The 144,179-nt window shown below is 40.7% G+C and overlaps 6 protein-coding genes across 6 annotated transcripts; 4 read left to right on the plus strand and 2 right to left on the minus strand.

Annotated features, from left to right (window-relative positions):
• Positions 1-258: 258 nt before the first annotated feature.
• On the plus strand, positions 259-1,935 carry LOC115796887 (tripartite motif-containing protein 16-like). Its single transcript, XM_030753363.1, has one exon. It carries the CDS (start codon positions 259-261, stop codon positions 1,933-1,935), a length of 1,677 nt encoding a protein of 558 aa, XP_030609223.1.
• Positions 1,936-4,602: 2,667 nt separating this feature from the next.
• On the plus strand, positions 4,603-33,508 carry LOC115796995 (zinc finger protein 271-like). The gene is made up of 7 exons (XM_030753484.1): positions 4,603-4,925; positions 5,090-5,353; positions 8,226-9,394; positions 13,629-13,725; positions 17,350-17,613; positions 18,856-20,050; positions 31,237-33,508. Exons 1-6 carry the CDS (start codon positions 4,754-4,756, stop codon positions 19,974-19,976), a joined length of 3,087 nt encoding a protein of 1,028 aa, XP_030609344.1. The 5' UTR covers positions 4,603-4,753; the 3' UTR covers positions 19,977-20,050; positions 31,237-33,508.
• On the plus strand, positions 24,551-31,498 carry LOC115796884 (zinc finger protein 260-like). The gene is made up of 4 exons (XM_030753358.1): positions 24,551-24,716; positions 28,106-28,417; positions 28,543-28,806; positions 30,040-31,498. The coding sequence occupies exons 1-4, from the start codon at positions 24,635-24,637 to the stop codon at positions 31,152-31,154; spliced, it is 1,773 nt and encodes a 590-aa protein (XP_030609218.1). The 5' UTR covers positions 24,551-24,634; the 3' UTR covers positions 31,155-31,498.
• An 18,750-nt stretch (positions 33,509-52,258) lies between the features above and the next one.
• On the plus strand, positions 52,259-60,701 carry LOC115796904 (zinc finger protein 260-like). The gene is made up of 3 exons (XM_030753388.1): positions 52,259-52,611; positions 55,426-55,683; positions 59,349-60,701. The coding sequence occupies exons 1-3, from the start codon at positions 52,440-52,442 to the stop codon at positions 60,281-60,283; spliced, it is 1,365 nt and encodes a 454-aa protein (XP_030609248.1). The 5' UTR covers positions 52,259-52,439; the 3' UTR covers positions 60,284-60,701.
• A 10,947-nt stretch (positions 60,702-71,648) lies between these two features.
• On the minus strand, positions 71,649-81,103 carry LOC115796908 (zinc finger protein 391-like). Its single transcript, XM_030753390.1, has 3 exons — positions 80,746-81,103; positions 77,356-77,610; positions 71,649-73,021 (listed from the first exon to the last, which is right to left on the minus strand). The coding sequence occupies exons 1-3, from the start codon at positions 80,789-80,791 to the stop codon at positions 72,009-72,011; spliced, it is 1,314 nt and encodes a 437-aa protein (XP_030609250.1). The 5' UTR covers positions 80,792-81,103; the 3' UTR covers positions 71,649-72,008.
• Positions 81,104-111,162: 30,059 nt separating this feature from the next.
• Positions 111,163-126,344, minus strand: LOC115796910 (zinc finger protein with KRAB and SCAN domains 8-like). The gene is made up of 3 exons (XM_030753391.1): positions 126,003-126,344; positions 116,214-116,465; positions 111,163-113,221 (listed from the first exon to the last, which is right to left on the minus strand). The coding sequence occupies exons 1-3, from the start codon at positions 126,175-126,177 to the stop codon at positions 112,398-112,400; spliced, it is 1,251 nt and encodes a 416-aa protein (XP_030609251.1). The 5' UTR covers positions 126,178-126,344; the 3' UTR covers positions 111,163-112,397.
• Positions 126,345-144,179: the final 17,835 nt, after the last annotated feature.

The following is a 144,179-nucleotide window of genomic DNA, read 5'->3' on the forward strand; positions in this document are numbered from 1 at the left end:
AATAAAGGATATAATTTAATTGGACAAAGAACTCTTCTCAAAGTTCACTCAGAGGAGTTTATAATCCCGTATGACCTCATGTGATCAAGTGTCATTCTTTTACGGCTTAAATGAGGGGCAAATATAGTATCAAAGTACAGAATATAAAGTTTTAAAACTGGGTAATAACTGCTTCCCAGTGCAAACTGTGCATTTTCTGAGTGAAACAGAGCATTGTATCCACTCGCTTCAAGAGATTCACTGCTGCTGAGAGAAGAAATGGCACAGAGAGAAAATCAGCTGGATTCAAAAAAATTATCTTGTTCCATCTGTTTGGATCTACTGAAGGATCCTGTGACTATTCCCTGTGGACACAGCTACTGCATGAACTGTATTAAAAGTTTCTGGGATGAAGAGGAGGAGAAGAAGAAAATCCACAGTTGCCCTCAGTGCCAGAAGACTTTCATACCGAGGCCTGTCCTGGTGAAAAGCATCATGTTAGCAGAGTTGGTGGAGGAGCTGAAGAAGACTGGACTCCAAGCTGCTCCAGCTGATCACTGCTATGCTGGACCTGAAGATGTGGCCTGTGATGTCTGCACTGGGAGGAAGCTGAAAGCCACCAAGTCCTGTTTATCTTGTCCAGCCTCTTACTGTGAGAAACACCTCCAACCTCACTATGATGCAGCTCCATTAAAGAAACACAAGCTGGTGGCCCCCTCTAAGAAGCTCCAGGAGAACATCTGCTCTCGTCATGATGAGGTGATGAATATTTTCTGTCGCACTGATCAGCAGAGTATCTGTTACCTCTGCACAATGGATGAACATAAAGGCCATGAAACAGTCCCAGCTGCAGCAGAAAGGACTGAGAAGCAGAAGGAGCTCGAGGTGAGACGACTAAACATCCAGCAGCGAATCCAGGACCGAGAGAAAGATGTGAAGCTGCTTCAGCAGGAGGTGGAGGCCATCAATGGCTCTGCTGATAAAGCAGTGGAGGACATTGAGAAGATGTTGACTGAGCTGATCCGTCTGATCCAGAAAAGAAGCTCTGATGTGAAGCAGCAGGTCAGATCCCAGCAGGAAACTGAAGTGAGTCGAGTCAAAGAGCTTCAGGAGAAGCTGGAGCAGGAGATCGCTGAGCTGAAGAGGAAAGATGCCGAGCTGGAGCAGCTCTCACACACAGAGGATCACAACCAGTTTCTACACAACTACCCCTCACTGTCAGCACTCAGTGAGTCTACACACTCATCCAGCATCAATATTGGTCCTCTGAGGTACTTTGAGGATGTGACAGCAGCTGTGTCAGAGACCAGAGATAAACTACAGGACATCCTGAGAGAGGAATGGACAAACATCTCACAGATGGTGACTAAGGTGGATGTTTTACTGTCACCACGAAAGCCAAAGGCCAGAGCTGAACCTTTAAAATATTCATGTGAAATCACACTGGATCCAAACACAGCAAATAAACATCTCTTTTTATCTGAGAAGAACAGAAAAGCAACATTTAAGGAACAACAACAGTCTTATTTTAGTCATCCAGACAGATTCATTTCTTGTTGGCAGGTCCTGAGTAGAGAGAGTCTGACTGGACGTTGTTACTGGGAGGTGGAGTGGAGAGGGAAAGGTATTTATGTAGCAGTTGCATACAAGAATATCAGCAGGGCAGGGAGCCTAAATGAATGTGTATTTGGATTAAATGACAAATCTTGGGCATTATCTTGTGACAGCAACAGTTATAAATTTTTCTACAACAAAGTCCAAACTGACGTCTCAGGTCCTCGGTCCTCCAGAGTAGGAGTGTACCTGGATCACAGAGCAGGTATTCTGTCTTTCTACAGCGTCTCTGAAACCATGACTCTCCTCCACAGAGTCCAGACCACATTCACTCAGCCGCTCTATGCTGGACTTATGCTATTTGAGCGAGGAGACACTGCAGAGTTGATTAAAGTGAAATAGACAGAGAGCGTAGGGTTGTGTTAGTACTTCTGAAATTCTTTAAAGGAGCCTTTACATTCTTGAAATTCAGAGGTTTAAACCTTTATGGGAGAAAGTTCAAAAATACAAAAACACTACAGATTGTAAGCAGTCTATTTGGTGCTTTTTAAAGTGGGAAAATCAGAAATGTATTAAGTACAAAAAAAAAAGAAAAATTAGTATGACAAAGAACAGTGTCCTCCAGTTAAACATGTAGTTACAGTTCTTGCATAAGCATAAATATGAATTTGTTATCATCACCAAGAATTGTAAGGTTAAATTATAGCATTATTCATATCCAGCATGTTTAATCAGTCTTAAATTAATTGCATGTAGAAACATGCTGGAGCTTTGAATTTTTTTTTTTTTTAAGCTGAATATCTTTGGTTTTGAAATTAACAGATATCTTTTTTTAAAGCATCCTGACTTTATCTTCCATATCAGTTATTGCATCTGTGCAATGTTGTTTATTCTGATTTTAAAGACAGAGTCTTATTACAGGTTATCATTTAGACATCAAACTATTGTAACAAAATGATATAGGCCTGTATTTTGTAGAAATAGTTGTTTATTTGCACTCGCCGCACTCCACCAATCTAATGGTTCTGTTTTGGTTAATCTGCTGGATGTTTTTGAATGACCCTTTAATCTGTTTATGATCAGTCAGAGTTGGTGCACTTTGAACAGTTTCCTCACCTGCTTTAAATGACTCATGCTTGATGTACTACAAATAAACACAATGTTAAAACAATAAACAAAGTTTTTTGGGTTAAGTCAAGTGATACAGGAAGTTCTCTGCTGCATTAAACTAGTACAAATCCAGACCAAGAGGTTAAAGGCATGTAGAAAACATTTCTTGGATTTGTTTCTACCAAATAATCTATTATTAAAAAAAAAAAAAAAAAAACAAGGTGAAGGAAATTCTTCCATCTGCTAAGTTTACAAACTTCCCAAAGCTTTTCCTGCTGCCCTCCTACTAACACCCTTTGCTGGCAAACTCCAAGAATATTTAATAAAAAGAAGGTAATGTTAATTTCAGAGTCAAGAGTAATGACCGTTTTTTGTGGTTTTACCTGTGTACACAACCATAATTGATTTTAAATCAAATAATCAAAATGTGATTGAAGTCCAGACTTTCAGCTTTAAGTCAAGGGGCTTTGAGGCCTGTTCCCTTGTCTTTCCCTGACAGATTATTCCAGATAAAATATCTGGAGTTGATTCCAAGTGTTTGTTTGCTGTTCACTGGCACTCTCAAATATGAGGTACAAAGAGATGTTGATGCAAGTGAAAGAGGCCATCATTTGGTTGTGTGAGTGGTTTTATGGGATATAAATTGAAAACTGTCACAAATGTTGCCAAGCCCTATTTCTTGAATGGGTGAAAAGCAAACAACAGAATGAGTCAAAACCTCATCAACAGAGACAGAAATAGATATTTGAAAGATAAAATGTTTGAGATAAGTTGCTAAATACTTACTTCAGGTGTTGACTGGGTTGAAAAATTAAAATTACAATGACATTCAATAATGCTGAGAGGAGAAATGGTGCAGAGTGGTGTCAGAGACCAGAGATAAACTACAGAACATCCTGAGAGAGGAATGGACCCAGGGACGGAGCTTCTGGGGGGGCTGGGAGGGCGGCACGCCCCCGGCCCGGGCCTAGAGGGCAGATGGGAGAGAGGATAAGATTTCAGGTAGCTAGGCTTCTATCATGTCTGGGGAGAGGTGGAGAACGCAGTCTCTCTCCTAAGTGTATCCAAATGAGCACAGTATATGGCCAAAGGTGTAGCCTACTTTACATCAGCCATCATTCTCGTTTTACATGGGGGGTTTTAAAGGTTGCCACAGTCAGAACTGAGTCATGGTTGCTAAAATCTTTACAACACCGACTGACTTTAGTGATGTAGTAGGTGTAAAATATTGAATAAAATGTTGTGCTGCATGACTGGCTTTATTTTCACTCTTACATTTATCTTTATGACATGTAAATTTTTTAATGGATCGCTGATATTTTCTCCAAGTGTATTGTGGGTAAAACTCGTCACCAACCAATGTCATCATCAGTCACTTGGCAACAGATTGTAAACTAAGTGGAGCATTTTTACGGACTAAGCTAACATGAGTGGCACTTCATAACATACACATGCCCGCTGTTGTGGGACTCATAATAGCAGCATTAATAATTGCACAATACACTTTGGAATACCAGAGATTGTGGAGGTCTTGAAATTCCAGATTTCAGTTCTCTAAATAATTCATTTAAAATTAAATGGATTATTGAACAGTTTAAAAATGAGGAAACTGTCTGGAATATCTTCCCCAAATACTTGTAAAGTCCAGTTGGTGGTAACAGAATCCTTTTAAAATGCGACTTCTCTGTTGATAAAATCCCTGTTAAATTTTCCAGTTTTCATAAGTGAGCGCTGGTGAACACAACATCTCCCCACATTGTACTTAATTTGTTACAGTCCACTACTGTACACCCTCTACACATATGACTGCACTCCAACTCATTCAGCCAACATCATCATCAAATATGCGGGTGACACCGCCGTGGTTGGGCTCGTCTCAGATGGGGATGAGTCACGTGACCGCACGACAGCAAACCGCAGCAGAGCAGAAGAGGAGGAGGAGGAGCAAAGTGTGGCCGCAGAGGAAACGCTGCTGACCGCACGCAGACATGGCTGCTGTCTGATACAGCGTGAGCAGCGGACCGAGGAGAGACAAACTAATCACACGGGTACCGAAATACCAGTGTTATCGCTGTTTGGATCGATCCGCCCAGCCCCAGATGAAGCAGCAATGTGTTCAGTTCAGTATCTGAGAGAGTTCATCAAGGAGAGACTCACTGCTGTTTGTGAGGAAATCTTCTCAGAGGTTCAAAAAACCATCGTCCAGTATGAGGAGGAGATCAGCCGTCAGCGCAGACTGCTGGATATCAGCCGGACACCCGACACAAACTCACACATCACAGGTATGCAAATGTTTTTAACTTTGAGCTGTTGAAGATCAAATTCTTCAGTGTCAGTGACTTTACTAGAAGATGCTAAACCGGGAATTTATCAGTGCTGTGGTTAATGTGATGTTTTTGTATCATCACATTAGTTACCTTGATCTTGTGTTTCTTTGTTCATCAAGACCTCCCAAAACAACATGACTGTGAGGAAGAGGAGGGTCTGGATGAGCAGCAGGTCTGTAACCAGGAGAGGAACTCCAGTCTGGACCAGGAGGACCCAGAGCCTCCTCGGATTAAAGAGGAGCAGGATAAGCTCTGCAGCAGTCAGGAGGGAGAGCAGCTTGGACTGAAGCAGGAGGCTGAAGGCATTATTGTCTGGACTGGGGAAGAGCGGCTCAGATTGCTGGGTACCATCTGGAAACCTGAGATAAAGTTACACCGAATAGGTATGTAGAGCTAATAGAAATAAATATGACTCATATTAGGATCCTAATCAAAGCTCAAAGTTACATTTATTTTTAGAAGCACAGGAAGAATTGAAGATCCAACTGCAATAAGCAGCATGTATGCATCTCTTTTTTGTTAACATTTAACATTAATCGTGCACTTTGTATAAGCCAAACAAGAAACTGACTTGAAGTCTGCAAACTAAGTAAGCTGTGAGCAATGTAATGTTTTATTAGTTTAAAGAGTTTTTGCTAATATTAAGGTAATGTTGCACTTCCTTCTTGTTTTCAGGCAACTTTAGTGAGAGAGTTGAGATGTATAATGTTCCTTGATAGGCAACATCACTGCACTTACGTTATAGGGCCCGTTAAGACTGCAGAATAAACCAGGGCTAAGATTATACAGAACGTAATTGCGCAGCCCTACCACTAAATGTCTGTGATTTCTGATTTCCACCTCTATTAATGAACACAACAAAACACATTTTTCAGCTTCCAGTTAGGAGACCTAGAATGCGAGTCCCAAACAGCCAGGAAATCAGGTCAGCTTGGGTGACTTTGAGGAGGAAATGTAGCCCTAAACAGAAGCCCCTGGTGCACCACCAACCCGTTCATGTTTCAAATAGATTTGATAATATTGTAATTCATGTCTGCTATAATGATGTTCAGTTGTGTCAGTCAGCACTAAAATTACTATTGAGTCAGTGTGCAGCTTTGTGTGTGGTCCCATAATGGTAAATGGACTAGTTCTTATATAGCGCTTTTCTACTCTGTCCGAGCACTCAAAGCGCTTATACAACACGTTTTACATTTACCCATTCACACCAGCACTTTTATGATTAAGTGTAGTAAGCAGTAAGACAGTAAGCACTTACTGTCTAATACTCCAACACTTGCGTCAGAGCGCATCTTGGGGTTCAGTGTCTTGCCCAAGGATACTTTGGCATGTGGTCCGGAGCAGCCAGGAATCAAACCGCCAACCTTCCGATCAGTAGGTGATCTGCTCTACCTCCTCTGAGCTACAGCCACCCCGTCCCTCATATGGCGAGGAATGATTTACTTGGAAGAGTTTAAGTCAGGTTTTCAGAATTTATCCCAGTGCAGAAACAGCATTAACCCTTCCATTACCACAGGGGCCACCGGTGATCCCTGTGGTAGTGGAAGGTAATCTACTAGCACAGGGGTCACTGGTGGCCTTGACCCTTGTGGTAGTAAAGGGGTTAATGAAGGTCAGTGGCGCAAAAAGTGGGTATGCACTATATGCAGTGCACAGGGGCACCACACAAGGGGGGGGGGGCCAAAGTGATACGGGGAAATTATTTCGCTAGTTGCATTTTCTGTATTTAACAGCTGTGCATATGATATGATCAGTAACAGAGGCCAGCGCTGATTAGGTGCCCCTGTGCTACTTCACCTCCCCTCCTCCTGTTACCCCGCGCGCACACACACACACACATACACACACACACTCACACACACATACACACACTCACAAAAGGCACTCCAGTGCGCGCTTTTGAGAACGTGTTTCATCGCGATGGAGAGTCAAAAAAGAAAGCTCTCCGGGGCACAAAACAGAAAATGTAAGAGGGAGAAGGAGAAAAATGTTGTTGGGATGAAGCTTTTCAAAGTGGTTTAAAGACAGTCAGTAAGTTATGTCATAGAAGGCTTGTATTTTATAAGTTCATGAATGAGTGAGATCTGCGGAGGGTGCGTCGTGTGTGTGTGTGTGTGTGTGTTAGGTCTTGATCAAGTGATTCTAAATCCTCCCTTACTTATGGTGCAGTAGGCCTAGGCTGCTGGGGGCTTGCCATGATGCACTGACCATTTCTTTTTCATTCACCTCTTTTTACTCTATTAATGCACCACTCTGCATTTAATCAGTGCTACAGGCATTGACCTGTAGTGAGTGTTAGACTGTCACATCTCACTGTTTACCTGCTGCCAATATGTCTGTTTATTCTGTAGGAGGCTGTAAAACTTTGTGAAAGGAGTCTGTTATGGGAAGCTTGAGCCAAACATTAGCTGGCAAAACATTAGCTGTTGTTGTTCCTACTGGGAGAGGGGAGGGTTGCATGTCTGCTTGGTTATTCTCTGCCTCTCTAAAACGACTCTACCAGTGAGCTCTGTCTGAGGGAATTCCTTTGTCTTCTCTTCATTATGGCTTCACCATGGCTGCTCGTTCTGGGGGGGAAACTTTCTTTTCATGGTCTTCATGTGTTTACATGCATTGATGGTACTGGCTACGGTAGAAAACTTCCTTCCAACACACAATGCTTTTTGTGATGTTCATTTGTAGATTTACAACCATAAAATATCTGCACACAATGCTTCTCTTTTTCAGTCACTGCAGTCTAGATGTCTCTGCTCAGTACCGCTGAGTCACACAACCATGTCAAGAAAATGGGGAGGAGGGGGCAGAGCAAAGTGTGCTTGCACGAGTGGAGCAATGTTAACACAGACATGTCTACATTTTGATGAAATGGGAGCAAGGTACTGAACTTAGAGGAAAGAAACAAACTAAAGCAAACAAACTAAAAATAAAGAAAAAGGATCAATCCTATCATGCTAGAATGGATCCAATACCAATACTAATGTAGGTATTGATACTACTGATATCTGGATCAATCTGCCCAAGCCTATAGACTAGCAACCAAACTCTCAGGAAAACACACAGATGAGTGATTACAGATCTTCTGTATTGAACTTAAGCATAAACCTCATGACATGATTCATTTAACGGAAAGCGCACTAACATCTTTCATTTCATACATATACAGCATCCCAGATATCCACAAATTACAGCCACATAGCTACATATATTTGCTCAAATGTTTGTTTTTCTGTCATTTTTCTCCGTTTGTCTCTTCAGACCTTCAACAGCAACATGACTGTGAGGAAGAGGGGGGTCTGGATGAGCAGCAGGTCTGTAGCCAGGAGAGAAACTCCAGTCTGGACCAGGAGGAACCACAGCCTCCACAGATTAAAGAGGAGCAGGAGGAAGTCTGCAGCAGTCAGGAGGGAGAGCAGCTTGGACTGAAGGAGGAGACTGATACTTTCACGGTGTCTCCTACTTATGAGGAAAGTGACCACAGTGAACCAAACAGTGAGCAGCTCCTTTCTCACAGCCCTCCTGAAACAGACAGCCACGATGAGGACAAAAGCCAGCATGTTGACTCAGGATCAACTAGAAATGCAGAGCTGAAGAAGAGGAGAGCTCACAGAAAGAGAAGTCACAGTCAGAGATTAGACAGTGCTCCAGTGTCAGAGAGTCAGAGTCAGCGTGACGCAAGGAAAAAGTCTCTAAAATGTGACACCTGTAGAAAAACATATCAGTTTAAATCCCACCTGACAACACACCTGCGAGTTCACACAGGGGAGAAACCACATTCTTGTAGCACCTGTGGAAAAACTTTTCACTATAAATCAAACATGACTGCACATCTGAGAATTCACACAGGGGAGAAACCGTATTCTTGTAGCACCTGTGGAAAAACTTTTCATTATAAATCCAACCTGACTACTCATCTGAGAATCCACACAGGTGAGAAACCGTATTCTTGTAGCACCTGTGGAAAAACTTTTAACAAGAAAGACCATCTGACTATACATCTGAGAATTCATACAGGAGAGAAACCATATCCTTGTAGCACCTGTGGCAAACAGTTTAGTGGCTTGTCAACAATGAAAATTCACCTGAGAAGTCACACAGGGGAGAAGCCACATTGTTGTACCACTTGTGGGAAACGATTTGCTGACTTTTCTGGACTCATAAAACACATGAGATTTCACACAGGTGAGAAGCGATATTCTTGTAGCATCTGTGGAAAAAGATTCATTCAGAAATCAGATTTGAATCGTCATTTAAGAAGTCACACAGGTGAGAAGCCATATTGTTGTAGCACCTGTGGAAAAAGATTTACAAATCCATCAGCATTAAAAACACATGTGAGAATTCACACAGGTGAAAAGCCATATTCTTGTAGCATTTGTGGGAAAAGATTCATTCAGAGGATCACCTTAAAGACACACATGAGAATTCATACTTTTTAAAACTTTCATGTTTAGAAAATGTGGGACAGCTGTTGTGTTGTATGTGCTGTTGTGTGTTCTTAAAGTTTAAATAAAGATAATACTGTGGTTTGCAAACAAAAAACATAAATCTGATCTACTGAAACCAGGTAAGCTGCTGAAAGGAAAAGATGTTTATGTGAATGAACATTTGACCAAGAAAAATGCAGACATTGTCAGAGAAGCTTGTCTCTTGAAAAAGCAGAAAAAAAAATACAGTATACATGGACAGCAAACTGCAAAATCTTCATCAAGTTAAATGGGACACTAGAAGAGGCCAAGATACTGGTCATCAGGAAATTGGAGGAACTGGAAAAATATTGTTAAGGCAACTACAATAAGGTAACAGAAGTCTCATATACCAAGAAAACAACTCCAAACCATATTTACAGATAATGCATCTCTAACCAAACTGGAACCCTTTGAATATACAGAAGATAAAGCACAAGATAGTGAATGTCACAGAGATCCAGAAAATAACTTTTATATCAATATGTACAATATCTGCAATTATTACACAGATGAAGAGTTCAGTGGAAGTTTTATTGTCAAAGCAAAGCATATCCATTTATCCACTTTAACAGCAGAAGCCTTTATGCCATAACATTAAAGAATATATAAAACTATTCAATAAACCATTCAATATAATAGCAATATCAGAAACTAGAATCAACCCTGAAAAGGTGTGGATATTGAAATTGATGGATATGAATTAAATTTCACAAATAGAATGAACAGGAGTGGCTGAGGTGTGGCAATACATGTGGATAAAAAATTAACATATAAGGTAGTGGAGAGTATGACAAGCTATCAACGATCTGCTAGAATGTATTACCATAGAGATCTGTATGGAAAAGATAAAAAAATAATATTGTAAGTTGTGTATATAGGGCTCCTGGATCCAGTATTGATATATTCAAAGAGTTGATGGAAAAAGTGTCTACAAATTTTTTGAGTAAGACCGTGTTCATCTGTGAGGACTACAACACTGAACTGTTAAATCCCAAAAAAAATCTAGAGTGATAAGAGTTTATTAACAGTATGTACAGTACAGGGTTACCTCCAAAAATCACCAGACCCAGTTGAATTACTTCATATTGTGCTACATTAATAGATAATATATTTACAAACATTATGAAAGATAACACAGTGAGTGGGCTATTATATAAAGACATAAGTGATCACCTACCGGTTTTTATTGTCTACTATAATGATAGGAAACAGAGAGAAACTAATTTAAAAGAGTAAGAGAACAAAAAAATGCATTTAAAAAAAAAAATTACTAAAACAGAACTGGGATGAGGTTTATGAAGAGAGGGATATTAACAAAGCATATGATATATTTCTAAAGATATTCAAGACATATGATAGGAATTGTCCTATAAGGTGCTGCAGTGGTGGTCAAAAACAGATAGTCCATGGATCACTAAAGGTCTAAAGGTCTGCAAAAATAAAAATACTCTTTATAGGCAATTTATAAAAGACAGAACAACAGCGAAAGAGAAGAAATATAAAATATTTAAAAATAAACTAACTAATATAATGAGGATTTGTAAAAAGCAATATAATAAATTGTTAGAGAAGAATAAAAGTAACATTAAAGGTATTTGGAATATGTTAAACAGTATTATTAGAAATACATCAAGTAATGCAGCTTATCATGAATATTTTGTTGAAAATGACAGAATCACAAAGACATGAAAGATATAATTAGTGGTTTTAATACATTTTTCGTAAATGTGGGACCAGAGTTGGCCAATAAAATAATATCTAGGAATCAGAAGGGGTTTAGGGAAGTCTAGGAAAGAAATCCTCATTCTGTATTTCTTAGAGCAGTAGAAGGACAAGAAATCATAGAAACTGTAAAAAAAATAAATAAATGTAAGAGTAAAAAACCATCTGACTGGAGTTATATTGATAGGGCAATAGTAAAAAGAACTACTGAAGAAATTAAAAAAACACTAACACATATGTGTGTCTTGTCTTTTCAAACTGGCACATTTCCTAACCAAATGAAAATAGCAGAAGTAATACCTTTACATAAATCAGGTGACAGACACCATTTTACAAATTACAGGCCTATTTCTCTGCTCTCTCAACTCTCTAAGACACTGGAAAAAGTCTTTAGAGACAGATTAGATGACTTCATTGACAAACACAAACTGCTCACTGACAGCCAATATTGATTCAGAAAAGACAGATGAACATCTTTGGCATTAATAGAAATAACTGAAGAAATCTCTAATTCTTCAGACAAAAAAAAAATGTATGCAGCAGGAATATTTATAGACGTAAAAACAAGCTTTTGACACCAATGATCACAATATACTATTAAACAAAGTGGAAAGGTATAATATCAGAGCGACTGAATTGGGTGAAGAGCTATTTAAGAAACAGGCAGTCATTTATAGAAATAGGTGAATACAAATCAGCCTGCATGGATATAAACTGTGGAGTTCCTCAGGGGTCAGTGCTAGGGGTCAAAACTATTCATATTATACATAAATGGCATATGTAAAGTCTCCAACATACTAAAATTTGTACTATTTGCAGATGATACAAATATCTTTTGTTCAACAGAAATGAATAAATTGAAACAATGGTTTGATATTAACAAACTGTCATTAAATTTGAGTAAAACAAAAATTATGTGGTTTGGAAAACAACACCTAACTGATCAAGTACATGTGACGGTAGATAATGTAAGTATAGAAAGTGTGCATGAGTACAAAGTACAAAGACTCTCATTAAAATAATGGTTTTAACATGAACACAGTAAAACTACAATAAAATGGTTAAAAGGACTTCCTGCAGACTATTTTTTTTTTCTTCTCCTCACCCATCTGCAGCATTTTCAGCATGTTTCAAATGTTCAGGTTACTTTTGCACTCATTTTAGCTTCTGTGAGCAGAAATGAGCTGAGGGAGACACCTGGTGGACAAACACAGACATGACAAAAAGAAGCACTGAAGTGCAGAACGGTGGCAAAGCACTGGAAATACTTGTTGGAAAGGATTGTCATGCTCCACGAACACACACACACACACACACACACACACACACACACACCACACAGTCTAAAAGTCCTTTATTTGCACTGAAGGAAATATGTGAAGAAATGAGTTGTTTTTTGGTTGCACTGTGCAGGTAAAATTGGCACTGACAGGTGGACAGGATTTGGGCTGTTTTACTGCCAGTTTATAAACACATGGAAAAAGTTCAGTATATTAAAGCTCTCTAAAATAAACAGTTTTTGGCAGCATATTTTCTATATTTCTTAAAGTCAGCCAGCCTCTGTCTGAAGTACTGACTTAACTTCTTTACTGAAGTAAAACTGAAAAAGTACAGGCTCTAAAAGTAGCTCTTTGACATCTGCACTTGGTCCGGCCCACTGTAACCCCTGAGTACGGCGGTATAAATGATGCATAAATTATATGGTTTTGCCTCTTTCATGTCTTTGTATGCAGTACGTCCCAGGCATGGATACACCAATAGGATTGTCCCTTATGTTTATTGTTCCTCCATTTAGGCTCAGATCGGTTTGATGTTTGAAGGCGCAGAGATGGAAAATAAAAATTTTCCTCCGATGTGTTTACCTGAAGTAACAATTCTGCTTTGAAAATGTAAAGAGTAAAAAGTACCAATATTTGTGTAAAAATGTAGAGAGTAAAAGTAAAACGTTGTCAGAAAAATAAATACTCAAGTAAGGTACAGATACAGGAAAATTCTGTTTAAGCTCTGTAACAAAGTATTTGTACTTTGTTACTTGTCACCTCTGGTCAGCATGCGTCAGCTCTTCCGTCACAGTGATAGCAGAAAAATCATCTCCTATATGCTGTCTGCTGTAATTTGTCCTCAGTGCTGTTTAAACTCTCTCTCATTGATTGCAGCCTGTTATCTGTCTCTATGACGTGGCCTTGCACCATATACATATACAGACAGGCTCCATGATCCTCCACTGCTACGAGAGCACACGGACAAAAAAAAAAGATATGTGTGTGTGTGTGCGTGAATGGGGAAGGGGGTGTCCCCCCACTAAAGTGACCGGAGATGGCGCAACTCGAGTCACGTGACCGCAGAGCAGCAAACCACAAGCAGAGCAGGGAAGGAAAAGGAGGAGCCAAGTGTGTCTTCACCGACATGGCTGCTGTTGGATGAAGCGGAAGCTTCGGGTTGAACTCAAAGCAGAGACACAATCGCGCAGGTGTCGATCACAACGATGGTCCAGAAGGAGGAGATCAGCCGTCAGCGCGGACTGCTGGATATCAGCCGGAAACCGGACACAAACTCACACATCACAGGTATGAGTATGTTTTTAACTCTGTGCTGTTGAAGTTCAGATTCTTCAGTATTTGATTGATGGCTGAATAATCTGAAAGCTTCTCAGCATCTCCAGGATTTCTCTAAGCTGATGTTAGCTGAGAGCAGAAAACTGTTTGCTTTGGTGATGAATTCAGAGGACACACACACACACACACACACACACACACACACACACACACACACACACACACACACACACACACACACACACACACTCCGCGTCATTGGCCAGCGACGGTTTCCGCACCTGTTTGAGCGCTGATCGCACATTTGGACACCGACTTAAGCTGTTTGGACGCGTGATTTTATGGTTCAACGTAAAAGTGACTGAGTTTCATCGTGTTTTCGTGGTCAGAAGGCAGTTTTTGAATGTCCGGAAGGCTTCGTTGTCAATCCTGGCGTTGCCAAATAGTGACTTCCGGTATTTGCCACAAAAATGATTGGCTGTATTTAAACTGTTGTAAATTACTTTATGGCCTATAATCTGCCGACCATATCTCATATCTCTGCCGACCGCTTAAATTTTTCCTGCGCTTCTACCCAAAGTTTTATGGTAGTGCTCCTCCTCCGTTGCTGATTATGTTAAACGGAAAAAACACAACCTGTAATGATTTTATTTTTATATGTGTGTTAGTTATGTAAAGCACTGTGAAGTACCACAGGTAGATTTATTGATTGTGCATTTTAAGACAAAGTTAATTTCTACTTCTTACATTTTCCAAACACACTCGTTATTTTAGGTTTAACGTATTTGAGTGGAGCTATCATTTTACATCACTGCGTGCCTAAATGGAGGGAACAAAAGCACAGAAAAGACGATCCTATTGTTGTATCCTCCCTCACCGGGGTTTATTGCAAGAAGGGATGAACCATAAAAAAATATGTATCATTTGTGCATCATTTATAGCGCAATACTCAAGGTTACAGTGGGATTATTTGGAACAGTGTTTCTGGTCCAGATGTCAGTAAGTTGTGGCTGGAGTACTTCAGCATCTAGGTAGCACTATAGAACAGCCATAAAGGGAGTAAAGTGTGGCAGGTAATGCAATTTTTCACAGCTCAACAAATTTAAGCAAACAATTCAATTCAATTTTATTTCTGTAGTGCCAAATCACAACAGTCACCTCAAGGTGCTTTATATTGTAAGGTAAAGACCCTACAATAATTACAGAAAAAACCCAACAGTCAAAACGATCCCCTATGAGCAAGCGCTTGGCGACAGTGGGAAGGAAAAACTTCCCTTCTAACAGGATGAACCCTCTGCCAGAACCAGGCTGTTTGTGTGCAGTTTGTCTACAGGCTTAAAGTAAAGCTGCTGTATTTCCAGGGAGAAAATAGAAAGAGAGAGGAGTTCACTCAGAGATAGAGAAAGATGTAAGAAAGAGGACAGGAGAGGAAGAAGAGAGATTATATTTAAAGGTAAAAACGGCTCAGTGACATTTGAAAACCTGGAAATTTAAAGTTTACATTTTTCAAATTAGATTTTGGATCTGTATAGGATGTGAAGTTCTGTTTTGTCATATTGTGAAACAACTGAAGTATACTAACTTTGTGTTATTCAAAGGTTGCATGAACATGCAACAGTTCTGTGCAAGATAAACAGATCAGCTTTGGTGAATTTACAGTAAAGCTCTGTGTTGGACTGGTGCACATGGCTGTGGTGCTCATGGTCAGTGTTTGGTTACATCAAGTGTAGCAGAGATGAGTTTGAATTTAAGCTGATGATGCTTAGATTCATTCACTGAATTCCACCTTTATACCAACCGCATACTGACTATAATCACACAGCAATAACACAGTAATAAGTTAATCACACAGTAATAACACAGTAATAAGTTAATCAGCCAAGCTAGTTTGTGAAATACTGGGTTACATCTTGTTGAATTCAGGTGTGTAAACCCACAGAGAAAATCTGAGAGCAGCAGCTGCTGATCACAGCCTGCACACAAAGAAAATCTACTGGAGCTCACAATAGAAATTATTGTCAGATGTAACTCTTTTTCCCATACTGAGCTTCTACAACTGATCTTAAGGTCCCTCCACCTGCTGAATTCCTCTTTAAACCCTGACTGTACTAATTTTCCAGTTTATATGTTGAGGCAGAGTCACCCTCTACAATATAAGTAACAGTAAATTGCTTTTTCCCCTTTTCTTAAAAAAAGGAAAACTATTTCTTTACACTACATAACTCTGTAGAGTAAAGAGCGCATTCATTAGAATTAGAGTTTAGACAGAAATAAAGTTTGTATTCCCATGTACTAATATTTTATTATTAGAATATTATAGCATTCTTCCTGCTCTTGTCGGAGACGGTCGCACTATCTCTCTCTCCATGCCCTCCCCATCTCTCCGCTTGCTGCTTGCTGTGAGAGCGTCTTTTTACACACTGTCCGAATAAGAACAAGATTGAACCATGGATCTGGCAAACTGGGCATTCTCCATCATTGATCGAATTTTTTCCACTATGAGATCCGGGACAGGGGAGCCTGCGTGTCCGAGTGGAACAGACCCGGTTGGATACGTCATCGACTCCTGGAGCTCGTGGAGACCTGTGTGCTTCTCGGCCCTTGGAGTGGAAGACGTGGAAGACGCCTACATATTCGGCTTTTTGGTAGCAGTATCTTCTCTGTTTGGGCTCGGTGGATACCTGCTTTACTGGCAAATTAAGAAAATCTGGACGGCGGTTCGACATCTGCAGAGGCTGCCGATCCAGTTGGAAGGGCTGAGCAGAGCCGTACAAACTCAGACTCAAAGCCTGGTGGACCTGAGCCGCAAGATTAGCGAGCTCGCAGGCGAGAGGGGTTAGATCAGGAGATATAGTTCGGTTCTGCACAGTGAGGACGGCAATCAACTAATTTGGAATATTGGATTTTTGAATGGTTTCCCAGTAAGACTGAAGGCTGTTGGAAAAACAAGCAGCCTGTTCCAAAACAACTTCTGTTATCAGAAATTCGGCTCCCCTGCCGGCCTTGGGTTGGCAACCATATCTCTCTCCAGGGCACTGTGTGCGGCTGCTCTCCCCCCCACTCCGCGTTGTGATTTGTGAAGCTGGGTCTGGTGTATCACGGCCGCTGATGAAATTCCACCACTATCAGCAAACTGTTTTGGCTGGAACCTGGCATCTGGCTCCACAATGGCCCCACCTCTCGTTTCCTTCTGCATCCCCTCCTGCCCTGACCTCACCTACCGCCGCTGTCCTTGCTTTACATGTGCAAATGCTTTGCTAAGGTGGTTTTTTTTGGACCCTGGTATAGTGCTCTTTTGAGCACTGTACCAGATGACTTTTTTTTTAACCTAACTTCCCCATGATGTGTTGTTTTCTCCTCCTGCCAAAGGTAGCGCCGCAAGAAACGGCTGCATGACCCAAGGACACATATCCCCCTATGTGTGTTGTGTTTGTGTATTTGGATGGTGTTCTGTAACTGCAATTTCCAATGTGTGAACTTGTTCACCCACATGGCAATAAAACTTCATTCATTCATTCATTCATTCATGAGGTTCAGTTAGCCTTGCTATATCTTTCTAAACATTTGTGTATAAATGATCACCATTTTCTATCATTGCATTAGTGACCTTGTTCTTGTGTTTCATTGTATCTCAAGACCTCCCACAACAACATAACTGTGAGGAAGAGGAGGGTCTGGATGAGCAGCAGGTCTGTAACCAGGAGAGGAACTCCAGTCTGGACCAGGAGGACCCAGAGCCTCTACAGATTAAAGAGGAGCAGGAGGAATTCTGCAGCAGTCAGGAGGGAGAGCAGCTTGGACTGAAGGAGGAGGCTGAAGGCATTATCGTCTGGACTGATGAAGAGCGGCTCAGACTGCTGCAGACCATATGGAAACCTGAGATAAAGTTACACAGAATAGGTAGGTAAAATGTGATAGTCTTAATAAAAATGAATATGACTCATGTAGGATCCTAATCAGAACCCAAAGTTACATTTATTTTTAGAAGCACAGGAAGAATTGAAGGTTCAACTGCAATAAGCAGCATGTATGCATCTCTTTTCCTTTCCTTCTTGTTTTCAGGCAACAGAGTTGAAAGTTTAATGTTCCTAAGGATCACTGAAAACACAGAGATGTGATATTTTTGGAATGTGCAGAAAGATTTGAACATGAGCAGAAAGGTTGCTGAAACACATCTGAGTAATTAAAGGCCAGGGTTTGAATCAATTCTGCTGATTTCAGATATCACTGAGGGGAACAGGTGACGCATGCACACTGAAGTCGGTTACCTCCCAAACAATATTCATTAAGAGCTCATCTGGAAGAATTAAAAATAATTTATTGAGATACAGAATTCAATGAGTAAAAAGCATTTCCCACTGAAAATGCAGTGTGAATGCTGAAAGCTGAAACATTTTGCCTGTGGAGTTCAAAATGATTGAAAATTCAGAAACTTTGCTGAACCAATTTAATTGCATTAGATCATAAAATGTCAAACAGCCATTGTGTAAAAGTAGCAGTATCAAAACCTGAATATTATGCTGAAAACAGCAAAAAGAAAAAAATTAAATAAAAATCTGTTCTGCATGAGCTGAAACTGCTTTTCAAAAAAATTGAAATAAAGCAAAATTGGAGCTGAAGGACATTATGGTTAACGGACAGGTTTAAATATAGTGCTTTTCTATTCAAACGCTCAAAGTGCTTCATCCAACACATCTCATTCACCCAGTCTCTCACACACATTTATATAGGGACTTTTTTCTATGTCTAAGGGCTTTCTATTTGACAGTCACACCCTGATAAATGCAACAGGAGCAACATCTACATTTTTTCAGAGTAAAAGTAAAACAAAAAAGACAGAATGAAGATGTTTCTCCTCTGTCCAAAAATGCTATCCACCATGTCTGTAGCTGCTAATGTCACGACTGCTAAGGATCAGGAGCAGCTAGGCCATACAATTTAACAAGCTGCTCACCTCCAGCCTTGTTGCTCTTCAAAAGATGCTTCCTTCGAAGGATGCAGGCTATGGATTTTGACACATTTGCATTTAAGCAGGTTATAGAAACAAGAGGACAGATACATATACAGCATCACAGACATCTGCATATGAAGCTAAACTTTGCTTTGTGTTTTTCTATCATTTTTCTCAATTTATCTCTTCAGACCTCCAACAGCAACATGTCTGTGAGGAGGAAGAGTTTCACACAGAACAACAGGTCTGTAACCAGAAGAGGAACTCCAGTCTGAACCAGGAGGACCCAGACCTTCTAAAGATTAAAGTGGAACAGGAGGACCCAGACCTTCTACAGGTTAAAGTGGAACAGGAGGACCCAGACCTTCTACAGGTTAAAGTGGAACAGGAGGACCCAGACCTTCTACAGGTTAAAGTGGAACAGGAGGACCCAGACCTTCTACAGGTTAAAGTGGAACAGGAGGAATTCTACTGCATTCAGGAGGGAGAGCAGCTTGGACTGAAAGAGGAGGCTACTACCTTCATGGTGACTTATGAGGAAAGTGACCACAGTGAAAGTGACCACAGTGAACCAAAACCAAGCACTCAGTACCTGCTTTCTCTGGAAGAAAGCCAACATGTGGACTCAGGATTAACTATAAATACAGACAGAAAGAGAAGTCACAGTCAGCAAGAAGACAACGCTCCTGTGTCAGAGAGTCAGAGTCAAACTGACACAAGGAAAAAGTGTCTACAATGTGACACCTGTGGAAAAACCTTTCACAGAAAATCTAACCTGACTACACATTTGAGAGTTCACACAGGTGAAAAACCATATTCTTGTAGCATCTGTGGGAAAGAATTCAGCCTGAACTCAACATTGAAAACCCATTTAAAACTTCACAATGGTGAGAAACCATATTCTTGTAGTTCTTGTGGGAAAAGCTTCATTCAGAAATCAGATTTGGAACGTCATGTAAGAATTCACACAGGTGAGAAACCATATTCTTGTAGCACTTGTGGGAAAGAATTCACTCTGAACTCAACGTTGAAAACTCATATAAGACTTCACACCGGTGAGAAACCGTATTCTTGCAGCACCTGTGGAAAACAATTTACTGAGAAATCAGCATTGAAAACACATGTAAGAATTCACACAGGTGAAAAACCACGATGTTGCACCATCTGTGGGAAAAATTTTACTGACTTATCAGTGTTCATAAGACATAACAGAGTTCACACAGGTGAAAAGCCATATTCTTGTACCATTTGTGGGAAAAGATTCAGTCAGAGGGGAAACTTAAAGACACACATGAGAATTCATACTGGTTAAAACTTAGAAAATGTGGGACAGCTGTGAGTCGTAGCAGTGTGTTGGTGGTAGAGCTCACACTGAGCAGAAGTCAAATCACTGCAACACCTGAGTGAAAATATGACCCATATTCAATTCAGCATTTTTTGTGCTGAGCAGTAAAGGTTAAAATTCAGTGTGCTCGTGTTCTGTCGGTTCATTGTTGAGTTCTCTTGTTTATTAAGGTTGGGTATCTGTTCTAAAAATTGAAATAAAGATTTAATTCAAACTTTGAGTATTTTTTTTTCTGAGGTGTAATCTCTAATATATGAAAGCATCATTACAGGCTGTTCTGCCTTTTTTTTTTTTTTTGTTTTTTTTTTGCTTGGGTCAGTAAGACGACAGGGGGAAGGAACTCCAGCAGAACCAGGCTGAAGGAGAGGCATTCATCTGCATGTGCTATTTTAGTGTTATTCCACTAAATCAGTATTTAAAGGAGCAGTTTATGTCTGCTTCAATCTCAGTGTTGTTTAAAGGTCTGAGCAGGGCCATTATTCAGATCCTGAAACATTGAGGGCTTAGCCCAGCCCTGAATTCTTTTCAATCAAGAAAAGCAACTTTTAAATTTATTTACTATATTTTAAACTAAAATTAATATAAAATGTCATACATGCTGCACTTCCTAAAGGTTGAAGCCACAGAATGATACTCAGTCAGTGCAATTTACTTCTTCTTGTTTGTTACTATTTTTTTATTTTAAGCAGTAAGAGGAAAACCTTGAATTAAAAAAAATGTTGATGAAATAATCATTTAGAGGACTTTACCAGCCCTGGTAAGCAGGTTAGAGTGGTTAAGGGCAGAGGTGGAAATGTGCTAACAAGTAAAAAGAGTGTGTTGAGAAGATGGAATAAGTACATTAAAGAGCTGATGAATTTAGAAAACGAGAGGACAGTTAGTGAATCAGGATGAGTATAAAGGCCATGAAGGGGGTTATAGCAGTTGAATACAAGAATATCAGGAGCCTCAGTGAATGTGTATTTGGATTAAATGATAAATTATAGGCATTACGTCGTCACGCAATTGCCAATTTTGGCACAACAGTCTCCAAACTCTACTCGGTAATCCAGAGTAGGAGTGTACCTGGATCACAGAGCAGGTATTCTGTCTTTCTACAGCATCTCTGAAACCATGACTCTCCTCCACAGAGTCCAGACCACATTCACTCAGCCGCTCTATGCTGGACTTCGGCTTGGTTTCACTGATGGAGACACTGCAGAGTTGATTAAAGTCAGATAGACAGAGAAGATAGGTTCATGTTGATCCCTGACCATTATATGGACTTGTGTAGTTTCTAAATGAGGCTTTACATTTTAGAAGCTGAGAAGTTCAGTGGTCCATTGATGTCTGAAAATAATATTGCACTGATTCAAACTGTACTTACATTTATATACCTTACATCAATATAAATCTGGATCTGTTCTTATGGCTGATAATCATGTGAGTTTAAATTATACTACTCTTCATATTCAGCATGTTTTCAGTCTTGAATCAGTCTGGTTAGTGGTTTTATTGTGTAGTTGCTGTAGTGGGTTGTCAAATGCAAAGAATCCATTGGAGCTGCAGTGATTCATCAGTTAGTCGATGATTAGAGAATTGATTGTTTTAGAATTATTTTAGTCATATTTCTGAAATGTGAAGATTGTTGATTTTCTTGATATATGAACGTAAACTTTATGTCTTTGAGGTTGAACTTTGAAAATGGAACAAAAAATTTGAATCTTTGAGCTGTTTGAGATTATAATGGACTTATAATTCACATATATCATCAGAATGTGTCCTCCCTGACCTTCTATAGTATTTAAGATTTGGACCAGTAATAAGTGTCCACTTCCAAAGTGTCCACTTCCAAATGTATGCTGATGATGCTGTTATTTTTACACCTGCAAAAAGTCCTCAGGAAGCATCTTCAATCCTCACATTAGCCTTGGAGAATATACAACACTGGCTCCTTCAGTCCTCCTTACTGCTGAATAAGAAAAAAACAGTTACAATGATGTTTACAAAAAAACCTATAAAACTGGAGCGGTCTAGTGTGTTCCTGGGGGGCGAAGAGCTTGATCTTGTGCAGGATTTCAGGTACCTTGGGGTCACACTGGATCCCACACTGTCTTTTAAAAAACATATAAAACTTACAGCAAGCATAATTAAATTTAATTTAAATAACTTCAAACAAATTAGACCATCAATGACAATTGTTTCAGCTAAGGTTTTTCTACATTCAATGATATTATCACATATAGATTATTGCATTACATCTTGGTCACTCACTGGAGATACGTTCTTAAAACCAATAGAAATATTATTTAAAAAGGCTATAAAAATCCTTGATCAAAAGCCCTTATCATATCATCAGTGTAATATTTTGGAAAAATACAATATGCTCAATTTTGAAAATTTTATTAAATTTAAAAATAGCTGCTTGATCTATAAAGTTCTTCATGGACTAGCTCCAGTTCCACTTTCAACATACATTAAATCAAGAACTGACCGAGGTTTTGGCACCAGAGCCTCTTCCAGAGGAGACCTTGAGATCCCCCGTAGAAAAACAACCTTTGGACAAACGGTTCTGTCAGTCAGAGGGGGTCATTTCTGGAATACTGTACCGACTAACATCAGAGAATGCTCCACTTACAGTACTTTTAAAAAGCACCTTAAGCATTTCATTAAAAGTTCCCAGACATGTTCGCACTTTCACTAATTTTTATTTTTATTTTATTTTATTTTTTTCTTTTTTCTCCTTTATTTCTTTTTCCATTTGTATATTGTTTTAATGTTTGTCAATGTGTTGTCTTTTACTACTATTGTATATTCATGATGTTTTCTGTTGTTTGTCCTTCTGCCTAGGGACTACAGATGCAAATTAGCAAATATGCTATAATCTGGCTCATTTACAATCTGTACTAAGTATTGATTGTTTTATTAATGTGCATTGTCCCAAATAAATAAAAATTAAAAAAAAAAAAAAAAAAATATGAACTGAATCACAGATGGATTGGACTGATGGATTTAACAGCCCTTTATTTGTACTGAAGGAGAGACATGAAGTAATCAATTGGTTTTTGGATATAGTGACAGGTGTACAGGAGTTGGGATATTTTACTGCCAGTAAATATCCCATGGAAACACGTGTAAAAAGTTCAGAATATTAAAACTCTCTAAAATAAACAGTTTTTGGCAGCACATTTTCTGTAGTTCTCCAGCCTCTGCTGTGACATCAGCCAACATGCATCAGCTCCAACACAGCGATAACAGACAAAAATCATCTCCTATAAGCCTGTTATCTGCTGTAATTTGTCCTCAGTGCTGCTGTTTAAATGCTGATCTCTCCCAGTAAGGTATTACCCACAATATGCCTGTGAATAATAAACTGTGTTACTACTATAATATTCTTAAGTAGTTTATTCATTCTAAGATGATGTGTTTGTTGTGTGCCAAGCAGCTGGGTTACAACAACACCTCATCTATAGGTATCATCTAGGCAGTGGTGCATAGATCCAAGCATATACAGGCCTGCTGTGGGATACTTATGCACTCCTGTCTCCTCAGTACCATGTGAAAGGCTTTTCTCCAAAGCTGGAGAGGTTATCTCCAAAAAGAGAAACCAACTGAGTCCACGCGCAGTGGAAAAGATATCACTCCATCCATCTGCTGGTCCAATTCAGGGTTGTGGGAGGACTGGAGCCTATCCCAGCTGCCATAGGGTTCGAGGCAGGGTACACTAGTTCTTAATAAAAACGAATAAAATCACCATCACCCCAGTATTCATAAACACAATCACTGCCACATCTTTTGAAAACATAGCAACAGTTTTAATATAAACATCTTGTGTCCTGTTGGACTTATTTAAACACTGACTGAAATCACACTGACAAGTTTTCTGATACTGATAGACCTCTATCACCATCACCCACACATTAATCAAAAACATAGATGAATGAGTGAATGAACCACACAAAATCAAGTTAAGGTGTTTTTATTTCTATTCTTGGCAGTGATTATTCCCACGCTGCAGAACAGCTGAGAGGCCACCACACATTGTTGAAATGAACCTTTTTTTTTTAGCCAACTGGATGGAAAGCTTCAGCGCTTCATCTGCTCATCACTACTTTTAACAGGAATTATACAACACTTGCATATTTATATGTGTAACACATTTCTGTTTTTCACATATAAACAAGTGTGATTCATGCATGTTTTATCTTTGACCTCGTAATTAGTTACTGCAGTGAAATTATCACGCAAGTCTCCGATAAAGTGGGTAAAATGCATGCATGTCACACAGTTTGTTGGCCTCCGCTGCAGAGATCAGAGCACAGGTGCAGTTATCCCGCCGACACCAGGAGGCTTCATTCAGAGGATCCATGACCCTCCACTGCTGTGACAACACACACACAAAACGGGAGGGTGGGGGAGGGGGGGTCCACTTGAGTGACCGGAGATGACGCAAATCATACCATTTAACAAATCTGCGTGTGTCCCGGGAGGCACGTGACCGCTCGTCAGCAAACCACAGCAGAGCAGGGGTGGAGGGGGAGGAGCAGCGACGTTGTGCGTCTGCACCGACATGGCTGCTGTTTGATGAAGCGGAAGCTGCGGTCTGAACTGAGAGCACAGACACAAAGATCAGAGATTCAGAGAGGATGGTCCAGAAGGAGGAGATCAGCCGTCAGCGCAGACTGCTGGATATCAGCCGGAAACCCGACACAAACTCACACATCACAGGTATGGAAATGTTTTTAACTCTGAGCTGTTGAAGCGCAAATCCTTCAGTATTTGATGGATGACTGAAAAATCTGAAAGCTTCTCAGCATCTCCAGGATTTCTATCAGCTGATCTTAGCTGAAAACTGTTTGCTTGGTGATGAATTCACAGGACAAAACGCTGATATTTGATGAACAGCACACACACACACACTCATAATACAGTCTGAACACCGTCTGCTGACTAAGGCCTGATTTAGACTGATTTATATGCCTATGTACGTAACCTAGTACGTGGCCGTAGCGTGTTATTTACCGTGCGTTTGTGTCCCGGTGTTTTTCATGCGGTGCTAGAAAAAAGCCGGGACTTCCTCCTGAGTCCTCTGTTGTGGACCCAAACTTCTTTCTTCATTCCGATAGTTTCAGTAATCTCCCTCCAGGAATTTGCAGACATTGTAATGATGCTGTGATTATTATTCCTTATACTGGGACAATGGTTGTTATTCTCTCACTGATAACTTCAAAAACTGTGGCGAAGTGTCCGGGTGTCGTGGCAAAAAAAAAAAGAAAAACTATGCTTTGTTGTACTGACATTATCAGAGAGACATCGCGGCAAACGGCGTCCTCCGACCGTCTTGTAGGACAGCGGCTCCAGCTGTCGCTGCTCCCGGGAAGTTCATTTTGTGTCAGCCGATGTCATAACAGGATCACTGTCACACGCTCATGCATTACAAACACGCAGTGTCACACAGCTCTGAATATTTTAGAAGCCGCTTTCAGCAGCTGATCAATGAATTTCTCATCTTATTGATCCGCATTTTTTTTGTTTTCCTTTTGCCACAACTGACACGTCTGCCGGAAGAAGCAACCTGTTACTCGACCACACTTCCAGCTCCTCCCTGGTGATCTGCTCCTGGCAGTCCAGGGGGGGACTCACACCTCTAACTCTGTGTTATCCCATCTTCCTGAATCGCTGTCCACACCGCTGCTTCTGATAATATCACAGACATCAGCATCTATCAGCAATCAGAGTACAGGAAAATGCTTTAAACAGATCAAATGCAATAAATGTGGACTGGTGATGACAGCAACTAGTAAAGGAGATCCTAATTTAATTAAATATTTGTTAAAAATGCCAGATTTATACAATATTTAACAAAGCTCGGTTTCCCTATTACTGCAGTGTAAACAATGCAAGACTTTAAGCACCAGCTGTGCGGCTTCATTCAGAGAGAGCAGTGCTGCTGTGTTTGCTTTGAGAGTAATGGAGAAGTATAGAGAAGGTCAGAAGGAGCTTCATTGCATCTTTGTGGATCTAAAGAAAGTAAACACTACATGTGAAATATGTTTGTGCTTTTTGGAGGCTGTTGAAGCAGCTCTCTTTTCAACGGGGATCGGAGGCTGGAATGCGACTCTTGCTTATTTCTTTTTTGTGGGCATCTAAAATTAAAAAAAAATGTAAAAAAAGCAGTGTTGTGATATGAAATGCACAGAAGTGGTTAGAGGGCTTTTAATTTGAAACATAGTGCAGGAAATGTGGATAAACGGTGTAATTCAGTACCTTTCTACCCTACCCCTCACTGAGCCACTGAACATAACCAGCACCTACCAGCATTTTAAAGGTGGAATCTGTGTATGTTATTCATCCTGAACTAATTAGAACACCTTAAATATCATTATGACCTCTTTGACCATTCAGTTTTTCTTTATTTCACTTATATTGAATATACTTTTGTAAAATAAGCTGGGTTACAGTGAATGTCAATACTCTCCGGCTCCCATAGTCTGCATGAAGTATCCACATGCCCTCAATGCTTCCACTGAAGTGTGAGTGTGTGAATGTTAGGACGTGCTTAGGTTTAGAAATGAATGTGTGCGAATGGGTGAATGAGGCTTGTTGTAAGAAAGCGCTGTATAAGCACAGTCTATTTACATGGAGAAAAATAAAAAAGTGCCTGAGTGTTGTTTCAGTGAGCCCCAGCTCAACCTGCGTCTTCATCTAATGATGCAAATTATAGAATTAACGCATTTGTCCAGACTGTGATTTAAAATGTTACACTTCTCCAGCTAATCAGGTAACCGCACATTCTTTTGAGTGTAATTAGAAGCAGCTCATTGAAAGTGTACAAAAACATGTTTTCAGTGTTTCATCTGAGGGGTGCACTATAAAGCCAGTTTCAATAAACAGTCTTTGTTAGGATAAGCTGACAAAAACTAAAATGCCAGTGAGCGATAACTTCAGTTCCTGAAGTGAATTTATTTTCCCCACTGACATTTCAGAAATCCTGATAAAGTGCTTTAAGCCTTGAGCAAAGTCAACCAGCTATGAGGTGAATCATGAATAACAACAAAAAAGGCAGGCGTGCATGATCACTACTTTCATTTCTGTAGTGTTGTGTAATAATCATTTTTAATATATTTTAAATTTTCTATTCTATGTCTGTGTAAAGTATAGCCTATAGTTACTGATACGGTGCAGTGCAGATTTATAGAACAAAAAAGTGTCAGGTTCTTGAATAATTTTCCAGTGGTTTGGTCCTTTGCTTATACCGAGGCTGAAAGCTTGTGGCTGACTGCGAGTTCTGGCCACGTTTAAGTGTCTGATCAGGTTTGTTGTTACAAATGTTTTTATTGTGGTCAGCTTTGATTTTAACAACACAGGCTCTGTGTGCACTCACATATCAGAAACCTGACAGATCCCTAAAGTCTTTTATCAAGTCTTTTATCAAGCATGATAATGACCTTGTCATTCCAGGGCTGTATGCTTACTTTAATAATGGTAAAAAAAAAAGCATTTATGTAGGTTGGCTGGCAGTAGAACTGGTTCTTTAATTAAACAACATTCTGACATGAAAGAACCCTCACAAATAATGAACAAATTATTCACTTTTTAATATCAACCTTAAGTAAAAAATATGTCTGCGCAGTGACGTGACACTATATTGCGCTTTCAAAATAAAACCACATGACTTGAAGATTTCAAAATCAGGTATTTTTCTCCTCCATGATGCAATTTTTGGGTGGGACAAATGCGCCTGTCTCCAATATGGGGGGGGCCCCCCGGTTCTTACGCCTATGTCATAAAAATATAACACCAAAATGCAACACTGTTGCTGCAAATATGACAAGAGAGCACTGCTGGCAGAAAATTATTAATCATATAAATTCACAAATGAATATATTTCTCTGCACTGTGCTGCCTTTTTTTCTGATAAACGTTTTATATTCATAGGTTTTTATCAAACCTGATGCACACCTCACTGTGGCGCCAGTCATGCCACATTCTGAGCTTGTTGCCTCTCTAAGCATTTGTGTGTAAATGATCACCATTTATTCATGTTTTGATACATGCTTTTGTAAATGAGTTTTTCACATTAGTAACCTTGATCTTGTGTTTCTTTGTTCCTCAAGACCTCCCACAACAGCATGACTATGAGGAAGAGGAGGGTTTGGATGAGCAGCAGGTCTGTAACCAGGAGAGGAAGTCCAGTCTGGACCAGGAGGAAGAAAGCCAGCATGTGGAATCAGGATCAACTAGAAATGCAGAGCTGAAGAAGAGGAGACCTCACAGAAAGAGAAGTCACAGTCAGAGAATAGACAACACTTCTGTGTCAGAGAGTCACAGTCAGACAGACACAAGGAAAAAGTCTCTACAGTGTGAGACATGTGGGAAAACTTTTAAATATAAATCTAACTTTACTAAACATCTGAGAATTCACACAGGTGAGAAATCATATTCTTGTAGCATACAATTAGTGTGTGTTTATGTATCATCACATTAGTAACCTTGTTCTTTTGGGGTTGTGGGGGTGGGGTGTGTGTGTTTCTTTCTTTCTTTGTTCCTTGAGACTTCCCACGCAAACATGACTGTGAGGAAGAGGAGGGTCTGGATGAGCAGCAGGTTTGTAAACAGGAGAGGAACTCCAGTCTGGATCAGGAGGACCCAGAGCCTCCACAGATTAAAGAGGAGCAGGAGGAAGTCTGCAGCAGTCAGGAGGGAGAGCAGCTTGGACTGAAGCGGGAAGCTGAAGGCATTATTGTCTGGACTGGGGAAGAGCGGCTCAGACTGCTGCAGACCATCTGGAAACCTGAGATAAAGTTACACAGAATAGGTATGTAAAACTGTGGTGGTCTTAATAAACATGAATATGACTCATGTAGGATCCTAATCAGAACCCAAAGCTCAGTTACATTTATTTTTAGAGGCATAGGAAGAATTGAAGGTCCACCTGCAATAAGCAGCATGAATGCAGCTCTTTTCTGTTAATATTAAACTTAGTTTCTTCTTTGACTTATACAAACTTGAAGGCTGAAAGCCAAATAAGCTGTGAACTCTTTGATGTTTTATTATTTTAACCCTCTGAAGTTTATGACCACATGACCTTGCTAATGTAGCCCCTTAACTGGCAAGGGCCCGGTGACGGGCCGTTTGTAGTCCCTTTTATATGGCAGGCTAGACCCTCCCATTTTTATTGACACGTCATTCGGCCAATCATGTAACTGGCTGCACCAAATCACCTGACAAAGCTACGTGACGCCCTCTGAGTATTATTGGCTCTGGGAAACCCATTTCTTAACATGATTGGCCGAATGAGGTGTCAGTCAAAATGGGCGGGTCTAGCCTGCCATATAAATGCACTTCATTCGGCTGGCGGACCAGACGCAGCCGATTAATAGGCTATGAAATGGGTTGTTCAGAGCCAATAATAACCAGAGGGTGTTATGTAGTTTTTGTCAGGTGATTTTTTTGCTGCCAGTTAAGGGGTTAAGATGATGTGGCAGCAAGACACTGCCTTGTTGAGTCTCTATTTCAACTTGTATTGAAAGTGTGGACATCAAACTACATACTAGTTTTTAAATTATGTTGTTAGAAGAAGTAAAGCCAGTTATGATCAATAATTTATGCCATGCTTTTTCCTGAATACTGTCCTCACGTGTGATGTGCGTTTGGTGCAGGAAGACACAGTCAGTGGGTTACGGGCTTAATGCACTTATTGCAAGCAAAGGATCTGCAACTAATTATTAAGTTTTAATCCCTTTAATCTATTGTAAGTTTAATGGTTTCAGTACTTTTGCTCACAAAGAAAATGGTGAGTTTAGACAAAGGGTGCCATCTTCTGAACTGCTACTGTCATGACCGCTAGGCGTCAGGAACAGCTAGCTAACCAGCCGCTCACCTCCGGCCTTGTTGCTCTTCAGAGGATGCTTCCTTCAAAGGATGCAGCCTACAAATTCTGACACATGTACACTGATCCAGGTCGCCTCCTAAACAAAAGTCACATGACATCACAGAAAGAAAGAGGACAGAGTAACAATTTTCTTTTTTTCTCTCATTTGTGTCTCAGACGTCCACCAGCAACATGCCTGTAAGGAGGAGCAGGTATTCAAAGAGGAGCAGATGTCTAACCAGGAGAGGAATTCCAGTCTGGACCACGAGGACGCAGAGGTTCTACAGATTAAAGAGGAACAGGATGACCTAGAACCTCTACAGATTAAAGAGGAACAGGAAGAACTCTACTGCAGTCAGGAGGGAGAGCAGCTTGGACTGAAGGAGGAGTCTGATCCCTTCATGGTGACTCATACTTATGAGGAAAGTGAACACAGTGAGCACCTCCTTTCTCACAGCTCTCCTGAAACAGAGAGCCAAGATGAAGAAGAAAGCCAGGATGTGGACACAGGATCAACTAGAAATGCAGAGCTGAAGAAGAGGAGACATCACAGAAAGAGAAGTACAAGCCCAGGAGAAGACAACGCTCCTGTGTCAGAGAGTCAAACTGACACAAGGAAAAAGTCTATACAATGCAACACCTGTGGAAAAACCTTTCACAAAAAATACCATCTGACTACTCATCTGAGAATTCACACAGGGGAGAAACCGTATTCATGTAGCACCTGCGGGAAAGAATTCAGTCTGAGCTCAACACTGAAAATTCATATAAGACTTCACACTGGTGAGAAGCCATATCCTTGTAGCACTTGTGGAAAAAGATTCATTCAGAAATCAGATTTGGAGCGTCATATAAGAATTCACACAGGTGAGAAACCATATGCTTGTAGCACCTGTGGGAAAGAATTCAATCTGAATTCAACACTGAAAACTCATATAAGACTTCACACTGGTGAGAAACCGTATTCTTGTAGCACTTGTGGAAAACAATTTGGTGAGAAATCAACATTGAAAGCTCATATAAGAATTCACACAGGTGAGAAGCCACAATGTTGCACCATCTGTGGGAAAAGATTTTCTGGCTTATCAGGAGTCATTAAACACATGAGATTTCACACAGGTGAGAAGCCTTATCCTTGTAGCACCTGTGGGAAAAGATTTAGTCAGAAATCAGATTTGGACCGTCATATAAGAATTCACACAGGCGATAAGCCGCATTCTTGTACTACCTGTGGGAAAATATTCATTCAGCGGACCAGCTTAAAAAAGCACATGAGAGTTCATACCAATTAAACGTTTCAGAATGACAAAATGTGGGACAGCTGTGAGTTGTAGCAGTGTGTTGGTGGTAGAGCTTACACTGAGCAGAAGTCAAATCACTGCAACACCTGAGTGAAAATATGACCCATATTCAAGTCAGTATTTTCTGTGCAGAGCAGTAAAGAACTCTTAGCATTATTTATTCAGTTTATTACCTTATTCTTAGAATTGTATCAGGGAAACTCTGGTGTTACATTTCATGAAGGTTACAGTTCAGTATGCTCCTGTTCTGTTGGTTCATTGTTTAGTTCTGTTGTTTATTAGTGTATATGTGTTGTTAAAGTTTGAATAAATATTACAGTTGAACTTCCTTTACATATTTTTCTGAAATTTAATCTCTAATATATGAAAGCCGTATAATAGTATTCTGACATATTTATCTTGGGTCAGTTAGAATTGACGCATGCTACTATATTAATAAAGTTTATCTGGTTTGAAGCCAGGAATTAAAAACAGCAAAAATACAGACTGAGTTAACGGACTTCTCAGTATCACAGCTCTGTCATACTTCTTTCCTTTTTGTCTTTGAATTTTCTGGATTCACTTACTGGAACATTTGCAAACAGGATAAGCGGTCGCCGAAGCTGTTTATCAACTCATGAAGTTAGCCCAGGGTGTCCATGTGCATTCAAGTGAAACTGACATCATTGGCAGTTTCTGACTAATCACAATGATGGATAAGTGTAAAGCAGTAGAGTAATTGATTTTACACAGTAGGATAAAACTAGAATAGAAAAATACGAAGAGATTAAACACAATACATACTTCAAGTGACAGAGCAGCTACAGAGCGTATGAGAGGAAAAGTACAGTATTAAAAGCTCTGTATAAATGTGTGTGAGCTTTAGGCCCCTTTTACCCAACACCGTTTCAAAATGAAAACAGTGTTGTTTCGATTCGTTTCAGCCTCCGGTTTACACGAGAATGGAGTGAAAATGATGCATTTTCGAAATGTGGTCCAGAGTGGAGCATTTCAGAAACGCACCCGCCTCCGTCCTAGGGTAAACGGTTGAATACAGTGCATTTTGGAAACGGGGGTACTCGCACATGCGCACTATCGTTGCAACCACCACAGTTTTACGCACACGCGCTAATAGATGAACAACACTCCTTAGGGTGAGGATTCACGAGTGCCTCAGCGAACTTCGAGTAGCGCGATTCACAGTCGATCTTTTCTTGTGTATTTTTATTATTGAGTGTTGTGTGGAGCAGCAATCCAACCTCATCGTCAGTCCACAAAGTCTCTCACATTGGCCATTTTGTAAATAATGAACAAATCTTTGCGGCCATCCTACTGAGTCCCTCCACGCATGCGCGTGTTGTTTAAAAACTTTCAAAAAAAGAACAAAAAACACCACCATCTTGTGGCCTGGCAATGGGAATTACATCGTTTTCACCGTTTCAAGCGTCTTCGTGTAAATACAAAGCATTTCTGAAACATCTGTGCGTAAATGGGAGGCCGAAACGCATCAAAACGACACAGTTTCCAGTGGAAATGGTTTCGTGTAAACAAGATCTTAAGCTCGTTGCTCAGTAAGACTGGAAAAGTGCTACTATATTAATAAAGTTTAGCCTGTTTGACGCCAGGAAAGAAGAACTGTTTTGGATTTTCCCTCAATAACAGCAATTTTAAGTTTTTCACTATATTTTAAAGTAAAATTTATATAAAATTTCAAACACTCTGTGCTTCCTAAAGGTTGAACCACAGAATGGCAGTATCCTGCCAGGATTTAGTTCAAATTTCACTGGCTCTGGTCTCAGAGCTACTGCTTCTATTGTGTTATAATGGCCTCCTTTTAAACTTTGTCAAATCCGTCTTGTATTTTGGATGGTCACCTCTATTTCTTCACCCCTTCTTCACCTTTCCTGCTGTGCTCTTCGTCTCCTCTGCTCTCTGCTCCTGTTCTCTCTCCTGTCCTGGTTATAAACAAAGAATGCAGCCAGCTGCCAAACTTCATCCAAAGCTTACATTTTCAATATCCAAAGCTTAGATTATCAATTCAATAAATGTTTGAAAAAATAAGATAATTATTAATGTACTATTTCATACCATAAAAGCTAAACAGTCAATTCCAGATATTTAATGCAGCTGCATATTTACACCAATCAACATATTGTTGCTGTTTATCCCTGCATGAAAATGGAAAAAAAAATGTTGTTTTTAGTTTGATATCCATCTTCACAGTATTTGATAATCACTCTTCTTTACACTGTATTTGTTACTGCACTGTATTTGAAAGTAGTTGTTTTATTTTATATAAACTATTGTGTAGTGTCTTCAAATGTTCACTAGATTTCATTAATCTGGAGTAAACATAGAATGAAGTACATGAACCTCTATTGTCATCTTTATGGCTCAGTGTGTCAGAGATTTTGGGTAATTTTCACACACTTTAGGCCCCGTTTACACAACAGTGTTTCCACTGGAAATTACGTCGTTTTGCTGCGTTTCGGCTTGCCGTTTACACTGATATGTTTCAGAAACGATCTGTGTCTACATGAAGATGCTTGAAATGTTGAAAATGTAGTTCCCATTGCCAGGCCATAAGTTGGTGGTGTTTTTGTTTTTTTTGTTTGTTTTTTTTTTGCAAAGCTTGTTTACACAACATGCGCATGCGTGGAGGGACTCAGTAGGATGCTTATTATTTATAAAACAGCCAATGTGAGAGGCTTTGTGTGGGCTAACGATGAGGTTGGATTGCTGCTGCACACAACACTCAATTATAAAATGGCAAAAACACAAGAAAAGAGTGACTGTGAATCGTGTTACTCAAAGTTCGCTGAAGCATTCATGAATCCTAACCCTCACGAATAATGATGTGCGGATTGATACTGAAATAGATACTTCCGATACTTTAAAATCGATTCTCAAATCCAAGTATCAATACTTTAAATACTTCAGTCATTTAGATAATGTATCTTAACAAGAACACGTTAGAAAGTAACTAAATAATTGAGATCTTCCCTAAGTGAGACAGGGTTGATGGGAACTACTTTTTCTTCCACCTGGTAAGTGTGTAAGTGTGAAGTTTGCAACCACTTTCAATATGGAGGAAAGAATCATTTTAGCTGTGTTTGACTTTCCTATATTATATGACATGTCACCCATTGATTATCGAGAAACACATAAAAATGCAGCCATATGGGAACTTGTTGGCGCCAGGGTGGCCTTAATCCCAATTGGCACAGGTGTATAAAATCAAGCGCCTAACTATGCAGTCTGCTTTTACAAACATTTGTGAAAGAACGGGTTGCTCTACAGAGCTCACTGAATTTGAGTGTGGTGCTGTGATCGGATGTCACTGTTAGAACAACTGTTTGTGAAATTTCTTCCCTCCTAGATATTCTACCATCAGCTTTAAGTGGTATTATTGCAAAGTGAAAGTGTTTAGGAACAACAGCAACGCAGTCATGAAGTGTCAGACCACATAAAGTTACAGAGCAGGGCCATCGAGCGCTGAGGCTCATAGTGGGTTTCTTAATTAAGTCAAAAGGCAAAAGTTTGGACACACTCAGGGTGAGTGGCTGGTACTGTACATTTTCTTTATTTCATTTCACTGAGGTGATGGAATGCTGAATGTAACATGCTTTCCAGACCATGTAATCCATCCTGTGCTGTGATACAACAATCATGACTTACTTGATACTGAAAGGTTGAAGGCTTCACTCCACTCTGTTGAAGAATATGAGTCATCTTTGCGGCGACTCTTATACGTGTAGTCTCCACTGCTGGATGCAGAAACTTTGACTATCCAGGAATGATTGTAAGTCCACTGTGTGGTTTGATTGGGCCCTCTCCAGCCATACTCCCACTCAGTGGTTTCACCTCCTTCCTGCACCTCACATGTCAGACTGATGGTCTCACCACTGAATATCTGAGGCTGGTTGGGTTGTCCTTTTACAACAACCTTATTGGAAACTGTTTACAGAGATTAACAGTGAAGATATGAATAGAAACATGAAGTCAGCAGAGAAAACTGAACACTGTATGTTTGATAATCATGAGTGAATGTAGATTTCAAACAAAAATACTGAACTCACAGGTTACCTCAATGGTGACATCATCACTTTTATGAGTGTAGAAAACTGGGTTTCCTCTTCCTCCTCTGCAGCGGTAGATTCCTCCTTGAGATACTCTGATTACTCTGTTTTGTTGATCATCTTGTCTGATGTGAACTTCAGTAGTGGTTTTGTCACGTCTGAACCACTCATATTTCCAGCCAGCAGAGCTCCCCACAGAGCAGGTCAATGTCACACTGCCCCCTACTGGTATGATTGTTGTTCCTGCAGTCAGTGTGGCCCTGGGTTTATCTGCTGTTAAGAAAAAGGGAAAAAATTACATGCACATGATTCATTATAAGAGCATAAAAACACATAAAAGGCCACATTTTAAGTTTAATATTATACAACATCCACCCTGCAGTACAATTTACAAAATTCTCCATTATGATATGTTTTCTGTTATTTTTTTCTCTTCAGTTTAAAATACTGCTTTTAGAGCTCTAAATAATCACAGTACAACTTGTGGCCTGAAGAAGTCACACTTAATGCTGTGTTTACTGTGAGTAAAGTAAAATCAGTGGTCCGGGTTAAAGTTCAAGTTTGATAGCATCAGAAAAAAAGTTTCCATGACAACACTGATTAAATGTACTTTGTATTTTATGATTCAGGTGAGGATACAGGGATCATAAATGTATTGGTCATTGAGGACTTACCCAACACACTCAGAGAGACAGTGTTACTGTTCTTTATTGAATGCGAGTTCTTCATGTGACCAGTGCACCGGTATTTACAACTCAGATGTGTAGACGTAATGTTTAATCTGTATTCTTTGCGTGTGCTGTAGGGGAGAAATTCTTGACCATTCCTGCTGATTTTGTACTCCCAGTCAGTGTCTGCTCCTTCATTCATGTCACATTTGAAGGTAACAAACTCTCCAATGAAAAAAATGGATGAGCTGGGTTCAGTAGTTAGCACAGCATCTAGAATCCAACACAACCACAGCATTATCAGTCTAACACACCTTTATGTACTTTGTAAAGCAACATCTGAGTTGATATGTTCATAAAAGGATAAATATATTGATAAATAAAGAAAACTAGAAATTGAAAATACTTAAGATTGATGCTGTAAACTGACCTTAATCTTTATTAATTAAATAAAAAGAAATGGAAAAAGTGAAAGTGTTCAGTCACCTTGAGTGTGTCCAGTGCAAAGGAGCATACAGAGCACTACGATAAAGGCAGAAACTTCAGAGATCAGCAAACTAATGACACACTCAAATATGGCATAAATAAAAGGCATGTGGTGCTCCCAGGTTTCTTTCTTCATCACTGATAATTTGGTACATTTTACATCTTAATATTAAATGTAACCATTCTCATATCAACTACACCAGCGCTCAGCTCTAATCTGAGTCAGTGCACTAAAATCTAATCCAGTCTACAAACAACCATGTTGATAACACAACCTGAGTCCTCTGTTCAAATGAACTGAAATGGCTCAAATAACTGATCCTCTGCTCTTCTCCCTGAAACCTGTCTGTCAGTATGAATGAAACAATAGAAGTCAGTGATGTATTCACAGAATAGGCCCAGCTCACAGAGCAAAGTGGCTCCCATCCTCACATCCAGCAGTGACTCATCTGAAAACTTCTACAACTTCCTGTGAAGATAGAGTGAAGCAGCAGCTACGAGACACCAACAACTGTAAAGCAAAGACTTTTAAAACTTCTTCTCTCCCTGATTTCTTTTTCACAGTAAAACACAGTACACTATCACAACCTAACAAGTGTCATGTCAGTGTGTGGCAGGAGCAGGAAGACCCTATTTCTAAAATTAGAAACATCCTTTCTCAGAGTGATGCTGAAAAGCTAATTCATGCATTTATTACTTCTAGGCTGGACTACTGTAATTCATTATTATCAGGCTGTCCTAAAAGCCTAAAACCATAATGTTTCTTTTTATTCACCTTTTATTCACCTTATTTATTTTGTTTATACTCCACTCTGCATTTAATCATTAATTATTATTAATCTCTGGCTCTCTTCCACAGCATGTCTTTTTTTTCCCCTCTCCCCTCAGTCCAACTGATCGCGGCAGATGACTGCCCCTCCCTGAGCCTGGTTCTGCCGGCGGTTTCTTCCTGTTAAAAGGGAGTTTTTCCTTCCCACTGTCGCCAAGTGCTTGCTCATAGGGGGTCGTTTTGACTGTTGGGTTTTCTCTGTATTATTGTAGGGTCTTTACCCACAATATAAAGTGCCTTGTGGTGACTGCTTGTTGTGATTTGATGCTATATAAATAAAATTGAAGTGACGTGAAGTGAGTGACAATGCCCCTCTAAAGAGGAAGTGCTCAAAACATGAGTCTGGTTCCTTTACCTGACTAGTAGTGGGCCTGTGGAAATGTTTTAATCAGCCCCACTCAATGTGGGTTATGCACCTTTTGCTTTTTCTATTTCAAAGACAAACATTCAGCTATTATATGTCTGGGTTTATGACGGTAGATACAACGCTTCTAGGCTTTTACATCAGGTACAAGGGATGGAGTTGTAACGCTTATCACTGGGAGGTTCATCTTCTTTAGTGAAAAGGATCTTATGGGTTAATGCAAACTTGTCTGCAAGAACCGCAGCTTGTTTTAATGTAGACACCTTCCGTTCATTTATGTAAACAGCTATGCGTTCCGGCACACAGTTCTTGAACTCCTCTACTAGCAGCAACTCCCTCAGAGAGTTCACATCCTCTGCCTTACATGCAGCACACCAGTGATCAAACAACAGCTTTTTTTCTCATGCAACATCAGCGAACAAATGATCTGACAGTTTCCGCAGTCCCCGGAAAACCTGTTGATAGGCTTTGGGCACTAATTCATGTTTTCAGGACAGCATTTTTCACTTTATCACAACACAGGATGTCCTCAATAGAAAAAGAAGCATACACTTCCTGCGCCTTTCCCGATAATCTACATTGCAAGAGAATAGCCCTTGTCCAATGTAAAGAGTTTGCTATGCACTCAAATGCTCCAAAATAGGACTCTATTTCACTTTCACAAAATGGTGGCACCAAAGAAATGTGTTTATTCACGTCAAATGCAGTGGTGGTGTTAGAGGCAGAGTGAGAGTGGTTGCCTGGACTTCTACCCAGAGAGATGTTCTGCAACTCTAGCTCCTGCATCCTGAGTGTGGTGTCAGCTTACAGCTTTTTTTTAACTCAAACTCCCTCCTAAACTGATTTAGGTGAGCGCTTAATCATGTTCCAGGTGACAACCCAGCAGAGTAAGGGGCAAACCAAAACAGGGTGGCCAGCTTTTCCTCCACCCTGCAACTCCGCAGGGCAGGCGTAGCAGCCAAGGGCAGTGGATTGGTCCCCCCCTCCAGAAATGACTCACCCTCTGCTGGCTCATCAAGCACCCCTTCATTTATTAAATAATCAGCAAGTGCCTGTTGTACGTCGTCTTTCCTGAACGAAAGGGCAACGGGAACCTTGTAATGTTTAGCGAGTGAAAGCAAATCAGCTTTCTTACAGCCCTCCAACCTCTCTAGGCTTGGAGTAGCGGCAAAATGCTCCAAGTCAAACACCATGCTGACGCATACACGCAAATAACCACACCCATGCCACAAACAATAGCCACCTGAGACCCCACGCCCAACATCCTCAGACTGCCTGCACGGTTCTCTGCCTGTCTATCTTCTGAGGCTTACCAAGCTCAGGGTGACTTTAAAGCTGAAATCATAGCGGGCAACCCCCTGAACCACCTACCCCCACCAGACAATTGTCTTCTCCACTCAGAGTTATCTCAAAAATAAAAAAGGCAAAACAACAACTGAGCACTCATCGGAAGAGCCTGTGACTCAGCTGAGCACTCTCCTAATCTTGCTAAGGAAGTTGCGCAGCGCACAACAACAACACCAACAACTACACACCCCCAGGCAATCCTCCCATTAGAGGAAGGGATCCTGGATGAGCCCCCACAAACTGTATGTTATATCCCATGGGCCTAGGGGACAAGGAAGCAACATACGATCAGAAAATCAAACCAAGAAAACAAAATCATTGGTAATGTTTATTTATAAGACTAAAAAAACTTAAAACTAGCCAGAACACAAAACAATCTCCAAACGGAAGACGAAAAGCTACAAACGAGAAAAAGAAACACACCAAACTCACAGTCAACTAAAGCTAAAAAACCCCACAATTCTCTGGAACCCTGGAGCACATTTGTGGTCAGCCCACTGACAGGTCACTCTCCACCACTGGAGTAACAAAGCATCCGCCTAAGCAAATGATGTTGTGCAGACTGATCTTGACACTAATCTCTTCTCTCTAGAGCACTGCCTCCTATCCCACCTCCTTATTTCCAGTGTCCTTAAATAGGAGACGCCTTGGCTGTAGAGAGGGAGAGTAAGAGAGAGAGAGAGAGAGAGACGAAGAGAGAGAGAGACTGCAAAGCGATCCCAAACACACAGCAATAATAATAATACAGCACGCAGCCGTAACACTAGGAAACACACAGCCATGAGGGAGCACTCGACAACAGACAAAGGGAAACAGACAAATATAAACAGGATAAAGAGAAGATGGGAAACAGATGGAAACACAGCTGGGAATACCCAATGACCTGGAAGGATGTTAAATCAGACACAAGATACTAAGGACTCTGGGGACACAGGAAGCTCAGGATTCAACAACTAGGGCTGTTCAGCAGGCCACCAAGCCATCTCCTCTCACAACTGGGGCTCTTGCAGCTCTGCATCAGGCTTAAGATAGCCGTCCTCACCCTGAGTACAGAAACAGGTGAAACAACGAAGTGAGGAGGTAGCACACTCTTTAACTGGGCTTCCCATACTAAACAGTTCAAAATGGAGAATTGTCCACATTTCTGGCTGTGTGCTTCTGTGTGGCAGACAGGATGTATATCCAAATGCAGGACTCGGGAAACTGACGTAAACTTTAAGCTAGTGATGTGCCATTCTATGTCGAGGCTTCAAAGCATGTATCGAGTAATTGAGGGAGACTTTTGTGAAGCGCATATCGAGGCTTGTGTTGGCAAAGCCTTGCAAGCCGGCCGTACCACATGACTGATTCAGGAAACGATTCGCGGTTTCAGCGTGCGATTCGATATATAAGGGGCAGCAAATGCCCTGGATACCCCCCTCACAGTTTGTGGTATTGGTGATTGTTGCACACTGGTTTGCAATGTATTTGAGCTGATCTTTTTTGATGATGGAACCAATAAGAGATGATTTTCCCTGTCTGGAAACATTTTCAGCTGATCTCTCCTAATAATGTGTGCACATAGTACTAAATTATTACCCCAGCTTCATCTGTGCTGTGTGAAAGTGTATTTTCTGAAGCAGGTGAAATTGTTTCAAAGAAAAGAAAATGCCTGAAGGTCAGCCCTGTGGCAAAGATGTTATTTCTAAATAAAAATGAATAAGTAAAATGTCCCTAGTGAGCACACTTACCAACCAAGTAACACAATCACATTCACATCATAACTCTCTCCCCACTTTTTTTTCCACTTTCCCTCTTGACCTCAGCATTGTATAATAAAGACAGACACCATATTAATTAGTTCAGGATTTATTTATTGTCATCACAAAAATCCTTTATTCTGCTCAAAGCTTCATGCACAATCAGCCTGCCTGTTTTACATTAACTGTACTCTTGATGAAGAGACAAAGACTGAGCCAGACAGGGAAACACAAGGGAGGCAGGAAAAACAGGAATTCAAGGAATAACACAAACAGGCTGAAAGAAAGAAGAAAGAAAGAAAGAAGAAGAAGAAAGAAAGAAAGAAAGAAAGAAAGAAAGAAAGAAAGAAAGAAAGAAAGAAAGAAAGAAAGAAAGAAAGAAAGAAAGAAAGAAAGAAAGAAAGAAAGAAAGAAAAATACCACACAAGAATACAGAACCATAATCAAATGTGAAAGCTAATGAAAATCCAGATGTCTCAAAAACCCCAAAGACATTTATTGTCAAACTCATATCCTAAAAATAACTTTTTAGAATTTACTATTGTTTGCAAATTTTATAAACTCTGGGGGAAGAAAAGAACATTTATACAATTTTTCCCACTAATTCTGTGGCAAATTATTCCATAATTACAGAACATACTGAGTAATTAACAAAATCACATAAAATTACACAAGCTATGCTTCTTTTACTGTTCTATATTTATTTACAGGTTTTTTCATTTACATCAGAAATGTAAATTCACTGCGTATTTTGTGTAATTTCATTAATATTTCACATATTTAAAATATAGGAAAACTGTCTAATTTATAGGAAGAAATCTGTTTGTGTGTGTGGGGGGGAATACAGTGTATGCCTTATTTGAGTCTGTTCAGCTTCATGATATCTGGATTTTCTACCTTTATTGCAGTGTTCTGTACATTTCTCTTCACTGGACACGGTCAAGGTGACTGGACAGTTTTCACTTTTTCACTCTTTATTGTTTGTTTGTTTGTTTGTTTGTTTAGCAAAAATTTATCACCACCTGCTGAATCAATCTTAAACACATCCCATTTATTTATTCACTGATTTTTCAATATATTTATAATTTATGAAAATACCAACACAGTCGGTAATGGTAATGTTTTAGATTGATAATATTGTGCCTGTGTTGGAATGCAGATCCTGTGCTAACTGTTAATCCCAGGTCATCCAGCTTTTTCATTGGAGAGTTTGTCATCTTCAGATGTGACTTGAATGAAAGCAAACACAATGACTGGGAATACAAACTCAACAAGAATGGCAGAGAGCTTATCCCTTACAAGACATACAAAAAATACAGATTAGAACTCATATCTACAAGTTTCAGTGCTAAATACCAGTGCTCTGGTCACAAGAAGAGCTCGCATTATACAAAGAACAGTAATACTGTCTCTCTGACGGTGTTGGGTAAGTCCTCAATTACCATGACAGTTAACATGACAAATACATTTATGATCCCTGTTCAATTCCTCATTTCATCTATTGTCATGGAAAATTATTTATATTCTTTTTTCTTAACAGCAGATAAACCCAGGGCCACACTGACTGCAGGAACAACAATCATACCAGTAGGGGGCAGTGTGACACTGACCTGCTCTGTGGGGAGCTCTGCTGGCTGGAAATATGAGTGGTTCAGACATGACAAAAACACTACTGAAACTCACGTCAGATAAAATGATCAACAAAACAGAGTAATCAGAGTATCACAAGGAGGAATCTACCGCTGCAGAGGAAGAAGAGGAAACCCAGTTTTCTACACTCATAAAAGTGATGATGTCACCATTGAGGTAACCTGTGAGTTCAGTATTTTTGTTTGAAATCTTCATTCACTCATGATTATCAAACATACAGTGTTCAGTTTTCTCTGCTGACTTCATGTTTCTATTTGTATCTTAACTGTTAATCTCTGTAAACAGTTTCCAATAAGGTTGTTGTAAAAGGACAACCCAACCAGCCTCAGATATTCAGTGGAGAGACCATCAGTCTGACATGTGAGGTGGAGGAAGGAGGTGAAACCACTGAGTGGGAGTATGGCTGGAGAGGACCCTATCAAACCACACAGTGGACACAGAATAATTCCCGGTTATTCAAAGTTTCGGCATCCAGCAGTGGAAACTACTTATGTAAGAGTCGCCGCAGAGATGACTCCAGCCTTCAGCCTTTCAGTATCAAGTAAGTCATGATTGTTGTGTGATCTACAAACTGTTTAAACTCACAGAGCAAATTCTTTTTAAAATAAAAATTTCTGAGATTGTGACATTATTTGAAACTGTATTTTTTTTTCTATGATAAATGCCAGCGATAACACAGTTTTACAGGAATAAAATTGTTTTGTTGTACCAGCAAAGTGATGCTACTGTAGCTGAAAACTTAGCATATCTCGGCATGATGTGCAGTGAGCCCTTAAAAGTTTTGAGGAAACTGGATAACTGAAAGACAAAAGAAGAAGTTGGGGAAAAAAACTAAAGCTAAAGCAGGTGAATCTGAAAGTCACGTCCTTTAGAAATAAAAACTGTATATATATAAAATATATTCCAGCAAAGATCTGAATCTGGCCCTGCAGTCGATCCGGCTGCTGTTCGCTTGAATTCACCTTTCATTGCAAAACAGAATATGTTTTATATTCAGCACAGTTTATTAAAGTTAGCAGTTAATGTTTCTTATTTACAACAGCTGAGCCCAGACCCAAACCTTCATTTCCTGTTCTGATGAGCATTGGACTCGTCTCTGGAATCAGATTTATTTTCCTCCTGCTTTTGTTGTATTGCTGCAGAAAGTCCAAAGGTGAGACTTCCTGTTCTTCTGATATTTCACTCTTTGAATATTTAAATACAGATACAGCATGCAGTCCTAAAACGGAAACTGTTCACAACAATGTAGAAAATATAACCATGTAAAGAAAATGTCTTATTTCAAATATTTAATAAAGGATCTGCTGAGGACCAGAGGGTCAGTCAGGATGAAGATCAGCAGCAGGTGTACTCCTCTCTTCGTCATGGTTGGTCTTTCATCTGGTTTAAAATATTCTGGTATTTGCAACAAGTCTGCACTTCTTACATCTGCTGCAGTTTGCTGAGTCTGCTGAATTAAAAAAAAACAAGATTTAATATGAACATTACTGGCAAGAATGCTGGTGTTTCACTGAGGATCACAGACGTGAGGTGCCTCATTTTCTCTGATCTGCAGGTGATCATTGTGTCTATGAGACAATCAGAGGATCTGAAAACACTGAAAATGGTGCAGTATAAACTTCAAATTCATATACAGCCATATACAGCCTGTGGCTGCTGCATGACTATAAAATAAGTAATTATTATTAAAATCAATAATATAATTATTATTTCAGGTCAACCAAAGGGTGATTATACCAGTGTCTCATCTCTGATTCAGCTCAAAGTTATTAAGAATACATGTGAGTACACAAAATCAGAGCTATGAAATCTACAAAACCAGTAATAATACAATAATAACAATGATTACCTTAACACTGCAATATTTACAGAGTCACTACTCAGTTTATTAGACTCATGTAGCTGAGCTTTGTACTGACCCTGATTTAGGACCACAATGTGTCTAAAGGAGTCACTTCATTTTTGTTGCTGAGACATTCATAAATTTATTGTTGGAAGATGAGTGAAACAAATGGTGGGAAATTTTCTTTGTTACTTTTAAAGTGGAAGAAACTACATCAGACATGTCAAGTAACAAAAAGCACAACAATCAATGAAAAAGAGGAGTGTTCTCCATTTGTATCTGAAAGTTGTGTAGCGCTGATTAAATCTGTAGTTACATTTAATGTCTTATAGAAGTACAAGTTTTTATTAGTTATTATGGCTGAGAATGATGTGTTTATATTATGAAACTGTTCATATTTATTGTGTTTAAAAATTTTGAAAGACATGCACTTACTGGGGTTAGGTTAATTGGCTATTCTAAAATTGCCCATAGGTGTGAATGTGAGTGTGAAAGGTTGTTCGTCTTTCTGTGTTGGCCCTGTGACAGGCTGGCGACCTGTTCAGGGTGTACCCTGCCTCTCGCCCTATGACAGCTGGGATAGGCTCCAGCCCCCCCGCGACCCTGAACAGGATAAGCGGAAGCGAATGAATGGATGGATGGATGGATGGAAAATTTTGATTAGCATGCTTATGCAATGTTTATGATACTGCTGTGTGTCCTTCTGTGCGGACAGCATGTGTAGAGGGGCTTTCAACCACTTGAACCATGCTCCCGTGTGGTCCTACAAATCCATCTCTTCAACTCTCAGCGGAGACGGTCGCACTTTTCTTCTCTCCCCAGCCCTTCCTTTTCCCCTGCTTTGCTGCTTTAGAGCCTCTCTTCACACAACTTCCGAACTGGAATTTATAATTATGGATCTGGTCAGCTGGTCTCTCAACGCCATTGTTTTGATCAAATTTTCACCATGAGGAGATTGGGGGAAGGAGAACCCTATTCCCTCTTATCAATTGACATTCCTGCTGGCTATGTTATGGATTCCTGTGTTGTGTGGAAGATGACGTGCCTGGCCGTATTGTCAATGGAGGACACACACATTTAGCTTATTGACACTGAGATTTCTCCCAATTGGACCGGGAGATACCTGGCTTGTCGTTGCAATTAAGGAAGTCTAGGCAGCTGTCTGGCCTTGGTAAGGCCGCTTATGACGGGAATGCAGGAAGAAGGTACAGACTCAATTTCAGACTCTGTATATCTGGAGCTGATTCGGAGGGGTAAGATCTTGGAGATGTATGTATCTGTTTCTGCACGGCGAAGGAACGAACCAAGAAGATTCGGATGAATTGGATTTTTTCGCCACCGAGAGGTGCCAGTAAGACTGAAGGCTGTCAACAATTTAATCAGTAAAAACAAGTCGTAGTATCAGGAATTTGGCTCCCTGGCGGCCTTGGACTGCCGCTTATCAAATTGTCTCTGGGATGTTTTGTAAATAGATGCTCTATACCCCCACTGTCCTGTCTTCTTCTGACCTGTGTTGGACTGATCTCCCTGACCTAGCTGCTGATGAACTCTACATCTTATCAGAACTGTTAGCTGAGGAGGGAGTTTGAGTCAGCCCCACAGTAGCCCCCACCCTCGCCTCCACTGGCTCTCCTGTCCATCCCTCCCCACCCTAGTGCTCCCATACACCTTATGTGTATGTGTATGTGTGTATGTGCATATGTATACAAAGTATGAGATGATTTTTTTTCCTCACTCATCCTTATATGTTTTCACTATTGTTTCTGCCTTTTTAATGGCAGCGCTTCCAGAAGGGGGGCAGCATGGCCACAGTTCACCTACCTCCCCATGTTTGTTTGTTTGTCTTCTTGAATGGGTGTTCTGTTAACTGTAATTTCCCCATTGTGGGATCAATAAAGTATCATCATTTGAAAATCCCAACTTTATGTTGCTGGACATCGATGTTGCTGTTATCGGAAGCACAGGGAGCAACAACAGAGTTCAATGGGAAATAGAGCAGCACAAAAAAACTTAAAAGATAAACAATACAGAATGAAAAGCAGACAATGGCTGCAGTGAACACTCTTTATTGTTTCTACATTCAGTTTCACTTCAGCTCTTTGTGTGTTATAAACTTTGCTGCTACACCCCCAGCTGGTTGACTGACCAATAGTAGCATAATGAGGAGCAGGCCTCATACCGGTAGTACCACATGCTTTGTTCAGTGTCTCCATCAACAGCAGATGCTCCAGGTCCACACGCTGCAAGCAAGCTGTCAGTGTGCTGCCACTGCTGAACGTTTATGTATTATTGGCTTTGTTCCAGCTGTACTATATTTTCCTGATGATTATTAGTGAACCAAATGTGATGATTATCCAGTTCAGGGATAATTCAATTAAATTTATTTATTTATTTAAATTTATTTATTTATATAGCACCAAATCACAACAAACAGTCGCCTCAAGGCACTTTGTATTGTGGGTAAAGATCCTACAATAATACAGAGAAAACCAAACAGTCAAAACGACCCCCTATGAGCAAACATTTGGCGACAGTGGGAAGGAAAAACTCCCTTTTAACAAGAAGAAACCTCCAGCAGATCCAGGCTCAGGGAGGGTCCATGACTGGTTGAGGATGAGAGGAGAGAGACAGGACAAAAGATATGCTGTGGAAGAGAGCCAGAGATTAATAATAACTAATGATTAAATACAGATTGTAGTATTAAACTACACCCCCACCCCCCAGCAGCCTAGGCCTATAGCAGCATAACTAAGGGATGGTTCAGGGTCACCTGATCCAGCCCCAACTATAAGCTTGATCATAAAGGAAACTTTTAAACCTAATCTTAAAAATAGGGGTGGGGGGTGGGGGTACTATAGCCCCCCCTGGAAAAGTCATAGCACCCTCGTAGCCAAGAAAATAGCTTGAGTCTGTGTGTGTTGAGAACTGAAAGAACAAATGATCCTTCATAGCACTCTCACTAAAATCCTGTCATAAGTGTAGATTTCTTCTCACTTCAAAATATTCAGCTTGGCTTATTTGTCAAAGAAAAAGATGTGGAATTTCTAGCCAATACTGTAATTATTGTAACAAATTATTACATAAACAAATGTCGATTTGCAAGATGCTCCCTTTCTTTCTCTGCTCTCAAAAATAAACTCTCCGTGTTCAAAAAATATCTGGATAAGATGCATGAAACAAATGCTATAAAACTGTACAGGATAATGGAAGAGTTTTAGATAGTAACCCCCTAATTTTATTTTATTTTATTTTATGTTATTTTATTTTATTTATTTATGTATTTTTTTTATTTCTTTACTTGTCTCTATTATGTTAAATACCTACGATATGCAAATGTTATTTGTATTCATTAGGAGTTGGGTTTCCCTTTCTTTTTACTTGTTAGGTATTGACCTGTTATGAGTAAAATTGTTGTTTGTTTTGTATGTTTACTAATAAAAAAAAAAAAAGACACACAGTGTCCCGTTTTCTGTCCTTGCCTCCCAGAGGCATCTGTTTGGATATGGAGGCAGCCTCGTATCCAAACAGATGACTCATTTTTCCCCATCTGCTTGAACTGTGTTTGACCTGTGTAGGCTAACTGGGTTGCTGACCGGCAGTGGTGTTGCTATAATGTTATGATGTTCTTTGTTGTTTTAACATTTATACCACTGGATAACTGAGAGGCATGAAAGCCATTACTGAATTTTAAAAGTTTATTCTTCTGCCGCTTCCCTTGGGCTGTCCACCACCATTTGCAAACTATATCCCACTGGCAGCAAAGCGCAGTGAATCTTGGGATACAGCGGGCCATGAAGGATACACCCGAAGGATCCCTCAAACCCCGAAAGAGAAGGACGCATCTGGACGAGCATTCAGCTGTGTCCAAATTCAGGGACTGCATCCTTAGAAGGCTGGATTTGTAGGCCGATTATGTCACAGCGAGGTGACGAAGGCTGTCCAAATTCGAAGACTCCTCCAAATGCGGTCAACGAATGCATCCTTCTTTTCTCAAATTTGAAGGATGGGTCCAGTGTATCCTTTGTGGCCTACCATATCCCATGATTCATAGTGCTTCAAAAGTCAGAGACAAAAATGGTGGAGGATAGAGGCCAAAAAGTTTGAAAAATGACTGTTTCTGTGACACAAAATAAACTTTTAAGTTGTTTTCAGGTGAGAATGTAAATGTGTAAACCTCAAATATCTGCTTGTTTTATCAAGATATCACTTAATTGCAAAAAGTGTTCTACCAGCAGCTCGCCTCGCTAGCTGTCTCTGACCAGGATATCAAGGCCCGCTTTAGCCGGAGAGAATGCCCGACTGCCGACACATCCTTTTCAAACCCCCGCTGGCTTTCGCCGCTGAGTGGAAATTAAACACAGATATAACTCACTCAGATGATCTCTAGTGGCTGATGTTTGGTTTGTTTAAGTGCTTCATTTATTACTGAGTAAATCGGTTTGGCTGAAATTAAAGTTAAGCATCATAACTGGATAGTTTTATTCAACATTAATGCCTAACTTAATATAGTTGTAAATTAATCATTCGCTCAGCTGTATTCCTTGATTTTTAAATGTGTTATGCTTGTTTTAATAACTTATTTTGAATTAAAGATGTAAAATTAAACCACAAAAAGGAGAAAAAGTTCATTCTCCATTTAACCGGCTGCTCATGGTTGCTAGGCAATATGAGCTATGCTGAGGTGAGGCCAGGTCATGCAGATACAAAGCCTAGACCATCAAATTTCACAGCCGCTCACTTCCGGCCTTTGCGGTCTTCGTGGGCTGTGAAGAACCCGGTCTACCTAGGACGAGTCCTTCGAAGGATGCAGCCCATGAATTTGGACACAGCTACAGTCATCTCACAATAGTGATGAGAGTTTGAAACTGAAGCTTCGATACATGCTTCGAACCCTGGGCTTACAACTCCATAGAACCACTGCTTTAAAGCTTGCTTCAGAGTGAAAAAAAATCATGTGACGTATGATGTCTGTAGCAGCAACTGCTTCATTCTCGGAATGAATCACGTGACTGGTTCAGGTGATTCACTGGTTACGAGTGAAGGAGTGAGAGCGAGACAGTCAGCCAAGTTCATACTCACACAGTTTTAGCATTGTTAGGCCAACTGTTACTGCTGAGTTATTTAAAGTTAATTAAAGACAACTTTTGCGGGCTCGTCCTTTCAACGTGATGACGGACGCTATCATATCAAGATTAACGCAAAAGCGGTAGTTACACAAGCACACTCTGCTCAGTAGCACAAAACACATTCATCCATCTTTATTTGTAAATAGAACCTGATATCATGATGTTTGGTCATAATGTGTGTGCCTCAAACAATGCAAAGATCCTTCACATCATTGAGGTATGGGAGTGTGTGCATGCAGGTGTGTAGATGAAAATATTGCACTTTTCCAGAAGTGGAAAACCTTCACAAGAAGGTTGATGACAAGACATGTGACTACAGAATATGCGGATGCCATGAAAGAGCTTTGTGACACTGGTACAAAGAGACCCCCCCAAAAAAACACCAGGAGCATGGAGCATCCAGAATGGAGAGAGATGAGAAAGATATACAGAAGATAATGGAAGCTGTGGAGCAGAAGCAGAATCCCCTTGACCTTGATAGCATTCCTGAGGAACTAATCAACATTGCAAGTGGACAGGTTGCATCTGAGAATGTTGCAAAACAGCTCCTAAGATTCCTACAAGTTGGTGCAAAGCAGCACGCTGCCTTTACTGAAGAATGTCTGACAAAATCAAAAAGAACAAAGAGCTTCTGGGAACCTGAGAAAAGACAGCAGTGTGCAATCTTCAAAGATATGAAAAAAATCTTTTGGAGTCAGTGTATCTGAACAGGTTCACATGGACTCATATGTACTCTTTCAAAGGTTACTTGCTGCCTCCAAGCAAAGAGACGTGTTCATGGAGACTGTGATGTCTCATGAGCTTGCAGCTGTCCCACCTTCTTTGTTTTATGATGATGGAAACATGAGGAAGATGACAAACTATAATTTCCCCATTTTGGGATCAATAAAGTATCATCATCATCATCAAAAGCTGGCCATTCCAAGAAACTAGAGTCTGTCGTCGGAGAGACAGCAGCTTAATAATGTTGATGAACCATCAGCATATATCATCAATGGCATGGCTGACCAGTCTCCATGATTTGTTCAGCCATTCAATGATCTCAGAGAATATGTTTGGAAAAAAGATCAGAGTGTTAACGGGAGAGGATGGCATGAGCTGTGTTGTTTTAGTATTTGATAGATATAACCATCAACACTCAGTCAAAGATCTTGAAAGGCAAAGAAGAGGCACCATTCAAACCAGCAGGCCAACACATATTATCACAGGCCAGGCAAGAGTTCCAAACTACAAGAAATATCTGAGGAACAGTGGGAACAAAGCTGCTGTATGTAGCTTTATCAGCAGCTACATCATCAGTATTGGTCCAAAGAGAATCCAGTTAGGGAACACAGTCATCTTGGCAGGTGGCTTTGAAAATGGTGAAGAGGCCAGAAAGATTAGCAAGTCAGGTATTGACTGTTTGACAGAACTTTACAGTGACCAGGAAGAGGCTGACACAAGGCTGGTGTTACATGGAATGCACCTTGCACCTTCACATTCAGACCTCATTGTAAAATGTGATGTACTGGTTTTGGTTGTGTACTATTCAAGCAAAGGGATGTTTGGAGTTGTATGGCCAAAAGAACAGGGAGGATGGATGTCTCTGCACTAACCTGGATGACCTGAGGTACATACTAGCATCTACCACAAATTCATTAGCAGCTAATTTACCCCCGACTGAGGATGCCTTCTCACAACATGTGCAGAACGCTTTATACCAAGCAGCAGTGTGGTGTCACAACCACCTGCCCAAACCTCTTCTCTGGGACTCAATGGGTAGAGGAGAAAGGCTCGGAGAAGACAGGCTCATTGAGCCTGTTTTGAATCAGAAGGCACCAGTAAGGACTGTAAGGACCTTACTGTAAGGACGGCAACTGCAGTGAGATCAGCAAATGCAGTGGGCTTGACATGCATGGAGTTCTGCTCCTGATTTATACTGTGCGTAGTTAAGTTATAGTTTTATTAAAAAGGCCCATCAAGGCCAAACTGTTATACTCTCTTGTGGTTTCCTGTCCTACTCACTCATCTCTGGTGATTTTACCAGTATAGTCTAGCACATTGAAATGAAATGCAATATATTCTTTCATTTGGGACAGATCACACATTTTTAAATGACTATGCATGGTATATTTACACATTTGGTATTGCTGGATTTAGAAAACAAGCACATTAATTCAACAAGCCTACTGTGTTATATGTCAATACATGCAGCATAATAAAGCCTGGGACTGGAGACTCAGTTTTCTCAATACTTTTCAGTTGGGGCACTTCATACATTAAGTGACTTAACACCCTGATTATGCAGGCCACATTTACACATTTGATATTAATGGATTCAGCACAACCTCACCTTTCCAACAAGCCATCATATGTGTTTCTATGACAAACCTTGGCAAAGCAATTACAAAGTAAATGAAATCATATCTTTTTTCAATGTTTGCCTATTCTAGATATGTGTTCCAAGGTCTCTATCTACCCCATACTTTAAGATATTCCCATCCAGTTTTTTCTAGTGGGTAAAGCAAAATCCTGACTACAAACATGCCTATTCTGAAAGCTCTGAGGCCTTGTGTTATTAATCTACATCAGTTTTTGTGGGTTAACCCCCATGCGGACAGACTGTACTTGAGTTCTTTTTTAGTTTTGGGGTATATAACAATATCTATCAATTTAACCATCTTGGCAGTAAAATATTTTTGGCCAAGAATCCATTTCATATAGGATAGACCTTAGAGATGAGGAGAAACATGGTTGGGTTTAGTTCTACCTCTGGTAGGGGTATCTCAAAACCGAAAGCACTTTTTGTCAGTTTGTCACTAGGCTAGTGATTCAGTGCTTCACAAAAGCTTCATTTTCTCATCACTACTTCACAGGAAGAGCTCTGATCCGCCGAACATAACGCAACTCTCACAGTCAGCAAATCGGCATGCGCCTCTTCGTCACGTGACCGCACGACAGCAAACCAAAGCAGAGCAGGGGAGGAGCAAAGCGTATCCACGCGAGCGGTGCGTGTGCAGACATGGCTGCTGTGTGATGAAGCTGGAGCAGCGGACTGAACTTAGAGAAGAGACACAAACTAAAGTATTGATCCTATCACATTAGTGTCGATCCGACACTGATACCAACGCCGTTATCGCTTCTATCGCTGTTTGGATCGATCCGTGCAGGCCCAGATGAAGCAGCAATGTGTTCAGTTCAGTATCTGAGAGAGTTCATCAAGGAGAGACTCACTGTTGTTTGTGAAGAAATCTTCTCAGAGGTTCAAAAAACCATCGTTCAGTATGAGGAGCAGATCAGCCGTCAGCGCAGACTGCTGGATATCAGCCGGAAACCCGACACGAACTTACATATCACAGGTATGGAAATGTTTTTAACTTTGTGCTCAGATTGAAGCTCAGATTTTTCCGTGTTTGATTGATGGTTGAAAAATCTGAAAGTTTCTCATCATCTTCAGGATTTCCTGCTCCAAACTGATGTTAGCTGAGAGCAGGAAGCTGCTAATTTTGAGATGCATCATTCAGAGGCCAAAGCACTGATAGTTGAGGGACAGCAAACACACTGTTCAATTTTAATTATGCTAATGATTAATTATGCTTTAACTTCATACTGTTCAACAATGATGGCAAGACAAACAAAATATTTAATAAGGTCAAACTATTTGTTTTTTTTTTGGGGGGGGGGGGGGGGGGGGGCTCTTTTTGAATAAAACACATGTATTATCTTACCTTTATTGGAAGATGAAGTCCATGCACCTGTCCTTCTCCCTATGGGGCAGCACTCCCCACTATCTGTGCGGCATGGTACTTTCTGCCTCAACCTGTGTATTTTCACCGTGCATTTATGACCGATCACAAAGAATAAACATGTCACACACATTCATTCACTATATTATACAGACTGTGGAACATCAGCATGTGTAATCAAACATGTATATTGGCGATATAAAGACAGACAACAATGGGCATACGCCAACCGCCTGCTTCATTTATTGTATGTGACACAGCGCCACCAGAGGTGAGCCACAGCACTGCACTGCCTCACTCCGCATTTCTTCCATGTGTTTGAACAGGCAATGTGTAAATTCCGCGATTTGGACCATTAAAATGTTTAAATTATTCAGAAAACAGTGTTGTAAAAAAAAACACGCAGCTTAAAGCAGATAACCCATAAGCTGGAGAGGAAATGGTGTCTTACTAATTTAGAAGATCTTCATTTGGCCTGGAATACAATAGCTCTGTGAAAAAGTCGACTTTAAAGCTAGGATATCTATACATCACCGACTGAAGTAAATCAGAACAACCTAAGGCTTGTCAGCGCTGTAGCCAGGCTGTCAAAGAGTCAGAGCTCTGTTGAGCTGAGTATTCCTTTAACCTTAACTATTAATGACTTCATGAACTTCATGAATTTCTAAACAAATAAAATTTTAACTATTAGAGAAAAAATTATTTATAGCCATCTCACAGACGTATCTTTATGTACAGCTACTTTCAGTACTACTGATATTTATTTAGACTTTTTCTCTCCAATTGATTTTTTTCTGAGTTAACTTCAATAGTTATTTCCTCCAAACCATCAGCATTGTCTATTAGACCCCAGTCCTACAAGACTGCTCAATGAAGTCATACCATTAATTGATGCTTCAGTCTATCTCTATTAATAGACTACATACCACAGGCCTTAAGGTGGCAGTAATCAAACCATTACTTAAAAACCCATCACTTGACTCAGCTGTCCTGGCTGATTATAGGCCAATCTCCAACCTCTGTGCAGTGTTTGTTTAGATTCTAATTTGCTCATGTGAATAGGGAGTCTTTTTCACGCAGTGAGGTTAATTATGGAGTTCCTCAGGGTCCCCTGCTAGGACCAGTTCTATTTACATTGTACATGCTTCCACTAGGCAGTATTATTAGAACACATAGCATGCATTTTCATTGTTATGGAGCCAATACCCAGCTTTATCTATCCATGAAGCCAAATGACACACATCAATTAGTTAAACTTAAGGAATGTCTTAAAGACATAAAGACCTGGATGAGATCTAATTCTTTGCTTCTAAATTCAGATGAAACTGAAGTTCTTGTACTCGGCCCTACAAATCATAAAAACATGGTGTCAAACCAGATACTTACTCTGGATGGCATTACTTTGGCCTCCAGTAACACTGTAAAGAATCTTGGAGTCATTTTGGACCAGGATATGTCCTTTAATGCACATATTAAACAAATATGTAGGACTGCTCTCTTGCGCTTGAGCAAAATCTCTAAAATTAGAAATATCCTGTTTCAGAGTGATGCTGAGAGACTAGCTCATGCATTTATTAATCCTAGGCAAAGCCATTGTAATTCAGTACTCTCTGGTTGTTCAAAAAGCTCACTGCAAAGCCTTCAGTTGATCCAAAATGCTGCAGTAAGAGTATTGATGGAGACCAGAAAGGGAGAGCATATTTCTCCCATATTGGCTTCTCTTCATTGGCTTCCTGTTAAATCAATCTATCTATTTTCTTCCACTTATATGGGGCCAGGTTGCAGGGGCAGCAGACTAAGCAGAGAAGTCCAGACCTCTCTTTCTCCAGCCCAGCCACCTCCTCCAATGCATTCCCAGGCCAGCTGAGAGAGATAATCTCTCCAGCGTGTCCTAGGTCGGCTTCGTTGGTTGGTTATCTTAATTCTTGGGTTTCCTTATTGTTGCAGAATCTTTACCTTACAATAGATTGAGGTAATTGATGTTGTGATTTGGCACTATATAAATAAAACTGAACTGAACTAAAAAGGCTTTTTTGTTCAAACAAGATTCTATATAATGTGGTTTCTACAGGAGCACATTCCATGGTTTCACAGTGTCGTAGTTCATAGTAATTCCACTTTAGGTGGTTACAATATTATGGCTCATAATCAGAATCGCTGAATGGGATTTTGAGTTTGTGAGCCTCACTGCTGTGCTCTTTTGTGATGATGGTTATTACCATTCCCTGTTTAGCCAGTCATTCTACTTCAGGTTCTTTGCACACTCAGATAAAAGGGACAGTTTGGTGCCTTCTTTCTCTCTTCTTCGGCACAAAATGGACCACTACTACTGTGATCAGAGACATTATCAGATGACCTGATGGTGTTATGTACATTTTTGTATCAATAAATTAGTAACCTTGTTCTTGTGTTTCTTTGTTCTCCAAGATCTCCCACAGCAATGTGATTATGAGGAAGAGGAGGGTCTGGATGAGCAGCAGGACTGTTACCAGAAAAGAAACTCCAGTCTGAACCAGAAGAACCCAGAGCCTCCACAGATTAAAGAGGAACAGGAGGAACTCTGCAGCAGTCAGGAGGGAGAGCAGCTTGGACTGAAGCAAGAGGCTGAAGGCATCTGGACTGATGGAGAGCGGCTCAGACTGATGGAGAACATCTGGAAACCTGAGATAAAGTTACACAGAATAGGTATGTAAAACTGATGGTATTAATAGAAATTAATATGACTCAAGTAGGATCCTAATCAGAGCTCAAAGTTCAATTTATTTTTAGAGGCACTGGAAGAACTGAAGGCCCAACTGCAATAAGCATTATGAATGTGTCTCTTTTCTGTTAACATTTAACATTAAACCTGCACTTTGTATACATCAAGGAAGAAACTGACAAATTCTGAAACCAAGTAAACTGTGAGCTCAGTGATGTTTTATTAGTTTAAAGGCTTGTTGCTCCTTTTCTAATATTAACCCTTTAATGTCGAGTGATTAACGTTTAAGCGCTAGTTACCTGCCCTTACTAGCCGCAAACAGCAGGCTAAGACGCAGTGTACTGTCGCTGAGTCAGCTTTTTGCCGTGGCTCCGCGACCGTTTGGCCTATTGGAAAAATTCAAACAATTCCTGAAAGCTCAGAAATTGCACTTCACAGCCATATAGGGGTATTACAGTATTTGTTGCCAGAAGTCCGTGAACTGTGACACATTTTTAAGTATGTTATGTCACAGCCGGCACCTTCGCCATTATAGGGTTACGGTAATGCCGCCTTTCCTTCTCATTTTCAGGTAGCTTCAGTAACTGAGTTGAGATGTTTGATGTTCCTAAAAATCACTGAAAACACAGAGATGTGATATTTTTGGCGCAAGTTTTGAACATTAGGAGAAATGTTGCTGAAACACATCTGAGTGATTTAAGGCCAGGGTTTAAATCAAGTCAGCTGATTTCAGATATCACCAAGGGGAGCAAGTGACACATGCATACTGAAGCAGGTTACCTCACAAACAAAAGTCACCTGACATCACAGAAACAAAGAGGACGAAGTAACAATTATCTGTTTGTTGACTTAGCAGGGATACTAAATTTGAAAACATGCCTTATAACTGTACATCCATATTCATTTAACAGAAAATACACCATCTTTACAATTCATACATATACAGCATCACAGACATCCACATATGACATCCCTATATGAAGCTGAAGGTTTCTAATAAGATTGTCAGACGAAACAATCATTTGCATCAGAGTCCAAATACTTTGTCACATTTGTGCACTGGTATGTCTGAGCCACATACTTACTATGTAGAGACCAAGGTTATTATAGTCAATGAAACGTATGAAATAACGAAAACTGAAATCAGAAAAATATTTTTGTTAATTGAAATTAGGGCTGCATAAAATGATTATTTTAGTAATCGAGTATTCTATCGATTATTCCATCGATTAATCGAGTAATCGGATAAGAAATACTTTTTTTTATTAACAGTTTATCTGCATATTTTAACTTCCGTACTGCAGTTTCTCACCGTGTGAACAAACAGCGGTGGATGGAGCAGCTACAAAGTTCTCTTTTCTTCACCTTAACACTTGCTGATCAGGTGGTTGATGAAGGACCTCCAGCTGTTTCCCAGTAAAGATTTTAATGGTGGTTACTAAAAGAAAAAGCTGCTGTTTTGGACGCTGGAAAAGTTTCCTTTTGCACTACTTGAGCTCACCGTCTCTATAACAGCATCGCCTCTTTGCGCTTGCGCAGTTAAAACCGCTGCCTGCTATGAGTGCTTTTGAAACCTAGTGGCTGCGGGAGCCATGGTGCATGTGTGAGTAATGTTGTAATGCTTTGTATTCACAAGCATTCTCGAAAATATGTTTCTACTGCAGGTCTGTATTTAGTCACTAATCAGGGATTAAAGTATAAAAATATTTTGACGGAGCCCCTCGGTCCTGGGGGGGCGGGCCTTCCGGTACAGAACCATCGCTAGTGCTAATGGCCCGCGCTCGTTAGCAAACCAGTTCTGGTAGCTACAGCTGAAGTAAAGACAAAAATAACAGCTGAAATTCTCAGCGATCACAACACACACAGAAACACAGAGAGCAGCGGAGGCGTGGAAATGCATGTCAGCGATAGTTGCCACCCGTCCCGTAAAGTACAGAACCCTGCATGTTACGGAGCCGTATTCCACGGAGTCCCGTAACATACGGGGTTCTGTATTTTACGAGACAGGTGGCAACCCTAGCGATGATCCACTCAGTGTTAAAGGAAATCCATCGCAGCAACGGAGAGCTTTTTAGAATCTGTGTGTTTGTGTGTGTGCGCGCGTGATTCACACTCCAGTCCAGTAGGTGGCGGTAATGCAGTTCTATGTTGATTTGCCAGCCCCCAATAAACCCACAAAAAGACGACGGAGCACTAATGCTGCTAATGCTAGTGAGGAGCACCGATTACACCGAGACAGCTGAGCGCTGCAGAGTTTAAACGAAGCATCGACACAGTAAATTTGTGTCGATAATTTTTTAGAATCGATTTAATCGAGTTAATCAATGAATCGTTGCTCTGAACCTATGCAGTAACCTACAATGTAATATGACTTGCACGTCTCAGAAATGTAACTACAGGCCAGATGCACACAGCCTGCAACGACTGTGATTAATCTGTACAGCCCTGCCGAGTCCTCTTGTGTATTTTTGCAGGTTCTCTTAATTCATGCATGAAAGGGTTAAGGTATGCAGATGAACTGTTAATGTGAAAAAAATATTTCTTATCCAGTTACTTGGGTAATTGATGGAATAATCAATAAAATACTTGATTACTAAAATAATTGATAGTTGCAGCTCTAATGAAATTTGCAACATACCATAAGCCAATGCATCACCTTCTCACATAGGAGCAACAGGATTCAGGTGATAGAGCAATTGTTGAAAGTAAGTAAAATTTATTTATATAGCGCTTTTCACAGACAAAAAGTCACAAAGTGCTGTACAATAATTAAAACACAGTATTAAAAAAAAGGATAAAACACCACGTTAAAAACATATTAACATTACCATATAAAAAAAAATAAAACAAAGTCAAAAGAAAGCCTGGCTAAACAAAAGTTTTTAACTGATTTTTAAAAGATGCCACAGAGTCAGCTAAATGGAGCTGGAGTGATAAACAGTTTCAGAGCTTTGGCGCCACTGCCTGAAAAGCTCTGCTCCCCATGGTCTTGTACATGGGACAACTAAAAGATTTTGATTTTGCTGTGTGAGAGACTGTTGACTTATGTAAAATGTATCCAGGCATTTAAAAACAATTAAAAAAAATAAAAAAAATTGTATCAGTATTGGCAAATATCCAAATGTAAAATATTGGTATCGGACATAAGAAAGTGGTATCGTCCCATCCCTAGTTCTAATGTTACACACCACATGTAGCTGTTGTTAATCTACTGCACTGACACTGAACTTTATTTTAGAGTTTATTGTAGAGTTTATTGAGTTTTGGAGTTTGGTTTGCTTTATGTTTCTCCCTGTTGATGTTCAAGTGTGTCCTTAATATTAAACACATTTAGCACATAAAGCTACTATCTTATAAACACTTGGTTGTTGAATAAAAATTTTTAAATGATATTGTATTATGCAATAGTCACTCTTGCACCTGAAAAGGATGAAAAAACTTAAAATAATACGAAAACTAACAAAAACTAAGCATTAAACCAAAATGAAAAACTAATAAAAATGAGCAAAAATCACTCTGCAAACTAACTAAAACTAACTGAATTAGAGAAAAAAGTAAAAGCTAGTAAAAAACTAAAATATAATGTAAAATTTGAAACTATTATAACCCTGTTATTCTATCATTTTCTTTTCTCCATTTGTCTCTTCAGACCCCCAAAAGAAACATGTCTGTGAGGAGGAGGAGATTTTCACAGATCAGCAGGTCTGGAACCAGGAAAGGAACTCAATTCTGGACCAGGTGGACCCAGAGCCTCCACAGTTTAAAGTGGAACAGGAGGAACTCTGCAGCAGTCAGGAGAGAGAGCAGCTTGGACTGAAGCAGGAGACTCATACCTTTATGTTGACTCCTACTTATGAGGAAAGTGACCACAGTGAAACAGAACCAAACAGTGAGCAGTTCCTTTCTCACAGCTCTCCTGAAGCAGAGAGCCGAGATCAGGAAGAAAGCCAGCATGTGGATTCAGGATCAACTAGAAATGCAGAGCTAAAGAAGAGGGGACATCACAGAAAGAGAAGTTATAATCAGAGAGCAGACAATACTCCTGTGTCAGAGAGTCAAAATCAATTTGGCAAAAGGAAAAGGTCTGTACAATGTGACACCTGTGGAAAGATTATACAGAATAAATCCAACTTGAATGCACATCTGCGAGTTCACACAGGTGAGAAACCATATTCTTGTAACACATGTGGGAAACGATTCATTCAGAAATCCGATTTGGAGCGTCATATTAGAACTCATACAGGTGAAAAGCCGTATACTTGTAGCACCTGTGGAAAAAGATTTACTGACTTATCAGGATTCAGAAGACACATGAGAGTTCACACAGGTGAGAAACCATATCCTTGTAGCACTTGTGGGAAAAGATTTAACCAGAAATCAGATATGGAACATCATGTAAGAACTCACACAGGTGAGAAACCATATTCTTGTAGCACTTGTGGAAAAAGATTCATTCAGAAATCAGCATTGACAAGTCATTTAAGAACGCACACAGGTGAGAAACCGTATCCTTGTAGCATCTGTGGGAAAAGATTCAAACAGATGGCGAACTTAAAGACGCACATAAGAATTCATACTGGTTAAAAGTTTCATGCTTACAAAATGTGGGACAGCTGTGTGTCATAGCAGTGTGTTGGTGGTAGAGCTCACATTAAGCAGAAGTTCAATCACTGCATCACTTGAGTGAAAAGATGATCCAGATTCAAGTACCCATTTTGTGACCTGGAGCCTATTCCAGGAAGCATGTTCAACAGACTCTGAGTTTAAAAACATACTCTGAGTTGATCAACGCTGAGATCGGCAACTCTGAGTTTCCCGTTCCAGAACAGCTGATCAGAGTTAGCTCAATCTGAGTATGATCACCCTGATTTAGCATGTGCTGGTGGAGTGCTGATACCAGGATTCACCATGGCAATGGGTAAATAAAGAGCAGAGCCTCCATTTTAATCCGATGGGTGGAGGATTGGACGTGTCAGTGTGGAGCATGACAAGTCACTTTAATCAGCCTGACCCTCTCTGTCAGCATCATAGGCAGAATAAAAGTTTGTTATAAAATATATCATTTCTTTTGTCATGTCTGCTGTCATCATTTACACAACTTGAATCATCAGATGAAGCTGAATCCTAATTTCACATTTAATTTATAAAATCTAATTATTCAGCCTGACGGACAAACTACAGGAGACAGAAAGTGAAGATAAAAATATGGAGAAACAGCTCAGACTGAGTTTACTGACCGACCTGTGTGTTAGAGACTAAGACAGCAGCAGACCCCGGGGGCGGAGCTGAGCTCAGGTCAGTTTGTTACTTAATAAAAACTGTTTTTGCTGCAGTTTATGACAGTTCAGTTTATAGTTACTTGTTTAAATAATTGTACAATAATAATTGAATCTATTGATGGAATAGCAAACTCACTTTATTCATTTTTTAAATTGAGAATTTCATTATTTCTGCCATTACTGGATAAAAATGAGAAATGAGATTGACAATAAAACTGCTTTAATGTTTCCAGTTTAACCATTTTAATCAGATATAAGATCACCTGATCTTGATCAGATTCACTGATAGATGACAGCTCTCTGATGACGGAGTTCAGTCATAGTTTCATATTTAGCTGAAAACATTCAGAGCAGCTTTTCAAGTCTGTAATGAATGTAAAGTTTTACCAGTAAAGGCAAACATGCTTGTGTGGTGGCCACATATATGCACATTTCACACCAGAATGCCCCAAGCTCTTATTGTGAAGAGAGAGACGGGAATAGATCTGGAAAAGGCGGGAGAGAGAGGCCTGGGATAAAAGGGCTTGACTCCTCCTTTTGGAGGAGATATATTTGGACTTCTAGTTGTGTGTGTTTTACCGAATAAAGCTGAGACTACATACCTGCTCGTGTCTCCTTCCACCGACTCCTACATTGGTGACCCCGACTAAAGAACATGTCTGCTGACGACAGCTCAACGGCCGCGGCCGCTGTTTCCTCACCAGCCGCCGCCGTTTCCTCACCAGCCGCCGCCGGTTCTCCCGCTATTTTTGCGGCCACGGTCAAGCGCCCGGAGTTCTGGCAGCACGATCCAGAGCCTTGGTTCCAGCATGTGGAGGCCCAGTTTCACCTCCGCGGGATCACCTCAGACGACACCAAGTATTACCATGTCGTCGCGGCGCTGGACTCTGCTTCTACCCGCCGGCTGATGGGACTGCTCCGGGACCCGCCGCCTGCTAACAAGTATGGAGCGCTGAAGGAGAATCTGCTGCGGATTTATCAGCTTTCAGACGAAGAGCGGGCTGATCGCCTGTTATCCCTGAATGGCTTGGGAGATGGTAAACCCTCCGAGCTGATGGAGCACATGCTGGCTCTGCTCGGCCCGGGCGACGCTTCGTTTCTCTTTACGCATCTGTTCCTGCGCCAGCTCCCCCCTCCCGTGCGCACCGCGCTAGCCAGCTCCGCTCTGATACGGGCCAAGGATTACCGCGGGCTAGCTGAAGAGGCGGACAAGATTTTGCTGGCATCCAGGCATTCCGGTGTGCATGCACTTTTACCGAGTGCGGCTCTACAAGGGGCGGAGACGAGAGAAGCTGGTGCTGTGGCCGCCGTCGCAGAGCGCCGGAGGAAGGAGAGCGTGCTCTGCTTCTATCATCGCCGGTTCGGAGTGAAGGCGAAGCACTGCATTCCGCCGTGTACCTTCCAGCACCAGGGAAACGAGAGGGCCGGTGCTCACTAGCAGCTGTGTGCGCTGGCAGCTCGGACAAGCTGCTCTTCATTGAGGACACTGCTTCGGGACGCCGTCTGCTTGTGGACTCGGGTGCTCAGCGTAGCATCATGCCGGCTTCAGCTGCGGACGCCTTGGGACAATGTCACGGACCCCTGCTGGACGCGGCGAACGGTACCCCCATTCGCACATATGGAATGAGGTTGGTGACTGTGTGTTTCAAGGGACGTCAGTTTAACTGGGACTTTGTGATAGCGTCTGTGTCAGTACCTATACTCGGCGCTGATTTCTTGTGTGCTTTCAGGTTGTTGGTCGATGTAGCTAATAGGTGCTTGATAGATGCTGTGTCTTTTGATACCTACCCCTGTACACTTGGTAGTCCTGGCCCCCTGCCCCTCGCTAACATGCTTGCCACAGGTGATGAGTACCAGCGTTTGCTTGCCGAGTTTCCCACCCTCACGGTTCCCACCTTCTCTGCAGCCGTAGCTAAACATGGTGTGGAGCATTACATTACCACTGTGGGTCCGCCGGTTTTTGCGCGTGCACGCCGTCTCGATGCCGCGAAGTTAGCGATAGCCAGGGAGGAGTTTGCAAACATGGAGCGCCTTGGTATTGTGCGCCGCTCAAACAGCCCGTGGGCGTCCCCGTTGCACATGGTCCCTAAAGCTGACGGTGGGTGGCGCCCTTGTGGGGATTTTAGGCGCCTTAATAATGCGACGACTAATGACAGGTACCCGGTTCCCCACATTCAAGATTTTTCGGTTCATCTTGCGGGGGCAACTATTTTTTCAAAGGTGGATTTGGTGAGGGGATACCATCAGGTTCCTGTCCATCCGCGTGATGTGCCCAAGACCGCGGTTATCACTCCTTTTGGCCTTTTCGAGTTTTTGCGAATGCCCTTCGGTCTGAAGGGCGCGGCACAGATGTTTCAGCGCCTCATGGACTCCGTTTTGCGTGGTATGCCATTTTTGTTCGTCTATCTGGATGACATACTGGTTGCCAGCCCTTCCGCCGCGGAGCATTCAGTGCACCTCCGCCAGTTGTTTGAGCATCTCAGTGAGCACGGTTTGATTGTGAATCCAGCTAAATGCCAGTTCGGTCTGCCGGCCATAGAGTTTTTGGGACACCTCATTTCGCCCCAAGGGGCGTTTCCCCTGCCCGCTAAGGTGGAGGCAGTTTCTGCTTTTCCGCGCCCTTCCTCAGTGAAGCCCCTGCAGGAGTTTTTGGGGATGGTGAACTTTTATAACCGTTTCATCCCCCGGGCTGCTCACCTCATGCACCCTCTGTACAGTGCACTTCAGGGCAAGAAGGGCAACCAAGAGATAGAGTGGACACCTGAGCGGGTGCAGGCATTTGACAGTGCCAAAGCTGCTCTTGCCAACGCTGCCCTGCTGGCCCACCCGTCTCCCGAGGCGCCTGTTGCCCTTACTACCGATGCCTCCGATTTTGCAGTCGGGGCCGTGTGCGAACAATGGGTGGGCGGTGCTTGGCAGCCCCTCGCCTTTTTTAGCAGGAAGCTTCGGGATGCGGAGAGAAAGTACAGTACGTTTGACAGGGAGCTCCTTGCCCTTTTTCTCGCGACGCGTCATTTCCGGTTCCTGCTTGAGGGCCGTGACTTTACCGCTTTTGTAGACCACAAACCTCTCACATTTGCCATGGCAAAGGTTTCAGAACCATGGACTGCACGGCAGCAACGGCAGCTTTCTGCTATTTCAGAGTTTACCACTGACATTCAGCACGTCGCCGGCAAGTGTAATCGGGTGGCTGACTGTCTGTCCAGGGCGCAGGTTAGTTCTGTGCATTTGGGAGTGGACTACTCTGCCATGGCTGCCGACCAACTTACGGATACGGAGATTCAGGCTTTTAAGAGGGCCGAGTCCAGTTTGCGTTTGGAAGATGTCTCATTTCAGGATAGTGGCGTAACCCTACTTTGCGACGTCTCATTGGGCAGGCCTCGCCCCTTGGTTCCTGCTTGCTGGCGTCGGCGGGTGTTTGAGGCAGTTCATTCTCTTTCGCACCCAGGAGTTAAAGCCTCAGTTAAGTTGGTAGGGGCCAAGTTTGTGTGGCCCGGCCTCCGGAAAGAGGTCAGGGCGTGGGCTTCCTCATGTGTTGCTTGTCAGCGCGCCAAAGTGCAACGACACACCAAATCCCCTCTGGAGCACTTTCCCATACCCCAGAGAAGGTTCGAACATGTCCATGTAGACCTGGTAGGTCCATTTCCCCCTTCCCGGGGTTTCACCCATCTCCTGACAATGGTGGACAGGACGACTCGGTGGCCTGAAGCAGTTCCTTTGGCGTCAACCACCTCAGCAGATGTTGCTCGTGCGTTCGTCTCCTCCTGGGTATCTCGGTTTGGCGTACCGCTTGACTTGACATCTGACAGGGGTCCTCAGTTCACGTCTGAGCTGTGGACTGCTGTGGCGGAGAACCTTGGCGTCAGACTCCATCGCACTACCGCGTACCACCCGCAGGCCAATGGCCTTTGCGAGAGGTTCCACCGTACCATGAAGGCTGCCTTACGGGCTGCGCTGGTGGACAGCAGCTGGGTTGACCGCCTTCCTTGGGTCCTGCTGGGCCTGCGTGCGACACCTAAGGAGGACCTGCAGTCTTCTTCAGCCGAGCTGGTCCTGGGCCAGCCTTTGAGGGTTCCAGGGGAATTCCTTCCTGGTGCATCTGCTTCGGGGGCCGACAAAAGGAGCGGGCCGGTTTTCCCGGGGAATGATAGGTTTTTGGCCCCAGTAGCGGCGCATCACTGCCTTCCACAGTCATATGTGCCAAAGGACCTGATGTCTGCCAAGTACGTTTTTATCCGCCATGACGCGCACCGTTCTCCACTTCGACCTCCTTATGATGGTCCATTCCGTGTGCTAGAGGTGGGACCTAAGGATTTTTTGGTTGAGCTGGGAGGTCGTCAGGAGCGGGTTTCGGTGGATCGCCTTAAGCCTGCTCACATGTTTCCGGATGGTCCTATTGAGTTGGCCCAACCTCCGCGCCGCGGTCGTCCTCCCGTTTCTATGCCTCACTCGGAGGACCTGCCCCCAGCTGCTGTTTTTTCCCCTGCCAGGGGGCAGTCTCGCCGTGGTCGGGGCTATGCCCCTCCCTCGTTTTCACCACCTGTGGTCGCCAAGCACAGCCGTAGCGGCCGCCTTGTTAAACCCCCTAGGAGATACTCCTGAGGTGGTATTTTATTTTTGCTATGTTGTGTTGAAAATGGTTGCTGTTTTTATTATTGTATTGTTTGCCATTCTGTGTGTTCAGGGGGGGCCTGTGTGGTGGCCACATATATGCACATTTCACACCAGAATGCCCCAAGCTCTTATTGTGAAGAGAGAGACGGGAATAGATCTGGAAAAGGCGGGAGAGAGAGGCCTGGGATAAAAGGGCTTGACTCCTCCTTTTGGAGGAGATATATTTGGAGTTCTAGTTGTGTGTGTTTTACCGAATAAAGCTGAGACTACATACCTGCTCGTGTCTCCTTCCACCGACTCCTACACTGTGATAAATGTCTCAGCTTTATACATTTTAGATATTTCAGTACATTTTGGGAGGATGAAGCATTTTAATTCAATAATGCAGATCGTGTTGGGAAAATGAATCCATTATGAACAGATCCAGACTGGATGAGCTGGAAAATAAGTGAAGCCTGAAATGGATCTGGGCCTTATCGGGTCTGAATCCGTGATCCTGATCCATTTGGATCCTCCTGCTGCACGGTTGGACTCGTCAACGTTTTCCGGATCCATTATAGAGCCGATGATCACTGATTTTGGTGATTTTCAGTGGAAAATATGTGGAAATTCATACTCTGAATTTCAGACACTGTAACTTTCAAAATGACATTTAAGTCACTTTAAATCCATTTAGTTCAGTTTTCAAATCTTCAGTTCATTTCAGCCTCATCTTCACTCAAACATTTACATCATCTCCAGGATCCAGACATTTTTCCATCCAAAGTGTGTTCTGTGTCAGCAGCTTCATCCAGATCAGTGTGATTTAACAGTGATGCTACAGTAACTACAGTAAAACTGACTGACAGTCTGACAGCTGCAGCTGCCTCATTATAAATCCACGACATCATTGCTGACTCCATCCTTACAGCCTGTTGACGAGTGAATGACTGTAAAAGCTTCACATTACGCACAAAAATAACAAACTAACATCTAACTGGGATTTCAGTGCTTGCAGAAACATAAACGTCTGCAGATGAACTCGCTTCTCTGACCACTTTGCAGTGTCTTTATGAATGAGGAAATGAATCAGTGTCAGACAGGTGGTTCAGGTGCAGCAGGAGGGGAGGAGTCAGAGAGACACTTGGATAAAACCTGCCAGAGAGCAGGTTAGGTTCACAGAGTCTGTTACCCCGGTAACTGACTCAGAGTTGGAGTTAGCGCTCTTTCTGGAACTGAAAACCCAAGTTTCCCTCATTTTAGAGTTAACAAACCCAGAGTTGTTAGCAAAACCTGCTTTCTGGAATAGGCCCCAGAGCCATAAAGAACTATCAGCATTGTTTATTCAGTTTATTACCTTATTTTTATAATTATATCAGGGAAACCCTGATCTTACATTTCATGTTAAAGTGTTTAGTAATTTGTGTGGCATGTTATTGTCACATCTTATTCTTACAGTGGTACCAAAAACACCTGAGGTGTTGCCTGAATTTCAATGTAAATAGTTGTATATAATTTTGTTGTTTGCTACATTTGTACATAAATTTATAATTTTAAGTTGTAAAACTAGTCTGTTAAACATGTTTGTGGATTTCACAGTAAAAAAAAAGTCTTTTTCTACTCAAATTTTATGGTTTTCTGTGATTTTTAGATCCAATACATTAATATAGTATGTCAAAAAAGATAACAGTACAGTCACACGTGAGGTTGTGCTGAAGACAGTGATACCAAACAAGGCATCGTAAACAGTTTCCAAGTTCAATTATAAAGGTGAAGTCAAAAGTAGTCAAAAATGGCCAATTATAGCCTAGACCATGGAGGGTAGAAATAGAAATTTAATTCAAATTTCTGTTGAGTATAATTTGTGTGTGACGTGTAATCTCTAATATATGAAAGCAGCATCACAGAGTGTTCTGCCTTATTTTACACATGTTTTTCTTTGTTTCTGATGTCTTATATAAATGTAGAAATTGACGATCAGTTAAACCTGAAGCCATTATTCATATTTAATTTAATGTAGATTTCCCCTTATTAGCATGCTGTCTGACCTGCTGTGCAGAATAACCAGACAAGCCTGCACAGAGTCCTCCTGAAAGTTCCAACATGGCACCTCATGGCAAAGAACTCTCTGAGGATCTTAAAAGACAAATTGTTGCGCTACACGAAGACTGTTATATAAGCTGCACACAGACTACTTTTCATTGTGTCAAAGTGTCATTTTATCAGTGTTGTCCCATGAAAAGATATACTTAAATATACGCAGACATGTGAGGGGTGTACTCACTTTTGTGATACACTGTATTTATATTCACAAACAACAGTAAAAGTTATAAGAAGTGAAGGGCTTCTATAACAGGTTTCCCAAATTGGGTGACACTGAAAGGAGTCTGAGGAGCAGGGAGACACATGGTTTGTACTGACTTTTTTCTTCTCAACTCCAATGGTCAGTTTGAATTTCAGCAGGTCATCTTCACCATGTCTACATGTCTAAATGCACTGAGCTGCTGCCATGTGATTGACTAATTGGACAGTTGCATTAACGAGCAGTTGAACAGGTGTACTTGATGAAGTGGCTGGCGAGTGTATATGTATCAATGTTTAGATTGTTCAATAAAGAGAAATAAGAGCTGCTCTTATTCCAAATAATACCATGAAGTAGAAATATAATGTCTGTGCTGAAGGTAGAAATGAGTAAATGAGGGTTGTACTACAACTGGTAACTGTGTCAGTAAATAAATAAAAGCACAGTCAGTGTATAGTCTATATTATAAGGCTAACATTATTGCACTTAACATGATATGGCACAGTTTCTATTGAGAGTTCAGTGGTTTTACAGCACATGGATAAAAACTGTTTAGGAGTCTAGAGATGTGGGTCTTAATTCAATTCAATTCAATTTTATTTATATAGCACCAAATCACAACAAACAGTCACCTCAAAGCACTTTGTATTGTGGGTAAAGTCCCTACAATAATACAGAGAAAACCCAACAGTCAAAACGACCCACTATGAGCAGCACTTGGCGACAGTGGGAAGGAAAAACTCCCTTTTAACAAGAAGAAACCTCCGGCAGAACCAGGCTCGGGGGGGCAGTCATCTGCCGCGACCGGTTGGGCTGAGGGGAGAGAAAGACATGCTGTGGAAGAGAGCCAGAGATTAATAACAATTAATGATTAAATGCAGAGTGGAGTATAAACAAAGTAAATAAGGTGAATGAAAAGAAACAGTTCATCATGGGAACCCCCCAGCAGCCTAGGCCTATAGCAACATAACTAAGGGCTGGTTCAGGGTCACCTGATCCTGCCCTAACTATAAGCTTGATCAAAACGGAAAGTTTTAAGCCTAATCTTAAAAATAGAGAGGGTGTCTGTCTCCCAAATCCAAGCTGGGAGCTGGTTTCACAGAAGAGGCGCCTGAAAACTGAAGGCTCTGCCTCCCATTCTACTCTTAAGTATCCTAGGAACCACAAGTAAGCCAGCAGTCTGAGAGTGAAGTGCTCTATTTGGGTGATATGGGACTATGAGGTCTTTGAGATAAGATGGGGCCTGATTATTCAAGACTTTGTAGGTGAGGAGAAGTATTTTAAATTCTATTCTAGATTTAACAGGGAGCCAATGAAGAGAAGCCAATATTAAGAAATCTGCTCTCTCTTTCTAGTCCCTGTCAGTACTCTAGCTGCAGCATTTTGGATCAGCTGAAGGCTTTTCAGGGAGCTTTTAGGACAGCCTTTTAGGACAGTGTTACTGGAGGCCAAAGTAATGCCATCCAGAGTAAGTATCTTAATAGACCTATAGCACCTCCCCAGAGGGCAGCAAAGTGAACAGGTTTCTGGGTGAGTCCTAGATCATGTTTGTGGCTCTCTGCAGGCAGCAGGCTCTTTATATGTCAGTGAGACAGGGTAGATAATGACTATGTTTGTGTTGTGGGTTGGTGTGGGGTCATGGGTGTACAGAATGTAGAGCAGAAGGCACGCCACCCTGCGGGGCTCCAGTGCTGAGTGTCCATATTGAGTGGGACCCCAGCCCGACTGACTGTGGGTGGTCTGTTAAGAAGTGTTCATCCACCTGCATGTGTGTTGACTTACCCCCAGGTCACTAAGTTTGGACACCATTCTGCTGCAGATGATGGTGTTTTTTAATGAGGGAATCATTTACTCAGTCAAAATGTGCATTTCTGTTGACCCAATGCTCTGAATTAACAGGAACATAAAGATTTCTGTCCAATAAGGTGACACATAATCAATGCCTTTGGTGTATGTGACTGATCTTTTGTACAAACTCAATACCCCCCCCCCCCAGCAGAGACCCATTCTGAGCCCAAAAAAATCCTGATTAAAGCTTAGCAAACGTAAACTCACATAAACATAGAATATTAAAAAAAAATGTCTGCACTCACACAGTCTAAGTGTGAGCTCATCTCTCCTGTCCTCTTCCTCTCCTCCACTCTGCATCTGACCAGCACCCCCTCAAAAACACACCAATAACTGCACATAATAAAGAGAATCATTCAATTCAGAATTTGGTTTCCTGTTTTTTTTGTCCACGTACTGTTCATGTGAACAATGATGTGGGCTTTATAGATAATTCTGGAACTTTCGGGGAGAAACATGGTCGTAATAGAAGAGATGGAATCCATCCCACTTTGGATGAATTAATCTGATTTAGTGCTCGGTTCAAATGAAATAATTATTGTGGGTGATTTTAACATCCAAGTAGATGCTGAAAATGACAGTGTCAGCACTGCATTTAATTTATTATTAGAATCAATTGGCTTCAATTAAAATGTAAATGAGCCCACCCTCTGGATCTGACATATGGCATAGAAACTGAACAATCAGCAGTACAGTTGTCCCTCGCCATATCGCAGTTCAATTATTGCAGCTTCCCTGTAGTGCATTTTTTTTAATCTAATTTTGTATCACTTGAGTTTTCCCTTTATCACAGGATTTTGTGGGTATTTCATCAGCGGAACTACCGTACTGTACACCACTACCACTTGCGCAAGTTTGCAAACGTGAGATTGTACATGGCAGACTATTGACTGATTGAATGGAAGGCAACCAACCACAGTACTGCGCGCCGATTGGCTCAGTGACCGTAGCATTGGTCTGTTTGCTCTCCTGTACTATGCCCATACATTCAGCATCTCTCTTTGTCCACTTCACTGCACGTAATGTAGTTCTGCTGTGTTGTTTTTGTGAAATTTTTGTGTTTAAGAGCATATTAAATGTTTTTAAGAGAGTGGGAAAGATTTATAGGAATGTGGGAAGGGTTTATAAAGCCTTTATATGCAGCTTTTTCACGGTTTTTCACCTATCGTGGCGGTTATGTTCCAGAGACCCCTGCAATGGATCACTATATTCCCTAAAAACAAACTTTTGTCTGATTTACAGTAATGGATTACACAGCAGTGGGGAATAAATGTCATTAAAGTAAATTTCTTTTTGAAGTGCTGTTACCAAGTTTAAGGATATAAGAATATAATTCCTCTACTATTAACCTTTTCAAATCCACCACAAGCTCCTTAGTTTTGCTGATGTTGAGCCTTGGATGGTTATTGTTGCACCATGTGACGAAGCTCTCAATCAACCCACCTTGTATTCCTCCTTGTTGTCACCAGAAATTCATCCAACACTGGATGCATTTATTTATTAAGCGCCTCGACGTGACTGTTGTCCCTGTGTTTCACAAAGATAATGGCGTCCTCCACCCCGATGTGTCATTTGGACAACGAGGGCAACTCTTCCTGTGCACTGGCACAATGCAGGACACGTTACAAATGACAGGCACCTTCTTCAGCCTCAGGGATAGATTGAAGACAGGGGAGCTGCCAGGTGTACAGAGCATATTGGATGAGAGTTACATCTGGGTCTGTAATGTCAAGCTGGCATTGGCTAGAAAAGGGAATCGTAACAGGCTGTACCATTTCCTTTTTGCAGTGGTCGCAAACATGGCTGCTAAATTAGCAGAGGTTAAATGCAGAGGCCCAAAGACAAAATCTGGCATAAGACATCCTCCAATTAGGGCATAAAATATTTAGCATACTTTTCAAATTTGCTCTGATTTTTATTTATAGCCATATATCACAAAAACAGCCATCTGTTTCTCTGATTGTTGTACCGTTATCATTGTATTATACCAGATCACACTCACAGTGGACACGTGTTTGAACAGAGAAAACGGCTACATGCTATAATGTTACGGGAAACAGCTGAAATAGAGTCAGTTTGTTGGTGACACAACTTTATTCTTCAAACATGAAGTCAACAAAGCAGTAGACTCTCCTGAAGAATTTAGTTTGATTTGATTTCAGCATTAAAAATTAATCTGTGTAAACCCACTGGATTCCCTCTAAATCAGAAGCATGTAAACAACTTAGAGAATTCATGGAGTTTCTAGGAGAAGGATGTAATTTTCTGGCTATAACCCTGATAAAACTCAACTAATATGAATTCTCATGTGCGTCTTTAAGTTCCCCTTCTGAATGAATCTTTTCCCACAGGTACAACAAAGATATGGCTTCTCACCTGTGTGCGTTCTTACATGTTGTTTCAAATCTGATTTCTGAATGAATCTTTTCCCACAGGCACCACAAGGATATGGCTTCTCACCTGTATGAATTCTTACATGATGTTTCAAATATGACTTCTGAATGAATCTTTTCCCACAGGTACTACAAGGATATGGTTTCTCACCTGTGTGAACTCTTGTGTGTCTTACAAATGTTGATAAATCAGCAAATTTTTTCCCACAGATGCTACAACAATGTGGCCTTTCACCTGTGTGAATTCTCATATGAGTTTTCAATGTTATCCTCTGATTAAAATCTTTCCCACAGGTGCTACAAGAATATGGTTTCTCACCTGTGTGAAGGCGCATGTGTCTTGTAAATGTTGATAAGTCAGCAAATCTTTTCCCACACGTGTTACAACAATGTGGCTTCTCACCTGTGTGAACTCTCAAATGTGTAATTAGGTGGTGTTTATAATGAAAAGTTTTTCCACAAGTGTCACATTGTAGAGACTTTTTCCTTGTATCAGTTTGAATCTGACTCTCTGATACAGGCACATTGTCTACTCTCTGATTGTGACTTCTCTTTCTGTGATGTCTCCTTGTCTTCAGCTCTTCGTTTCTAGTTGATCCTGAGTCCACATGGTGGCTTTCTTCCTCATCTTGGCTCTCTGCTTCAGGAGAGCTGTGAGAAAGGAGCTGCTCACTGTGTGGTTCTGTTTCACTCTGGTCACTTTCCTCATAAGTCAATATAAAGGAATCAATCTCCTGCTTCACTCCAAGCTGCTCTCCCTCCTGACTGCTGCAGAGTTCTTCCTGTTCCTCTTTAATCTGTGGAGGAACTGGGTCCTCCTGGTCAAGAATGGAGTTCCTCTCCTGGTTACAGACCTGCTGCTCTGTCAGATCCTCTTCCTCCTTACAGACATGTTGCTGTTGGAGGTCTGAAGAAACAAATGGAGAAAAGAAAATGTATTTGAAAAATATATTTGAGCAAATATATTCTGATTCATTAGCAGTCTACATACAGTCAGAACTCTACAGACCTGCTAATGGAACTGCTGCTGCAATGATCTGACCCATTAGCAGGTTTCTACATAGCGGGTATGTGGCGCATATACACCACTGAAATTTAAAGGGTACAAATGCAACAAATAATTTGGGCTCTGATCCAAATGACCATTTAGTTAGACACACTTATTAGCAAATAAGCAAAGTAATTAGCAAAGATCAGCTTCATATGTAGATGTCAGTGATGCTGTATATGTATAAAATGTAAAGATGTAGACCTCCGTTAGAAACATATATCTAAGCTCACATTTGGATAAAAGGTATTATAACATAAAGCATATGCAGCCATGTTTTAGACTGATAACACAATAGCACAGAAGATGCTTACATCAGTTTAACATGGATCTGTAGGCATACAGAGTGAAGCGCATTTGGAGAAAAAGTATAACATTAAGCATATGCAGTAGGGCTGGGCGATATATTGAGTTTTTAAAAGAATAGACACATTTTCATACGTGATATAAGATTAGACAATATCGTTTATATCGATATAGTCTATGTTGTATTACAATCATGCTCGTAGATCCACCCCTTCACCTTTCTCTTCTCTTAATTTGTCTCTGCACAACTTCACACTGTCCCGCCTCTCACCCTCACCAGTTCACCAGTAAATCATGCAGGAAGCAACTGCATGGCAGTGTTGCCAACTTAGGAACTTTGTCACTAGGTTTAGCAGTTTTTCAGATCCCGCTGGTGACCCCCTCCAAAAAAAAAGCAGTGACGTCAACAACTTTTGGAGAGTTTTGGAAACCTGAAATCCTCCACTGTTGCCGTGTTTTGTTTACATACAGCCTTCATACTATGTGTGTTGGTATGCTTTGGCATCGCCCGGACCCGGATAGCAGAAGTTGGTTTGTACAATGGTTTGTACTGTTTGTCACATGACCTTAGTAGCGGAAGTGGGTCTTTTTCGTGTGCTTGCAAACGCTGCATTGAACGGGTGAGCCCATTGCTATGATATGTCAGCGCATGTCTATGGATTTACCGAGCTGGCTAAAATGCTGCCGATGGAATTTTGTTCATTCAGTCTGTCGCAGAGTACTAGATGTACAGGAGGAAGCACCTTCCAAAGAAGGAGACTTCACCAGACTGGCTTTTTAAAAACTAAAACATCCTTTTACTATTTTTTCTCTGTATCTTGTCCATTTAAATTTTACTAGCACAGCTGTGAGTCTTTTTTAGAGAGGAAAAAAGCATTAATTTATTTGACCATTATTATTTAAATATACCAATAGTTGATCTTTGAGCAATTTCTCATGTACATTTACAACTGAACATTAATAAAAGTGCCTGTGTGGCATTTGGGATATGTAGCTTTGACTCAGAAGTGCCTTTTTGTTTATACCTATTGGGAAGAAAAAATATCGAGATATATATCATATATCGCCATTCAGCTAAAAAATATTGAGATATTACTTTTGGTCCATATTGCCCAGTCTAATATGTTTTTCAACATACAGACTGATAACACAATAGCACAGAAGATGCTGACATCAGTTTAACATGGATCTATAGGCACACACAGTGAAGTGAAAAGAGGCAGAGCTGGTACAGAGACCGTGAGCTCAGGTGGAGCAAAAGAAAATGTTTTTCTAGCATCCAAAACAGCAGCACTTGTTTTTGTAGTAACCATGAAAACCTTATTGGGAAAAAGCTGGAGGGAGTCCTTCATCAAAGCACATTCAACAAGCTCCAACATGAAGAACAGAGAAATTTGTAGCTGCTCCCATCCACTGCTGTTTGTTTCACACAACCAACAATTTGCAGAAAAGCCGCAGAAGTTTCATTAAAATATGAATTGTTAACTTAGTTTGATACTATTTTTTAATGAGGTAGCTCGATTGCCTACATAATCTTTTTAGGTAGGTGATGGCAGAAAATAAACATTACAGTTCTGATATATAACCAGGGATGGCACAATACCACTTTTTTATGTCCAATACAGATACCGATATCGATATTTTACATTTGGATATCTGCCGATATGATACAAATCCGATCTTTTTTGTATTATTTTTAAAAATTGTTTTTAAATGCCTGGATCAATTTTACATAAGTCAAGAGTCTCTCACACAACAAAATCAAAATATTTTAGTTGTCCCACATACAAGACTAAGGACTAGGGGGGGGCAGAGCTTTTCAGGCAGTGGCACCAAAGCTCTGGAACTGTTTACCACTCCATCTCCATTTAGCTGATTCTGTGGCATCTTTTAAAAATCAGTTGAAAACATTTCTGTTTAACCAGACTTTCGCTTGACTTTATTTTTATTCTTTTTCTTTTAATATGGTAATGTTATGTTTTAACATGGTGTTTTATATATATATTTTTTTTTTTGATATTGTGTTTTAATTATTGTACAGCACTTTGTGACTTTTTCTCTGTGTAAAGTGCTATATAAATAAACTTTACTTACAACAATCGCTCTATCACCTGAATGCTATTGCTCCTATGTGAGAAGGTGATGCATTGGTTTATGCTATGTTGCAAATTTCATTAGGGCTGCAACTACTGATTATTTTAACAATCAATTACCCGAGTAACTGGATAAGAAATACTTTTTTCGTATTAACACTTCATCTGCATATTTTAACTTGCGTACTGCAGTATTTTCCTGTGTGAAATGAACAGGGTCGATGGAGCAGCTACAAAGTTCTCGTTTCTTCACTTACTGATCAGTTGGTTGATGAAGGACCTCCAGCTGTTTCCCAGTAAAGGTTTAATGGAGGTTACAGGGGGGAAAGCTTCATCTGGATGCTAGAAAAACATTTCATCCACTCCATCTGAGCTCACCGACTCCGCCTCTTTGCGCTTGTGCAGACAGACTGCACGTAAAACAGCTGATTGCTATTGTTGTGTTATCAGTGTTAATGTTGAAAAACTGGGGGCTGCGTGAGCATAATCTTGTAATGCTTTATATTCACAAGCATTCTCCAAAATACATTTCTACTGCAGGTCTATATTTAGTCACTAATCAGGGATTAAAGTATCAAAAATATTTTGACGGGGAAGGGGTCCTTCCGGTACCGGACGGTCACTAGTGATAATAGCTGCGCTCGCTAGCAGTATGTCCGGGAGCTGACGTAGAGAAAAAAAATAACAGATGAAATTCTCAGTACAGCGAGCACAAAACACAAACACAACAGAGAGCGGTGGGGGCGTGGAAAAACATGTCAGCGATGATCACTCAGTGTCAAAGGGTTCGCAACGACGGAGAACTTTATGGAATCTGAGGGTTTTTTTTTTTTTTTTTTTTTTACTAACTCTTGATCCCCCACTCCATTCCAGTAGGTGGTGGTAATGCAGCTCTAAACTGGTTTGGTCAACTGCTGACCCACAAGAAGAAGACGATGGCAGAAAACTTTAATGCAGCTAATGTGGGTCGGATCAGATCGGATTGCATTTTTTATTTCTTTCCGTTATCCGATCCAGTAATTTAAAACTTGGTGAATGAATACTGGATGCTGCACAATATAGGAGTGATAGATCGAATAATCAGATAAGAAATATTTTTGTCTTACAAATTACCAATAATAAATATTCAAAAAAAGAAAAAAAAAAAAAAAAAACAGGTCCTTTAAAATGAACTGTTCATCATTTTTATTTTAGAAATTGCAATACAGCGGGTAAAATAAATATTAAACCCGTCACTTTTTTCTAAGTAAATATATTTCTAAAGGTGCTGTTGGTGCAATGGAGACATGTTTTCTGGAGTGAATAATCAGACTTTTCCGTCTGGCAATCTGATGGATGAGTCTAGGTTTGGTGGTTGCCAGAACAGTACTTGTCTGACTGCATTGTGCCAAGTGTAAAGTTTGGTGGAGGGGGTTTATGGTGCAAGGTGGTTTTTCAGAAGCTGGACTCTGTCCCTTAGTTCCAGTGAAAGGAACTCTTAATGCTTCAACATACCAAGACATTTACACAATTTTACACAATTTCATGCTGCAAACTTTGTGAGAACAGTTTGGGGATGGCCCCTTCCTTTTGCCAATTAAGTTTTACCTTATAAAGCACCTTGAATGACTGAAGTGTTTGAAAGCTGCTATACAAATAATCTTGGCTTCATCGAAACAGGATGCATTCATGCTGTTTATTACAGTGAGACCTTCAATTCTTCCTGCTCCTCTAAAAGTAAATGCAACTTTGAGTTCTAATTAGGATCCTACATGAGTCATATTCATTTCTATTAAGACCATCAGTTTTACATACCTATTCTGTGTAACTTTATCTCAGGTTTCCAGATGGTCTCCAGCAGTCTGAGCCGTTCCTCCCCGGTCCAGATGATAAGGCCTTCAGGCTCCCACTTCACTCCAAGCTGCTCTCTCTCCTGACTGCTGCAGACTTCCTCCTGTTCCTCTTTAATCTGTGGAGGCTCTGGGTCCTCCTGATCCAGACTGGAGTTCCTCTCCTGGTTACAGGCCTGCTGTCCCTCCTCTTCCTTACAGTCATGTTGGTCTAGGAGATCTTGAGAAACAAATAAATACAAGAAAAAAGTCACTAAAATTCACAACAGGTGTTTGATCCTCGAATCGACCAATAAATGTCCTGGTTCATGATGAGGACGACTGTTTAAACACCAGCTCTAACTGAACCAGGACATTTATTGGTCGATTTGAGGATCAAACACCTGTTGTGAATTTTGCCGCTAAGCTCCTCGTTAGAGAACAGCAACTTGTGCAAAAAGTTCTGAAACATTTAACAGTTGGACATGTGCATTCAAAAGCTTAGAGAAGGTCACATTATGTTCACCTGTAAAGGTTTGAATGCATTTTAGGCTCGTCCTGAAATTTCACCCAAAAGCCAAATATCCCTAACTTTTTGTGAGTAGTGTATATGACCGGATCTGGCAAAATGAGTGGGAAGTCGCAAGGTCTAATTTTTAGATATAGGCCAAATACACAGAAATCATTGAAAATATCAAATTTAGTTTTAAGAAAAACATCTCTACTATCATCTCTCAAAGTTTCAGAACCAAGAAGTCACTATAAAGTGAGAAATTTCACCTTTAAGTGAGGGCAGGGCAATATGGAGCCAAAAAAAACACAAGTCTGTGTGATATAGAAGCTTGTCTGAACAAAAAAGCCTTTTATTCATGACACTCTGGAAAAGAACTACTCCACCCACAATCCTATACTGAAACGACTGAAGCAACATCTCTGATTGGTGAACGTAGTTGATAACAGCAAACCTGATCAGACTCTTAAACAGGCACGTGTTAAAGAAGGTAACAAGGGAAAATTGGCTAAATGTTCCCTGAAGGTTCTACAAAAACAAACCTCCATATAAAATTCCCTGAAGCTTACTTTTGTATAATGTTCCTTGAATGATTTGAGAAAGTTCTCCAAAATGTGACCTTCAGGAGAATTCCAGGCAACATGCCCTGAAGGTTCCTTAAAAGTTCTCTGAGTTTTTCAGATAACCTGAAAAAAATTAACTGGTTAAACAAAATTTTAGATTTTTGGTTGAGTTTTAATTCCATGTGTGGTATGCAAATATAAGAGATAAATATAATGATGCTATGGAAAAATATTTATTCTAAAATGTGCAAAACTGTCATCTTAAGCAAGAGGTGCCAATTTTGAAGAATCTAAAATTTAAAACATGTTTTGGTTTGTTTAACACTTTTAAGTTTACTAGATGATTCTTTATGTGTTCCTTCATAGTCTGGATGACTTTGGCATTAATTTACAATGTAGGAAAAAATAAAAACAAAAACATTGAATGAGAAGGTGTATCCAAACTTTTGACTGGTACTGTCCCAAAATAACTAACTTGTGTGCGTGCGTGTGTGTGTTTTTAAAGCAGAACGCTGGACCAGCTCTTTATCCTCTCAAGGATATTTGAGTGTGCGTAGGAGTTTCCCCATCTAGTCTACATGCATTTTGTAGCCTTGGAGAAGGCATTCGACCACATCCCTCGGGGTGCTGTGGGAGTAGGGGGGGTTCTGGCTCGTTGTTGCACCCCTCAACCTGATAGAACACCTTTGCAATGAATTAGAGCAGAGAGTGGGAGCTAGGCCTTATCATCCAACTTCATTGCCTGACCTCACAAATAAGGTGTCAAGTCTGGTTTGCTTCCCATGTCCTCCTATTCCGTCATTGTTCCAGTGTATGTTTTGTCTCATGTCTTGTGTTTAGTTTGACCTTCCAGTGTTCCCTGTGTGTTGTATTTAGGTTTCTGTTTTCGTCAGGTTTAGGTTCCTTCTGTGTTAAGTTTTAGTGTGCGTCATGGTTAGTCACTTCCTGTTTTATTTTGTGTTCCTTGTGCTTTGTGTTTAGTTTTGCTTCCCCTTGTCTCGTCAGCGTATTGTGTTCAGCTGTGCTCCTCACATGTTTCCACTCCCCTCATTATCCCTTTGTGTATATATTGTCTGCAGTTCTCCTTGGTCCTTGTCGCATCGTCGTTTATTCATTGTTTTATCCTCCTACTGTGTGCATTATGTTTATGTCTTTAGGTCAAGTTCATGTTTATGCTTCAAGTTTACATCAAGCTATGTTTTATGTCAACCCACGTATTGTTAATAAAGTTTTAAGGAATATCAAACTCCTCTTGTGAGTCCTGCATTGGGGTCCTGCCTTGCCAGCCACATCAGCAAACGTGACTATAACAGGTTATTACATGCACATCCCACCACAAACATGACTATGTTTCTTACTGAAGCACAACTGAGAATCCTGAATTCCAGCAGCATGTCCATAGGAAGAAGACAAAAAAAGAAAGAAAGAAGGGAACTTGAGAATAAGATGCCATACTTTTTGATTTAGAAATTATTATCTCACTGAGTGAATTCATACTAGAAGTGAAAAAAATGCAAGTGAAGTAGAGTAACAGATTTTTTTTTCCTCCTGACTTGCTGACAGAGGTTAGGATTCCCAATTGTGTTTTGGTAAGAAACTCATGCTTGCGGTCTGATGCACATGTAATCTGTTATGTTGTAAACTGGTTGGATGTACTTGGGGGGGAAAAGACTATATTATTGCTTGTTATCATCCGCTTTGTCAGCGATTACACCTGACTCCAACAGCCTCTCCTCCACACAGTCCTCATTTATAGATTTCTCTAGAAACCCGACTAACAGATGGATTTCCTGTTTCAGTGCAGCTGTTAGCAGTAACCAACCATCCAGCCTAGGGACATCAGGTTCTGTACTGGCACAAGATGGCGCTGCACATGTTCTTAAACCTTTAACCACTTATTTCTTAATGGGCCCATCTTCACCGACAGTTAAATCTATGGTAGTTTTTTAGCGCAGGGCTCAGTGGTGTAAACTAGCCAAGACATGAAACCCTAAACATGTAGGGTTTCATGTCCTCTTTATATTCAGCTGAGTTCACAACCTGTCTCCATTTTTCACCTTATTCTGTTTGTGGATCTATTATTGGTATTAATGCTCCATAAAATCTTCACAGTTTGTAAGACTTAAGTCAAACCTTTGACCCGCTGTTTTAAAGTAAAGTAAAACCCGAACAGCATTCAGTACCGACTAACATCAATAACGTCATGTTGCTGAAATGTAGCCAAATTTAACGCTCTTACGTTCTTCGTTATTGGAACATTAGTACCACTACATAAATAAATGCGATAAAACTCAGTACTTACTTTTTAAAGTTTTTTCCTGGGTCGCTTCGACTGACACGTCCACCATTTCGCTCCGCCACCGCCGCGCTGTGAATCTTGGGATAGGGTGGCCGGCGAAGGACACACCCGCCGGTGTCCTTCCAATCCGGGAAAAGAAGGGTGCATCTGGGGGAGCTGGGCTAGCCTTCGTCGCCTCGCTGTGACGTATTCGGCCCTGAAATCCGGCCTTTGAAGGATGCAGCCGCCTCAGACAAGAGATTAATCTGTTGATTCTAGCAGCCCCTGAACTGCGACACACCCTGTCTCCCCTCTAAATTCAGTCCGCTGTTCCCTTATTCGTACAGCAACCATGACTGCGTCCTTCTTCAGCTACTTTGCTCCTCACTCTCCTCCTCTGCTCTGCTGCGGTTTACTGTCGGGCGATCACGTGACTCAAGAGCCACATGCCGATTCGTGAAACTTAAGCGTTACCATCTCCTGTCACTCCCGTGGACCTTTTTCTGAGTGATCATCTATCAAAAAATAAATAAATAAAATAAATCATGTTTCTATGTGTGTGTGTGTTTTTTTTTTTTAATGAGTAATGCATTTGCTTTATATTGCAAATAAATAGACCAAATTTATTTATGCTTGTATATAAAATGAAGAAATGACCTGTTAGCAAGTATTTTTATGATTTTGTACCGTTATAATCAATCCAGCGCCCTTTGGCCACTTAAAATATCTTTATAGAACTCTGATGCTATTTGTTGCAATTTCTGCTGCCCTCATGGCCAGGTCTCTTTGAAAAAATACTTTTTATTGTCAATGACAGTTTTTACCCTCACAAATAAAGAATATAAAAAAATTACAACCAAAAATTGATTGTAGCTTCTACCTTCTGACTGGAGTGTTGTTTCTCGTTCAAAATGATTTGATATCATATCATATATGGTTTGAAAATATTCAGCCAAAAAGTAATTTAACTGTTTGCAACAAACAATCCAGCCAGTTATTTTTTTGGCAAATACCGGAAATCATTTTTGACAGATGATCATTTTTTGGCAGAAGACTGAACAGCCCAAGCAATGCAGCCAAAGAATAAACTTTTAACAGCAGTAACAGGTTTCATGTCACTCAGTTAACCAGTGGTATAAATGCTAAAACAACAAAGAACATTATAATAAATCTGGACAAAGGTTGGTGACATTAGTGATGTGAGTCACTCCTTAATGCTTAAATCTCTCTCTAACTTCTCTTTCTGTACTGTTTCTGTAGAGCTTTTATAGCACCCCAACCTGTCACCTTTGTTACGAAGCCCATTACTTCACTTTTGCAGGATTTTGTATCTGTCCTGTTTCCCCTCAGTTATTTTTTCTCTATGAGGATGTTTGTTGACAAAGACCTCAGTGGACCTCGGGAAAGTTGAACTTGAGGACTCTTAAGGCACGAACAACAATTAAAATGTTTTTATTTCTGGAGTCAAATTGTGGAACAGTTTTCCTACAGCAATGTTTGAGCATTATTCATTTCAAAATATACTTTCTAAACATGCTTTTGGAAGGGTATGAGATTGATTAAGTATAATTAAGTCTTTAACTTTACAAGTTATCCTAATAAATTTCATTAATCACATATAGGTATACCTATATTTGTATTTTCTACACTGCTCAAAAAAAATAAAGGGAACACTCAAATAACACATCCTATATCTGAATGAATGAAATATTCTCATTGAATACTTTGTTCTGTACAAAGTTGAATGCGCTGACAACAAAATCACACAAAAATAATCAATGGAAATCAAATTTATTAACCAATGGAGGCCTGGATTTGGAGTCACACACAAAATTAAAGTGGAAAAAAATACACTACAGGCTGATCCAACTTTGATGTAATGTCCTTAAAAGAAGTCAAAATGAGGCTCAGTATTGTGTGTGGCCTCCACGTGCCTGTATGACCTCCCTACAATGCCTGGGCATGCTCCTGATGAGGTGGCGGATGAGGGATCTCCTCCCAGACCAGGACTAAAGCATCCGCCAACTCCTGGACAGTCTGTGGTGCAACGTGACGTTGGTGGATGGAGCGAGACATGATGTCCCAGATGTGCCCAATCGGATTCAGGTCTGGGGAACGAGCGGGCCAGTCCATAGCTTCAGTGTCTTCATCTTGCAGGAACTGCTGACACACTCCAGCCACATGAGGTCTAGCATTGTCCTGCATTAGGAGGAACCCAGGGCCAACCGCACCAGCATATGGTCTCACAAGGGGTCTGAGGATCTCATCTCGGTACCTAATGGCAGTCATGCTACCTCTGGCGAGCACATGGAGGGCTGTGCGGCCCTCCAAAGAAATGCCACCCCACACCATTACTGACCCACTGCCAAACCGGTCATGAAGGATGTTGCAGGCAGCAGATCGCTCTCCACGGCATCTCCAGACTCTGTCACGTCTGTCACATGTGCTCAGTGTAAACCTGCTTTCATCTGTGAAGAGCACAGGGCGCCAGTGGCGAATTTGCCAATCCTGGTGTTCTCTGGCAAATGCCAAGCGTCGTGCACTGTGTTGGGCTGTGAGCACAACCCCCATCTGTGGATGTCGGGCCCTCATACCATCCTCATGGAGTCAGTTTTTAACCGTTTGTGCAGACACATGCACATTTGTGGCCTGCTGGAGGTCATTTTGTAGGGCTCTGGCAGTGCTCCTCCTGTTCCTCCTTGCACAAAGGTGGAGGTAGCGGTCCTGCTGCTGGGTTATTGCCCTCCTACGGCCTCCTCCACATCTCCTGGTGTACTGGCCTGTCTCCTGGTAGCGCCTCCAGCCTCTGGACATTACGCTGACAGCAAACCTTCTTGCCACAGCTCGCACTGATGTGCCATCCTGGATGAGCTGCACTACCTGAGCCACTTGTGTGGGTTGTGGAGTCCATCTCATGCTACCATGAGTGTGAAAGCACCACCAACATTCAAAAGTGACCAAAACATCAGCCAGAAAGCATAGGTACTGAGAAGTGGTCTGTGGTCCCCAGCTGCAGAACCACTCCTTTATTGAGTGTGTCTTGCTAATTGCCAATAATTTCCACTTGTTGTCTATTCCATTTGCACAACAGCATGTGAAATTGATTGTCAATCAGTGTTGCTTCCTAAGTGGACAGTTTGATTTCACAGAAGTTTGATTTACTTGGAGTTATATTATATTGTTTAAGTGTTCCCTTTATTTTTTGAGCAGTGTACATAGTATGTACATGTGATTAGAGGTTAAAATGTGTTTTATTCCTGCAGCTTAACACACTTTTGATAACATCTGTTAACTGCCATATTTGATTTCCTTTGTCTCATGACTGCAAATGTCCACAGTCTGCTGCAGTTTGGCTGTGGTGTCTTTGAGGCAGAGGTGATAAGACAGAGGGTTTCCACCCCTGATGATACACCAGGACAAATTCAGGAGTGTGTGAGCAAGAGGAGGAGGAGCCAGCCAGCAGCTGAAAGATGGAGAGGAGAACAGACAGGTTGCTCTCTCTGCTTGAGGGACTGGTAGGAAAGATTAAAATAACTATTTTCAATCTATAATCCATCTTTTTAGTTCATTTTCATATCATGTAGTCATCAAAGTGGGATTGTGGCTGTTTTCAGTGGTAGAAAAAGCACTCAGATCCTTCAAAAATATAAAGGCCACTGAAAAGTTGTACATCCACACACTGGAAGTGTGTAAGTATCAGCAATAAAATGGACTTGAAAATAAATGTGAAGCAAAGTAACTCCTGTCAGAATTTTTTATCAGTGATGTGAGATACATGGTGTTTTTGGATGAATATTACTTCTATACTTGTATCTGTTGCATACTACTGCTGTAGATGTTTATATGCCTTATATTTTTTGAGGTAAGTTATTCTATGTAATGAAATCATATTTTATAATATTATTTTATAATATGATTTGTGTTTGTCGCATCTCTGTCCCATAAGACCCATTTATCCAAAAATCAACCTGTTTACATCTCTGAGATCTTTTCCACCATACTTAATCGAGTTATGATATGGCATCCATTTCTCAGCCAATAGATTTGCATCAGTTTCCACTTCTTTTTTATCACGAGCATGCAAAATTCTTGGGATGTGATTTTTTTTTTTTTCCTCAATATACAAACTCTTTCTAGAATACACACTTCATCCAGTAGCAGCAAGGTCTGGTAGCTCTGATCTTTACTCAACTTTATTCTTGTATTTTTATTGATTTTTCTTTTTTCAAGTACTGGTGGATACTTCTGTGGGGAGAAGAGTTTATTTAAGAGAAGCACTTTTTTCATTGAATTGGAGCAGATCTGGAAGATATCACCTGGAAGAACCACCTCAATTGGCTCCTTTTGATGTGGAGGAACAGTGAATCTACTCTGAGCCCCTGCTGAATGGCTGCACTCCTCACCCTGATTACCTGGGTTCAGTTTAGGCAGGCCATTCCACCAAATCAAGCCCCTCTAGGTCTCACTGTCACTGCCCACATGAGCTTTGAAGTCTCCCAGTAGGACAATGGAGTCACTGGATGGAGCACCCTCACTCACCCTACCCAATGACTCCAACAAGGCTGGGTACTCTGAACTGTCACCTGGCACATAAGCACAAACAAGAGTCAGGAACCATTTCCCTGCCCAAAGGCATAGGGATGTGACCCTCTCGTCCACCGGTGAATACTGTATCCCCAGAAAGCCGAGAGGGTACAAGAATACCCACCCCACCACGCCACCTTGCACTGAGGGGAACTTCAAGCTGGAACAGAGTCCATCTTCTTTCCAGAAGACTAGTTTTAGAGCTCAGCCTGTGGGTTGAGGTGAGTCCAACTATATCTAGCCGCTCTCTCTCAACTTCTCGGCACTTGGTTATGGTCTATGACACCTCCCGTGGGTGGTAGGCCCACAGTAGGGTGGGCCCATGTCTCCTCTTTGGGCTGTGTCCAGCCGGGCACCATAGGCTAATGCCCTGTCACCAGATGGTCTTCTAGAGCTCCCTCCCCAGGCCTGGCTCCAGGGTGGGGCCAAAGTAACCCTTTCCTGGGCAGGGGTAACCATCCCTTGATGTATTTTCCATAGGGGTGGCTGGAATCGCTCTTTGTCTGGACCCTCACCCAGGACCAATTTGCCATGGGAGACCCTCCCAGGGGGGCAAAGCCCCTGGACAACATAGCTCCTGGGATCACGTGGATACACAAACCCCTCCACCACGATAAGGTGGTGATTCACGGAGGAGAGACTTTTCAATTCTCATACAAATAGCAAATGAGTTATGTCAGACATATGAATTTCCCTCTGGGTTCAATAAAATTATTATTTTACACTATGAGTAACTTCATAGTATAAAAGCATTCATAAGCGTCTCCTTTATATAGAATGTATTCACTGTAAAGAACAATATTTGAGCTGCACTGAGTAGAGAAGAAGGTATGATGTTATATGAAATTGAAATAAATGTACATGGAATTTTCACTGAAGCTCAGTATTTGAGTTAAATTAGTTAGGGTAGCCTTTTCTAATGAGCTTTTTCCAGTGCATTTCTGTCATGTTTGCTGCACATTTTCCTCAGTATGTTTTCTCATTTCAAACACAAGGAAATCAGAAGCTTATATTTCCATGTGGAAAGAGAGTCGTACTTGTGTGAGAGTGTAACAGATGTTTTCTTGTAGAGCCTAATGTCCCATTTTTAATACAAATAAATCTTCAACACATTTCAGTCATTCTTATAGATTTTACTTTATTTCTTTTTAACATACAGGTTAATTAGAGCATATCAGACATGAGTCATTTACAGCAGGTGAAGAAACCGTTCAAACACTACCCACTCTGACTGGCCGCTGAACAGAGGCAGATTGCTGAAGTGTGGAGACACTCTGCCTGCTAGACAAAGCTCAGGACAAATAAACACGTCTCTCCTCCACAATATACAGGCCTGTATCATTTAATTTTTAGATTTAAATTTATAAATGATAGAGTGTGATCAAACTTTATCTGAAAAATGGCATCACTCATACGATACAATTATTGATTTTTAGTATAAGCATCAGATAATAGAAAAAAATGTCCATTGTAATCTCAAGCACCACAAGGATTCAAATTTTTGTTCCATTTTAAAATTTCAAACCTTAAACACATTAAATATACAGTCACAACAACAACTCAGTCTCAGCCCAAATAAACACATGCATTTTCTTCTTTCGTACTGCAGGGGCAGTGGCACTATTTCTCTCCTTAACCCCTTTATTCATTCATATGTCCATTGAAGTCTGCCCCATTCACAACTCTCTCCCTCATGGGGACAGTGTATTACTTTATCCAAGAGATCATGCCAGCCAGCATTTGAAACAGAGAACAAAAACTAAAATGTTAAAAGTTAATGGAATAACAACTGTAATCCATCAAATCTTCCTGTGTCTTAATGGCAGAGCTGTGAGACTGAGCAGTCTGTTAACATTCTCAGTCTGTATTTTGGACACCTTTCTTTCCCGGCTTCAAACAGGCTAAACTTTATTAATATAGTAGCACTTTTCCAGTCTTAATTTGCACAGAGCTTAAAGCTCACACAAGCTTCCATTATACCCTGTTGCTTTGTCTACAGCAGCTGGGTTGCTTTCAGTCTGCGTTCTGTTTAACCTCTTCCTCTTTTTCTAATATGATAGTTTTATCTTCTACTGTAAAATCAGCGTCTCTGCTGCCAATAGACTTTGTGTGATTGGTCAGACTCTGCATTAAGGAAAGGTAAACAGAAACTCTAATACAGATTGAGGCATGTTTATTCAGAATCAAAACATCAGTTTCTACATTTATATAAAGCAACATCACAAACAAAGAAAAACTTGTGTGAAGGCAGAATACTGTTATGCTGCTTTCAAATATTAGAGATATAGAAAAAAAAACTCAAAAGAAGTTTGAATGAAATCTTTATTTAAACATTAAGCAAATGTAACCAACACTAATGAACAACAGACCTAAACAATAAACCAATAAAACAGGTGCATACTGAACTTTATCCTTCACGAGATGTAAGATCAGAGTTCTCTGATACAATTATAAAAATAAGGCAAAAAACTGAATAAAGAATGCTGAGTTCTTTACTGTTCTGCACAGAAAATACTGACTTGAATGCAGTGATTTGACTTCTGCTCAGTTTGAGCTCTACCACCAACACACTGCTATGACTCAGAGCTGTCCCACATTTTGTAAGCACAAAACTTTTAACCAGTATGAATTCTCATGTGTTTCTTTAGGTGTGTGCTCTGATTGAATCTTTTCCCACAGGTGCTACAAGAATGTGGCTTCTCACCTGTGTGAATTCTTACATGAATTTTTAATCCTGATGGCTGACTGAATTTCTTCCCACAGGTGCTACAAGAATATGGCTTCTCACCTGTGTGAAATCGCATATGTTTTATAATGCCTGATGAGTCAGCAAATCTTTTCCCACAAGTGTTACAACAATGTGGCTTCTCACCTGTGTGAATTCTTATGTGACGCTCCAGCTCTGACTTCTGATTGAATCTTTTACCACAGGTGGTACAAGGATATGGCTTCTCACCTGTATGAATTCTTACATGACGCTCCAAATGTGATTTCTGAATAAATCTTTTCCCGCATATGCTACAACAAAATGGCTTCTCACCTGTGCAACTTCTTACATGAGTTTTCAATGCTGATTTCCAACTGAATCTTTTCCCACATATATTACAGGAATATGGTTTCTCACCTGTGTGAACCCTCATATGTATAATCAGATGGGATTTAAAGTCAAAAGTTTTCCCACAGGTGTCACATTGTAGAGACTTTTTCCTTGTGTCAGTTTCACTTGGACTCTCTGACACAGGAGCGTCCTCTGCTCTTTGACTGTTCCTTCTCTTTCTGTGATGCCGCCTGTTCTTCGGCTCTCCACTTCTAGTTGATCCTGAGTCCACATACTGGCTTTCTGCATGATCTTGGCTCTCTGCTTCAGGAGAGCTATGAGAAAAAGGCTGCTCACTGTTTGGTTCTAGCTCGCTGTGGTCACTTTCCTTATAAGTACGAGTCACCCTGAAGGTATCCGTCTCCTGTTTCAGTCCAAGCTGCTCTCCCTCCTGACTGCTACAGAGTTCCTCCTGTTCCTCTTTAATCTGTGAAGGCTTGGCATCTTCCTGGTGCAGACTGGAGCTCCTCTCCTGGTTAAAGACCTCCTGCTCCATGAGAATCTCCTCATCCTCAGAGTCAAGTTGTTGTGAAAGGTCTAAAGAGATAAAAGGACAAAAAAAAATTTTCTAAGCATGGAATTTTTAACTAGCATGAATTTATATGTGTCTTTTCCTTGCAATAAATCGTTTCCCTCAGGTGCTCGGCTTCTCACCTGAATGAACTCTTGAGTGACGTTCCAAATGCCATTTCCGACTGAATTTTTTCCCACAGGTGCTACAAGAATATGGCTTCTCACCTGTGTGAACTCTCATGTGATTCATGACTCCTGATAAGTCAGCAAATCTTTTACCACAGGTGTTACAACAATATGGCTTCTCACCTGTGTGTATTCTTACATGACGTTGCAACTCTGATGTCTGAATGAATCTTTTCCCACAGGTGCTACAAGGAAATGGCTTCTCACCTGTGTGAGTTCTTACATGACGCTCCAAATCTGATTTCTGAATGAATCTTTTCCCACAGGTGTCACAACAATATGGTTTTTCACCTGTGTGAACTCTCTGATGTGTTGTCAGGTTGTATTTATTCTGTAAAGTTTTTCCACAAGTGTCACATTGTGCAGATCTTCTCTTTGTGTCAGTTTGACTCTGACTCTCTGAAACAGCACCATTGTCTACTAAGGTATCAATCTCTTGCTTAAGTCCAAGCTGCTCTCCCTCCTGATTGCTGCAGAGTTCCTGCTGTTCCTCTTTAATCTCTGGAGGCTCTGGGTCCTTGTGGTCCACACTGGAGCTCCTCTCCTGGTTACAGACCTGCTGCTCTGTGAGAAGCTGCTCCTCACAGACATGTTGCTGTTGAAGGTCTGAAGAGACAAAGGAAGGGAAAACAATAGAAAAAAATAAACATATTGTGAAAATATATTTTGATTTGAACCATTAGCAGGTCTCTACATAGTGAACATGTGGCTCAAATTTATACCAGTGAAATTTCAAATGTACAAAGTGTGACAAATTATTTGGGCTCTGATGCAAATGACTGTTTAGTTTTGACACTCTTATTAACAAAGTTCAGCTTCATATGTGGATGTCTGCAATGCTGTATATGTATGAAATGTAAATATGTTGGTATGTTTTCTGTTAAATGAATGTGGATATCTGGACTGGATACAACTGTAAAGCATGTTTTTCAAATTTAGTATCCCAGCTAAGCCAAAACACAGATAATTGTTACTCCATCCTATATGTTTCTGTGATGTCAGATGACTTTTGTTTGGGAGCAGGGCTGTGCAATTAATCAAATTTTGATTTTGGCTCCAAATGATCACAAAAACAGTGTAACTGCCAAAAAACAATCACAATCCATATACTCTCAAGCCTGATTTATGCTGCAGCATTGAGTCTTTGTGAGACCTACCTACGACCTGCGTAAGTGGCCAGCGACGTTGCTGGCACTTATGGTGCACTTAAGGTGCCATATGTGTTAATTACCACTAATTGTCAAGCAGGAAAATCTATGCCGTAACCTGACCCGCACCTCCCTAGAAATGTAACTACATGTTGGGATGGCGCAGCCTGCAACAATCATGATTGACCTGCTCAGCACCACTGGTTCCTCCTGTGCATTTCGGGTTACTTTTATGGGACAGTTTTTTTTTGTTTTTGCTTTTTTTTAATTTCATCAGTGAGAGAATGACAACCATAACCTCAATTAGGGCTGCAACTAAAGATTATTTTGGTAGTCTACTCATCTGTCAATTTTTTCGATAAGTAAACAATTTTTTCAATCTTACCTCACCTGTTCAAGCCTGCCACCTGTGAATATCACCTTGCTGTCTCCTCTCACAATTAAAATAAGGACCCATTAAAAATATGAGTTTGAAACTAATCAAATGTATTTTTAACATTAATGTGACCATCACAATAAATATCAAATAAACAATGCATACTAAAGAGAATAAAATTTTAGTTTTTAAATGGAAAAATAATGTGTAAATAAGTAAATAAAAATGGCCTCTACCCAATGTTCAAATAAGGCTTCAAATTAAATCAAAATGATTTTTCCACCCAAAACAACTGAAAGGTTTACAGACGATTCATTGAAGATGTTTGCTGTTCAGAAAGAATGCTAATATTAATGTGAGAAAAACATTAGGAAACAATGTAGCTGCTCCTATTGTCCTTCACTCATTAGCTAACATAAATAAAATGGTGCTGCTTAGCGAACATCATTTTGTTTGCTAGTTTACCTGTTGGACCTTGTTTCTGACAGGTATATTGTACAGATTACTGTACAAACATTAACAGGGTATCAATGTGACACAGTAAAATGTACCCATCCAGAGTTGATGTCACAGCTCCAGGGTGCCAGCATTTTAAACACTCATGCATTGCAGTGATGCTGCCGTGGAAGGAAAGCTCTGCCTTGCACAGTCTGCATTCAACTTTTTGTTTTTTGTAAAATGCTCCCACAACTTTGACAGTCTGCCTGTTCTCCACCCTCCTCTCTGTTCCATTAAAGTTGTTATTAATGTACTTTCTTCTTCAGTAGTTTTGTTGTTACTAGGGATGGCACGATACCACTTTTTTAGGTCCGATACAGATATTTTACATTTGGATATCTGCCGATACGATACAAATCTGATCTTTATTGAAAAAAAAAAAAAAAAAAAAAAAAGAACAATTGATTTCAAATGCCTGGATACATTTTACATAAGTCAACAGTCTGTCACACACCAAAATCTAAATATTTTAGTTGTCTCATGTACAAGACTAAGAACCAGGGAGGGGCAGAGCTTTTCAGGCAGTGCTGCCAATTTGGAACTGTTTACCACTCCAGCTCCGTTTAGCTGACTCTGTGGCGTCTTTAAAAAAAAAAACAGTTGAAAACTTTTCTGTTTAACCAGGCTTTCTGTTGACTTTATTTTTATTCTTTTTCTTTTAATATGGCAATGTTAATATGTTTTTAACATGATGTTTCATCTGGGGTTTTTGATATTGTGTTTTAATTATTGTTCAGTGCTTTGTGACTTTTTGTCTGTGAAAAGCACTAAATAAATAAACTTTACTTACTTACAACAATCGCTCTTTCACCTGAATCCTGCTGCTCTTATGTGTAATTTAGTAATCAAGTATTCGATCAATTATTCCATCAATTACCCGAGTAACTGGATAAGAAATACTTTTTTTCACATTAACAGTTCATCTGCATATTTTAACTTCCGTACTGCAGTTTTTCCCTGTGTGAAACAAACAGGGTGGATGAAGCAGCTACAAAGTTCTCTTTTCTTCACTTACTGATCAGGTGGTTGATGAAGGACCCCCAGCTGTTTCCCAGTAAAGGTTTAATGGTGCTTACAGGGAGAAAAGCTTTCTTCCGCTCCATCTGAGCTCACCGGCTCCGCCTCTTTGCGCTTGCAGACTGACTGCAGGTAAGTCAGCTGACTGCTGCTGTTGTGTTATCAGTATTTATGTTGAAAAACTGGGGGCTGCGTGAGCGTAATCTTGTAATGCTTTACATTCACAAGCATTCTCCTAAATACGTTTCTACTGCAGGTCTATATTTAGTCACTAATCAGAGATTATAGTATCAAAAATATTTTGATGGGGAAGGGGTCCTTCCGTTATCGGATGTGGCGCTCACTAGCAGTATGTCCAGGAGCTGAAGTAGAGAAAGAAATAACAGCTGAAATTCTCAGCACAGCGAGCACAACACACAAACACGGAGAGAGCGGTGGAGGCGTGGAAAAACATGTCAGCAATCATCCACTCAGTGTCAAAGGGAATCCGTCACAACGACAGAGAACTGAGGGGTTATTTCCTGATCCCCACTCCATTCTGGTAGGTGGCGGTAATGCAGCTCTAAGGGGGATCTGCACCATCCACAACACGAACACCGCAGCATTACCAGTATCACTAGTGTAACCAGTATTTGCTGTGTCTGAATAATTCTGATTTAGTGTGAAGATGATCATGTTTTCTGTTTGCTCTGGGCTATAATGGGCCAGCCTGGCTGGAATCGGACATAGAATTAGGTAGGGACTACAGAGACACGTCCCTACCAATATCAAATAGCATCCATTATGTCCCTACCAATCACGGGGCATAATTAGCAACGGTAAGAAGATGTCCCTGCGAATATTTGCTGTGCAGCTGTAATTAGCACTGCACTGGACACGAATTTGTGGCTGAGTCTGCCCCAGAAACAGATTAGATGTCATTACCAATGTTAATAGGGACATATCATGCTTTTAAATCCTTCCTTTTCATATGTAAATCATTTACTTGTGGTCTATATAAAGTAGAGCTGGAATGCTTTGGTCTGAATTCCTCGTTATTGTAGCTCCACAGACCTCTCATTTACACCTGCTCTGAGGCGTGTCTTAGGCTACGTTCACACTGCAGCCTGAAGTGACACAAATCTGAATATTTTTGCCCTGATTTCACCAAAAATTGGAATTGGGTCACTTCAGGCTGCAGTGGGAATGCAGGCTTAGAGCAGCTCGTTTTGGTGGGGTCCTTTTACATGTGAATGAGACATTTCACACCCTGGCATCCTCTAGGTAACGTACCACTCCACCCTGTTCGGCCACTTTTGTAGTTTGATGGCAGCAATATGATTATCTAGTGGCAGAGAAAAAGGCACTTCAAAGAGGCTCTGATGCCAGAGGGTGATGTAAGGAATCCTGTGAGTTAAAGCACCCAACAACTGAACATTTTGACTTGTCTACTTGCAACTTCGGCATAACTGAACTTGGACTACAAAATCACTGCAAGAAAAAACTGGCGGATTCACAAAAATGGTTAGCCGGAAGTCCACGACCTTGTTGCTGACATATCATGCAAAATCCACTTTTTTAACCTTTTAAATAAATATTTTTTTGTGTACTTTGAGTGTCTAGGAGCGCAGAAAATTTAAATTTATTCTTTCCTGGTGCTGTGTTGATATCTTTATATTCTTTTTGGGTCATATTTTACAGTCTGTTCAGTTTTCCCTATTCCTTATTATGTTTTCTTGTCTATTACATCACAGTATTTGCTGTGGATCTGCTTTAATACTAAGTCTTTTGAATGCATGTACAGGATCTGTCAGCAGAGGTGGCAAAAGTAGAAGTACAAGTACTTCTGTTAAAAAATACTTTGGTAAAAGTTGAATTATTGGTTCAACTTCTTTACGTAAGTAAAAGTAAAAAAGTACAGGCTCTGAAATGTAGTCAAAGTAAGAAAGTAAAAGTACCAGGTTGTATAAATGTTGGATTCAGTGAATGAATCTCAGCATCAGCAGCTTTGATTCAAACTCATCTCTGCTGCACTGATGTAACCTGTAACGCTGATCATGAACACAGCCTCTGTGCACCAACACAGAGCTTTACTATAAAACAAGCTGACCTGTTTATCACGTACTACACTACAGAGTATTTTCATACAATCTTTGAGTTAAACAAAGTTAACAAACCTCAGTTTGTGTTGCAGTCCTTACCTTTAAATCTAACCTTTCTTGTTCCTCTCCTGTCCTCTTTCATACATCTCTGAATGAACTTCTCTCTCATTCTTTTCTCTCCCTGGAAATACAGCATTTGTTCTTTTAGCTAGTAGACACACTGTGTGACAAACTGCAGACACTTTTGTGTGTTTGCTGATATTTGTTGTTAGAATTATCTGCCACACATTACTTCCTTTATTTTTGCTCCTCTTCAGTAGTGGTAGCTAAGATACTGAAGTACTGTGAGAACAACTTATGGATTCAGTCCACTGTAACCCCTGGTTATAGTGCATAATTTATAATGTATTTATATATATTGCATGTTTTATTAGCAATTTAGTACTGATTTTCAAGAGATTATAGAAGTACACTAGATTTCAAAATGTGAGTAATCGTGTTAAATAATCATGATGTCAGTATTCACCAAAATAATTGTGACTATGATTTTGTCCATAATCGAGCAGCCCTAAGTTAGATACAGTGGTAACAGCACATTTATACAATCATTTGAAAATCGTGCAAAAAATAAAAAATAAAATAAAAACTCACTGAGCTACAGAAACAGAGAGAGGAGGAGAGAAATCCCCCAGCCCCTGGCCACAATAGACCCAAACCTCTGACACAGAGACAGAGGTCACTGGCAGAGGCTTTTCAGTATGGCAGAGAATAAGCAGGTACATAAGATTGGTGTAATATGTTAGTCATCGTCAACATGAGTTAATATTAACTTTCAAGGTGCAAGTCATTTGTTACTTTAGCCAGCTCAAAAAGTATAAATGATGCTAAGACCTTGATATGACATTAATCCCATTGAAATGTGTTATTTAAATGAATACTGGAATTGAAACAAATTTTTATCATTTCAATTAGACGTTGTACCAAGAGTAATTTTTTTTAGGACACTTGACCCACGGTACAAAGTTCTAAGTGGAAATTCTTCAGTGGAGAGGAAATTACCATCTCATGATGAAGACTGCTGCTCTAAGGTCAGAACAGCATTGAGTGATGGGGAAAATATTGTGCTTACAAATAACGTGGATATCACTACAATTTTCAGCTCCCTGCAACGGCTTCCAGTAAAATACAGAACTGAGTTTAATATATTACTGATTGGTTATAAATCATTAAATGACCTGGGTCCTAATATAAATATGATATATATTAATGGCTACAAAGCCAGTAGGTCTCTAGGGTCTGTGAGATCTTGTCACCCAGTAAAGCACAGACCTGAAGCTAAACAGGGTAGTAAGGGATTCAGCCGCTATGCTGCCCATAGCTGGTCCCAACTACTCACTGAGGTCAGATCATCTATAACACTAGCTATTTTAAAAAAATAAGCTGAAAAAAGCTTTATTCGTGATAGCTTTTAACTCACTGGGTCACTGTAGCATCATTACTATTGTTTTTATTTTTGTTATTTTTTTGTTGTTGCTGTTATTATACGTATTGATATTATTTCTGCCTTTTGTTCTTCTTTTATTTTTGGTTTTAATTTGATCTTGTAAAGCACTTTGAATGACTACAGTGTTTGAAAGCTGCTATTCAAACAAACTTGCCTTAACAGAAAAGAGATGTATTCATACTGCTTATTGCAGCTGGACCTTGTAATAAATAAATCTAACTTTGAGCTCTGATTAGGATCCTACATGAGTCATTAATTTTTATTGAGACCATCACAGTTTTACATACCTATTCTGTGTAACATTATCTCAGGTTTCCAGATGGTCTCCAGCAGTCTGAGTCGTTCTTCATCAGTCCAGTCAGCCTCCTGTTTCACTCCAAGCTGCTCTCCCTCCCGACTGCTGCAGACTTCCTCCTGTTCCTCTTTAATCTGTGGAGGCTCTGGGTCCTCCTGGACCAGACAGGAGTCCCTCTCCTGGTTACAGACCTGCTGCTCTTCCAGACCCTCCTCTTCCTCACAGTCATGTTGTTGTGGGAGTGCTCGAGGAACTAAAAGCACAAGAACAAGGTCACTATTGTGAGGATACAAAAACACAAAACCATTTTACAAATGCATGTATCTATACCTGAATAAATGGTGATCATTACACTACTCTCACACAAACGTTTAGAGAGACAGCGAGCTCAGATTGTGACATGACAGTGCCACAGTGAGGTGTGGCTGAGGTTTGATAAATATAGGAATAGACAATGTTTTAATTAGCTGAGGCGCCCCCTGGTGGCACCCTCAGATACCATGAGGCACTGCAGCTGTTTAAGGTGGAATTTACAGGTGTCGGTGATGCAGAAGATGAATGAATGTTTTTCATGTTTGAAATGATTGAGTTTAAAGTTTCAGAGCTCGAATATGCAACTGTCAGGTTAGAAATAAATGCAGCACAGAGCAGAGAAATATATTCATTTGTAAATTCACAAGATTAACACTTTTCTGACAGCAATGCTCTCTTGTCATTTTTGAAGCAACAGTGTTGAATTTTGGGGTTTTATTTTTATGTTCCCTGCAGATCTTCAACAGCAGGTCATCTGATAATGACTATGCTGCTACTCAGGACCTAACCTAGCAGCGACCATGGACCTGCACTAGTCCAACATAGACTGCAGTCAAGTGAATCGTCATCTATGAGCTGCAGTCAGTCCAGCTGCTGCTAACATGTTCTTGCACTTCAGTTTATAAGTTTTATGGTCTAACCTGTGATTACTTTTCAACAGACTGAAAAAAAAAACCTAATAATTTTTCTTTGTATAAATTTCCTCCTTATGTAAAGCACTATGACATATCACAATTAGCTGTATTTCATTGTGCATTTTAAGGCAAAATTAGGCTGCACGTGTGTGTTATTTTGAAGAGAAATAAAGCTCCAGTAGCATTTTTTTCTGTGTTCCTTTATTCTTCTGAATTTTGTCGGAAATCCACTTCTTCATTCCTGATTCACCTGAATTAGAAATTTGTAGTGCAGGACCTGCACTACATTCCTGCTGATTTTTACTTGATATGCTGGCTCGATGGACGTGTCTAACATCTCAAAAAAAAAAAAAAAAAAAAAGATTTATTGGACTGCAAAATTACTTTGTATTTAAATAATAATTCTGATCCTTCTGAACAAAGTCAATCAATATAATGATGTGATACTGAACATCCATAAGAAAAAATCCTTACTCAGTGCATTCCACTTCTGACTCACTCACTCTACATGTGTGCAGTTTCATCCCAACAGATTATTTTTATTTTTTAAATGAGAATTTAAAAATCAAAGCGGTTACCCAAACCTGCCTGGTGCTGTTAAACTCCAGCAAACCACAGTGAGAGACACAAATGGAGGAAACTGGGAACAATGGTGAACCGTCCCAGGAGTGGCCAGCTTACTGAAATTACTCCAATAGCGCTTCAATGACTCATCCTGGAAGTCACAAAAGAACCCAGAAAAACAACTAAAGAACTGCACGCCTCACTTCCCTCAGTTAAGGTCAGAGTTCACAATTTAACAATAAGAGACTGGACAAAAATGCCATCCATGAGAGAGTTCCAAGGTGAAAACCACTGCTGACCAAAACAAACAAACTACATTTTGTATTTAGTCGGGTTATCTTTTTCTAAAATTAAAATCTGTTTGATGATTGAAAGCATGAAAGTGCGATAAAATAAGAAATCAGGAAGTGGGCAAATATTTTCACAGCTCTGCACATTGCTGCTGTTCTTCTTTAGGGTCTTATCTGTTATTATCTGATAGAAATAGAAATGTGAAAAAAATTACATGATTGCATATCTTTTGAGAACATTCAACCACACTTTATATATTATGTAAATGCACAGTAAAATATATCACACTGGTAAACTTGAGTTACTAAGTAACACACTAAGTAACACATCGTGGTTGGAAAAAAAATGCTACTGGAGCTTTATTTATCTTCATTTCCTCAAAATAAAGGTCATCGGCACGGAAGCGGGAGCACTACCATAAAACTTAGGGTAGAAGCGCAAGAAAATTGAACCAGTTGGCTCATTTGACCGCGGTCAGCATAGTTTATCACTGGACACTGAAACACCACACAACTAAATACCGAGTTTAGCATCTTCTAGTGAAGTCACTGATCCTGAAGAATTTGAGCTTCAACAGCACCGAGTTGAAAACATTTCCATACCTGTGATGTGTGAGTTTGTGTCGGGTTTCCGGCTAATATCCAGCAGTCTGCGCTGACGGTCGATCTCCTCCTCATACTGGACGATGGTTTTCTGAACCTCTGAGAAGATTTCTTCGCAAACAGCAGTGAGTCTCTCCTTGATGAACTCTCTCAGATACTGAACTGAACACATCGCTGCTTCAGCTGGGGCTGAGCGGATCGATCCAAACAGCGATAGACGCGATACCGACGTTGGTATTAGTGTCTGATCGACACTGACGTGATAGTATAAATACTTTAGTTTGTGTTTCTTCTCTAAGTTCAGCCCGCTGTTCTAGCTTCATCACACAGCAGCCATGTCTGCCTGTTTGCTCCTCCTCTCTTGCTCTGCTGTGGTTTGTTAGCGGGCAGTCACGTGACTCTGCAACCACATGCCGATTCGTCGATTTTAGGTGGTGCGTCATCTCCGGTCACTCCTATGGACTTTTTTCCCCTTTCTCTCTCTCTCTCTCTCTCTGTCTCTCTCTCTCTCTCTCGCTTTCTTCTTCTTCTTTTTTTTTTGCGGTGGAGGTGGGATATTGTTCCCAAATAATGGCGGACAACCCAAGCGAAGTGGCCGAACAGTCAACTTTTAAAAGTCAGTAGTGGGTCACTCAGTTATCCAGCAGTATAAATGTTAAAACAACAAAGAACATTATAACGTTAAATTTGGACAACGTTTGGTGGCATTAGTGATGCTTTGTGATGGCAAAACGAGGCTTGTTGAAGTTCTGAACCTTTTTGAACCATTGTGTAAAAAATTTCACTACTCGGAAGTTTCATTCAATACACTTGGGTGACATCTACTGGCAACAGTGGTTGTTGCACAGCCAAATGAACCCCTGCAAATGAGATGTGCCTTTCAGTCTCTTTTTACAGTCAGTCCCACAAATGCACAGGACATTCAGAGGATTGAAATTGCATTAGTTTTAGACCCGTGAAGCAATGATGTAAATATAAATATAAATTTCAAACAGTATAAATAAAATATAATTAGTTCTAAGTAAGCTATACTAAAAATAAGTGAATGGGATAAACACCACAGATAAAAGTCTGTGGTGTGATTTTAGTGCAAAAATGTAACGTTAGTGCAAAACAGAAGTAGCTTATATCTGGATAAGGCGGTGGTGTGCGCACAGGTGCAGATGATCTACTCAGCTGCTCTCACGAAGTGCTGGAAGATCTGTGGAAAGAAGCCATGAAGGCCCCACACCACACCGTGATGCAGCTGGTCAAGATGGTCTCGATGGTGCCTCTGTAGAGATGATGGGCCTGTGGCTCTGTTTGTTATTAGGGCCCAAGCACTAAGTGCAAAGGCCCTATTGTTCATGTGTATAATAAGACGTCTTAATGTATGCTGTTACCTGGCAATCCAACTGTTTTATTTATTTAATTTTTTAAATCCCATATTAAAAATGATCTGCCTGCGTAATCTGATCTACAAAAGCAAATAAAAACACTGAACAGGGAAGACGTTCAGTAATAATGCAGGTGTGATTGATATTTTTTCCCTTTGTTTGGTGTACTTGAGTACACCGTCTTTTTAGTTTACGTTCAAATCATTTAATCTTCAAAGTGGGAATGTGGCTGTTTTCAGTGGTAGAAAAAGCACTCAGGTCCTTCAAACCAAAAGTATAAAGGCTGCTGCAGATGTTTTGATGTAATATATATTTTGAGGGAAGTTAATCTACATCATGAAATCGTATTTTATAAGTATGTTGTGTTTGTAGCATCTCTGTGCTGTTAGACCCATTTATCCAAAAATCGGCCTGTTTACAGCTCTGAGATCTTCTCCATCAAACTTAAGCGAGTTATGATATGGCATGACTTTCTCAGCCAATAAAGGAAGATTTACATCAGTTTACCCTTCGTTTTTATCACAAGCATGCAAAATGATCACATCCATATTTTTATTCCATATACTAACTCTATACTACAAGTAACTAAAGCTCTCTCTCTCACACACACCATTCATCATTCACTGACTCTCCCACTGCGGCCCAATGCTATTTGCACTGCATTATTTGAATCATGCACTTACCAGCCAATCAAGGACAGCTCACACCCTGGCTTTGACCTGTTTGACCTGCTGCCCTCTGGCAGGCTCTACAGGTGCATCAAAGCCAGAACAAACAGACTCAAGAACAGTTTCTTCGCCAGAGCAATCACCACCCTGAACTCACACACTCACCCACTGTAACTGTGCAACACCCACATCTCTGTGCAATATTATATTATTCATACTGAACAATATCTATCACTCCTATATTGTGTAATATCCAGTATTCATTCACTAGTGCAATATTCATTCACCAAGTGCAATATTCATCATCTTCATTATTATATGTATACACGCATTTACTTTCCTACAATGTACAGATGCACCAATGTAGGTATGTATGTATATATTTTATACATTCTATTTTTTGTATATTTTACACATTGTTTATTTTCTGTATATCTTTTGATCATATTGATTATACTAGATTATAATATTTTTATAATATTTTTATTTTCATTTTAGAGAGTTTGATTTTCTGTTACATGGCACTGAACAGGAGTGGCCCTCCAATCTCATTGTACATCCTGTATAATGACAATAAAGGCATTCTATTCTATTCTATTCTAACAAGAGTCCAGAGCATCAACTACAACTACAGCACAGACAGATGTGAAATTATGACCAAGAACCATGCAAGTCTTGGAGGCAACAGGAACTGGAAAAGCTCATGAAGGAGAGGAAGCAAATAAAGAAACAACTGAAGAATGCTAGAGAGGAAAAAAGGGTTGGAGCATTACAAGTGGATCCGAAATTATCAATCGCAAAGCTGCTGAGAGCAGAATGGTTGGGAAAGCAGCACAAGAGGAAGGAATGAGCCAGGACTGGCTTTTACAGGGATCCTTACTGGCTAATTAAAAACCTGTTTGACAACCATAAGAATGGGAACCTTCAGTTACCAATAAGGGGACTGGAGAAACACCTGGAAAATACCTATGCTTCTAAACAAAGGTATAAGCCAGTCTCAATTCTACGTGACATGCCACCAATCCACCCACCTCAGTACCAGATAGAAACAAGACCTCCCTTATTGACAGAAATGGTTAATACAGTTAAACAGGGAACTGTGCCCAAAGTATGGTGAAGAGCCGTGCCCACATAGCTCAGTTTTGCTAGATAAACCTGCTAAATGTGGAGGGAAAGATTCTTTGGCATTGTGGCCCAAAGGCGCTCTGTGTTCTTGCAGCGCAACAATTTCACTGATACAACAGTCCAAAAGACAGGAATATGAGGCTTCTCAGGCTGTGTGGAGCATGCCAATGTCATCTGGCACCATGGCGGTGGAGCTGATTATCTGTGTGTCTAATTGGTTGGCTGGAACACTTGGATAATGGACACCGACTCCCTGAAATGAAAGGATTTGTGGCTCATATGACAGCAATAACAACCAGAAAAACATGCATAATGGCTCCTGAACAAATTTCAGGAAAACATAAACGAATGGGAATGAAAATCAAACCTAGTAAATCTTGCAGCATATCCATTGTGGGAGGACAGCACTCTAGTGATAATTTCAACATCAGTGGTGAGCCAATACCAGCTTTCCAAGAGAAGCCTATCAAAGGTTTTGGAAGAAATTCACCATGAGAAAAAAATCATTGAGCAACAAGTAAAGGTATCACAATGGAAATCTGCTGCAATCAAAGGCATTTTCAAATTTAAATACCTCTTCTGTTGTTGCTGCCACTGCTGCTGTCCTGACCCTGTCCCAGCTTTCATTCCCATCCATCCTGGATTTAAATCAAGGTTAAAAAACAGCCACTTCCTCAGGAATGCTTGGATTTCATCATCCAGAAGTTTAAAATAGACAAAAAACAACAGAAATTTCAGGAAAAGGGAGATTAAATATGAATAAAGTTTAGTGTAATGATTACTTGTCATATAATTAATTAATTAAAAAATCTTAGTCATTTTACCTTGAACCATTTGGATATATAATTTCCTTGTTGCTCCTGGTGAATGCAGAGTCATCTGCCTGCACTGTGTAATGTTTGTGCAGCTTCTGAAGGAAGGAAGTGTGGATGTGTAATGCTTCCACATCAACAGTACAAACTCCTCTGCTTTCCTCAGGTCCCCATTAACAATTCTGGCCAATCTGCAATATAAACAAAATACAAACAAACTTCTTTGCCCAGTCAAGTTTTGTCCTTTCCTCCCCAAATATTAAATACTTCTCATTCTCCATGAGCTTTCATAGCTGCAGCTTGGATGGCAGAAAACTGCTCACAGACCCTCTCCATCATCAAAAACAGAAAGTTCCTTTTTGTCCTCATATCTACCACCTCATGTACTGGGGCAGCTAGGAAAAGCATATATGCACACATGTTGAGAGTAATATAAATTGCATTATATTATCATTAATTTATCATTTTAGATTGACCCTAATTTGATTAAAATGTATCCTTACGAGTTGTTACTTCTCCTTGAGGACAATTTTTGCCATGTGGGATCTCTTCATCCATACAACTACAGAGCGAATTCTTGCCGTCCAGTTGGAAACTGTACTGCTCTTGTACATCTGAGCTCCAAGGTTTAGTATGTATGTGAAAAATGGAAACTTGATAATGTTCTGCTTTTTCACAGCTATATCCATGCTTGCTGCATTATCCACAGTGGCTACTGCACCCTTCTCTTTTACTACAGGATCCTCCAGGATACTCTCAGTCTCCTCTGCTACAGCTGTCCCTGACTGTACTTTGCACACTGCTTTGGTTTTGAGGACTTCTTCCTTATTCTGACCTGCTCTGACACAGTACAGTGTCACAGTGTGGTAATGGTCGTAAGTAAAACTTGTCCATCCATCAGCTGTAATGGCTGTCTTTCTAATGTGTTTCAGGGCTGAAATCAGAGTGCATGTTTCAACCTCATACCAAGCAGGGATGAGATGGTCTGTTAAACTGTCTCTGTTTGGGGGATGGTATTTTCAGTTGAGAGCCTTTGTCATTTCGCTACAGAGAATATGTAATCAGGGAATGAAAGAAACAGATAGATATACAGACTATATAGGTTAAAATAACACTTTACATTTTAAAAATTTTCATTTTCATTTGGGCCATACCAGCAAATTATCAGAAATTCAGGGGCTTCCACTGTGGCAAAAGGGTGCAAACATTTCCCCATAAACCTAGTCACTGCTTGGTGACATTTGTTTGTTTTTGCCTCGGTCATTTTACTCTTCCCTGCCTTGATAAAAGCAGTAGCAAAAGGTGTGTGAGAACCAGCCTCTGAGCCAGCCAACATGCTACATTTGCACCACAGAGGTGCCATGCTCATGCCAGTGTGGGTGTTGGTGTCGGTTTCAATGAACCGGCAAAATGCTTAAGAACGGGCCTGCGTTTTCACCACTTTGTGAACTGATCCTTTATGTATGAGTGTGGGCGGGTCCCCTTTCTTGTGCTGCAAACATATTGTATGTTCCAAACAAAACTACTGCAGCATCTGTGTGGAGCACAGAGGTAAACACATACAGCGATTACAAGCAAGACAACAAGTACGGACTTTGTGTCCTTTTATCTATGATATTAACTGATACAAAGCAGCAAATTCAGCCTTAGGGCCTGACAGATAATAGGCTTGTTTGTGAAGGAAGACACCTGAAACACTTTAATTAAAAAAGTAAGACATTTAATATATTAAAGAATCAGAAAAAAATCACATGCATGTGGGGACTCAGAGGAAGAGACAGGCCTGTGTGTGTGCACTCTCTCTGAGCCCATGTTCCTGTCTAACCATAACATCTTTATACTGCCACTTATCTATATGTAAACAATCTGGTTGCTGTGAATTGGCCTCGTCTTCGTCTTGTTCAATCTGGTTTTTCAGGACCCGGATTCCTCTCATCAGCAGTGGAGTCATAAAGCACATCTTCTTTAAATAGTTTTAATTAGTCATACAGAGCAATCTTGTCCAGATTACAGAACATGGTGACATTGGTGATGTTTTAATTGTGCGTACTGTGGCAGAATGTCCAAGATAAGATGCCCTGAGACAGAGACGTTAGTCAGCACTTTCTGTCTGTTGCTCTCTGTCTAATGTATTATTTAATTGTTTATTATTTGGTCGATCCACTGTTTATTGATTAACTTACTGGAGTTTACTTTTAAACATTTGTCCTTTTATTCATTGAGTAAAAAAAAATCGCATTGCTTTTCTTGTGTAATACACACCATGCAGTGAAATAGCGGTAGAAAACTTTACCTTGAGATGGCAGAGTCACACCCTTCTGCCGCTTCCGTCACGCGTTCTTGGTCCCAGACCAGCTAGCTTGTGGGGCTTGAGTTGAACCCGTTTTTCAGCCAAGCACAAAGTGCGTCTGCAGTAAAAAAACTGCTAAACGGTTCATATACTGGCACCGGCACCCCGTCGGTGGGAAAAGGGCTACTCTGGCAGTCCTTGTCAACTAAATGCAAAATGTTGCAGCTAGAGTACTGACAGGGACTAGAAAGAGAGAGCATCTTTCTCCCATATTGGCTCTTCATTGGCTCCTCCTTAAATCTAGAATTGAATTAAAAATTTTTCTCCTCACATAGAAGGTCTTGAATAATCAGGCCCCATCTTATCTTACCTCATAGAACAATATCACCCCGATAGAGCACTTCACTCACAGACTGCTGGCTTTCCTGTGGTTCCTAGAATACTTAACAGTAGGGCTGCATGAATGGATTCTTTTAGTAATCGAGTATTCTATCGATTATTCCATCGATTAATCGAGTAGTCGGATAAGAAATACTTCTTTTATTAACAGTTTATCTGCATATTTTAACTTCCGTACTGCAGTTTTTCGCCATGTGAACAAACAGCGGTGGATGGAGCAGCTACAAAGTTCTCTTTTCTTCACCTTAACACTTGCTGATCAGGTGCTTGATGAAGGACCTCCAGCTGTTTCCCAGTAAAGATTTTAATGTTGATTACTAAAAGAAAAAGCTGCTGTTTTGGACGCTGGAAAAATGTTTCCTTTTGCACTACTTGAGCTCACCGTCTCTATAACAGCTTCGCCTCTTTGCACTTTCACAGTTAAAACCGCTGCCTGCTATGAGTGTTCTGAAAAACTAGTGGCTGCGGGAGCCATGGCGCATGTGTGAGTAATGTTGTAATGCTTTGTATTCACGAGCATTCTCAAAAATACGTTTCTACTGCAGGGCTATATTTAGTCACTAATAAGGGATTAAAGTATAAAAAATATTTTGATGGAGCCCCTTGGTCGTGGAGGGCGGGCCTTCCGCTAGTGCTAATGGCCCGCGCTCGCTAGCAAACCAGTTCTGGTAGCTACAGCTGAAGTAAAGACAAAAATAACAGCTGAAATTCTCAGCGAGCACAACACACACAGACACACAGAGGCGTGGAAATGCATGTCAGCGATAGTTGCCACCCGTCCCGTAAAGTACGGAATCCCGCATGTTACGGAGCCGTATTCCACGGAGTCCCGTAACATACGGGGTTCTGTATTTTACGCGACAGTTGGCAACTCTAGCGATGATCCACTCTGTGTTAAAGGAAATCATCGCAGCGACGGAGAGCTTTTTAGAATCTGTGTGTGTGTGTGTGTGTGTGTGTGTGTGTGTGTGTACGTGAGTGATTCACACTCCAGTCCAGTAGGTGGCGGTAATGCAGTTCTATGTTGGTTTGCCAGCCACCAATAAACCCACAAAAAGACGATGGCGCACCATAATGCTGCTAATACTAGTGACGAGCGCGGCTTACACGGAGACAACTGAGCGCTGCAGAGTTTAAACGAAGCATCGAAACGGTAAATTTGTGTCGATAATTTTTTAGAATCGAATTAATCGATGAATCGTTGCAGCCCTACTTAACAGTAGAATGGGAGGGAGAGCCTTCAGCCCCTCTTCTGTGGAACCAGCTCCCAATTTGGATTTGGGAGACAGACACCATCTCTATTTTTAAGATTAGGCTTAAAAATTTCCTTTATCATAGAGGTTATAGTTGGGACTGGATTAGGTGACAATTGCAGTTGTGCTGCAATAGGCCTAGGCTGCTGGGGGGGGATCCCATGATGCACTGAATATTTCTTTTGATTCACTTCTTTTTACTCTGTTTACAATCCACTCTTCATTTAATCACTAGTTATTATTAATGTAAGGCTCTCTTCCGTGGCATGTCTTTTGTCCTGTCTCTCACCTCAGCCCCAAATGGTCACGACAGATGACTGCCCCTCCCTGAGCCTAGTTCTGTTGGGGATTTCTTCCTGTTAAAAGGGAGTTTTTCCTTCACACTGTTGCCAAATGCTTGCTCATAGGGGGTTGCTTTGACTGTTGGGTTTTCACTGTAATTATTGTAGAGTTTTAAAACCTTACAATATAATGGACAGAATTTCTAGGCGTAGCCAGGTGGCGGAAGGCTTCTTCCTTGGTGGCCTCAGAGTCTCATCTCTGCTTTTTGCAGATGATGCGGTTCTGTTGGCTTCATCAGGGGGGGGCCTCCAGCTCGCAGTGGAACGGTTCGCAGCCGAGTGTGAAGCGGCTGGCATGAGAATCAGCACCTCTAAGTCTGAGGCCATGGTCCTCAGCCGGAAAAGGGTGGAGTGCCATCTCCGGCTCAGGAACGAGTTCTTGCCTCAAGTGGAGGAGTTTAAGTATCTCGGGGTCTTGTTCACGAGTGATGGGCGAAGGGAGCGGGAGATCGACAGGCGGATCGGGGCTGCTTCTGCAGTGATGCGGACGCTGCACCGGTCCGTCGTGGTGAAGAGGGAGCTTAGCGTAAAAGCGAAGCTCTCGATTTACCGGTCGATCTACGTTCCTACCCTCACCTATGGTCACGAGCTTTGGGTAGTGACCGAAAGAATAAGATCGCGAATACAAGCGGCAGAAATGAGTTTCCTTCGAAGGGTGGCTGGCCTCTCCCTTAGAGATAAGGTGAGGAGTGCGGCCATCCGGGAGGGGCTCAGAGTAGAGCCGCTGCTCCTCCACATCGAAAGGAGCCAGTTGAGGTGGCTCGGGCATCTGATTAGGATGCCTCCTGGCCGCCTCCTGGGTGAGGTGTTCCGGGCATGTCCCACCGGGAAGAGGCCCCGTGGTAGACCCAGGACACGCTGGAGAGATTATGTATCTCGGCTGGCCTGGGAACGCCTTGGGGTCCCTCCGGATGAGCTGGAGGAGGTGGCTGGGGAGAGGGAAGCTTGGGCTTCTCTGCTTAGGCTTCTGCCCCCGCGACCCGGCCCCGGATAAGCGGAAGAAAATGGATGGATGGATGGATGGACAATATAAAGTGCCTTAAGGCGACTGTTGTGATTTGGCGCTATATAAATAAAACTGAATTGAACTGCTGAGTTCTCAAGTTTTTGATTCCCATCCCTAATAGGGTCGATAGCACAAGACACATTTCCAGCTTTTTGTTGTGGTCTTTTTATATTCAGTCAACACTGAATGGCCAGTGTTGACCAGGGAGAAGCAGTGGACTGAAAAAAAACACTAACGAGACCAGGGCAAAGCAAAACTGAATACAATGCAGGGTTCTAGGTAGCAGTTGATCACCAGGCGCTGCGCCATGCTGAGGTTGTTTGGCACCTGGCTGAGAATTTCACCAGTTTGCTATCAGAACTGTTCTATCACTCCAATTAGCAAGCAGGCGCTTATCCCGCACAGTCTGAGCATGCCACCCCATCGCCGATACCAGTCTAATTTATTTTTTCTCTTGCTAGATCGCGGTACAATAGTATTATTTGACTGCAATTTGCAATCTATCACCGGGCATGGCCAGTTTCATTCAGAATGTGCACACGCGATCTAGCGACAGTCCTGTTCATGCTTGATTTTACGGGGCAAAATAGCGACCGTCATGAATCTGAGGGGGCAGTAGGGGAAAAAGGGCTCAAAGGACAATTTGGAGCTTCTTATTAAACAAAATATCCCAGAAGCTTGGCTTGTTTCTTGTCTTTGTAGACTCACAAGGATAACACACTGATGTGTTGCTTAAGGAATGTTTATTAACAATAGCCGCATCTTATTTTCAGAGCATCGTAACACAGACTAGAGGGATCCACATTCCCTAGCGTCATCAATTCAGAATGTCCAATCAGATTCAAGTGCCTTCAATGACCTGTACCACAGACTATTACATACATAATATCCAACTGTTCACCTTCCTTAAATTAGCAAGCTGGCACAATTTTTAGCATTAGCAAGCTAAAGGTAATGCTAATTAGCCATACCCCTCAACACATGCATGCCAGGTGGAAATTCTTTTCTGGCTAAAACCCTGCAATGCACATGAGACAAGAGACTAACAAAATAAAACAGGAACTGGCATCAAACAGAGACAAAGACTTGACAAGACATGGGAAACATAGAGAAGGCAGGGCAAGCTGAAGCAAGGAAAACAAAAAACACTAATACAAAACATGCTCAGACCTGAAGTATTAAGAGAAAATTCAAACCTCCAAAATAAACCAATAACCAAATTATAAAACACAACTGAATAAGTTTTACAATAACAGAACTTAAAAAGATAAAAAAAAAAAAACACAAAACAATGGGCCACAAGACCATGACCATGACACATTCAAAGAGTCTGATTGAGTTGTAAATTGTTGTAACTGAATATTAGTGTGGGTGTATACATTTGAGCCTGTATAGATAATTTTGACCATGTGTGGATCAGAGAAAATCATAAATTCAAACTTATGCACTCAATTGTACACTCAGTTTTTCATGTCGTTCATGCCCATGATAAATATGCACACACATCTGACCACAATTTAGACCAGTAGTTATCAAACTTTTTTTTATTTATTTATTTTTTTTTGCATACTCCACTTCAGAAGCCCCAATGCCAAATTTTTCCACCAGACATTAAAAAGGAATCCAAGTTGTTTCAAACATCAAACAGCAAGTGAGACTGAAGTAAACAAAAAATATATAGACTGAGGCATGTTCATTCAAAGAATAAAAAACATCTATTTCTACATTTATATAAAATATCAGCAACAAATAAAACTTGTGTGAAATAAGGCAAAACACTCAGTTATGCTGCTTTCATTTATAAGAGATTACACCTCAGAAAAAATATTCAAGAGGTTTGAATGAAATCTTCACTTAAACCCTGTGGGTCTAGGGTATAATTGGCTGAATGTTTTTGATTTTACTTTTATACAGTACCAGTCAAATGTTTAGACACACTCACCCATTCAAATGAATGAGTAAGTGTTAAAACCTTTGCCTGGTACTGTATTTCACTTTAAAAACTGCAAGATGCAAGAGTAAAATTGACAATAAACAATGCTGAAATAGAAAAAGTTTCTGATACAAAATTTCTGGGTGTGACAATAGATAACAAAATCTGCTGGAAACAACACATAAAACATTTACAAACTAAAATGTCAAGAAGCATCTCTGTACTGAGTAAAGCAAAGCATCTTTTGCATTACAAATCACTCCGCCTACTTATATTGCCTTACCTTGAGTACTGTGTGGAAGTCTGGGGCAACACATACAAAACTTCACTCCAACCATTATGTAATCTTCAAAAAGAGCAATTAGGATCATTAATCAAGTAGGATTTAGAGACCACACTAACATATTGCTTTTGAAGTCAAAAACTCTGAAGTTCATTGACCTCATAAAATATAAAATTGCACAAATTATGTACAAAGCCAGATATAATGTGTTGCCAGGAAATGTACAGAGGATGTTTGTTGACCTCAATGGACCTCGGGAAAGTTGAACTTGAGGACTCTTAAGGCACGAACAACAATTAAAACCGTTTGTGTTTTTATTTCTGGAGTCAAATTGTGGAACAGTTTTCCTACAGCAATGTTTGAGGATTATTCATTTCAAAATATACTTTCTAAACATGCTTTTGGAAGGGTATGAGATTGATTAAGTATAATTAAGTCTTTAATGAAATTTATTAGGATAACTCGTAAAGTTAATCACATATAGGTATACCTATATTTGTATTTTCTACACTGCTCAAAAAAATAAAGGGAACACTCAAATAACACATCCTAGATCTGAATGAATGAAATATTCCCATTGAATACTTTGTTCTGTACAAAGTTGAATGCGCTGACAACAAAATCACACAAAAATCATCAATGGAAATCAAATTTATTAACCAATGGAGGCCTGGATTTGGAGTCACACACAAAATTAAAGTGGAAAACACACTACAGGCTGATCCCACTTTGATGCAACATCCGTAAAACAAGTCAAAATGAGGCTCAGTATTGTGTGTGGCCTCCATGTGCCTGTATGACCTCCCTACAAAGCCTGGGCATGCTCCTGATGAGGTGGCGGATGGTCCCCTGAGGGATCTCCTCCCAGACCTGGACTAAAGCATCCGCTAACTCCTGGACAGTCTGTAGTACAACGTGACGTTGGTGGATGGAGCGAGACATGATGTCCCAGATGTGCTCAATCGGATTCAGGTCTGGGGAACGGGCGGGCCAGTCCATAGCTTTAATGCCTTCATCTTGCAGGAACTGCTGACACTCCAGCCACATGAGGTCTAGCATTGTCCTGCATTAGGAGGAACCCAGGATCAACCGCACCAGCATATGGTCTCACAAGGGGTCTGAGGATCTCATCTCGGTACCTAATGGCAGTCATGCTACCTCTGGCGAGCACATGGCTAATTGCCAATAATTTCCACCTGTTGTCTATTCCATTTGCACAACAGCATGTGAAATTGATTGTCAATCAGTGTTGCTTCCTAAGTGGACAGTTTGATTTCAGAGAAGTTTGATTCACTTGGAGTTATATTGTGTTGTTTAAGTGTTCCCTTTATTTTTTTGAGCAGTGTATTTTGCTCTCATTTATTTTTGTGGGGTTAGTGTATACACGTGCTGAAGGGATATGAGGGTGAAGGTGAACTTTGTATATTAAAGCTGTGTTGAGCATGGGGTATGGAATTAATATGTACCTACTCCATTTCGGGCATGGGGATTTTGTTTGATTTTGTCTGTGCACGTTTCTGTATGTGTATCTGTATGTGTGTATGCGTATGCGTATACATAGGCATGTCTGTGTGTATATATATATGCCAATATATGTATATTGGTTTGTTGTTTTATATGTCCGAAATAAAGACAATCAGTCAAACATGTTAAACAAACTATTTTTACAACCTAAATGTGCCCTAGGAACATTGTTAAACAAAACAAAACAAAGCATAAGTCTTATACTTTTGTGCTGTGCTTCTAATAAAAATATTTTAAACAACCTAAAATACAGTTGTGAATTTTAAAAATGTATGTACAAATTTAACAAACAACAAAGTTATATACAACTATTGACATTAAAATGCAGGTAACATGTCAGGTGTTTTTTGTATAACTATTTACAGAAGAATGATGTGTCGCAACAAGATGCCACACAAATTATTTGTGCCACTCCAAAAAAACAGTTCCTGTTCTCCACAAGACAGAGGGGCATATCACAGGTAAAACTTGCTATCTGTCTTTCACCACCCTTTCACCTGTTCCTCAGCAGTCAAATGCCACCTGTTGCCATATAATTTTATGATTGGTTGAGGTGGTGCACTGTCAGCCATTAGGAAAGGGGATGTGGTGATTTCTTTTGTTTGTTTTGTTTTTTTGTTGTTTTTTTTACTTGCCAGTATTTTATACTAGTGAATATCCTATTTTTGCCAATTTTTTCTGCACAAAACTTGAGGACCACATACAGAAAAAAGCAAGAATTTTTGATTATAACTCTGGTTTTACTGGGCGTACCCACACAATTTAAAAACTGGCATGTAGATTGAAGTCCACACTTTCGACTCATGTTGAACAATGCTGAGAGATATTTACTGCTCTGCACAGAAAATACAGTCCTCTTTTCACTCAGGTGTTGCAGTGATATGACTTCTGCACAGTATGAGCTCTACCACCAAATCACTACTATGACTTACAGCTGCCCCACATTTTCTAAGCATGAAACCTTTAACTAGTATGTATTCTCATGTGTGCCTTCATGTGACTTCTTGTGTGTTTTTTGAATGTTGATAAGTGAGTAAATTTCTTCCCACATGTGTTACAAGTATAAGGCTGCTCACCTGTATGAATTCTTAGATGAGCTCTGAATCCTGATTTCCAACTGAATTTTTTCCCACAGGTGTTACAGGAATATGGTTTCTCACCTGTGTGAATTCTCATATGGATTTTCAGGTTTATCTTCTGACTAAATGTCTTCCCGCAATTGCGACAAGGATATGGTTTCTCACCTGTGTGAGTCCTCAGGTGAGTTTTCAAAGCTGACAAGACAGTAAATCCTTTCCCACACGTGCCACAACTATATGGTTTCTCACCTGTGTGAACTCTCAAATGTGTAGTCAGGTGGGAATTTTTGTAAAAAGTTTTTCCACAGGTGTCACATTGTATAGACTTTTTCACTGTGTCAGTTTGACTTTCTGACACAGGACGTCTCCTCTTCTTCAGCTCTCCACTTCTAGCTGATCCTGAGTTCACATGCTGGATTTCTTCCTCATCTCGGCTCTCTGCTTCAGGAGAGCTGTGAGAAAGGAGCTGCTCACTGTTTGGTTCTGCTTCATTGTGGTCACTTTGCTCATAAGTCACTATAAAGGTATCAGTCTCCTGCTTCAGTCCAAGCTGCTCTTCTTCCTGACTGCTGCAGAGTTCTTCCTGTTCCTCTTTAATCTGTGGAGGCTCTGGGTCCTCTCGGTCCAGACTGGAGTTCCTCTTCTGGTTACAGACCTGCTGGTCAGGGAAAATTACCTCTTCCTCACAGACATGTTGCTGCTGGAGGTCTGAGGAGATTAATGGAGAAAAAAAATGACTAAGAAACAAACATTCTATTCTATTCTATTCTATCCTATCCCATCCTATCCTGTCAGCAGAGTCGAGCTCAATCAGAGAACAAGATGAACACAATCCAAGTTGCAGGCCAAACAGGATTAGCCAAACAGAATAAAACTAAAAATATTTGAATAGCTAGAATACAGCAACTCTTTCCTTAACACAAAAATATACAATTATAATTTTCTTCAAAAATCACACCAGGCAAAATGGGAATATTTCAAGCTTATGAATATTTGCAAAATTTGCCAAATCTTCAGAAAATAACTGATATGAGTAAATACTCCAGAAACAAACAACCATTTAGTTTTTTCTCTTAGTCCATTTCTCCAAGTCAGATGGGTGGCAATGTTTCTTGCTGCAAGTTAATTTATGTTTGTGGTTAGGCTCCGAGGTGTGCAAGCTCTCAGGATGGAGTGGAGCTATACATCAGAGAAAAGGTGTGCACACAGATATGTACTACCAACTCACATGCAGTCAGGGGAGGCAGGTGAGGCAGTGCCTCCCCTGTCATCCTGACAAGTAAAATACTAACAATGATAAGAGAAAATACATTTGACTACTTTAGAAAACTGTTTTCTTAATTATTTAAACACTTTAATGGTCAAATCACGGAATTTACGAATTGCCTGTTCAAACGTATGGAAGAATGTAGGGTGAGCCAGTGCAGTGATGTGGCACTGTGTCACATGCAATAAATGAAGCAGGTGGTTAGCACATGTCCATTACTGTCTCTCTTCATATTGCAAATATACATGTTTGATTACACATGTGCTACACATGTTGATGTTCCACAGTCTGTCTATTATACTGAATGAATATGTGTGACTACTTTTTTTTTCTTTGCAATCATCATAAATGCATGGTGAAAATACACAGGGTGAGGCAAAAAGTACTGTGCAGCACCAATAGATCTTCAAATAAAGGTAAGATAATACATGTTTTTCTTATTTATTTAAAGAGGGTTTGATTGTTCACAAAGAATTTTTTAAAGAACTTCTTAACTCGTATAATGAAGCTGTGAAGAGGCAAGGTCTTCTTATTTCAACCAACTTATTAAATCCAGTAATAATAACCCTAGGGTATTATTTGATACTATTGATAGCATTGCCCCCCCCCCCCCCCCCCCCCCCCCCCCCCCCCCCCACATGCACTAATAGCCTCCAATGACGATTGTGATGTTTTTCTAAAGTATTTTGTAAACAAGGTATTGGGCTTAAAATCTGTCTTTTCCACTAGCCCTTCCTCTTTCGATGATGACTTTCAATGCCCCCTGTCATTTACCTCCTTTTCTTCAATTACGTTGAATGACCTATCTAGTATAGTGGGTAAGATGAAACCGTCATCACCTTCATTAGAAATTGTACCACCATCTGTTCTTATTGGTTCATTTGCAAGTATTGGTCCTTCGCGTGTATCTATTATTAACAATTCATTGAGGCATGGTTGTGTTCCCTCTTATTTTAAACATGCAGAAGTGACTCCTCTACTTAAAAAACCTAACCCTGATTCCAGTTCTCCCAGTAATTATCGACCTATCTCAAAATTACCTTTTATGAGTAAACTTTTAGAGAAGGTTGTTGAGAATCAATTAAGACCTTATTTATGTACAAAGTATCTATGTTAGTTTTTTGATCCCCCTCAATCTGGTTTTCAGAAACAACATTCTACTGAGACTGCTCTTTTGAAGGTCTATAATGATGTCCTGATGGCATCAGATGCAGGACTTTGCTCTGTCCTTGTGTTACTTGACCTCAGTGCTGCTTTCGATACTGTTGACCATCGGATTCTTATAAATACCGTATTTTTCGGACTATACGTCGCTCCGGAGTATAGGTCGCACCAGCCGAAAAATGCATAATAAAGAAGAAAAAAACATATATAGGTCGCACTGGACTATAAGTCGCACTTTTTTTGGGGGGGGGGGGTTGATAGAATCCGAGACCCAGAGCAGAAATTCCATCTTGAACGGCAATTTAAAATAATAATGGATTAAAGAACAGGACGAACACGGTTACGCCTACGTTATGCTAACATAACACATTCAGCTACATGACGCACAACGAACACGTGTTCGGTATGTTAACGTAACATTAAGTTATTCAGATAACCATAGCATAAAGAACATACTAACAAGTTAAGCAAACCATCAATCCATTGAATTCTTCATCCTCGGTGTCACTTCTAAACAATTCCGTACACTCCGTAGACGAAGCGCCGCTTCCTCTTCTGTGTCGCGTTAGTCAGACTCGTCGTCAGCTGCAGTTCCAATTATTCCAGCCTTTCTGAATCCCAACAGGATGGTTTGGTTGTCACTGAAGCCCATGTTTTCTTGATCCATCCAATGACTTCCAGGAAAGTTGGGTGGCGCATTCTCCCAGTTGCCGTTAAGCTGTGCTCTCCGTCCATCATCCACTGCGCCCACAGGTTACGCAAGACTGCCTTAAAGCTGCAGTTCACGGAGATGTCAAGTGGCTGGAGTATTTTGGTTCATGTGTTATAAATGTTACATATACGTCGCTCCGGAGTATAGGTCGCACCCCCAGCCAAACTATGAAAAAAAGTGCGACTTATACTCCGGAAAATACGGTAGGCTAAAAACCCGGGCTGGTATCTCTGGAACAGCTTTAGATTGGTTCTCCTCCTATTTGCTTGGAAGAACGTTTACCGTTAAGGCGGGTACATTCAGCTCTAGTGCGGCATCCCTACCCTGTGGGGTTCCTCAAGGCTCCATATTGGGTCCTTTACTGTTTTCAATATATGTCCGTCCGCTTTGAGCTATGGGCCAGCATGATTATAATCAGGTGATGCATTCATGCTGCTTATTGCAGTTGGACCTTCAATTCTTCTTGTGCCTCTAAAAGTAAATGTAACTTTGAGCTCTGATTAGGATCCTATATGAGCCATATTATTTTTTATTAAGACCATCACAGTTTTACATACCTATTCTGTGTAACATTATCTCAGGTTTCCAGATAGTCTCCAGCAGTCTGAACCGTTCTTCATCAGTCCAGTCAGCTTCCTGCTTCACTCCAAGCTGCTCTCCCTCCTGACTGCTGCAGACTTCCTCCTGTTCCTCTTTAATTTGTGGAGGCTCTGGGTTCTCCTGGTCCAGACTGGAGTTCCGCTCCTGTTTACAAACCTGCTGTTTATCCAGAACCTCCTCTTCCTTACAGACATGTTGGTGTGGGAGATCTTGATGAACAAAGAAAAACAGAGAAAAAAATAGAATAAATAGAATCCTCAACTCCATCAAAGAGTAAAAAGTTAAATGTGGATTATTAAACATTAGGTTGCTCTTTTCTACGTCCCTGTTAATAAATGATTTAAAAATTGATCAACACAATGATTTATTCTGCCTTAAAGAAATCTGGTTACAGGAGGATGAATAAGTTAGTTTAAATGAATCAAGACCCCCACATAAAGCTAACTGTCAGAATACTCGAAGCACAGGTCGAGGAGGAGGAGTAGCAGCAGTCTTCAGCTCCAGTTTGTTAACCCTTTAACGCAGGGCGATCGCCGCTGAAGTGCCGGTTTCCTGCCCTTACTAGCTACGAACAGCTGTTAAGATGTAGCGTATCACCATCGAGTTGGCTGATCAAAGGAACTTTGATCAGCTGTTTTTTTTTTTTACTGTAACTCCACAACCATTTGTCCTATCGGAAAAATTCAAACGGTTCCTGAAAGCTCAGAAATTGCACTTCACAGCCATATAGGGGTATTACAGTATTTGCAGGTGGAAGTCCATTTTAATTAATTTGACTCTTTAATTGATCTGACCCATAGCCTTGTCCACCTTAATTGGAAAAACTCAAAAACCTTTTCTATTTGTTATTATCTGTCATCTACCTGGCCCTTACTCTGAGTTTCTGTCTGATTTCTCAGACTTTTTATCTGATTTAGTGTTCAGTTCAGATAAAATAATTCTAGTGGGTGATTTTTAACATCCTTATAGATGCTGAAAATGACATCCTGCATTTAATCTGTTATTAGAATCAACTGGCTTTTCTCAAAAAGTAAATGACCCCACCCACCACTTTTCTCATACTCTGGAACTTTTCCTGACATATGCATAGAAACCAAAGACTTAACAGTAGGGCTGCAACAATTCCTCGAGTAACTAGAATAATTTGATTATAAAAAATCCTTGAAGCAAATTTGTTGCTTTGATGCTTCGCTTAAACTCTGCAGTGCTCAGGTGTCTTGATTCACAATGGACAGCATTGTTGTTCTCAGTCATCGTCGTCTTCTTCTGTTGGGTTTAATGGCGTTGGGCAAAGCAGCTTAGAGCTGCATTACCGCTACCTAGTGGAGTGGAGTGTGGATCAGGAGTTAGAAAAAAACTCTCAGATTCTGAAATTCCTCCGCAGCTGTGACGGATTTCCTTTGACACTAAGGAAGGAAGTGTTTTATTTCACACCTGATCACTGAGAGGTGAAAAAGTTTCACTGTATTTCCATCACAGTGCAAATCACAGTGCAAATCAACCAGCATTAAAACGGGAAAAACGTGGTCAGATAAATAAAAACTGGACTGTTTTTACTGTTATAAATACTTTCTGTTGTTTCCTCTGAAGAGGGCTCACCAAACCATTGTCTTAATGGGCATACTTAAACCGTATGCCTATTCCAACATAGAGATGCTGTCTCTTTTTTTTTTTCTTTTTTAGCCTGTCATGTCTGGCAGTTTTCGCAATCAGAATATGATCCGAATACGCTGGTGTACCAAACATATTTGCTTTTCCAAGAATAGCTCTGTTAGTTTTACAATAGGCTACTCTTGTTAGTATGTATTTAGTTTGTATTTTAATTTTATTTTATTTATTTATACCAGGCGTGACAGGCAGAAAGGAAAGGCAGGAAAAGGCCTGACAAAGATAAAAGAAAAAAAAGAAAATATAAAAAAAACACCAACAAAAAAAAAACTAAACAAAAACAAAACAAAGGTGAGAAAAGAATAATCAAAGAATGATATCCACACATATACATATACATCCACATATCTACACATGCACACGCACACACACACACACACACACACACACACACACACACACACACACACACACACACACACACACAATCCTGCTGTTGCTTGCAAGTAATGTGTGTATGTGCCTCTGTCATGGAATATACTCACCAATGGAGGCAAGAAACTGCAATCACGCCCCCTGTGATCCAGAGGCGAACAGGGAAGGACCCAGGGGACGCGGCCTATCCACGGCCCACCAGGACATCAGAAGACGAGAGGCCACACATCCCGATGGCAACTGCACACACACCCCAGAGGAGGAAGGAGGGAGACCCCAGACGGACCCCCCCACGGCCAAACGGCAAGAGTCCAGATAGCCAGAGGCAATGAGTAGCCAACCCCCGCCGCAGGCCAGCATCCCGATCCGCACGAGCCGCGAATGCGGCCCCAAGGCCCCAGGCGCCCAAGAACCGCCCGACACCCAGCAGAGCCCCCCCCACGCCAAAGAGGCCCGAGCCACCCCCAGGCCACAACCGCCAAGGGAGTGGGTCAAGAGCAACGCCAAGACATCCGGCCATGAACCCCGGGACCCACGGGCACCCGACACCCCAGGGGCAGCAGTGGCAACCAGCAGGAAGCAGCAGGAAGCGATAGGGAGTGATAGGGAGGGGTAACTCCCACCCTCCGCTACCATGTTCCACAGGTGCCAAGGCTCAGCAAGCCCTGCTGTCCACACACGCACACGCACACACTCACACACACACACACCCATACACATGCACGCACACACACACGCACACACATGTACCACACACACACACACACACACACACACACACACACACACACACAAATCATATACTCACACTCACACATATGACTGTCACACATTCATGCGCACACACACAGAACTTACATGGACACCAAGTGTGGGTGAGAGGGTACCAGCACTGAGCCAGTGGCACCCCAGCGAAGCAGCCAACCCGGCCCCAAACCACTAGCCAGTCCCTACCCCCGGCAGGGTGCATGAAACTGGGGTGTGGAAGACCCGCCCTCCCCCTCCTTCCACTCAAAGTGTTCGGAGTGATATGTTGGGTGTATGTGAGTGTATGGAGTGGGAAGAATATGTATATGTGTGTGAAAGCTACAGTGCTATTAAAATTGGAGGGACAGATGTAATGAGCACTGAGCAACAGCGCCCATTCACACCACCCCCCAAGGCCCTCAATGTCTAAGATGTAAATAAAATTGAGGAGCAGGCAGCAGTGAACAGAAGTGGGGCCACCTCAGCAGCTCCACACACTGACCACTGTGTGACACACCTGCCCCCCAAAGCCCTCTGTGTACTATGACGTGTTGTGAGCTGTATAATGTAATTAGATAAGATAAGATAAGATAAGATAAAACTTTAATGATCCCACGACGGGGAAATTTGCGCATTACAGCAGCTCAGTACAGAAAACTAAAAATAGAATAGAATAAAATAGAAAAACACTATACACATATACATAAGCACTATATACAGAAAATATATAGTCAATACACACATGTACATATACACACATATACACACACATCAAAACACTATATACAGATATCAGAATATTATATACATTTGTAGCCGGTAAGGTACACAGCATACACGGTATGCATTATATGGGTGAGTGTAATAAATAAAATGTATCTGGACTGTAAGGATAAAGTGATGGCAGAGGAGGTAAAGTGTCCAAGTGACTCAAGACATTATGAAGTGTTGTACAGTCTAACTGCTAAAAAGGGAGAGTGGGACATCACGTAACATAGTGAGCAGAGCCAAAGAAGTGGCTCTACTCACCACAGCACAAGTCCCCCTCACCCAAGACCCTACGTGTGTGTGATGTAATGTTTGACTGAGTGGGAGGAGAAGGGCCAGGATATGTAAGACCGGGAGGTAGAGAACTACCCCAGTTCCACCCCAGTTCCCTACACCCAACCACAGTGCAGGGAAGGCAGGTCCAGGGCCTGAAGTGGCCACACCCCCAGGGCACCACCGTGCCCAAGGCTAGCACCCACAGTCCACACCACAGACACACATACACACACACACACACACAGTGGTCCTGAGTCCGGGAAACTACTGCTCCCTCACCTGCGTCCACGCACACCACGCCCCAAGACCATAAGAGCACCCATCCAAGCCCCCACCACCAACATCCAGGGCCCGTACACAGAAACCACAAAACGGCAGTCCCCATCTGCCGTCCAAGGACCATCAGACACCACTGCATTTTAGCTTTTGTAATGTCTTCAAACTTATTCTTGAGGTCTTATTTCTCCATAAGAATTTTGAAATGTATGAGTCTAATGACTTAAACCAAGTAACAGAAGGTTTATTAGGAATCAATGAAAACAAATAATTGATTTTAGGCAAAATCATAATTTTTAATGTGGCAACTCAGTTAGTGACTATTTACCTAATATAAATTTTATAGCCTTTAAAGTTGTTTATAACTAAGCTGGCTAAGAAAATTACTCACTAAAGTGTCTAACAATCACTGACTTGCAGCCTTGCTCTATACTGCCGGGATTCGCGTTGAAGTCTCACGTTACTACAGCATAGTCTCGCTCTCTCTAGACCCAATCAATGAAGAGATGCTGTCTCTTAAAATTGCTGCACTCAGCTGGTGAGCCAGCCGCAGCGGTCCACGGTGGGGGTGGGAGAGAGGGAGAATTCCTTCCACAGAAAAATCCTCTGTAATCCTAATGATAGTCTGGGCTCTCTTACGTGTCTGCAAAGGTAGTTTCTGCCCTTAAAATTACTGTAACGATTTACTAGAGATACGCAGTATTAATTTATTTTATCCAAAGCTGCGGACACTCTCGCGCGATTTTAATATACAGAAAAAGACAAAGTGGTTTGTGGCAGGCAGTCTACTACATTTAAAAATTGTGCAGTCTATAAATTATTTGTAAAACTGGTGAAAGAATTAATTAGTGTGCTTCTTTTATTTATCGGGTTAGGGTTATTCAGACCGATCATTAATGCCCTGTTCACTCTCTCCTACCTGTCAGCATATGCAGTTTTTGTACCTATAAATAAATAGATACAGCAGTATTAAGGTGGACACCGTTGCGGAACATGTGGCTGTTGTTCAATTTGGTCGCTTTCACAGCGGCATGACTGCGATCGTTGCAGCTGTGACTGTTAATTTGGAAAACAGATTATAGGTTAGTGACTCACTTACAGTCGTTTAAATACAACCAATCATTTTCTGGCAAATACCAGAAATTGCTTTTTGGCAGATGATCACTTTTTTGGCACAACACCAGCACGTCACTGGCACGGGATTATTCCCGTAAATGTAAAAGCCAAATCTTTGGGTACCTCCCCTAAAGTAGCGTTTCACTCAGTCTTCACCCTTAATGTTTTGAACAGAGGTCCACATATTTCTGGCCATATTTCTTTAGAGCAGACTACACACTCGCATACATTGTTGCGCAATTCCGCTCCTCGGTATCCTATAAATGTGCCATTCACTGACAGAACTCCACAATAATTAATTCATGTTCACATTTTGGATTTTCTTTTTGTTTACAAACATTAGCAGTGTGGTTAAATAATTGTTTTATGATCTAATTTTCGTTAGTCAGCTTGTCCTGTGTGTACATCCTCTACTTTACTGGCAGCAAGCAAATATTTATATCAGTGTTTATTGAAAGGTTCAACATTATGATTCTGTTAGAATCATAGAACCCCTGAGCAAATATTATATGTATGGATTAAATACAGCATAGCGGCCTGTAAGTGAAAGCGCTTCCACTATCACTCCTCCTCCTCCTACACAAGACACCACCAGTTTTCCCAAATGCTGCTTAGGGGCGTTCCCACCTGTGACTGCACTGCTACGTCATGAGCGGGGAATTTAATTTCAGCCACTGACCGGCCCGGAATCAGCCACGGACTGGCCAAGGTCCTGTCATGGATCGGCCGGCCATTTTGAGTGGCTTCATCTGTATAATATAGGAAAGTCAACCACAGCTAAAATGATACTTTCCTCCATGTTTAAAGTGTCTGCAGACTGCACGTGTAGTATACTCTCCTCTCATTGGTCAGTCAATGAAATCCTAGCTGATTAGTTTTAGTGCCACGCAACAGTGACAAAAGTTGACCATTTTTCAACTTTGTTGTATCGTGTCACCTGTTTGCATGTGCACGTCTATGTGTCTGATCTCGAAATTTCACATGCACGAGTTTCGTCGGTCGCTTGGCTGGAGGAGGGCAAGCGATTGTCGCCTCATCACACAAGTTCCAAAGGAAATGAATGGAGAGCGAGCGACGCCGCTCCCCATGTGTCGAGCCCCTAAGTGGATCATCGCTGACATGTTTTTCCACATCTCCACCACTCTCTACGTGTTTGTGTCTTGTGCTCGCTGTGCTGAGAACTTTTTTTCTCTACTTCAGCTCCCAGAACAGATCGCTATAACAGCAGTTTGTTAGCGAGCGCCACCATTAGCACTAGCAATTGTTCTGTATCGGAAGGACCCCTTCCCTGTCAAAATATTTTTTATACTTTAATCCCTGATTAGTGACTGAATATAGACCTGCAGTAGAAACGTATTTAGGAGAATGTTTGTGACTACAAAGCATTACAAGATTACGCTCACACAGCCCCCAGTTTTTCAACATAAACACTGATAACACAACAGCAGCAGGCAGCTGTTTTATGTGCAGTCTGTCTGCGCAAGCGCAAAGAAGCTGAGCGAATATGGTGAGCTCAGGTGGAGCGAAAGTAAACATTTTTCTAGCATCCAAAAGAAGCTTTTCCCCCTGTAACCACCATTAAACCTTTACTGGGAAATAGCTGGAGGTCCTTCATTAACCACCTGATCAGCAAGTGAAGAACAGAGAAATTTGTAGCTTTGTTTCACAAAGGAAAAAGCTGCGGTATGGAAGTTAAAATATGCAGATGAACTGTTAATACGAAGAAAGTATTTCTAATCTGATTGCTCAAGTAATCAATGGAATAATAATACTAATAATAATACTTGATTACAAAAATAATCGATAGTTGCAGCCCTATTTAACAGTATTCCCTGAAAGCCCCCTCCTGTCTGATCATTTTTAATAACATTTACATTTACTTTAACGGATTACACAGCAGTGTGGAATACGTTTTATTAAAAGTTTATACAAGGTTGTTAAATTTTATAATTCCTCCATTATTATGCTCTTCAATGCCATGTGCCAACACAGTGCAAAGCAGCTACCTAAATTCTACTCCCACAGAGATAGATCAATAGTTTCACATCCTTGCTGCGACACTGTGGCTCCTCTGAAAAAGAAAGCATCAAATACTCCCTGGTATAACTCACAAACAGGCAGCTCAAAGCAGATAACCAGTAAGCTGGAGAGAAAGTGCTGTCTTACTAATTTAGAAGATTTTTTTTTAACCCGGAAAAGGATTTTCTTGCTCTATGAAATAGCCCTTGGTAGAGCTATGACATCTTACTATTCATCACTAATTGAAGAAAGTAAGAGGTGCTGGTGTCGGTTTCAATAAACCAGCGAAACACTTAAGAAAGAGCCTGCGTTTCCACCACACTTTGTGAACTGATCCTTTATGTATGAGTGTGGGCGGGTCCTCGTCTGGACACGGAAGCCAAAGAGCACAAACGTGGGATAATATGCTCCCCTTTCTTGTGTGCACATTTTACGGTCCAAACAAAACTACTGCAGCATCTGTGTGCAGCACAGAGGTAAACACAGACAGCGATTATAAGCAAGACGACAAGTACGCCCTTTGCATCTGTGATATGAACTGATAAAAAGCAACAAGTTCAGCCTTGCGGTGCCCGAGTTGAACTTGTTTTTCGGCTGAGCACCAAGTGCGTTCACGGTGGAAATACTGCTGAACGGTTCAAATGCTGGCACTGGCACCTAAAAGTCACATATAGACTGATAAATGCATATTTGTTGTGTGTCTGATGCCTAAATCTCACACACACAACACCCACATACTCCAAGAAGGATGTATACTCTAAACTGTAATTTGGCACATAAAGGCAAATATAGTCAACACCCATTCCCCAGCCTGAAGGAATAGAAAAGCAACCCTCTTGTCCACTGTTGAAAACTGGGGCAGATCCAGGACATGCTGGACTATTGCCACATTTCCATTAGTAAAAAAGAAACACGCACATCCAAAATGAAGGCTGGGTGCTCTTTACACATTTCCATTAGTACCTACTGAGTGCAGGCCCACTTGGCACGACTCGCCACAGTCTTATTTTGTTTCCATTGCAATTCAGGACCACCGCAGTGTGGGTGGAGTCGATATAGCAGCACGGGCAGTAGTCTCTTGACGTAATTTGTATGCAACTCAAAACACAACACAACAATGGATGAGACCGAGGCAAGCTAACATAGCTAAGGCCAGTTTACTATTGTCATCATGCATATGTCCCGGTACAGTGTTTTAATTGATGAAGGTTATCATTGTTAAGTATTAACCCTATACCACCAAACATGTTGTAATCGACTCAGTGTACGTCAAAAGTGCCACCGTTCGCATACTTCCGGCAACAATTACTGTAATAACCGTATGTTGGTTGTGCAATGCAGTTTCTCAGCTTTCAGAAACCATTTGAATTTTTCCTGATAGGACAAACGGTTGTGTAATTATGGTAATTTAAAGTTCCTTTGATCAGCCGCCTCAGCACTCTGTGTTAACCAGCTATTTATGGCTAGTAGGGGCAGCTGCTTCAGCAGTGATCGCCCGGCCGTATAGGGTTAAAATATGTATGCTCTGTGTGTGTTTCAGATGGCTCTCTTGCTGCCGAACTGCCGCTGCAAACCGTCTGGTTTTGGTGAAGAAGCTGCTCTCATGACTCAACTAGTGACAGCACTGGCCAATCAGTGGCATGATGTTCTTCCATGTCACATTTTCAGATTGTCTCGGATTGCTTGGAACCCCAGCTGAGTGGGTACTAAAAAAGTAGCTGGTACCTGGTACCAGGTACTAATGGAAATGCCTACAAACTGTGCTGAGTTGAGTAGAGCCGCGCTGAGTAGGTACTAATGGAAACGTGGCTTATGTCTCTCGGCTGGCTTGGGAACACCTTGGGGTCCCTCTGAATGAGCTGGTGGAGGTGGGTGGTAATGGTAATGGGTTTCTCAGATGTACAGTGCACAAACAATCAAACATGAACCATATATAGTTAATATTAGCTGTGCTAGAGCGGGTGGTTGACAATAGGTTTGGCTGGTTGTGAGGGCCCTCAACCAAATTCTGCTTAGGGCCTCATGAACGACATCAAGTAATTCTGAGTGAGAAACAACATTCCTGTCACAAAGTAGAAGCTCACTTCTGGGCAAAGTGACATTCATATATTCTTTATTTATGAGGGTCATTAAAAATGTATTTTTAATTTGGCCAAGAGGGCATCAGAAATTTCAACAAATATAACATCACAGTTCTATACAGATAAGTGGCCAAAAAGGGCTGGATTGATTAGAATATAAATAGAATAATGCAGTCATTTCTTCATTTTATGTTAGTTGTCCATACATCTCGTTGACCACAGTTTATTTACCAGTATCAATACACACACACACACACACACACACACACACACACACACACACACACACACACACACACAGGAAATCACTTTTTGGCAAAACACAGCACAGCTAAATACCCAGTTTAGCATCTTCTAGTGAAGCTACTGAGACTGAAGAATTTGAGCTTCAACAGCATCGAGTTGAAAACATTTCCATACCTGTGATGTGTGAGTTCGTGTCGGGTTTCCGGCTGCTGATATCCAGCAGTTTGCGCTGACGGCTGATCTCCTCCTCATAATGGACGATGTTTTTTTGAACCTCTAAGAAGATTTCTTCGCAAACAGCAGTTAGTCTCTCCTTAATGAACTCTCTCAGATACAGAACTGAACACATTGCTGCTTCAGCTGGGGCTGAGCGGATCGATCCAAACAGCGATAGAAGCGTTACCTATTAAGGTATTGGTATCGGATCGACACTAACGTGACAGGATCAATACTTTAGTTTGCGTCTCTCTTCTAAGTCCAGTCCGCTGCTCCAGCTTCATCACACAGCAGCCATGTCTGCACTCTTCTTCAGCCACACTTTGCTCCTCCTCTGCTCTGCTGCGGTTTGCTGTCGGGCGATCACGTGACTCGGCAGACACATGCCGATTCGTTAAACATAAGTGTTGCCATCTCCGGTCACTCTTGTGGACCTTTTTTTCCCCCTACTTTTTTCCCTTTCTTTTCTTTCTTTCTTTCTTTCTTTCTTTGGGGGACAGCTCAAGCGACGAGGCAGAAGAATAAAATTGTAAAAACTCAGTAGTGAGTTTCAAGTTACTCAGTTATCAGTGGTATAAATGTTAAAACAACAAGGAAATTTTTAACGTTAAATTTTGTAAACGTTTAGTGACAGTGATGCAAGTCGCGCTTTAATGCTTAAATCGTACTAATATTTATTGTCAGCATGTTTTAATCTTTTAATCAGTCTGGTTTGTCTGTAGCTGCTGTTGTGGGTTTTCATGATGATTGCCTCTGAATAAAATGTATAACTATAACTCAAATGATTCATCACTTAAATAATAACATTTTTGATTGTTTTGTGCAGTAATTAAAAAAATGCATCCTATCAAAGATGGTTTCAGCTTCAAAAATATTTATTTTATTCAAACTAAATTTTGCAGAGTTTATATCAGGATTGAAACAAAACATCGAGTACTGGAGAACTTTGCCCCTGTCAATGATTGGACGCATAAATTCAATTAAAATGATCTCCCTCCTTAGATTTCTGTATTTATGTCAAAATCTTCCTGTCTATCTCACAGCTGCCTTTTTTAAAGACTTGGACTCGATTATTCTTATATATGGAATGGGAAAAACGCCAGGATTTCTAGTGTGCACTTGCAAAAGTCAAGAGAAGAGGGAGGGCTGGGCCAGCCAGTATTTAAACACTACTACTGGGCTGCCAACATTAGAGTGTTAACGTTCTGGCAACAGGGGGTCCTTGGACAGTTTGGGGTCTAAACTCCCTTGTGGCTCAAGATGGAATCTAAATTAGCGAATAATTCTTCCTCACCAGCTATGTTGTTTGCCAACTTTGAAAAACCAGATACATATAGAAATTTGAGCTTTGTGTTAAAACATGAAATAAGAATCCTGAATCAGATCAGGAGTTTCCTGGCATTACCAAATACATCAGTACAGATGCCGGTTTACTTTAACCACAGTTTTTCACCCCCTTGGCAGGACATAGTTTATTACGATTGGAGAGAAAAGGGGTTGATATCAATTAGGGATATGTATATTAGCAACAAGTTTGCATCATTCAGCCTATTGAAAGGTAAATACAATCTGCCTCATACACATTTTTTTCAATAACTTCAGGTCAAGCACTACATTCAGTTGAAAATTGAGAATTTTGACACTCTGCCACTGGAGCATGGTATTTATGACATCCTAAGAAGCCCCCCTGATTCTAAGCATCTTATTACAAAAATTGTATGTCTATTTGGTGATAACACAGTGGCAAATACTACAAGAATTAGGGAAGCTTGGGGGAATGAGTTAGGGACGACAGTCTATGTGGAACTGGTGTTTATCCATAATCCGATCCTGTTCAATAAACAGCAGGCATGCACGGCCAGAAAAGCTGGGTTCAGTTCGGCACCAGCATCTGGGCGGCGGCCGGCGAGGGCCTATTATCGCTGCTTGCAGCTTTAATTCAATTTAAAATCATTCATCGGTTACACTATTCTAACGTAAGACTGCATAAGATCTACCCCACTGTTTCCCCAGTGTGTGACAGGTGTAATATGTCAGAAGGTACGCTGTCTCATGCTTTCTGGTCATGCCCTTTACTAAATGGCTTCTGGTTGAAAATATGTGACTGGTACTCCAAGGCATATAAGACCCCTTTACAACTCGAACCAGGTCTTGTGATTCTTGGATGCTCCCAAACGCGTGGTGCTATACCTGCTGCAATGATGCAGCCACTGGAACTTGGACTGATTGTTGCCAAAAGACTAATCTTGAGAGACTAGAAGTCCTCTGGACCTCCTTCCTTACAATTGTGGGTGACTGATATGATGTCCATATTACAAATGGAAAAATTCCATAAAGATGCTTAAGATCCCTTCCTAGATCACTTTGCTAAGGCCAGATTAAGCTAAACAGATTCCAACTCTAAGATACATCCCTTTGTCATTTTTAATGTGTGCTTGTTTATATACATCTGCACATCTGTAAGAATATGTTTATGTATATATATATACCTTCTGTGTGTATATATATATGCATATATATATATATATATATATATATATATATATATATATATATATATATACGTATATATATATATATACATATATATATATATATATATATATATATATATATCTATAATATATATATACTATATATATATATATAATATATATATATATATATGATATATATATATATATATTATATATATATATATATATATTATATATATAATATATATATGTATATGTATATATATATATATATATATATATATATATATATATATATATATATATATATATATATATATATATATATATATATATATATATATATATATATATGTGTGTATATATGTATATATATGTATATATATATATACACACATATACATATATATGTATACTTCCATCTGGAAGTTTCTTGTATTTAAATTTCCCATCCTCCAGCGTAGTCTCTTCCGTCATCTCCGTAGCTGTGTCCAAATTCAGGGGCGGCATCCTTTGAAGAACCCAGCCCACCGGGTCCTTCGCAGCCCACGAAGACCGCAAAGGCCGTAAGTGAGCATCTGTGAAATTGGACGGTCTAGCCTTCATATCAGCATCACCTGCCCTCACCTGAGCGTAGCTCATGTCACCTAGCAACCGTGACAGTGCGAAGCACAGCTGTGTAAAAGCAGCTGGTTAAACGGAGAACAAACTTTTGCTCCTTTTTGTGGTTTCATTTTAAATCTTTAATTCAAAATAAGCTGTTAAAACAAGCATAACAACATCAAGGAATACAGCTGAGCGAATGATTAATTTCCAACTATATTAAGTGAGACATTAATGTTTAAAAATGTTTAATAAACATTATGATGCTTAATTTTAATTTCAGCCAAACCAGTTTGCTCAAGAACAAATGAAACACTGAAACAAACCAAACACCAGCCCTTAGAGATCATCTGAGTGAGTTATATCTGTGTTTAACTTCCACTCAGCGGCGAAAAACAGTGGGGGATTGAAAATGATGTTACGGCAGTCGGACGTTCTCTCCGGCTTAAGCGAGCCTCGATAGTCCAGTCAGCTGACAGCTAGCGAGGCGAGCTGCTGGTAGAGCAGCGGCAATGGACAGCTCCAAAAACAGCGGAGCACTTGTTGCAAATAAGAGATATGAATTTGGACACAGCTCATCATGCTCATCACATTGTGCGTCGATATAATCTGTATGCCTGGAACTTGTGCACTGAGAAACATTCCACGGTGCAAAGTGCGATTAAAGTGCGTTAAAATTTTTAATTCGTTATTTTCCTTGTAATTAATTAATCATAATTAACGCGTTAAAGTTCCACCCCTAATATATATATATATTTTATGGAATGCTATTTAGGAAATTATTATATATATATATATATATATATTAAAATAAGAGTCTGAATATATTGAATGAAAATCTGAATATATACAATAAACTCTGAATATATTGAATGAAGGTCTGAATATTTTGAATGAAAGCTGAGGTCACGGAAGCTCCTGTGCCATCTAGTGTTTTCGTTAAGTAAAGCACATAATGTTGCTACAAGAAGTGGCACTATGAGTCAATCTGCAGTTCATCTTCACTGTTTCATCGTGGAAGACCAAATGCAGCGAACCTCTCAGGTCAGACAGCTCCTGCATGCAAGCTAACTTTACGCAGAACATGCACAGGCACCCTCCACAACAACAGGCCCTGTCTAGAATCGGAGATGTGGATGTGGAAGGCATGTTCTGCTTATTGTTAGCTTGATACGCAGGAGCTGTCTGACCTGAGAGATTCACTGAATAAAACTCTTCACCAGTAGTATGATTAGGAACACTGCTGCTAGCATTATGTTGGCCAGTTCATGCATTTGCCAGGGTGTTAATTAGCTACTCATTATTTAGGATTTCTGCCACTAAATTCCCTGCAGATTGACTCATAGTGCCATTTCTTGTAGCGACATTATGTGCTTTACGTAACGAAAACACTAGATGGTGCAAGAGCTTCCGTGACGTCAGTTTTCATTCAATATATTCAGACTTTAATTCAATATATTCAAGTTTCATTCAATATATTCAGAGTTCATTCAATATATTCAAGTTTCATTCTATATATTCAGACTCTCATTTTAATATATATATATATATATATATATATATATATATGTATATATATATATATTTCCTAAACAGCATTTCCTCCTCCTCAAGCAATTTTGAGATCACGACTGTTTTCATTTGAGTCGTGCTAACATCTGACGACAGGTAGCTAAAGATGGAGAGGCAAAGAAGAAGAAAGGTCTCCGAGGGAGAAGGATAAAAATGTTGTCGGGATGAAAAAAAGCTTTTCAAAGTGGTTTCAACACAGTCGGTAAGTTACGTCAGTCTATCAAAAGGAGGCTTGATGAAAATGAAAATGGATGATGGAAAATAAAAGCCATGCATCCAGCTAAAAATGTGTCCGCATACACTTCAGAAAGTATATAGCTTTGCCCGTGTCAAGCTCTCACTGTCAGATAAAATAATTCACAGCCTTCCAGAATTAACCAGTGTGATCAACAACATGTTAAGGAAAAGCAGCTAAGCCAAAAAAAAAACAATCTGTACTTTTTTTTTTTTTTTTTTCAACAAATTGATTCAGAATTATTGAACTGAGTCAGTGTAGCCTTAAGTCTGCTGCTGTCTGGATGCAGATAAACTGTGTGGCACAGAATAGATGAACATGTGTAGGCAGCAGCTCTCCACATGAGTGAGAGAGAAAGAGAACATGTTCATTTCTAACATTCAGCATGAGGAGAAACATTATGCCACCTAGTGGTATAAATAGCTCCTTTAAGACTGTTAAAAAAAAAAATCATGACCAATGAGATAAAAATTAGATCAAGTTGTCACCTTTTTAGATTGTCGCTTTGTTATCACCAAAGTTATTAAAGTGAACTATAACTGAACTAGAAACTAAGACTAGTTTGAAATAAAAACATCAGAATTCTGAAAAAGATGAAAACATAAAAAAATAGATACTCAAAAGACGTTTGGATGAAATCTTTATTTAAACTCTAAGGACACAAACAACGCTAATAAGCAATATAACTAAACAATTAACCAACAGAATAGGAGCATACTGAACTTTAATCACCATGAAAAATCAGAGTTTTCCTGATACAATTATCAGAATAAGGCAATAAACTGAAAAACAGTGCTGAGAGTTCTTTACTGCTCTGCACAGAAAACACTGACTTGAATATGGGTCATCTTTTCACTCAGGTGTTGCAGTGATTTGAGTTCTGCTCAGTGAGCTCTACCACCAACAAACTGCTACGACTGTCCCACATTTTCTAAACATGACACTTTTAACCAGTATGAATTCTCATGTGCTTTGTTAAGTTTGAGCCCTGGCTGAATCTTTTTCCACAAGTGCTACAAAGATACGGCTTCTCATCTGTGTGAATTCTCAGATGAGTTTTCAATGCTGTCAAGATACTAAATCTTCTCCCACAGGTGCTACAAGGATACGGCATATCACCTGTGTGAATTCTCTTGTGTGTTTTTAATACTGATGAGTTAATAAATGTTTTCCCACAAGTGCTGCAGGAATATGGCTTACCACCTGTGTGAATTCGTACTGTATGTGTTTTCTGAATGCTGATGAGTCACTAAATTTTTTCCCACAAGTGTTACAACAATATGGTTTTTCACCTGTGTGAATTTTCAGATGTCTATTCAGGTTGAATTTACAACGTAATGTTTTCCCACAGATATTACATTGTAGAGACTTTTCCCTTGTGTCAGTTTGACTCTGACTGTCTGACACGGGAGCATTGTCTACTGTCTGGCTGTGGCTTCCCTTTCTGTGATGTCTCCTCTTCTTTACCTCTGCTTCAGGAGAGCTTTGAGAAAGAAGCAGCTTTGGTTCCGCTTCACTTTGGTCACTTTCCTCATAAGTAAGAGTCACCATAAAGGCATTCAGCCTCCTGCTTCAGTCCAAGCTGCTCTCCCTCCTGACTGTTGCAGACTTCCTCCTGTTCCTCTTTAATTTGTGGAGGCTCTGGGTTCTCCTGGTCCAGTCTGGAGTTCCTCTCCTGGTTACAGACCTGCTGCTCATCGAGATTCTCCTCTTCCTCACAGTCACGTTGTTGTGGGAGGTCTTGAGGAACAAAGAAGCACAAGAAAAAAAGTCATTAATGCGATGATACAAAAATGCACATAAAATCACCAGGTCATCTCATAATGTCTCTGATGAGTAGGTGTCGCTCAGTTGATCCATTTTGTTATGAAGAGAGAAAGAAGGAATCAAACAGTCCGTGTTATGTGAGTGCACACAGAGGCTGAAGCAGAAAGACTGGCTGACCAGGAAAAGTTAATAACCACAGAGCTCAACAGTGAGATTCACAAAGTCAAAATCCTATTTAGGGATTCTGATTATGAGCCATAATGTTTTGACCATCTAAAGTAGTCTTACTAAGAGCTGAAACACTGTGAAAGGATGGTATGTGCTCCTGCAGAAACCACAAATCTGTGTGATATCAAGCTCCTTTCAACAAAAAAGCCTTTTATTCAAGATGTTGTGGAAAAGAATTATTCTACCCATAATCCTACACTGAAAGAATGTCAAAGTTATTTATATACAGTAATCCCTCACTTATCGCGGGTGTTATGTTCCAGGACCACCCGCGATAAGTGAAAATCCGCGAAGTAGGGACGCTATATTTATTTTAATACTTGTACATTATTTTAGTAGTTATACACTACTTTAAGTTTTTATAAACCCTCCCCACACACTTATACACCAAATATATACAATACTGTACAACACATACTACGCATGTGAAGAACAAGTACCGCAAAAACCCGCGAAACAGCGAGTCCGTGAAAAGCGAACCGCGAAGTAGCGAGGGATTACTGTAGCACATTTGAACAACTACAGTGGACCAAAGTGCTTCACGGGCAGCCAAAAATAACACATAGAAAAAAACAAAAAATGCAAACAAAACACAACTAAATAATTACAAGATGCTAAGATTTAACTTCAATTAAAAGCAGAGTTATAAAAAAAAAAAAAAAAAAATAGAAATGAGTCTTGAGCAAAGACTTAAATGTAGAAACTTGGATCTTGCATGATGGCAAGGTGGTGCCTATTCCTAAAAACAGCAATGTCTCCGATTGCTGAAGGTCCCACAATTGATTTTTTTGAGCAACTGAGCTACCTGCAAACTAGAAATGCACAGATTGACTGGCCAGGGACTGGAATTGGCTGGTCAGCCCGCCATGTGACCGATTATGAGCCAGCCTTTTTCGGGCGCGTGCACACACGCACGCACACACACACACACCCCTACCTTTATATCTCTAAGACAGTTTGACTAATTGATGTGTGCCATCTGGCTTCATGGATAGATAGAGCTGGGTATCATCTGCATAACAATGAAAATTTATGCAATGCTTTCTAATAATACTGCCTAAGGGAAGCATATGTAGTGTAAATAGAATTGGTCCCAGCATAGAACCCTGTGGAACTCCATAATTAACCTTAGTGTGTGAAGAAGGCTCCCCTGTCTATTAGATAAATATGATTCAAACCACTGAAGTGGAAATTTGGGTGAAAAAAATAAAATAAAATTAAGAAATGGGCAAATACTTTTTCAGAGAACATTTCTGTTGTTATTCGTTAGAGGAAACTGTTAGAAATAGAGCTATGAACAAAGTACATATTTATATTGTTTGATAATGTTCAAGTGCACTCTATATTAAGCAAATAAAAGTAAAACACATCACACTGGTAAACTTGCATTACTATTTATCACCAAAATGAGCAAAACACATTAAATTTCAATAAGAGAAAAACATTGCAATAAGCAATATTTTAATGGATTTTTGATCAGAATGGTGGAGAAACGTGTGCAGAACTGTTCTTTACTTTCTTGGGAATATGGCAGCGGCTTGAGATGAAACGTTGCACACATGTAGCATGATGCAGAAGAGGAATCCACTGAGAATTTAATGTAAACTCAAGGTTAATTTTTTGATGAATAATGATATCACATCATCATATTGGATTGACTTTATTCAGTAGGATCAGAATTGTCATTTTCCTCAAAATGACACGGTTATTTTTGTTCGGTTGAACAGCAAAGGACCGTAAAACTTTGGGCAGAAGCGCAAGGAACTCTTCAACAGCACAGTTAAAAACATTTCCATACCAATGATGTGTAAGATTTTGTCGGGTTTCAGGCTGATATCCAGCACTTTGCGCTGACGGTTTATCTCCTCATAGCAGACGACGGTTTTTTGAACCTCTGAGAAGATTTCTTCACAAACAGCAGTTAGTCTCTCCTTGATGAACTCTCTCAGATACTGAACTAAACACATTGCTGCTTCAAATGGGGCTGCGCGGATTGATCCAAACGTCGATAGAAGCGATACCGATGTTAGTATTGTTGTCGGATCAACACTAACGTGACAAGATCAGCACCTTCTCTCCTCTAAGTTTGGTGCACTTCTCCAGCTTCATCCCACAGCAGCCATGACTGCTCTCCCGCGGTCAGACTTTGCTCCTCCCCTTCCTCCTCCACTCCCCTGTGGTTTGCTGCCGAGTGGTCACGTGACTCAGAGGCATATACCGATTCCTTGAATTCAAGGGTTTCGTCAACCCTGGCAGATAATAGCTATGTCACAGCCACAAACATTGATGATAAAAATCATAAAATAAAAAAAAAAGATCCCAAAAACAAATGACCACCCTGGAGGCACCTCCATCACCTAGCTGTGACCATATGTCTCACACACACACTTTATTTATTTATTTATTTATATATATATATATATATATATATATATATATATATATATATATATATATATATATATATATATATATATTTTTTTTTTTTTTTTTTTTTTTTTTTTAAATCCATACCATGTAAAATGAATTGCATTTCTTTTTTTTTAAAATCATTGTTATTGTTATTCTATTCATGTTTATTTGTGCACATGACAGTTTTAGCCTTATTTTTATATAAACATAATTCAAACATAGGCTATACTTGTAAAGTTAATATAAGGTAAACAAAAACAGTTTATTATTAATACAAAATCCACCAACTCTGCTAACATGATGTTCTTCTCCAGGACAGGTCTCTGCATGAAAGTCTTCCTGCACTGAGGGCAGCTGTGGGTTTTCTTTTCTGCTCTGTTTCATCCAAGAAACTTTTTTCATTTAAAGCTCATGCAGTAGCTGTTACTATAGCTCATACTCACAGGATATTTCAGTAGATCCAAACAGATCAAATAAGATAGCTTTTCTGTATCCAGCTGATTTCCTCTCCAAGCTACAGAAAATGAAGGTGTCGGTTGGGTTTTCATTCTCTCTGTACTGAAATGTAGTAATTACACCAAGCTCTGAGCTTGCAGATCTGGGAAGGGGGAGGAACCAGGAAACACGCTGCCAGAGGTCGAATGTGTGGACAGTGGAGGAAATTGGCTCAGAATTATTAAATTAATTTTCAGACTTTTGTGTAATAACTCTACCAAAAGATGGGGAGTGAGTCAGCGTAGCCTTGAGTCTGCTCTGAGCCAAACAGAAGAAGACAAAATGCTGTGCCAGGAAACCAATTTAAATAAACTCCACCAATTCTACCAAGGAGAGCCGTCAAATATCCAGACAGAATGATGCCAGAAGCTTGCTGATGTTATTAAAAGCATCTGATCGAGGTGCAACTTGATGGGGGGCATTTAACCAAATATTAGTGGGGGTGTATGCATATATTTGAGCCTCTGGCTATACTTTTGACCCTGTGTGAAAACTCAATTTAATTCATGTTTATTTCTTGACTCCTTTGACACATCAGTTTCACTCTCACTAGTAAATGCAACACCAGTTCATTTGCTCATTCTGGCTAGCCATCTGAGGACAATTTACTGATTATTTTAAAAAACACACATTATCTAAAATAAAAAAGTATGATGATATGCCAGCTCCCTCACATTAGTCCAGTTTACTGTAGAACACCTCGCACTCACTCAGTCTGAAGGAACAACAGTCATAGTTCTGGGAAGTAAACTCTGGACCTCCTCTGTGTCCCGACTCTTTCTGCTGCTCTTGAACACAGACACACGTTTCTCTGTGCTGCCAGTTTTCATCATGATGTTACATCCCAATTTTTACAGCATCAAGTTAGAAATTAAAATCAAACTTATGAAAAAAGTGACCCTGGAACCAAAATCAGTGCCATAAGAACTGCTGAAAATGACAGAAAGCATTTATGAGAACAATTTTTCTGAGAACTTTAAGTTGGCCACTGTCCCCTCTACATCAGAGATGTCTTCTCTTTTTGGGAGCGATCAGGTTGTCCACGTTTTTTTAACATAACAGTTACGATCAACTTGTGGCCTTTACAAAGAATGCAGGTTTAAGACACAGCAACATTGGCTTAATTTTTCCAACCTGGAAACTGATCCCATGTAAAACTTGTGTGAAATAAGGCAGAATACTCTATTATGCTGCTTTCATTTATTAGAGATTACACCTCAGAAAAAAAAAATACTTAAAAGAAGTTTGAATAAAATCTTTATTAAAACTTTAAGAACACATAATAAATAGTAACAAACAACAGAAGTAAACAAAAAGTTAACAGAACAGGAGCATGCTGAACTTTAACCTTCATGAAATGTAAGCTAGAATTAAAAATGTAAATCCTTTTTGCCTTCTCATTTTTGGAATCCCACAAGGTTTGACTTCAGAACCACCACTCTTTTGCCTATATGTTTAAGACTTACCAGACAGTTGAAAAGAAGCAGTGTCAAATGTATGCTGATAATGCAGTCATCTATGTAACAGCAAAAGGTCCACAACAGGCTGAAGAATTACTGAACAGGCAAATGATTAGTATCTCATGGTGGCCCCATAATAATTTCCTATCTTTGAACTATTAAAAACAAACAAACAAGGCACCAGGGTGGCTGAGTGGGCAAGCACATATGCCATGTGGTTGCCATTTACTGCGTGTCTTCCCCCATCTCTCCTCCCACTTTCCTGTTTCTCTCTACAGTAAAAAACTATCAAATAAAGCCGCAGAAGGCCAAAAAATAATAATTTAACAAAAAGCATGTGTTTCTCAATCAGAAGGATAATAATTATGATATTTTTCACAATTATTGACCATAAAAAAATTAAGTTGATGAATTCAAATATTTGGGAGGATTACAGGATGTTCAATTAAACTTTGAAGCACATATTAGAAATACCCAAAACAGTTTAAATTAACTTTCAAACAGTCAAATTGTTTTTGACTTATACAATCTCATTTATCTGTAAAGGATGAGAGTTACACTTTTCAGTCACCCATCAAAATCCTTGAATTCAGATGTGCCAGTCATTTCCACAGGTGTATAAAATTAGGAACCTAGGCATGCAGACTGCTTTTACAAACATTTGTGAAAGAAAGTGGAAGCAATTGGAAACAACAGTAACACAGCCAGGTAAAATCAGCCACAGCCACAGCCACTGCTGAGGTGCATAGTGGGCAGAGGTTGCAACTTTCTGTGGAGACAGTGGCTACAGACCTCCAAACTTCAGATTAGCTCAAGAACAGTGCATACAGAGCTTCATGGAATGGGTTTCCATGGCTGAGCAGCTGCATCCAAGCCTTACATCACTAGTGTTGTAGTTCTCGAGATTGGTCTTGGTCTTTTTTTTTTTTTTTTTTTTTTTTTTCTTTTTAGCCTGTCATGTCTGGCATCTTTCACAATCGGAATGATGATCCGAATGCACTGATGTACCAAACATATTTGCTTTGACAAGAACAGCTCTATATGTTTCCTATAGGCTCTTCTTGTTAATGTTTGCAATTTTATTTTTATTTATTTATCTTTTTATTTAGTTATTCATGCCAAGTCTGACAGGCAACAAGGAAGGGGCAAGAACAAGAGGTGGGGGGGAGAAAAGGGGGGGGGGAGAAAAGGAAGAAAGGAGATAGAAAAAAAAAAAAAAATAAAAAATAAAAATAAAAGGGGTTGATATACTCACACACACACACACACACACACACACATCCATACACACACCCATATGCACCTACATATACACACACACACAAACACACACAAGTTTATTGTTTGTAGTAATGTGTGTGTATGCGCCTTTGTCATGCAATGTATTCGATAATGAGGGCGAGAAACTGCAACCATGCCCCCCGCGATCCAGAGGTAGATAGGGAAGGACCCAGGGGACCCAGGCCATCCACAGCACAGGAGCTCAGAAGACTTGGGGCCACACATCCCGATGGCAACCGCGTACACTCCCCAGAAGAGGAAGGAGGGAGGCTACAGACGGAACCCCCACAATCCAGGGGCTAGAGTCCAGAGAGCCAGAGACGACGGGCAGCCCACCCCCCCCCGGCAGGCCGGCACCCCCAGCACGAGCCAGGCATGCGGCCCCCGAGGCCCCAAGCGCCCGAGAGCAGCCCGACACCCGGCAGAGCCCCCCCACGCGCCAAAGAGGCCCAAGCCACCCCCAGGTCACGGCCGCCAAGGGAGCAGGCCAAAAACCATGCCGAGACATCCGGCCACACATCCCGGGACCCACGGGCACCCACACCCCAGGGGCGGCAGTGACGACCAGTGGGGAGCAGCGTGGAGCGGTAGGGAGGGGTAACTCCCACCCTCCGTGTCCCACCGGTGCCAAGGCTTGGCAAGCCACCAACCCAGGCCCAGCTGTCCACACACACACACTCTCACAAGCACGCACGTACACACACACACACACGTACCAGTCATTCCCTCATGTACACACACGCACATACACACGCACGCACATTCGCATGCACCAGTCACACACTCATGCATATGCACATGTAACATACATGGACACCTAATGTGGGAGAGCGGGTACCAGCACCAAGCCAGCGGCAACCCAGGGAAGCAGCCAACCCAGCCCCGAACAATGAGCCAGTCCCCATCCCAGGCGGGGTGCATGGAACCGGGGTGTGAGAAGGCCCGCCCGCCCCCTCCTCCCACTCAGCGTGTTGGGGGGGTGATGTGAATGTATGTACTGAGAAGAATGTGTATGGCTGTGTGAAAACTACAGTGCTTTTAAAATTGGAGGGACAGATGTAATATGAGGACTGAATAACAGCGCCCATCCACACCGTCCCCCCAAGGCCCTCAATGTCTAAAATGTAAATAAAATTGAGGTGCAGGCAGCAGTGAACAGACAAGTGGGGCCACCTCAGCAGTGCCACCCACTAACCACTGTGTGACACACCTGCCCCCCAAGGCCCTATATGTACTATGATGTGTTGTGAGCTGTATAATGCAATTAAAAAAGGAGGAGTGGGACATCACGCAGCACAGCGAGCAGAGCCGAGGTGATGGCCCTACTCACTGCAGCACGAGCCCCCCACCCCCGAGAACCTATGTGTGCATAATGTGATGTTAAACTGAGTGGGAGGAGGGGAGGGGCCAGGATAAATATGACCGGGAGGAAGAGGACTACCCCCCGGAGGAAGAGAGCCAGCTAGCTACTGGCTCACTAGGCACCCCAGTTCCCTACACCCCCCCGCAGCCCAGGGAAGGCAGGTCCAGGGCCTGAAGTGACCGCACCCCCAGGACGCCACCGTACTCCAGGCCGGCACCCACTGCCCCCACTGCAAACAGGACACAACACACACCCCACATGCATACAAAGGACAACAAATATCGCACACACACACACACGCACGTACGCACACATACACACGCACGTACACACACGCACACACACACAGACACACACCCCCACATACATACTCACACATACACACACACGCACACAGTGGTCCTGAGTCAGAACCAACCGGCCCCGTGTGGGGCAACTGCTGCTCCCTCACCTGAGTGCCCCACCACCCCATGGGGGAGGGCACCCAGAATCCCGGAATGCCAGCCAGACACCCCGACACAGCCAACCCACCCCACACGGCGGCGCGCCCAAGGGGGCACAGACCCCTCCAGCGGTCTTGGTCTTGAGACCGCTTTTTGGTCTCTGTCTTGTCCTGGACTCGACCGCATTTGCACTCGGTCTTGTCATGGACACATTGAGGACTCTGGATTTTATTTCAAGACCAGTCAAGACCGCAATTGTGGAAATATCACTAACTTGCCAGAATATTGTTCAATTTTATTGTTCATGTATTGGTTAAAATCCTTGCTTTTATTGGATGCAAAATGTACCGATTCAAATCCAAAAAAGATTGTGCTCCTCTGCCCTCTCCCAGGAGCACACCCCAGACTCTGCCCCAGCTTGGTCACTGCTATCACTGCTTGCACCTGTATCATTTCACTGCAATTTGCATCTACCACAGAGCACGGGCAGTTTCACTCACAATGTGAACATTTGATCTTGCTACAATCGTGTGTGTGCCTGATGCCGCAGGCTACAGAAATTAAAATGACAATGGCATGAATGCCAGGAGAAGTAAGAGCAAAACTTAAGATCAAATGAAAATTTCAGGCTTCCCATTCAACAAAAAAAATCTCAGATGAACGGTAAATAACAACCTTCATGTATTTTGATACACATTGATTATTAAAATTCCTCGAAACAAATTTGTTGCTTAGATGTTTTGTTTTAACTGCAGCTCATGTGTCTCCGTGTAAGCAGCGCATTTCATCCACATTAGCGGCATAAGATTCTCTGTCACTGCGACGGATTTCCACCATTTGGAAAAAACGACCCTTTAACGCGAGTGGATCATCGCTCACAAGTTTTCCCACCCCCCCACTGCATGCGCGTGTTTTGCAGAGAAGGTCAGCTGTTATTTTTTCTTTACTTCAGCTGTAGCCACCAAAGCAGATCGCTATAACCACAGTTTGCAGTAGAAACGTAATTTGGAAGATCCTTGTGAATAGTGATACTTGATTAATTGATGGCGTAAATCGATAGAATACTCGATTACTAAAATAATTGATAGTTGCAGCCCTACTTGTATTCAGAAAGCCATAGTCAAACATTAGTTTTCAGTAGAGCTATGAAAGGCCTTCAAGAATAAAAAACTACAGTTCACAGCAAGATGATGTCACTTCCTGTTGTTGCATTAAAAACGTGATAGTTTATGCTCACAACATGGTAACTGAAAGGTGCTTTTAGCAGCTGATCGATAAAACATCTGGCTTATGTTTTTGTTGTGTATGCTTTTTATGTGATTTCTGCAAACCTGTTGGTGGATAGAATTGAGCGATGATTTTGTACACTTCATTTATGAAAAAAAAAATCCAGACATCAATGTATGAGGAAAATTGTTTTGTTAATGTTCTATTGTTTCAGAACAATAATTTTGATAAAGTATTTTCTATTTACCTATAAACTTTGCCCAATTCTATCATGGGTTTCTAACTAATAATGATCCAAAGGGGAGAAAAAAAAAAAAAAATCACAAACCAGTTCAACTTCCTGAAAATCTTTCATAATTATTAAAATGTATCGGTATCAGTATTGGCGATACTGGCCATGTATTTACTTGGCATCAGATTGATACCAAATCTTGCAGTATCGCACACCACTAAATTGAGCAGCATATACACGAGGAGTGATTGACAGTGCTAAGACCCCCCTCCTGGCCTCCTTGTTTATTTTTGACCGGAAGCAGATCAGGGAGGAGGTGGAAGAGCTCGATTTTTTTCACAGATTATCTGTCTCATACTATCGTGACATGGTGACAGCTTTATTAATAAATATTTTAAAAAGATGCATTTTTTTAAATAAAAGTTACATACTGCAGCTTTAATCTGTATAAGAGAGAAACTTGTGGCTTTAGTTCTCACTTACTTGGAATAACTTTTACTTTCGCTCCACCTGAGCTCACCCGCTCTATAATGGCTCTGCCTCTTTGTGCTTGCGCAGACAGATTAAACATAAAACAGCTGCCTGCTACTGTTGTGTTATCAGTGTGCAAGAGCGTAATGTTGTAATGCTTTGTACTGACAACCATTCTCCTAAATATGTTTCTACTGCAGGTCTATATTTAGTCACTAACCAGGGATTAAAGTATAATAAATATTTTGGCGGGGAAGGGGTCCTTCCAGTACTGAACGATTGCTACTGTTAATAGCGGCGCTCGCTAGCAGTGTCTATGGTTATAGTAATCTGTTCTGGGAGGTGAAGTAGAGAAAAAAAAAAAAAAACAGCTGAAATTCTCAGAAAAGCAAGCACAACAAACAAACATGGCAGAGATTGGTGGAGGTGTGGAAAAAACACGTCAGCAATGATCCACTTAGTGTTAAGGAATTCGTTGCAGCGACAGAACTTTTTAGAATCTGAGTTTTCTTTTTCTAACTCCTGATCCATACTCCAAGACATTTTGGACAATTTCATGCTCCCAACTTTGGGGGAAACAGTTTGGGGATGGCCCTTTCCTGTTGCAACATGACTGTACACCAATGCACAAAGCAGGATATGGATGTGCGAGTCTGGTGTCGAAGAACTGAAAAACTGCACAGAGTCCTGACCTCAACCCACCTTTGGGTTGAATTAGAGCAGCGACTGTGAGCCAGGAATTCTCGTCCAACATCAGTGTCTGACCTAACAAATGGGCTTCTAGAAGAATCTTCAAAAATTCCCATAAAGATAGTCCTAAACATTGCGAAAAGCCTTTTCAGACAAGTTGAAGCTGTTAGAACTTCAAAGGGGGGACTTTTGGCAATATAATGTATATTTGCATGCTGTGATACTGTAGCATATTTGATACTATGCAGCTATTTAGGGCCGGGCAACCAAATCAACAGTAAAACCTGTAATGCCAGAAAACAAACAAGCTTTAAAAATTTTGGATCAGAAGCCAGTACAGTGGAATTATTGTAAAATTCAACAAGCATATAGTATCTTAAGCTTTGAGAAGTTCATAAGTTTTCTTCTTTTAAGTTGAGTTTCAAATGTGTGAATGGTCTTGCTCCAACTCAGCTAGAGGATTTGGAAATTCAGAAGTAAAGGTGTAACCACTAGAGAGCTTTTTTTTTTTAGAACTTTTTATTTTCAATAACAATTTTATCAACATATACATGTCCACCTTTGTCCCATCTCACATTTCACATCTTAACATCTTATTTACGCAGACCGTTTTGAACATTTCACCTACACCAACCAAACAGGCTATTTAAATTCCGGCTTTGTCAAAAGTTATCCAGGGATTAATGATGGAGGAGACAGATTCAACAGAGATACATTTCCTTCAAATATATGTTAGTCCCATTAAGAGAGATCTATATTCATTAACAACATCCATGGATATATACATCTCAATAATTTCAGTGACAGGGACTACAGTAGACATAGTGGAAATACAGATTAAGGTAATAAAATTACAGAATAATAATAGTACAAAATAAATTCAGAAAGTACACAAACGAATAACTAAATAAATAGATAGAGGTGTCAAGGCTACAGTATGAATTTAGTTATAGGTCTCCACTTTGTTTCAAAAGTCGCCATCTTAAGTTGTAGTCTTGATGTTGTTTTTTCCATAATATAGACTTTTTTAATCCTCTCTCTCCACTGTGTAATACTGGGAGGTTGTGGCCTTAACCAAGCATATGCTATACACTTCTTCGCAATCAAAAGCAACACTCTGATCAAGTATTTATTGTCTTTGTCGATCATGTCCGAGGGTATTATTCCTAATATATATAC

Source organism: Archocentrus centrarchus, chromosome 18 (assembly GCF_007364275.1).
Source record: "Archocentrus centrarchus isolate MPI-CPG fArcCen1 chromosome 18, fArcCen1, whole genome shotgun sequence".
In the NCBI taxonomy this organism is placed as follows: Eukaryota; Metazoa; Chordata; class Actinopteri; order Cichliformes; family Cichlidae; genus Archocentrus; species Archocentrus centrarchus.

Coding starts and splice junctions, on each gene's coding strand:
- LOC115796887 (XM_030753363.1), top strand. CDS start 259: ATGGCACAGAGAGAAAATCAGCTGGATTCAAAAAAATTATCTTGTTCC.
- LOC115796995 (XM_030753484.1), top strand. CDS start 4,754: ATGTGTTCAGTTCAGTATCTGAGAGAGTTCATCAAGGAGAGACTCACT. Junction 4,926..5,089: donor CACAAACTCACACATCACAG/GTATGCAAATGT, acceptor TTGTTCATCAAG/ACCTCCCAAAACAACATGAC. Junction 5,354..8,225: donor GATAAAGTTACACCGAATAG/GTATGTAGAGCT, acceptor TTGTCTCTTCAG/ACCTTCAACAGCAACATGAC.
- LOC115796884 (XM_030753358.1), top strand. CDS start 24,635: ATGGTCCAGAAGGAGGAGATCAGCCGTCAGCGCAGACTGCTGGATATC. Junction 24,717..28,105: donor CACAAACTCACACATCACAG/GTATGGAAATGT, acceptor TTGTTCCTCAAG/ACCTCCCACAACAGCATGAC. Junction 28,807..30,039: donor GATAAAGTTACACAGAATAG/GTATGTAAAACT, acceptor TTTGTGTCTCAG/ACGTCCACCAGCAACATGCC.
- LOC115796904 (XM_030753388.1), top strand. CDS start 52,440: ATGTGTTCAGTTCAGTATCTGAGAGAGTTCATCAAGGAGAGACTCACT. Junction 52,612..55,425: donor CACGAACTTACATATCACAG/GTATGGAAATGT, acceptor TTGTTCTCCAAG/ATCTCCCACAGCAATGTGAT. Junction 55,684..59,348: donor GATAAAGTTACACAGAATAG/GTATGTAAAACT, acceptor TTGTCTCTTCAG/ACCCCCAAAAGAAACATGTC.
- LOC115796908 (XM_030753390.1), bottom strand. CDS start 80,791: ATGGTGGACGTGTCAGTCGAAGCGACCCAGGAAAAAACTTTAAAAA. Junction 77,611..80,745: donor CCAGGAAAAAACTTTAAAAA/GTAAGTACTGAG, acceptor TTGTTTCTCAAG/ATCTCCTAGACCAACATGAC. Junction 73,022..77,355: donor GATAAAGTTACACAGAATAG/GTATGTAAAACT, acceptor TTGTTTCTTCAG/ACCTCCAACAGCAACATGTC.
- LOC115796910 (XM_030753391.1), bottom strand. CDS start 126,177: ATGTGTTCAGTTCTGTATCTGAGAGAGTTCATTAAGGAGAGACTAACT. Junction 116,466..126,002: donor CACGAACTCACACATCACAG/GTATGGAAATGT, acceptor TTGTTCATCAAG/ATCTCCCACACCAACATGTC. Junction 113,222..116,213: donor GATAATGTTACACAGAATAG/GTATGTAAAACT, acceptor TAATCTCCTCAG/ACCTCCAGCAGCAACATGTC.